Genomic DNA, 143,173 nt, shown 5'->3' with positions numbered 1-143,173 from the left:
CCCCGGGGGAGTACTGGAAAATGAGGGTCCCCAAGCATGCATGTAACCCACAGGTAACGGTGGGACCTGTATCACACACACTTCCCAGTGGGTTGCATGCACTCTGCTGGAAACCTGGACACTCATCCCAATGGGCACATGCACATCTGGCAGTACAGGAGAGAAGCCACCTGTGAGGGGTGGTGTTGTTCCATCGAGCATCACTCTCCAGAGAGGGTGGGTGCGTTCCAACCTGGTGGAACTTCCCAAGGTAAAACTTCCAATGATGGGGATGGGGCATGGAGGTGTTTCTCTCTCTATATATATTTCAACAACAGCCTAAAATCCTCATAAATAATCCCAGCGTTGGATATTGGCTAATTAATGCAGACCACACACATCTAGTATGGAGGAAAGTCGCCTGGCAAGTGGAGAAGATACAAGATCTGTTCCCCAGATGACTTGAAATGGTTCCCTCCCCCAGGTATAGGTCTCCATTCATAGGTGCTCTGATAGACTATTCAGACCAGTCAGCCACATTCCCCAGTGAGACGACACTAAATAAATTAATTTCTCTGACAAATTGAATGGAGGAGGGGCGGAGCCAGGGATTCCCTGAGACTGCCAGGTAACCTGAGCTCATCGGCAGACTCTTGCACAAGGGCATCAAACATGAATGGATTCCCTCAGCTTGGGCTTTCCCCCACGACTCTCCCAGGTGAGGAGCATCCGTTAATGAACCCTACACAAGTGCCAGATAGGGAGAGGGTGGCTATCAGCTTGGAGTTTCCCTAAGGTTCTCCCGCAGGAGAAGGCTAAGGGAATTCATTTCAGACACAACGGAACAGCTCAGTGACAGTTCAAAGGCATCATTCCAGGGCAGACGCTGGATCTTGCCCCAGGTCTGCATGTGATGCTCAACAAAGACAAAGTGGGTGAGGTAATATCTTTGATTGGACCAACGTCTGGTGGTGAAAGAGACAAGCTTTCGAGCTTGCATGCACAGACCTGAAGAAGAGCTCAAAAACTTGTCTCTTTCACCACCGGATGCTGGTCCCACAAAAGATATCACCTCGCCCACCTTGTCTCTCTAGCATCCAGGGACCAACAGGGCCACAACACTTAAACGTCTTCACGAATGACATTTTTGAAAGGGCTGGAGAGCCCTGGAAAGGCTGCTGCTTTCTGCAGCTGTGTTTCTGTAACCCACACACCTCCTGGGTGTGGTGTTGTCCCACCGAGTGGCACCGACACTACTTAGAGAGAGAGATTAAGGAGTCACTGCTACAGCCTTAGCTAAGGGCCGTTTGGCTTTTAGCTCATGCAGTAGAGGTTCATGCACTAAGCTCCAGAGGTCCCAGGTTCGATCCTGCCTGCCAGCTACCGGGCTCTGTTGGTTTTACACTTCTATGCTGGAGTCTTGCTGGAACGTGCATGGTGCAGTCTGGTGCAAGGGGGCAGGTTCCTCTATAGGGATCAGCCTTCTGGGAGATCCGCTCCATGGACCAGCTGCTGGGAATGGCACAGACTCTGGAGGAAGATCACTTTCCTTTTCCTTGCATTTATTTTCTGAGCGGATCAGAGCCCAGGAGTCCCAAGGGCTAAACCTCCACTGGGAGTACTCCTTTGGACTGGGATGCCAGGTGAAAAGCTTGGGAGCTAATCAGACTCACTGAGCTCAAATTTCAGTTGGGAAGAGGTGCCGGACAGCTGCACCCCAGACTCAAATGATGGCCCAGATCTTGGACAATCAGGACTGTGGGAAAGGATTTGCCCACTGCCCTGTACCCCCCACCCATGGCTGCTGTTTTTTGCACTGTCCCAGCTGCATGGCAGAAGAGAAAAGCAAGCCCCAACCTTGTAGATTTTCTTGCAGTTCTGTTTGGTCACAGACTCCGTGTTGCTGACCACCTGCATCACAGCCACCACTTCAGGATGCCTCTGTGGGCCTCTTACCATGTCCCTGAGAGACATGCTCATGGTGGAGATAGACAGCAGGATTTTCTGCTCCTGAACAAAGAAGGATGCAAAATCCAGATGAGCAGAGCCAACTCGAGCAGAAAACACTAGGATTAGTGGATGAGCCAGTGCTAGCTTAATACGAGCTCGGGGTCCCAGATTCTTAGATCACTGGAGTAAAGAGTGCCCTAAAATATAGTCGTTGGCCACCCCTGCCCCCCCCATTCCCTTCCCCCACTCTGTGCCGTAATGCCCACTAGAATACAGCTGAGGGAAGCTGTTCTGCTGACCGCTTGGGGAACAAGGCATGAGGCAGTGTCACCGGGGAAGCGACACCAGCGTGACCTGCCGCCCACCCACCTGCACTGCCATGTTAGCATTGCTGCTGCCCAGCAGGAGCCACCCCAGCCGCTAAAGAGACCCGCAGCCTTTCCCTCAAAGGGCAGGTCATGGGCACGTCCATTTCCCTTTTTTGAGGATCCCCCCTCACACACACACACACACTTCCCCTTGTTTGAATACAAAAGAAAAAGCCCTCGGTTATTAGCTACACAAAAGCTGGGGGGCAGGAACTCAGAACAGAGCAAACAGCAAAATCCTCAAGTGTTAGCAGCAAACGGTGCGAAAGGTGGGGTGACCAGATGTCCCGATTTTATAGGGACAGTCCCTCTATTTGGGGCTTTGTCTTATATAGGCGCCTATTACCCCCCGCCCGGTCCCGATTGTTCACACTTGCTGTCTGGGCACCCTAGTGAAAGGGGCACATATCACAGTGAACTGGCTAGTGCGTCTATGCTCTACTGCCTCCTCCTGGGTGGAATCGTAACTGCTCCAATAGTTAATGGCGGTTCGGAGTCCCAGGGGTTTGGAGTTCGGTAGCCACGGAGCTCTGAGGGGCCCTGGTGTACAGCCCAGTGACAACACTGGCTGCGGACTTGTCACACCAGGGTCAAAGTGAGACGGGAACTTCTGTGAGTCTCAGACACTCGTGGCTGGGCTTTGTCTAGCGAGGGGAGTGTGTCGAACTGGCTAGAGAGCAAGCGTCAGTCACGGCCCTCTGCTGAGTGCGATAAGAATGATTTGGCCGTGTCCCTGCTGCCACGAAATGCTGAGTGGCCCTGGCATTAGTCACTGGGTGGCCACTCACACATTCCCACAACAACTGGCTTTCCGGTACTTCCGGGAATGGCGTGGGCCCACCCCATCGGCGCGACCTTGTGCACGTGGGGCACAGGAAATCGCTCTGCGGGCTCCATTTTGAAGAGCGCGCCGCTCCATTCCCGCTGGGGTGACCTTGCACACATGGCGGGCATGAGGTCACGTTGCACAGATGACGCCATTTTGAAGAGCATGCCGTTCCAGCCTTGCCACGTGACCTCGCATGCACCGGGTATGCAAGGTCACAGCAAGGACGGGTGGAGCGGTGCGCTCTCCAAAATGTCAGCCCTGTCCAATACTTGACAAAACCACATCTGGTTTTGTCTCAGTCCTGGACAGGGAACAAACCACCCAAGAAGAGGACTCTGCAGCTTAAAACCAGACAAACGGCCTGCCTCCATGCACTGCAGGATGGCCTGATGTGTGACCCAGTATTGTACAGACTCACATCTCAGCCTCCATGCTTTTTCTCACACACAAACACACACCCGTTCAATGGCAAAACCTGTGTGAAAACAGGAAGAGAACGCAGATCACCCTGTTCCACATACACAGACAGGGCTCATTGAGCTAAAGGGAAGTACTGGCTGTTAGCTAGCAGTACAGGGCTGATGACACACAGTTGAGCAGTCCTGATTTCATCTAGTACAGGATGCTGGTGTACAACCCCACACCCCCACCAAAGTACATTGCAGAGAAAGCATTTGTCTAGAAGCCAGCATTTACCTTGTTAGAGAGGCAGGCTAGGCCAGCTCTCCCCCTCCTTGGGGTTCCAGCAGATCCCGTCAAGTTTTTCTGTGTAAAATACAAGGATTACAAGCTGCTCAGCTTTGGGCCTTTCCCCACGGCTCCCCTGAAGTTACTGTCCCGCGCTCTGTGCATAGCGCAGGCTTTGTGCACTGGGGAGAAGAGATCCACTGAACTGAGCAGAGCACCCCATGAAGCTCTATGGCTGGCTTGAGAGTGGGGAGAGTGCTCCTTACAAAAATCTCCTGGCACTTTTCATGGGGCGGGGAGTTTGCTGTTGCCTTGGCAGCTGCATTCCAGTGGCGCTCTGGGCGTGCGCTTCCCATTCTCAGGGAACACTGTTATATTCCAGCAATGCCTAAAGGCCCAGGTAGGGTGGAGGCCCGATTCTGCTGGGCGCTGTACCCACATCAGTGAAGCCACAGTCCCTGCTCCAAAGGACCGAGGCAGCCTAAGACAACCTGTGCCACATGGCCAGATAGCTACATTTTTATACCCGCCCACCTGCCGGGGACCGTCCACTCACCAGGTTCTGGAGCTCATCGAAGATCACGGCTTGGTACTGCCGCAGGATTTCCACAATGCTGCACTTTGCCTTGCCCTTGCTCAGCACCGATACGAGCAGCAGCAGAACAGCACAAAGGAGAGTCCTGGGGAGAATCTAGATGGGAAAGAACAACTCAGCTTCCGCATTGTACACTAGTGCCCGACCTGCCTTCCCTGTGCCACAGAGGCTGAAAGGAAGCTGGTTTCTCTTGTGTGGTTTAAAAGCAGGACAGGGAGAGGTCAGCATGGACTCAGACTCCAGAAGTGCATATGGGGAGCTCCTATATAAGAAGTGGAAAGCATTAAGGGTGCATTGGACTGCAGTATAAATAAGGTATCCTCCGGGAATATGTGTCCCTGGGTCAGCTAACCAGGTTGTGCAGCATTCCCAGCAGATTTGGGCTTTATCAGACCAGGGGAGAGGAAACTCCAAAGCTGAGAGGCCATCCTGGAGGACCTGCTGCTAGCACTTCCTTCTCCCTTTAGAGCAAAGAAGCTTCCGTTTCACCCCAGCTTGCAGCTCTGGCAGCATGGGAGCGATGCAGTCTTAAGTAGGATGGTCCTAGGACATTTCAGGGTCAGATCCAAAGACTTCATTTAGAATTAATGGCAAGAGCATCTCCATCCTTGGAGAGGTGTTTTTATGTGTTCAAACAAAACTGGGGGCAGCTGTCACAATGGTGCATAGGAACAGAGGAGGCCTGAATAGGCAGAAGAATGGCTGCTGTGTGGGAAGCCTATTTTGTCACATTTTAAAAAGGTGCTGAATATAAAATACAGGAGCAATAAAATCCGGTGAGACGTGGTCTCTTGTGCAATTGTTCTGCACTAGGTAGTTCTGCGTCTGCTCCAGTTTTTCAAAAGGGTCCTTTAATCCAGGTGCTCAGTGGTCTCCCACAGGAATGAAACAGACGCTCTTGATGGCTAAATGAGGGGGGAAATAGCCTATGCAGCTCTCTGCTTTCATTGGTGCAGCACGGATCCCTAGTCAAACCTTCAGGCTTCATGCTTTCCACGCAGTACTGAAACCAGCTGTGACATAGCCCTGAAGCCAAAGCTTTGATATCTGAGACTGTTGAGTGGCTGGAGTAAATAAATTTTATCTTAATGCTTGTCCTGTCTTTGAAAAATCCATGATCCTCAGACATGTCAAGGGATGGTCTAGGTTTACTTCCTTCTGCCCCAGCGCAGGGAGTGGAATTGCTATTTGGGTGTGGCAGAATCTTCTCAGATACGCCAGTTCCACACCTTTGTTTTCTCTGTACATTTCCCCAAGAGAAGGGAGATATCACTCCAGAGCAAACTTCAAAACAGCACAGAAGATATAAATAATGCTCAAAGCCATTCATCAAAATGCCAGCTTCGCTGCAAACGGAATATCCCTTTCCACACAGACACCGGCCAAAGTCTAAGGGTTGCTAGTCTGGAAGGCTTCCCCCAGAGGAAAGAAGGCCATGCCACTTCACTGGAACTATTAAGTAAAGGACTCTTTCCATAAATATCAAATTCCGGAACAGAGCAACACTTGCACCATTTCCAAGCAGCTGGGACGGGTACTACATTTTCAGTACTTAATATGTGAAGAAACACAGTCTGCCATTAAAAAGACAGGCTGGCTACACTCTCAAAGGCCATGACCCGCGATTCTCACAACTCATGTGACCAGCCTGGTGGAGGGGCGCACTTAAGAGATACGCCCTTGTGGAAGGAAGACTCTAATGAACAAATCATGAGAACTGTTTTCTCTTAGTAACTGGCACTGTTCAGAGGTGGGAAAAGTTGTTACAGTTAATTCACATGCCCGGGGATTACTAATTCTCTCTCCATGACCGTGTGAAGGCTTTGTCCCTGGCCCCCCTTACACACACACCCCGCCCCCAACATTTCAAAATCGGCCTCACTTAATGTTTGTCAGTAGCATCCAGGAAAAGTTCATTCTGGGTTTAGAAGTCACCTGGTCCCATGGAAGGACCAGGGCTTATCTGTAAGGTTAAGAACAGGTCTGTGAAGGGCACAGGCAGCTAGGTCGAAAAATTCAGCCTGTTAAATTGTGCTTTGCATACGCCTGAAGGGGCTAGTTTCTTCTTTCCCGGCTTTAATCCTCTAGCAAACACTGACAGATAAGGGAAATCACCAGTATGGACAGCAGTTCCTGGTGGCTCATGCGTTAACCTCAGCGGCACAGAACCTGCTCCGGCAGAAATCACTTTGCCCCCCCAGTGTCCTGACTTGCACCGCCCTGATAAGTCTGCCCGGGGGTGTGGGCCCTGTAGCTTTGGGTAGCTTGGAGGGCAGCAGGGGTCTGGCTGGCTCTGCCTGAAACCTCGCAGAGAAGCACGAAGGCAAGCCCCAAGGAAATCGGTTTCCACCCAGGGCTCCCCGCAGTGTCTACGCCCGCCCACGCTCCCCGAGCCAGCCGGCTCCAGCCAGGAGCCAGCACCAGGGCTGCGGGGAGGGGGGGATCCTGCCCTTTCCAGAAACAAGCAGCCGCTGCTGAAAAGAGGGAACATTTACAGGAAAGTCTGGCCCGCGGGACGCGGGGTTTCTCGCTTGGACGGGAACCGTCCCCGGGGGCCGGTGCTGAGAGGGAATTTCCAGTTTCCTTCTCCTGGATCTAGCTGGAATCGGTGCTTCTCCTATGCGGGGGCGGGGGACCCCCACATGGTCCCAAACGACCCTCTCAGCCCCCTCCCCCAGCAAACTTCCAGGTATCAGCTGCCGCGGGCTAGGATCAAGTCGCCCCCCTCCCTCTTCCCCCGACGGGGACACTCACCATTTATCGCTCGCGGTGCCGATCCCCACTTCTGCAAATGCCCGGGGAGGGAGGCGAGGTGCCCAGCTGCATGGTCCCTTCCCGCCCCTCCAAGCTCCAGGATGCCTGGCGCGGGGGGCCCGTCTCAACCTGTGCCCCTGCCTCCCCTCCGAGCCCCGGCCGCTTCCTCCCCTGCTCCAGCTGGGTCCCAGCATTTGAACTTGGCTCCAGGATCTAGGAGGAGGAGTGGGAGGGGATAAAGCACTGGCGGCTTTAGTCCCACCCTCCCCATCCCCAGATCCTGCCTGACCGAGTTATCCCAGGGGGAGACCGGCACCTGCCCTCCCAGAGCTGGAGGAAGGGAAAAGGGGGCGGGGAGGAGGTGTGGGGGGAGGTGAATCAGCCTCTTAAAGCTTCGACAGGGGGGTAGGATCACGGCAGGAGATTATAACTTGTCTAGAGAGGAGATGGAGAAGCAAGTCTGGGCCTGGGAATGGAGGGTCAGGTCAGACCGCTCTGCTTTACAGTGCAAACTGCTGGGAATCAAGTCCCAGTGGGTGGAGGGTCAGATTTTCAGTGTGCCCCAGAAGTACCTGGTTGAAGAAGGTGCTTTTTGACCTGTATATGGAGCAACCAGGGCAAGTCCCTTCTGGGTTTCAACTGAAATTTCAAACCTTGATTGTGAACTCTTTGGGGCAGGGACCTTGTTCCAGGTATGTAGATTGCAGAGACTCTGAGTCCAGGACAGGGCTACCATACTACAGGTAATAAATAACTATCTCCCTTCCTAAATGTTTCAGAAAGGCTCCTGAAAGCCAATCTCAACCCGAAGTCCTCGGTGCTGGTTTCACCAAGCATGCACAGGCCAGGTAAGGCTTCCAAAACACTATGCAACTACTGCTGCTGAAGACAGCCATGCCTAGGCCAAGCTGCCAGAGATCTGAAGATCCTGAAACAAAAGCAAGAGGAAACACTTGCAAGTTCTGCTTTAAAAACAAGGCGTTGGCTCCATCCTTGTTCCCCGAGAACCACCTTTCAGGGCTGAGGATTTTTGCTGTGGGGCTAACTGTGGTCAAAGACCCCGGATCATGGCAAGGCAGACCTTTCCCTTTCAGTTTCTACTAGCAACACGTTTTAATCATTAGCAATTTCTGAAAGTGGATCTAAAATGGAATTAACCTACTTTAGTGCTCATAACTGCACTTTGTCCTATAAAATCTTGCTACATGTTATCAATTTATAGACCTTAGTGGGAGTAGCCAGTGTGAAATGGTTAAGACACTTTAGCACTGTTTACACACAAATAGAGGTTAAAAAGGTACCTTTGTTGGCCTCAGACGAATGAGCCCAGAATCGTATTTGGAGTGTGAAGTCAGCTAAACCTAATTTAAATTCTTTTCACCATGATTTTTACAGAACAAATTGTGGATAACTAACCTAAAGATTTGACAGCAACCAAAAGCATGCTTCGCCCTTGGGTATTAATAAGACATGGCCCATGCCCCAACAAGTTTACAATCTAAGTTCACACACGATGCAACAAAGATTAATGGACCAACAAAGGAGAACTGGGTTAACAGCAATAAAGAGAGTTACTTGGCAAAGGAGAGGGCACAGAACCATGAAGCAAAAATGTGTGGCTTTTCGTAGGATACCTGAATAACCCAACTAAATTCTTATAGACGTCTTGGCAGAACTGTGCCTCCCAGAAGGGAATGGTCTACTGGATCATTGCTTGAAGCAGGAGGAACTATGTACACTCAAGGACACACCACTAAAGGCTGGATCCAGACATGTTCATTGTGCTCTATGTGCCCATAAATCAAATTTACAGGTTCAAAAATCCATTTTCAAAATTTTAAGACATCTAAAAACATTAAGCTGGTAAAGGGAAGGGTCCATTTTAAAAAAAATAAGCATCAATATTTAAGGGCCTTTTGAAAGATAAGGTGAAAGGCAGAAACACTGGGTGGCAAGAGGAATTTCATGCTCTCAAAGAAACGAATCCACCTGCTGGTACATCGCCCTCACATCGTGATGCTTTCAATACCCCATTCTGTGCCTCAGCACTGGGAGAGAGAGTACATTTACCCTGAACGGTGAATTTTTGCATTAGTATGTTGCTACATTTTATGCTCTTTAAATTAGGGAAAGTTCACTCCAATATCACACAAAGCCTTAATGAATGGCCTTTGTGTTGGGAACAAAGCAAGGGAAGGGGAGGATGGAATTCAGCCCTCAACCAATGGGCAGGGATGCACTGTGGAGGTCAGAGTCCTAACCCTACAACCGTATCTGGGAGTTTCCCAGACATTGGAGCCAACAGCCCTTCCCCAGCCCATTCCAAAGCAGAGTGTTAAAAACCTCACTGTGTTCCCTCCAACACAGCCTCACTGCAGGACTTAAGTGCCACATAGGGCTTCACAGGTCCTCGGTACCTGGGTGACCCTGAAGCCCAAGCTTGCTGCCCTGATTACTACTGTATGTAGATTGTCTAGCACATTTCCAGTACTATGGCACTTTCCAACCAAAAGGAACAGTCCCCTCCCCTTACCACCTAAGATCTTACCACCTAAAGAGACAAAGGACAGATGAAAAGACAGGGAAGGGATACCATCAATAAGCAGAGGGGTCAGGATAGGCCCCACAGGTACTCAATATGTAAATGCCATTTGTTAATATATGCAGTAGCCATATTGGTCCCAGGATATTAGAGAGACAAGGTGGTCGAGGTAGTATCTTTTATTGGACCAACTTCCATTGCTTTAAGCTTGTCTCTCTCACCAACAGAAGTTGGTCCAATAAAGCATTACCTCACCCATCTAGTCTAATTTGTTAACAAATTTTTTCAAGCTGACCCCCTGCAGAACATTAGTTTGACCCAACTCTGGGAAATCCTACTTAAACTATCCCCTTATCTATACCCTCCCCATCCCAACCAACAAACGCTCCTGTCCTCTCTCAGTACGGTTAACCCAGACTCAGACTCAGCCCCTGCATCCCCCATGCAGAGAACCTTCACTCTCCCTCTGCATAAGTCCCCATTCTCCAGCGACGGAAGGAAAGTCACTGTTGGTGGTGGAGAATCTCTTGGGATACTGGAGGTCTTCCCTCTCCATGCTGCTTGCCCTAACAGCTGCAGGCCTGAGCCTTTGAAAGCTTACAAGCCCACAGCACACCAATGCGGTATACTTTTCTTAATGAAGGTGCAATTGCACATGTTCTCACCAGATACCTGAGAGAGAACACATGGGTTTCATTTCGCATTTATAAATCTGGAAGAAAAACTTTCATCAAGAGTGGCCACTTCTTAAACAATGTGGCACTTAAAGCAAAAGAACATGAGAAAGCTTGGCAGACAGATACATTCCTCACAGGGGCACCGTTGTAAGGAGTGTAGCTGGCCTTTTATAGGATACCCACCCACTAGTCAGATCCAACCACCCTGCATTTAGTCTTTGACACGCAACAGTCAGTGCAATGGAGGAAATGGTGCTCAAATAGAATTCAAAGCGAAACACAAGACAGTTGTATTTTATAGCATCCCATTACATCTGTACAGTTTTCCAGGCAAGTGACAGGTTTTCTTCAAGCAACATTCTATGATGATACATACTTAAAAAAAAATCACTATATCCTAATATACACATGCTATTAAATGAAGTTGGAGACGTTTGTATCTTTCAGTTGGTGAAGAAAATAGACACAATCTCTCTGGAGGACATTTCTTTTCACTCAAAGGAGGATCAAGAGACCGAAAGTCACCCCTTTGGGTCAAAAAATGGCACTGCTCATAGGTTTAGAAAACCTTACTCATGAACCTAAGACAACTTACAGGGGCTACAGACACAGAGATAATCTATGTGCTCCAAGATCATCCCAGCAACAAGCTAGTTTCTCCATTTGAGTTTGGAGAAGTTTTTCATATCCATCCATCCTGGAGGTCAGCTTCAGTTGCTAAAGCACATGGCTTCTTAATGGTTCTAAGAATAAAGATTTTTTCTTTAGAGAGCCTCAAGTTGTTTTTACCATGTTGTTTTAACACTACTGCTGTAGTATTACAGTGAAATTATTCTATTAAAATAATATGCTTACATTATACATTTAAAAATTAGAGAAAATATCACTAAAAATAGGTTCTGGTTATTGAATTTCACAAAATGCTCAATTATGAATAGTTTTCCACAAAAATCTGACCAGGATTCTACCCCAAAAGTTGAGGAGGCAGTTCCAGTCTAGCTTTGTCACACCAAACACACATTTTTGCCTTCCATTTCTGCCACCATGCCCTTCTTTCCACCCCAAAATTCCAGGCATGTCTTCCACCGATTATTGTTCTTTGGTTCCTCTATTTACTTTAAGCCTCAGTATGTTTAAATATCAAGGAGACAGCTTTGTTGACAATGAGTCATTAAATGGGCCAAACACCAAGAAACTGAAGGCCTGGCTGACAGGAAGAGAACTCGTGCCAGGGAAGACACCAGAGGAGTTGCAAGTCATCAGAAAGTGATCAAGTAATAATTAAGGTTTGAATTTACAGAATGGGTTCACACATCCGAATGAGAATGCCCATCAAACCTATGCAAAATTACTCAGCACCACCACCTGCCAGCAATGTTCACAGAAGACACCATAACACAAATGCATCTGATTATGCCACACCAACGACGTCAATGTGCAGTCTCAAGGGCTACCGCAGAAGTGGAAGGGACTGTCTCCTCATCTTAATATTTTTTTTGGAAAACCAGGGGTCCTCCTTTGTTCCACCAACTTCCTTCGTTTACTCTACGCAATTGTGTTGCTGGCAGGGTTGGAAACGTATAGCAAAGGGGCCGTGTCCTCCAGGGGTGATTGACGCAGCTGAACACAGCATACTCTAGAAGGCATTTTTAATTTTGGCAGCCACAACGACTAGGATCTCTCCAATTTTCTTCTGCCAGTTCTCTATGTCCTTGGACACTTCACACCACAGCTCTCCATGGCGGGGCTCAGCATTCTCACAGCGCTTTTTCACCTCTTCCTGCTGCTCCTATGGAGGAAGGAAAACAACAGGCTGGGACTACCTTAATCCCCCAATTCTTTCCCCTAGCTGAGCAAGAAGGTCTTCAGATCCTACCGTTCCTCCTAACGCACTGGTACATTGTGCTGGAAGTTAAGGGCCTATACAAACCATTAAAAAAAGAAAAAGCGGTGGAAATCAGGGTTAGGAATAACTGAAGGTTAAAGATTGGCAGCAATGGCAACTGTTCTGCTTTGCAAAGCAGCCCAATGGCTGACAAACTATTTTTGGTTTTCCACCATCTACCTTTCCCCACATTCTTTACATAGTTGCTCTTCACAGAATCTAAGATTTGTGGTGAGAGAACACACAAAAATGGATATTTTGCGGAGTTATGAATCTAATACGGTGCTCTATAGCCTAGTCTTAGTACATTCTAGGCTGCCAGACAATGAAACCGTTTCCCTATTCACAGTTCAGGCAGAATCAAAGCAACTGTGGTGGACGCTTTCCTTGTGTTGCCTTAACACATCACGCATATCGAGGGGGACTCATCTCCCAGAAGCTGAGAAGTCTCACATCAGCTCAGTACCAGGTTTCTCATGAGCATTACATAGGAACTGCCATACTGGATTAGAACAATGGTCCATCAGATCCGATATGCTACTTCCAACCGCAACCCATATAGATATTTCAGGGGATGAGATAAAAACCCTCATAAGGGGCAATTATCCAGCAACACCTATAGGGAAGCTTCTTACTAACCCCAAGCAGTTAGCGGATGGCTTACGCCTTGAAGAATGAAGGTTGATCTCATACATTTTTGTATCTGCTAATGTAACTGTGGATGGCCAAGACAGGCTGCCAACTGTGTCGCGTTCTTTGTGGTGGTGTTTTTTGTGATATTCACTCCTGGTGGACTGAGTGGAAATACTATCTTTGGAGGACCACACAGAAAAATTAGTGTGCGTGGGGTCAGTGCTCAACAATGCATATTTTACTGCAGCTATTATTGGGGTAGCAGTTTCTAATTTTTAAAATCTATATTATTTTTCCATGCTGTGATATCTAGTGAAATTGGTAAAGGAACACCAGAGCGCGCATGTAGAGAGAAGTGCATATTCGGCCTAACCGTACAAGAATTGGCGGCTGTGATTGCAGAGCCATTGGCCATTATCTTTGAAAACTCGTGGCGAACCGGGGAAGTCCCGGATGACTGGAAAAAGGCTAATGTAGTGCCAATCTTTAAAAAAGGGAAGAAGGAGGATCCTGGGAACTACAGGCCAGTCAGCCTCACCTCAGTCCCTGGAAAAATCATGGAGCAGGTCCTCAAAGAATCAATCCTGAAGCACTTGCATGAGAGGAAAGTGATCAGGAACAGCCAGCATGGATTCACCAAGGGAAGGTCATGCCTGACTAATCTAATCGCCTTCTATGATGAGATTACTGGTTCTGTGGATGAAGGGAAAGCAGTGGATGTATTGTTTCTTGACTTTAGCAAAGCTTTTGACACGGTCTCCCACAGTATTCTTGTCAGCAAGTTAAGGAAGTATGGGCTGGATGAATGCACTATAAGGTGGGTAGAAAGCTGGCTAGATTGTCGGGCTCAACGGGTAGTGATCAATGGCTCCATGTCTAGTTGGCAGCCGGTATCAAGTGGAGTGCCCCAAGGGTCGGTCCTGGGGCCGGTTTTGTTCAATATCTTCATAAATGATCTGGAGGATGGTGTGGATTGCACTCTCAGCAAATTTGCAGATGATACTAAACTGGGAGGAGTGGTAGATACGCTGGAGGGGAAGGATAGGATACAGAAGGACCTAGACAAATTGGAGGATTGGGCCAAAAGAAATCTGATGAGGTTCAATAAGGATAAGTGCAGGGTCCTGCACTTAGGACGGAAGAACCCAATGCACAGCTACAGACTAGGGACCGAATGGCTAGGCAGCAGTTCTGCGGAAAAGGACCTAGGGGTGACAGTGGACGAGAAGCTGGATATGAGTCAGCAGTGTGCCCTTGTTGCCAAGAAGGCCAATGGCATTTTGGGATGTATAAGTAGGGGCATAGCGAGCAGATCGAGGGACGTGATCGTTCCCCTCTATTCGACATTGGTGAGGCCTCATCTGCAGTACTGTGTCCAGTTTTGGGCCCCACACTTCAAGAAGGATGTGGATAAATTGGAGAGAGTCCAGCGAAGGGCAACAAAAATGATTAGGGGACTGGAACACATGAGTTATGAGGAGAGGCTGAGGGAGCTGGGATTGTTTAGCCTGCAGAAGAGAAGAATGAGGGGGGATTTGATAGCTGCTTTCAACTACCTGAAAGGGGGTTCCAAAGAGGATGGCTCTAGACTGTTCTCAATGGTAGCAGATGACAGAACGAGGAGTAATGGTCTCAAGTTGCAGTGGGGGAGGTTTAGATTGGATATTAGGAAAAACTTTTTCACTAAGAGGGTGGTGAAACACTGGAATGCATTACCTAGGGAGGTGGTAGAATCTCCTTCCTTAGAGGTTTTTAAGGTCAGGCTTGACAAAGCCCTGGCTGGGATGATTTAACTGGGAATTGGTCCTGCTTCGAGCAAGGGGTTGGACTAGATGACCTTCTGGGGTCCCTTCCAACCCTGATATTCTATGATTCTATGATTCTAAGAGCTGTGGCATTGCTAACTGATCCTGAAGAATCCCCCATCCTCTGCTTCAAAAGCAGAAACTACACACTTCAGTTTAAGAGTAGATGTGCAATGGCAGTGAGCATTCAAGATGGTATTTGGCTTGACAATTACCATTTCCTGCAGAACCACATAGAGAACACAGATGGGGTACACTAGACTTACAGTTGCTCTGATCTATAATCAAACACTAGGCTTGCACACAATTGTTTCCCAGCCACATAAAGCTGTCTGTAAAGATACATAACCTTTTTTGTTTAGAGCTTTGAGATAGCTGTTCTGAAAGGTTCTGGATTCATAAAATGATTAAGTCATTTGTAGGTTTACATTTTCCTTTTGTAAAGGCAGTCAGTTGGCAATTTCTGAAGGTGAAATCTAAAAAGTAATTCCATCTATTAACAATGCTGGTTTTAAAAACATCACGTTTTAAGTCACACTGCTCATAATTATCTAGTTAGCAAAAGCAGTCTCAGCCTCTCACTCCTCAGGCCAAGTGTAATGCAGAGCAACGCACTCTCTGCTAGGAACAGGGTGCCCTTAACGGCTGAGCAGTAATTCCTGTTGCTGATTAATCTGTAGTGACGATGGGCTGCAAAAACAGTCCTGATAGCCAGCGGAAGATGGGATGGGCACGCCACACCACTCCCCAGGAGGTCACGGCTTCTTTCTAGAGAGAGACACACACTCTCTTACCTCAGTGCCATGCTGGAGCTCGAATTTGTAAAAGAAAGCCCAGGCATCCCCCAGGTCTGAATCTATCTTCACTGTCCGATGGAACCATTCTCGGGCCTTGGTTATTTTACGCTCGCTCCAGAACAACCTGTTGTGGGAAGGAAAGAGAGAAAAGCAGAAGTGGGCAGCTGGCAGGTCACTCTCTACTTGCAGAGACAACTGGTCATCTGACACGGTTTAAAAAGTTCAGCTCTTGGCTCTCCCAGAACAAAGGGGGCAGCTATGCAAAAGAGATCCTTCTGCTTGGGAAGGTGGAAGAGGGACTACAGAGGTGAAATGGAACACCCACTGTTTCCTTGCTGATTGCTGAGTCTAAAAGGGTAAATTAGCCCCCAACCCAAAAAGGAAGCAGGTGGGAGAGTCAGATGTTCTGAAGAAAGAATGTTATTACTTTCTTGAAACCCAGACAGAATCTTCCTCCCTCATTTGCTTATTGTCAGTCAATCATGCTTCCCCAAAGTCAGAAAATGACAGGATTAGGCAGGCAATCTTATCTCCCACCCCCACGTTCTTCATGTTTTGAGATGATCTTGTACCTATCTAACAAGCTATGTACAATCTTTAGATATTTGGAGCTTATCTAAGTCCTGTACCTACAGAAGTGTGTCCAGATTTACGAAGGCCAAGCTCTAAAGCAGAACCCATCGTACCATGCATGTATATAGTGAAATACTAAAATCTACTGAAACAGATGTACATTGAAAATCTATTTCAATGCAAAAGGGTAGGAGTGGGATTTAGATGTTTAAACCCAACTTTTGCACTCACATTGCCTGTCACCATTTCTAAAATTTTCTCATGAATTTCAAAACTTCTCCCCCCCAAGAACTACTCAACTGTGTCAATATTTTATGGGTTTGGTTTCTGTACATCAAATAGAGTTCAATTAAAACTAGCGAGGTCTTTATGAATAGGAGGCTGTGTGATTGGCTAAGCTGCTAAGTTGTATCATTTTATGGTTTGATAACATGATTGATTTTTAAGCCTTATGATACTCTTGATTGTTCGGTGTTAGATAAACTGTGATTTAAAGAGCATGAACACTGATAGGAAACAGACAAAACACCTGCAAAGTAACAATTTGCAGTAACTTATTTACTTTTAACAAAAGCTCTTCACAATCATGTTACAGCCCTAGGTATCAGAGATACATACATAAGACTCATTATGGGAGGCGGAAGCAACCTGTGCTGGGTTTAGTTTAGCTACTAAATAGTCTGAGGCTGTACCAGAAAGGGCCTGGAACCAGTTTCCCTAAAGCGAAAGTTAAAATTCTTCTCCTTTGCCGACAAATCTGAACAAGTCAGCTGTCATTGTCTGGCAGACCCTAGTGCCACAGTAACTGGAGTGAATCCTGTATGATTTGCTTTGGCTTACAAGAAAAGTTGTGAAAGAGTTGGGCACTGTTTTACACACTTCCTCTATTAAACTCTTCTGGTATTTACAAAAGAAAAAACAGCTGGTTTCAATCACTATTGCACTAAAATCAGCCCTGCACTTGAATGGAGGCCCTTAACATAAAAGAACAGGAAAAAAGCCATGAAGCACTGTGTATTAAAGTACTAGCCCTTCAACATTCGATAACTCAAAATTTGGTCTAGGCAACAAGAGAAAAATGATATTTTAGTCTTGTTTCAATTCCTAAATGGACATTTGCCTGCTTCACAGAAGCAAATTCAGCACAATTGGCAGCTTATACACAGGAAATGCCCAAAATGAAACAGCATGGGATGACGGAAGCAGAGCTGGAAAAGCAGAATACAGCAGGTCAAGATTATGGGCCACTGGCAGAATTTGGGGACTAAGAGGGCAGGCGGGGAAGAGACGGAGTTTAAATAACCTGTCCACATTAAACTGGCACAGTGGCCAGCGCAAGCAGCCCCATGCTTCCATAGGCATGAACAACATATCCTAAAAAGTAAAAGCAATGACAGCTTGTCTTCAAGTCTTTGTCAAAGTTATGTACCAAGGTATCTCCTGCTAGTGATGTTTTCAGTGTACATAAACCTAACACTAGAACAGATCTCAGCATGAATCCACTGTGTTCCCCACTGTACTCCTACACTTCCTAGCTGACATTAGTACTCTGAGAAAAGGCAGACAGCTTGTGTTCAACCAAGCGAAAGAAGCTGATCTGCACTGATGCTCAGAGGCAGCTACACAGATGCATCAGTTGTTCCTGGATTTGAGGCATATCAATACTGTATTGAAGCAAGACCACGTGATACCAATCTGCAGCAGTGTTTTTGTTGTGTATGTGACCTCAACTTGTGTACAGAGACAAAATGTCTATTTTTACTTAATTAAAATAGGAATAGCAACTCACTTGGCTACAGCCAACAGGACGTGAGGGTCGTGCTCACACTTCTTCAGGGCATCCACACTTTTGGTCTTTCGCTGTGGTCTTGCCTCAAGGAAAATTGCTTCTGACCATAGGATTCCTAAAAAACAAATAGGAAGATTCCAATTTTTGTTAAATCAGAGATTAAAAGGCCACATTACCAAGAATAACGAGTATGATAGAAGCTTAAATCCAGAATGGAGTGTCTTTACTGTCTCAGACTTTCAGGCCAGAAGGGACCATCATGATGATCTAGTCTGACCTCCTGCATATGGCAGGCCACAGAACCTCACCCACCCACTCCTGTAGGAGGCCCATAACTTCTGGCTGAGTTACTGAAGTCCTCAAATCTTGATGTAAAGACTTCAAGATACAGAGAATCCACCACTTACTCTAGTTCAAAACAGCCAATGACCCATGCGCCTCACTCTGAAGAGGAAGGCAAACTCCCTCAGGGTCTCTGCCAATCTGACCTGGGGAAAAATTATTTCCCAACCCACATATGGCAATCAATGAAACACTGAGCATGTGGCCAAGAACCACCTGCCAGACACCTGGGAAAGAATTCTTTTTAACTCAGAGCCCTCCCCCTCTAGTGTCCCATCTCTGGCCAGTGGAGATATTTGCTAATAGCAGTCAGGGATGAGCCATAGGCCTTTGTAGGCAATCACACCATCCCCTCCATAAATTTAGCAAGCTCAGTCTTAAAATAAGTTAGGTTTTTTGCCCCTACTACTCCCCTTGGAAGACTGTTCCAAAACTTCACTTTTCTGATGGTTAGAAACCTTCATCTAATTTCAAGCCTAAACTTATTGATGGCCAGTTTATAGTCATTTGTTCTAGTGCCAATGTTGTCCCTTAACTTAAATAATTCCTCTCCTTGCCTGGTGTTTATCCCCCTGATGTATTTATAGAGAGCAATCATATCTCCCCCTCTACTTCGTTTTGTTAGGCTAAACAAGCCAAGCTCCTTAAGTCTCCTCTTGTAAGATAGGTTATCCATTCCTCTGATCATTTTAGTAGCCCTTCTCTGCACCTGTTCCAGTTTGAATTTGTCTTTCTTAAAGACAGGAGACCAGAACTGCACACACTATTCCAGATGAGATCTCACCAGTGTCTTGTATAATGGTAACAACACTTCCCCATCTCTCCTAGAAATACCTTGCCGGATGCATCCTAGGATTGCATTAGCCTCTTTCACAGCCGCATCATATTGGTGCTTCATAGTCATCCTGTGATGAACCAACCTAATGCTCAAATAGCTCTTACCAAAACTCACTAACTTTGTACTGAATGTTTCTTTATTTTGTGCTCTGCAGTATCAGCTGCTATTCCCTGAGTACTGAGACTCCAGCTTTGAAGAGTTTCCACAATACACACTCTTAGCTTTCCATTTTTTTTGGTACTTCATACACTAGGTATGTGCCGGCCCCAAAGACTTTCAGCTGAGACCACCACACAATGGGAACAGTGCAATATAGAACTATCCTCAAACCTCTTCTGGAGACCCTGCATCATGCAACACACGATTGGTGTTATGTGGTGGCCATCGGCCATTTATGGATGCATCTGTAAGCAATGTTTGAACACGGTTATCCCACAAGTGCAGGTAAATGTTTTAATTGTACAGACAAATCACATGCATTTGCCTACATACTAATTCAGTTAATTCATGAGTGCCAAAAGGTGGGATACACTCATCAGCTTTCCAGTGGTTAGCATGAAGGGATAAACAGTCTGATGAAACTTTCCACAGTTCTCTTCATGCACACAGTATATTTCCCAACACCACTGCCAACAAATTATTAGAAGCAAAGCTAAAATGCCTTGAAAATATATACATTTCTAGTAGTCTGCTATGAAGGGGGCACTTAGTATGAAAATAATAGACCACACAAAGTCATTATTGGCAGATTGGCGGTAGCTAAACTTGAACCTGGTCTATACTACAAAGTTTTGCCAGCAGAGTTGTTGGCTAGGAGTCCGGGGGAGGGTGGAAATCACACCCCATAGCCAACACAGTTATGCCACCAAAACCCTGGTGTAGATGCAACGATGCTGACAGAAGAATGAGCTGGAGCAGCTATGCCTGCAGAAGAAGAACTTCTGCCAGCTTATACTGCATCTGCCCTAGAGAGCTCTGCATCTGCACTAGAGAGACAAGCCCATAGTGAACAACCCGGACCAAAAAGGTAACCAAATCTCTCAGATAGGCAGGAGTGAAATTGTTGAGTATGTAATTTTAATTGTACGGGACACACTACATCTATGTCTTCAAAGTGAATATGACAGGTAATTACCCTCAGGAGGAAAAACATTAAGAAGCTATAAAACATACCACCTGGAAGTAGTTGGAAGAGTTTGATGAAGAACGCTGAAGTCCTCCCAATGATCCTTACTGTACACTGCTGCCAAACAGGCCAGTCACAGGAGGCCCAGAAAAACTGCTCTAAATGCCCACAGAAGTTTAAGGTTACACATCCCCAGAGAATTTTTCTTTCATTGCCAAAAGCTGAAAAGGAAATCTGCTCAAAGGAGCATGAAATCTTCTGGTTCACATGTCAGCCAGCCACACCTGTGGAACACTCTCAATCTATGAAAATCTTTAGAAGTCTTACATCTGTCAGGATTCCATCAGGAGGTTCAGAGCAATAGCTTCCTGTAAGTGGTAGCCATGTATGCATCATAGGTAAGGATACGATTCTGTCACGGATATTTTTAGTGAAAGTCATGGACAGGTCACAGGCAATAAACAAAAATTCATGGAAGCACTGACCTGTCCCTGACTTTTACTCAAAACATCCCTGACAAAATGGGGAGGGAGGAGGGTCCAGGACTCTGCCCCCCTGCCTGGGAGCTGCAGGGCTGTTGGGGGTGGGGGGAAGGGTTCAAGCGGTGGCAGTTGGGGAGCTGTGGGGGGGCCCGTCAGCAGTAGTGGCCAGGGAGCTCTGGGGTCCCCGTGGTGGCTGGGAGCTGCGGGGGGGCCCACCGCCATCCACAGAGGCTCGGCTGCTGAGGCAGTCCCCTGCTGCTTGCAGCAATTGGTCAACTGCAGGGCCCCCAATGTCACGGAGACTCTGGAAGTCATGGATTCTGTGACTTCCACGACCGCTGTGACATAATCGTAGCCTTAACCGTGTGTGTGTGTGTGTGTGTATACACACATACACACACACACAAACACACACACACTCTCTCTCTCTCTAACTTTATTCTGATTTCACTGATCGTTTAGAGCAAGAATTTTCCCTTTGTCTCTTTCAGGGCTTCCCTTTACTTGCAGGGTATATTTGTACCAGTGTAGAAAAGTCCATGACCTGACCATGTGTTTTATGACTATTGTGGTATTCCACAACAGGGGGAAAAAAAGATCCTTAAAATAAAAAGCTTTTCTTTCTCAAGATTATTTACCTATGTAGTTGCTACAGGGCTGTTATACAATGGTGACTAGGAAGAGAACTCAGCAATCATGAATGGCAGGGAAGGAGGTTCAGGACGAAATACTTCTATGTGGTTCATGCTACAAAAATGTTCAGAAACTCTTGACCTAGTGGGAGGGTGGGAGTCAGAACACTTGCATTCTAGTCCTGGCTCCAACACCGATCTGCTGTGTTATCCTTAGCAAGTGCACACAATTAGTTTTCCCCATCTATAAAATGGAGATAGTATTTATCTATCCCATGGAAGTGTTGTGAAGGTGCCGACAAGCTACGATATAAGGAATTCTTATGAGTGCACATCTCGTAATGGAAGATGCAAAGAAATCTCATAATTTTTCCACTAAATCATACCCTGCTGAACAGTTTCTGCACAAATGATCTCTGTTAACCCAGAGTGCTTTCATTCAATCCCAGAACTTATCACCTCTTTTAAACAGGAGACATCAGTTTAGTTCTCAGAGGAAAAAAAAGTTACCCATGTCCAAGATACTCTCTCAGGAAACCAGGAACCACAAACTGGACACAGGCCTGATATCACAATCCAAGCAACACTGCAGAAAAACTGAACCACCTGTGAACAATCCATGCCCTTTTCTTCAGGCAAGAGTCAAGACCTCTAACAGATCTGCAACACTTCTTCTGAAGAAGGAAATTACCACCTCCTACAGCATATCATAATCTGACCGGTACATAAGACGACATGGCTAGTAGAAACATCTTAGAGAGATGAGGAACCCTCTTATCCACCAAGCAAAAATAACTGGATTTCAGAAAAATCAGCTCCTCCTTACCCGAGTTGGGACATTCCTGCAATGCCTTGGCCATCAGCGTATTAGCAATGTTCTTTAGTCCAGCTCTGTATTCTAATCGCACGGACTCTAACCTGGTGTGGAAAAGATAGCATTGTCAACATCTCAATTCAGTATCTAAGAAAGCAGGAGCCCACCAGTGAGACATTTCATTTGAAGGACATGGGATTTGTTAAGAACACATCTACCAGTGCTCTCTGCACAGCTTCCAGGAGACTAATTTTGCTCACTCTCATAAGCTCATTGGGCTAAATGTGTTCAGCAGGAAATCATGGAAGAATCAATGACTATTATAATTTTTCCATCCCCTGGGTTAAGAGACAATTGTGACCTTTATTTTGTAACTGTCATCTTAGATAAAAACATTTAGAGGAGACTGAATTAACATGGAAAAGGAAAGACCTGGTTTCAGAACGTTAGTTTAAATTAATCTACAGTTTCCATTAAAAGAAAACAGCTGGCAACCAACTGCATTCCCCAAACAAGTAACATGATGGCAGCTGTGTCCTAGAAGAGCCCCCCAGAGGACTGCAGGTATTCAGAAGGGAATTGTTGTCCCCAAAGCAAAAGAGTGAAATACCCAGGATTTCCTTCTGGCTATATGCGATAATTTGGATAGAGAATCCATGCTTGGATGGCAGGAGGTTGGGGAAGGGTGAAAGGTGGTCAGCATAAAAAATACATTGCCCTTATTGTTCATGTGTACTCAGTTCAGCTCTACACTACTCACCAGAGGTCTGGATTCTTTGGATTCTTCAAGCGAGACTTCTCCAAGATGGCTCTTGCTCTGGTCAGTTGCCCAACTTTCTCCTCCAGCCTGGACAGCAAGAGCCACAGGGGCGTGGAATGGGGGCACTTCTTCAACTGTTTAAAAGAAAGCAAACAAACCATGGTTTGGGGCAACAGGGAGAGAGGACAATGGGGAGTTTATAGAATTGACTACTTTTTATGCCAAAGCTGCAGAGCAACTTCCAGAGAAGCGAATCCTTAGTGAAACTCTGAAGTATGGGGAGAAGGGGGAAATGTGAGTCACTGGTGTCACTTGATATTTTTCACAGCCTTTCTGGTGAGTTTTATGATAGGAATCCCTGTGAAAAATAATTTTTTGTCTTGTCTCTTGAAGTTCCAGGGGAAAAAAAGGGCAATGCACTGTATATTACTGAGCTGCCTCAGTGTTATGTGGAAACACACCTTGACTAATGGGTGTATTCAAAATCTGTGTCGCCTTGAGATGGAACATAAAGTGCTGCATCAGCAGAGGAGAACATGGCATCCAAATTTAGGTTTCCTTTGACTTTAAGGGACTTTAGGCCACTTTTAGCCTCCAATTACTAACATGTCTCCAAGTCAGTTTCATGGCTAATTTTAAGAGCATTCACTCTCTTATTCCACATCACTCCCAAGACGTGCCCCAAATATATTTGGGGTATATGGCAGCATGCACCTTTTTGGTGGCTAATGAATCTCTTTGGACTACATAAGCTCTCTCCTTGCACTTTGTTCCTCGTAAAACCTACCAACGGGTACTTTTTTTGCTTTGGTAGCCATTAGAATATTGAATAGAAAAAGTAAATATTTTAAAGGGGAGCTTGAATTCCCCCTCCCCCCAATCAAGAACAAGCATATGGCCAGCTTCCTCTTAACATTGTCAATACAACTGAAAGAATAGGTAACTCGGTTATAGCATAACCATAGTCAATCTACTTGGATGTGTGGTTTGATGTTTATACTACAGAGCATGAATGTGTGGCGAAGAAGAGATTAGCCTCTCATTTTACACAGACAAATCTGAATGCACCAAATACATGTAACTTGGAAGGATCTTGGAATAAATATTACTCTAGTGGAGGATAAATTCTATCCAGAGACTCTGGTTTAGATGTTCATACTTTGCTCAACCTCTTCACCTAGCTATTCCTATGTGATCATTCTACCATTTTAGCAAGATGTCAGCATCCAGCCTACCAGTTTGCCAGGGACAGATTCCTACAAGTTATGGCTTTTGCTTTGAGGAAGACAGTCAATACACAATTTCCTCATACTGGAGGCATGAAAGCAGAGATGGAATCATATCCATTCTTACCCCTTGATTATAGGCTTCCCGAGCTTTTTCTATTAGCTCATCTTGCTCCTCGATCTGCCCTTTCATCATCCACAGCTTGGGGAAGTCTTCATAGTGCTTCAGGGCTTCCTCACAGAGCTCCTGGGCAGCAGCAATGTTCCCAAGCACCCATTCCAATTTCACTGATTTCATAAAGACCTAACACCAGACAAGAAGGTGCTTTATCATTAGCAGTTATTGATCCAGTAACATATCAATGCAGTGGATTCCTTGTTCCACAAACATACAGCTATTACATTAGCAGACTAGGAACAGACTTCTGAAAACAGGAAAATTAAGGCTAAAAAAATTCTGGAAGTCAGCAACAGCTAGAGATCAACACAAAAGTTATCCAGGAGCTGGAACAACATGATCAAACTTAACCTTTGCCCCAACTATAAGCAGAGTGCATATAAGTGATATTAAAGAAGTATTCCAGACACAAATATTTAGGCAGTAGAAGAGCATATGAACATGAGTTTGCTCACCGGCTTTCCTACCACACCCCACTTTCCTTTACCAGGTCTCTACCACAGTTGTAAATGTGGCTCCCAGGACCTCTTTCCCTCCTTCCCCACACTCCAAAGCTCTGAACTAGAAGGCTAAGGACTGCCACATACTGCTTGCAATTCTTCGCTTTACCATTTAGAAGGGCCATTGTTGAGAGGTAATGTGCTTCTTGCTGGTCCAGATTGTGAAAGACTAAAACCAAAAATCAAATACAGACTGCAAGACATTTAGATACTATTAGCTTCCCACATCTTTGAACACCCCCAATAGCCCATGCAAGGAGCAACAGCATCAAATCTGACATACGAAAGTTTCACAACCCTGACTGCCAGGTAGAGAGGAATGTTGAAAAGATCAAGGATGAGGGGTAAATTTTTTTAATTAAATTTTGCTTTATTTTCCCTATTACAAAGACTAGATCTATTTTGTTTGAGGGGTGCGGTGGGAGGCTGTTTTAAAATGGCCCAGTTGAAAATTGGCAAAATAACTTCTGCCTACACATGATATTGCAAGCTAAATCCTACGGATTGACACACCAGTGTAGTTTTATATCACAAACCAGAAGAGTCTCGCCTTTTAGATAACATGCCTGTACTAGGAACTCAAAAAAATATGCATTAGAAAGTCTTCCCTACAAATAGGATAGTTTCATTTTTAAACGTGAGAAATGAAATGCAAGACATGCTTTATGTAACATGTCTATTACATAAACTGTCCACTGTAACTGGGAATTTCTTGACCTTTGCCATCTGTGTAACATTCTAAAGTTTTATTTGATCCTAGTCTTTTTTCTCCATAATACGTTTACTTCATGTTGCAATGCGCTGGGGAAGCACTTTAACAAATCACTCATGTCCCGGCAAAGCACAAATAGCAGGATGCCATCTGCCAAGTCTCTGGGGCCAGGAAAGTGAAGGAACTTCCTCTTCTTCCCGCCCCTCTCCCCCACATCAGAAGAAGACTGTCGTTCCACCCATCACATGTTCTTACTCTGGCTGTGGGGGCACTGCTACGCGCTTTTGCCAGTAATCTCCTCGCTCTTTCATATTCGTTGTTTTCAGACTCCAGCTTCACAGCAGCCAGCCAGATCTCTTCACTGTTGGGATTGGCCTACGAGAACAGAGTGAAATATATACTCTGATTCATCAGAAGATTTAATCCTTTGTTTGGTTCAGATTAAAACTGTAATCAGGCCCTTGTCAATCTGCACCAGGATTCTTTCAGCTCAAGCTCTTCCCAATCATCTATGGCCTTTTAAGGTTACAAAGAGTTCTCCCAAACAGACCCACAATCCAAGGAGCTACGCCAGTTTAGGAATTGGACGTTTAATTTCTAAACTGCACAGAAGAGTTGGTCCTTGAACCTTCTTCTGAACCACCAATTACAGTGAAAAGATTATAACGCTGACGCAGGGACTTTTTTTTATTACCCCTGAACACAGTGCCTGGCAAAATGAACCCTTGATCCCTGACTGGGGTCTGTAAGTGCTCCTGCAATACAAAATAACTTCAGGGCATCAATGTTGGAAAAGGTTCAGAGCTCTAAGAACAATTAAAAATTCCAAGAACCTAGCTGTGGAATCAAAAATCAGTCACCTCCAGTAAGAACAAGTCTCTGCTGTCATTCAGTTTTACTACCACTCTGCTCTGGAGGCCCCACTCTCCTCAGCATCAGCATTATGGAGCTCCCCACTCCTTTCAGTGTCTATAAGATAATTTCCTTCATTATGCAGTAGGCTGACTATATTGGTCCAGGCTACAGACAATTACAGGGGGCAAATAGGAGGGCACTGCACTATCTGTGGGTATGATCCTGGTTCTGGAACCCAAACCTGTACATTTCAATGAATGGAGGAAGTAGACTAATTCATCCAGAGGAACCTGCTGATAGTGGGGAGACTGCTAATCGGAGAAACTGGGCTGGGAGTGGCAATTTTGAAAGGGTTGCAGTCTACTGGGTTCCTTCCAGCCTGTTTCTCTTTTCTATCTGGGAAACACAGAAACAAAAAGGAATGAGAGTTTTGCCATTTTGAAAGGATAACTTTGCTGCTGCGGGAGCTCAGAGCCCTCTCTAGAAAGGACCTACTCACTTGCTTTGCTCTGTTCCACCCTGGCAGTAATTAATTTATGCATCTGCCAAGTGCTCAAGTCTGTTAAATGAAGGCTACACCCACCTGGAAAGCCAGGGCCAAAATGCTTCTGGCTGCAGGCACATCTCCAGCCAGCCACTTTGATTTGGCTCCCATGAGCCACAGCACTTCTGCTTTAGGACAGTGAGCCACCGCTCTCTGCAAGAGAGCCTCCAGCGATTCCCTGAAACGAGAAAATGTGAGCTACGATAACTCGAAGGCACAGCTATAAAACTGAAGTGCCAGACCCTACTTCAATTATTACTCGATGTTATAAATAGTTATTGTTGCAAAGTCCAATGCTGTAAACTCTGATAAATCATGTCATAAGGAGAAGGGGATGGGTTCTTTTTCCATGAAGTTTCTAAAATCAACTTCTGAAAAGGGCTCGACAAAAAATGAATCGTTGTTAAGACACCATCATTTGAAGCAAGGGTTTATGGAGAGACCTCATATACAGCTTGTGTGTCTTGGAAAGTGCTGTTCAGCCCAACAGTAAACCGTACTACATATGGGGGCAACTGACGAAGAAGTCTTTTCCAGCAGTATCAGCTGAAGTAGCCTGGATCACACTGATAAGAAGTTATGTTTTCAGTAGAGTAAAAGTTTATATTACAAGTGAAATGCGGGGGTAAAAGTCAGTCACCACCAGGAAACTTGAAAGGCAACTGACAGCAGTGGAGGAAAAAACAAACAAATGTGCTGAGAAAGCACTCAAACATTACAAGTTAACTCTCAGATCCCGCAATCAGTTACATCTGAGTAGTCTCATTGGCTTTAATGGGATTACTTGCGAGTGTGTATGTGTTTGTAGGATTGTGGCCATAGGCCCTTACAAGTTTAGCCCCTCTTCCAAGCTTTCTAAGGAGAAAATATTAGATGCATGTGACACAGCACAAGCTTTAGATATGCTATCTGCAGTGGCTTTTCTTTTCTTTTTAAATTTAAGTTCAAGAGTGATCTTAATCAGAACAGTTATCTGATACAAATTAGCAAACTTTGTAATTAAAACCTGACTGAGGGCCTCCCTGCACACACACTGGCTCACTGACCACCCAGTGTACTTGGAGAAGTTTAAATGAAACACATGCTAGATTTCTAAGTGACTTACCATCCTACATTCCCACCATTTCTCATATGTCCCATTCCCAAACAGTTTAACACCACGTCCATATCATTCCCACATACCAGGTAGCCCCAATCACCAAGAGGATTTTTAATGACTTCACACCAGTATTATGTGCTGTCTACCACCATAAGAAATTAAACTCATCTCGGCATACAGTTCCAATGGATTTTCATCAGCTCAGAGACTTTCTAAATCCTGTTATTCAATAGTTTGTGGTCAATTTATTAGCTTCTTTGCTTACAATAACCCCAACCCACACACTTTAGAACTGTAAGAACACCCTTTTGGTAGCGTGAGAAACATGCAGCATACGTACCTGGTTCCATGGTTCTTTTCAAAGTAGGCTGCTCGCAACCAAACACTTTTCTTGCTTGGGAAAACTTGTAAGGCATAAGCATAAATCGCCCGAGCACACTCTAGGGCATTGTGAGCAACACACTAGAGAAAAACAAAGGGAGGGGAGTAAATCAAAAGGGAGTCAGTAGAGGGCCTAGAGATATAAAGTGCAGGATAGAATGACGAACATATCAATGGTGACACAGAGCTCAAGGTTTTACAAGAATTCCGGTGACTGGTATTTATCAAGTCCATATATTAGCAACAGGACAAACATCTGAATAACAATCACTTAGCGAAAATTAAATATATACTGGATTCGGAATAATGTTTAACTCTAAATAAGGTGCAATGGTGGGATTCTCACAAGCACCTAGGAGTCTCAGGAACATGAATGCCATTGATTTTCAATTGGGCTTGTGCTCTTAAATCACTTAGGTGATTTTTAAAATCCAATGTTTTTAAAATTGGTCCTATATGCTTGCATATGCATTGCTTACCTACAGAACTCACTGGTGAGCATGATTACATGTGCACACATGGCTTTGTAGGCTCAATTCCAGGTTAACATATTGAAAATGTAGCTTTGGAAGTTTTATAAAAGTAATACTGGTAATTTAGTTATCAGTGCATATTCAGTCTGTCCAGACTGACAAAGAAATCCAGTTAGATTATGTAAACATTTGAGCTAGAATTTTCAGAGGAGCCTAAGGAAGTCTGCCACCTAATTTCCTTAGGTTCCTTTGAAAATTGCCATCTTGGCCTACAATATCTACTCCTATTACTGCAAAATTTCTGCGCAACTAGCAGTCTCTAGAACAGGAAGGTTGCTGCAACTAAAATTGAGAAGTGCTGACAGAACTCAGAGACAAGCTTGCACAGAGTCTGTTGGTATCTGGCCAGTAATATCAGCCCTTCGGTTTCATAAAAAACAGACCTACCTTCCCAATTGTCAGTCCCTTTCCCCTACTATAATTCAAAGAGAACAGAAAGGCCATAATCGGACATACACTATCTGCATCTTCCATCCAGGTATGTTTCCGATCTTCTTCTTCGATCCCAATCCCAATCACAGCTCGCATAATAGCCTGACACGTGGCCACACTCCCAGCTTTATCACACTCCTCAGCATCCTAAAGACAATGAGAGCAACACTAAGACAATCTGTTATTTCCGTCTGAAAAGCCAGCAAAGGAGACAGCACATTCTGTAGCATCCTTTGAGCAGGAGAAGACTGACAAAGCATGACCTCTCCAGCCTGGAAGGGTGCTCTATTTCACAGATTCCCTTTGGACTGACCCAACTGTGGATTTTTCCAAAATAAAATGCTGAAAACTATGAAGGGAAGTGAGGGGAGAGAGCACGAGAAGATAAGAAACGTTCCAAGACAGACTGAGCCGTGAAACCTAACAAAAATCCTGTGTGTGAAAACATACACAAATTGAGGATGGTGGCATCAGTGCTCATAACCTCAAAATTACTGATCTTCCTTTACATTTGGCTTGATTCTCAGATCTCAATGTTTAAATAAAACGCTGTCGGCCACCACCAAGTTAAGAAACATTTGGCACATTTATCAGAATTCACAGGAGAAAAGGTTTGTTTTAATATACACAACTCAAAAAAGGCTAAACAGATTTTCTTGAAACCTGAAAAATAAATTCTGCTTCTCACAGGACATCCAGCATGGAAAATTCCAGCACTACAGAAATCTGAGGAGGAGGACAGCAGGTTTATAATGGAATTTTAATTTCAACCCTCATTAGATTGGCTCCTATTGCTATAAATGAAGTTGTATCTGGTTTAAATGATAATGGGAATGGTAGTTTTATAATTCAAAGATATAGTTTCCTTACTGAAATTCTTTTGAGTGGTGTGCCAATTGTGCAATGCACAGGTGAAGAAAAGCTCTGTGTAGCTCAAAAGCTTGTCTCTTTCACCAACAGAAGTTGATCCAATAAAATAGATTACCTCACCCACCTGGTTTTAGTGCATATATGAGATTAAAGTTAACAGGGTAGGCTCAGACACTGCCTTACTTGAATTTTAGTTTGCATTCAGAACAAGAGCGTAGCATATGAAAACACTTTGCTGCCTTCATGCACTCCACCAAGTGCTTTAGGCCAATAAAATAAGTTATTTTAAAATAATTTTCTGCCTTTCAAGTGCAATTTTTTAAACAGAAGGATTAGAATATTAAGCCAATTGAGAGGTATATTACAGAGGCTATTGCCAATCCAGGGGCTTTGCAGGCATCATTGTTATCCAAAACATTCAGATATGGACACTGCACAAAATCACTCCCCTACTTTTTGCTCTCCACATGCAATCTATTACACCCATTTCTTGTGATGTGTTGTTGGAAAAGGTCTCCTTTTGGTGAGTAGATGGCTCTTAAACCAATAAATCCAGGTGTAGGTAATACACAAAAGCACAGCTGGAGGCTTGTGCCCCCAACATCCCCATACAGCAGCTGCTTGAAGTAGCGCGGTTTAAAAAATAAAAAATAATAAAAAAAAAAAGATGTAAATCTGACTACAGTAAAGTACATTCTCCAGCTTGATTGCACGTTACTCCCAGACATACCACTTAATCATGGCACTAGCCTGGTTCCTTCCAGCTCAGATAGTTATTGATCAGAAGTGACTCAGACATGGACACTGGTTTATATCAGAAATGTTAAGTTCCATATTATTTAGCATCAGTAGACTTCAGAGCGGGAAGAGAATGAATAATCTGAAACGTGACTGTAGTTCAATACTAGGATGCACAGAAGGGTTTTTTAAAAAAGGGAACACACACAAGTACCTGGATCCACTGCTCCCTGTTGATTTCTACCCCATTTGCCCTGAGGGACGTGATAGCTCTGTCAATGATTTTCTCCACCATCTGAGTGTTTCCATTGGCTTCCTCCAGTTTGGCAGCAGTTATCCAAATGTGACGGTCTGTTGGAATGTTCTCACGGGCTTTGTTTAAGACTTTGCGAGCATTCTCGTATGTCTCCAGCCTTGCCAGAGCAAGCCAGAGCTGGACAGCAACAACAAATTATATATTAAAACAAGGAGACGACAACACTTTATACAGCAGTATCTGCCCAGTCAACAGGAGAGAGAGAGAGAGAGAAGACTTTGGTAGATTCTCCCCATCCCACATTGTAGCTAGGCTGCAAGATGCCAATATATAAGTAATAAAATAATCAGCGTTTACCACTGGCCTTGAAAATTCAATACCTCTTATTCCAAATCTGTGAATATGTTGTCTCTGTTGGACTTCTGCAGTAATATCTTCTGTTGTGCTGTCAGTTGGATTTATAGCTCAATATATAGTTCAATGTTTTTAAAGTGAATAAAACAGTGGCCTAAGTAATGTGTGTGTGTTTGTGCAATTATCATAAATGCATGTGCAAATTAGGTAACTGCGCAAGCAAATATGCCTAACTAGCCATTTATGGGTACAATTACCCAATTTACATGTACAATTACAGTAACAAGTACCCAACAAAATGAGGTGTAAAAACATGCTGAAAACCACCACCTGAGGCGTGCAAATTAACCCAGAAAGATACTGCCAGACCTGTCTTACTGGTCAGTTAAAATGCCTGGTAAATCCGCACATTGCACTTTACTGTCAACTTTGTTTTTCAAACCTTGTAAACATCAGATCCTTTCTATAGGAACATCCTTAACCTGTAGCAGAGAGAGATTTGTTGACTTACTTCCACACTGGTTGGGCAGCATTCCACTGCTCGGCTCAGCATTATCCTAGCATCTTCAGGTTCTTCTAACTCCACTGCTGCCTTCCACAAGCGTACTGAGTTCGGAACATGCTCAAGGGCTAGTAAGGTGAAATAATAATATGAATCTTGGTAAAGAGAGAGAATGCTGTACTGGCAATAATCACTTCTGCAAATATAGCTATCCCTTTTCTTTCATAGAAGAAGTCTTAAAAAAAAAAATCATTAAAAGTTGTGCTCACTGAAAAATAAAAGTGGAGTTGGAGAGGAAGAAAAAGTACTGTTTGTCCAAACCAGAAGGTCCTCTTGTTTCTCTTCAGCCAGTACAAGAGATGGAATTGGAGCAAAATCTAGCCTGAAATTCCACAGGCTGCAGAAGTCTTAACTGGTAACATCTGTTAATTCTTTCAGAAACTGCTTCAACAGTTGTCAGAACACAAAATCAGGAAAGCAAGGAAGCCATAAAGCACTGTTTCCCCAATTCAAGCCAAACAAAAGTGATTTTCAGACAACTGTTGTGCAAGTTAAAGGCTTTTCCATTTAATCTTGGCTGTGCCCAGTTTGAGATTTTAGAGCTGTTAGATATTACAGATCTAAATAGGGTCCAAATCAATTTTAGAACATTATGATAAATGTTTTAGCTCCTTAGGACAGGCATTTTGTTACTGCGTCTTTCACTCAGGTATAAAAAGAAGCACGCAGGGATTAATTCTGACAAAGACAGATATGACAGAGGGTGTTCTATATTTTATTTACAATCTCTCGCTGCTGAAGTTGGATTAATGTACCAGACATATATTACTCCTCCTCCTCCATCCAAACAAATCTTATCCACTACAGCATGAAACCCACAGCGTCCTAAACCCTCCTTGTCTCTGCCATATAGACATCTTGGAGTGTGAGCATATGCAAAACACCTTAACATTGAAAGTTCCTATAAAAGAGTCATGCATCCCAGAGAGTATAGATTTTATTCAATAGTAAATTTGTTCACCAGTACATCATGCATTAGACACCATCGTGTAGTAGGAAGAGAGCCTGAGATACAAGTCCTCGTATTAGAGGCCTGGTATGAGACTTGAGCGAAAGTAGTGGGCACCTAAACCTGGCCGGGCACCTTTGCACCTTCGCGGATCTTGCGGTCATTGGGTAGTTTGCTTGAGGTCTGCTGTGCCGGCTGTCTGCGCAGAGCTGGGACAGCACACACACGCGGCCAAACATCTAACAACACATCCTAATTGTCAAAACCATCCCTCAACAATTAAGCTCTCTTTTAAGCATTTGCTGACAGTTTAATGGACAGTGGTTTAACTTTCCCCAAAGCCATCTATCAACATATTACCCAAAAATATATAAATTATGGTTTTGGAAGAGCTTTGAAAAAAAATGTTCCAGGCCAACACTAAAAATATACAAGCCACTGAATTCTAAGTGTCCTTTCAGTAAAGATTCCATTTAACCAAGAGCTTTTCAGCTTATTTTAGTCTTGTCCAAGCGGTTTTTATCCTTGATAGAAATGCATTCCCAGCAGATTTTCCTGGATGTGCTGTCTGAAACATTAAACTTCAAAACAAAACTTTTCTCAGCTCACCTTTTGATACCTTGGAATTTAAAGTGACATTGTGAACTTAAGAAAAAAAAAATCAAACTTTTTTTTAAAATCTTTTCTTACTACAAGCAACACCAAAAGATAACAACAACAGAATATTTCTCTACTTTTCAGGTGTTTTTTATTTGATGCACTTCGTGTACATTCAGTTTCATTGTTTTGCCTCTCTGGTTAGTCTTTTCCATGCTTATATGGGAATGTTATAGCAACGGGGAAGAGAAACAGTTTTAAAACAGGAAAACGTGATTGTAAAACCACAAAAAAACTGAAAGATGATTCCAAGGCAAGTGTAACATCTGAAATTACTTTTAAACTCAGTTTTTGAAGTTGAGCAGGTTTCAAGTTAAAGGTGTCCCTTTAATTGTTCCAACAAAGGTCCAGAGAAGACAAAGATTGTTATCCCGAGCTTCTCTCAGACTCAAAACCAGTGAGAAATACATATAGAAAATTATTATGGTATTCTGACTAGCTGGACGTTAACTGTTCTTCATCAAGTTTATAGTGGCAGGAGCTTTTCTTAAAGTATTCTAAATGAGTAATGTCAGCCTCTGATAGCTTTAAGTGCTACTTGGCAGGAAAGAGCATTAATTTCTACACCTCAAAATAGATTCTAGCACTCAGCTTGCTGCCTCACTAGAGACGATAAAAGCATTAGAAGCTCTAGAGTGTTTGCTGGGTGATAGGATCATACAACCCACAGAAACAAAAGAGAAGCACATTACAGGATCATATTTCAGTGCTGTTATTTGGCACTTAGCCCTGATTATTTTCTGGTAAATACTGGTTAAAATCACCAGTCCTCACATGATTCCTGATCCAAATACCTCCAGGCATCAATTTTGTGCTGCACCATAGGAAGCAGTAGCCTAGGAACACCATGAAGCTGATAGTAACGTGTGGAAATCAGAAGCAGCATGATAAACTTGTATTCTTTTCCACCTACATAAACAGCTATACACCAAACTTTTTACCAGATAATATTCTGAACTGAAAACTAAAAGCTTCTCACAGAACATACAAACTCTCTAATAATTTAAACATCAGACGGAAAAAAATAACTTGTGTACTTAACATGCTGTAAATCATTGTTATAATCCAGCTCACAAGTCAGATCCAGAAATCTATCACTTTCTCATATGACTAACATCTGTTTTTCTATTTAATACTTATTGCAACTCTTATAGGCACACACACACACAGTTTAATAGCAGCAGCTGTGCTTAGCAGCACATTGCAGAACAAATTCTTTTGCAGCATCTAACCCGTAATTAAAAAGCCACACACAAAATAAATATCTGAACTCTTGCAAGTTCCAGAACAACAGCTGCAACCCTGAAGTGCAAGTCTTTTATTCAAATGTTGGCAAGTACAACACAAGTGTCATTTCATCACAGATAACTAACTAAGTTGCAACAGTTAGGTAGGAGGTAATTTACTTCCCTTGGTCCTAATCCTTGCAGCAATCATACTAGATGCTATGCAGTCATTTAATACTGTGGATTGATGCATATTGAAGATCTACAAAAACATTAAATCCTTAACCTTCTCCCTAGACCTTTAGAACACTGCAGTAACTCTGAGTGTTTGTTACAGAATTTAAATGCTAGGATTCAGCAGCTTGACAGGGAGGTAGTTTTAGTCTCTTCTGAAATGGGACTAGCAGATTGACTTCAAACAGCCAAAGAATTAATGCTGTGGTGCCATGGGCAAGACCTCTAATTTCAGCACACCAGGATGAATGGTCATGAGAGAGAAGTGCCAGCCATGCTGTTGTGTGCTAGTTAAGGAACAGGCATTATGAGTTTGAAGGAGGCAGTACACTTCAGATGGACGAGAGCTGTGATGGCAGCAGCATAAAAGATGCAAGCATTTGAGTAAATAATGTAGAGAAAAGCTATCTGTCATAGGAACATGGAAATGTCCATACTGGAGATCTATCCAATCCAATCTCCTGGATCCTCTGACCAGATGCTTCAGAGAAAAGTATAATACCTCACCCCTTGTAAGCCTCTAATAGTTAGAGGCTGGCTTAAGTCCTGAAGCACAAGGTTTAATATCCCTTCCAAAGTTTTTGTTGTCAAAACTATAACTCTATATCCAATCCCATTTTGATCCTGTTAAGTTCTTAGCCTCAACAACTTCCTGTAGCAATGATTTCCACAGTTTAATCACACATAGTGTGAAAGAATATGTTCTTGCTGACGACATGAACAACAACATTTAAAACCCCAGGCCATGCCCTAAAGAGTTTATGTTTTATTATATTTTTAGAAGAACGCTTGCAGGAAATTGAAGGGTTAGTTGTTATAACCCTGTAGAAGGTCTCACCTTTCCTAAGGACACGTTTCTTTGCTCGTATATCTGTCTCCAGTTCTGCTGCTCTGATATAAATCCGGACAGACTGTGGGAGGTGGCGGACTGCCTGGGCCACCACAGCCTTAGCCGTATCTCCAGGCTGCAGCCGGGCAGCTTCTAACCAAACATCTTCACTCTGTGGGTCAGCAAACAGTGAAATTGACACCCTTTCCATCGGCGCAAACAGTGGCAAAAGTTCCATAACAAGTTTAAACCAGAGCTTTTGGATAAACACTGTTCCAGCTCCTCTGATAAGTTACAGGAGAGGTTATATTAATCTATACCAAGAAGCTTAATGGATGAAAATATGCTTTTAGTAAAAGAGCTAGCCATACTCTTTTCACAATTTTTTGGAACAATCAACAGGGAGGCAAAACAACTCTTACCTTGGGGCACATTTCTGTCCCCTTCATGATGAGGTTTCGAGCTACTTGCAGTTTGCCAGTGACCTCTTCCAGGCGGGCTGAAGCTATCCAAGCTGGTGGATGATGAGGGTTGGTCTCCCGCACAGATTTCAGAAGTAAACGAGCTTTCTTGATGTCACTGGTAAAAGAGAAAATACAAACAAAGCTTTTAGTAAGCTAAGGAACAGCTTTCCTTCACCAATAAGCTCCCCACACCCAGTTCCTCACAATCACACTCAGATGCACATTAACTCAGACCTCAGACATTTTTGCACACAGGTAACACATTGTATACTACCACTATACCTTTGTGGAGAATATATTGTATGTAACTGAGGTCAATGTGAAGGTTGTGTATATTTAAGTGAGATTTAACCCATTTTGGCCAGATACATTAGAAATATAAACTTCCATTTACATGCAGAAGGGTCAACCATTAATAAATGCCAAACCACTTCACCCCAAACTAGACTTACTTGATATCTCCTCCATGTGTAGGTATCATAGAATTCAAGTCTGTCAGATATCCTTTTGGGTCTACCACAGTTTGGCCACTCACAGAGTCAGACACCTGGGAAAGTAAATCCAAAGCTGATGAAATTACCAGTCAGAGCACTACAGTTTGGGCAATGAAAAATACAGTAAGAGTGAAAACACACAAAAACTGTTCCCTCTTAATTTACATGGTCATCTGATATGAAAACCAAAATGGAGTAAACTGGAAAACTTTGCACAATCTTTACACAATTAAGCCATATTATCAGAGTTTAAGCAAACAGAGAGGGGAATTAAGAGGCTTAATCAAAAGCAGAAAAATGTATGCAAATGAGATTAGAAATTAAAGGGAAAGTTACTGAGGTAAAAAGATCCAGAAAGGGTGCTCCAAATGGCAGCTGCAGAGAAGACTGCTCCTTTACACAGTTACTAGTGTTGGTACAGAAGCTGAGAGGGGAGGACTGAGTAGAGAAGAAAAACATCTGTGAAGCAGGATGGAGCCAGTCCACTGAGGATGCTTTTTAGCTAGACCCTGTTACAATCAGAAAATAGGAACTGAAACCAAGGCAATGCAATCAAACCTCTCTATATGTGAGAAACTAGGCAGAAATAGCCTGCACATGCTGTGTAGATATGTGTAACTATGACAGACTGAATTTCCATGTTCCCGCTGAATTCCGATCTTGAAATCTGGTGCACTTACTATGCAATGCCAATTACAGAAAAATATTTACATTTGATATTTGACACACATCACCAAAAGTTTAATGGTGTAGACTTACAAAAAAATCCCATTAATTTCTTCAGTGAGCTGATCACATTAGACATTAAGACCTTCAGTTTTGAGAAGTTAAGGGAATCTAATATGACCTGTCCTATTGACTGGGTTTCATTCAAGAGAATTGTCAAAGGCACGAGAACTTGCTGCAGGCACCAAAGCTGATAGTCACCCTAGCCATTAACTGTTATTTGTTAATATTACATATGCTCTAGTTTTATGTTTTAAAAAGTTGGCAAATCCATGAGAACTGTTGATTTTACAAGAAATGGCACTGGTACCAGCTTGCAATTAAAGATAACATGAAGCTGGCTTGCTTAGTTAATCCTTTCCTGGGATTTCCTTAAGAAATTTAGCTGAAGAGTAAAGTAATTAAATATTTGATTTTACTGGGGAGAAGGGACAATTAGAGAAAAAAATTTTGTAATGTTGTCTACAGAAACATCCCCATGATTATGTCTATAATAGGCATTTGCCTTTCATGCAGCTATTCATTCAACATTCTATGACTATGTAAAAACAAACATACTCTGTGTATGTATTCAATCATATCTGATGTTAATGATACGGTGCATTTTTTACTTCTGTGACAGCACTGTAGAACTAACACAGATACGGGAAAGGAAGACCGATTCTGTTCTCTCACCTGAATCAACAGGACTGTTAGTTAAGTTCCAAACATCTGGCCAAATTTTGCCTTTAGTTATACTGTGCAATCCCTCTCAGATAATAGGTTGGCCAAGCAGAACAAAAGGTGCAATTTAGCCTGACAAATCTTTAATATTTGCAAATATACACCACAGAGTCAAAAAGCACACAGCTTGACTCAGATCCCATGGGAGACTGTAGTGCTGATAGTTAGAAATGCCATCTTTTCACTTCGGAAGCACAGGGAAATTTGCTCTTCAAATCACTGAAATAAATATAGAACTCCATGATACCATTTCAGAATAAGTGTTGTGTACTGAATGGTTCACTAATTAAGATAAGAGGAACAACCATCGCATCAAACTAAAAACTGACTCTGTAGGTCTGATGTTCATTTTTGCCACGACTGGCATGCTCAACTCCTCTGTGATGATCCAGAATGCACTGACCCATCTCCCACAGAATTCCTCTAGAACAGGCCTGTAGCTAAGGGCTGTAGGGTATTCTTTTAATTATTATTGCCCTGCTTTTCAATGTTTTTTTCACTATTTAATATCCCAAAAAGAATAAAACAATAGTTTTTCAAAACCAGGCTTCATTACAAAACAGGTACACCTTTCAGGGGTTATGGTGTTCCTGTGCCCTTACCTGGCTCAGTCTCATATCCATCAAGGTATTCCTGGCCTGCCCAATCTTCCTCATATCTAGTTCACCTGTCCCAGGTGTCATTAGCCCAGGTGTCATTCCTCCTGGATATGGAGTGTTCAAACCCCCTGGATACGGAGTGTTCAGACCGCCAAATTGCTGCCAAAAAATGAGACATCATGTTAAGGTTTATGCTGGGATTTACAACAGAACTCAAGGGAGTTAGATGCTCAGCTCCTATGGAGTTTCAATAGGTGATAGATCAGGGGTGGGCAAACTATGGCCCATCAGACGTTTTAATCTGGCCCTCGAGCTCCCACCAGTGAGTGGGGTTGGGGACTTGCCTCGCTCTACCCACCTGGAACTCCCCAGCCCCTGACTCCCAATTCCCTTTATGAGAACCACCTTCTGGCACGCAGAGCCACACTGCGCAGGCGTGACTTCACTGCGCTGTTTCCAGGATTGGAATCCTGCCCCTACGCGGCGACAGCCCTCCCTCCCACCCCGCATGCAGCAGCGCGCCCAATCCCCTCCCAGTTTCCTATGACCCCACCCTCGAAACTACCCAAGGGCCGCACCCATCCCAGCTAGGGTGCCTCTGCCCGTGACTGGTACAACAGCCTTGGTGTCACTGCCAGCAGGGCCCCTAGGAGTCCCCGGTACAACCCTGTAGAGCCCCCCTCCCCAGTCACATCCCTTTTAGATCCCCCCATGCTAGACCCCCATCGAGTTCCCCTCCCCCACAGAGCATTCATGGCCTGCTATACAATTTCCATACCCAGATGCAGCCCTCAGGCCAGAAAGTTTGACCACCCTGTGCTAGATGTTTATGAGTTTGAAAATCTTTCCCATAGTATTGCCAGTACAAGTTGAACAATTGCCGCCAAGTCACAGTATGAACTGTGGTTCTTATACTGGGAGTTGAATAACTTCCTATAGACTATCAAGTGGTACTATTCAACAGTAAAACATGAGAATAGGTATGTTCTCAGATTTTTTTCATTAAGTGTCAAAAGATGATCATGACAATATTAACTGAAAGAATATTAGCAATAAAGTCATGTAATCATTTGGTGTCAATTTAAGTCCAATAAGTTTTCTCTTCTATCAGCTGATCACAGTACTCTGCATCCATTTAAACAATTAATTATGATCCAAAAACTTCAACCATTGACCTGTCAACTGAAAGTGAAATGTCTTAATTCTAGAAGAAATTGAATACAGCAGCCACCAAGGGAAGTTTAGATTCCGCTACGTGTTACGTATTTGGAAAAGTTTCGGTCAATAAAAAATACAATGTTGGTTTACTGACCAAAATTAATTCTGGACATCCCTTAGCCAAACGGAGCTAAAACAAAAGGATTTTTAGAAGCTTCCGATGTTAAAACAAAAGGCTGTCTGATTATTCTTGCTCAGATTCTGCTCAGCTCCAGAGTTTGCCGACTAAAATAGAAGTTTCCAATAAGCTTGGGACTGCAACACACAGCAACTTCTTCTAAAGGCTCTCATACTAAAGAGGTCTTTCCATATGCTATTCACTTAAGAAAGGGTTATAAACCTAGTGCCTTGTCTTTATTTTAAATGGAATTGCAGGATGTGTTCTAGGCAAAGAATAAGGCACATTTCACAGCCAAGTACTTGTCTCTAGCTACTATTAAACATTTTCTCCAATTTACCATGAGTAAAGCGGTAACTTCTCCGTGTTTGTTTTCATGCTCACCGTTTGCCGGGGGTCCACAGAAGTGTGATTCTCCCCAGTCTGTAAGTGTTTAGCAAAGAAACTATCAGGAACAGGAGTCAGTTTCTCATAACGTGGGTTCCTCTGACGTTTGTTCCTAGCATCACCAACTTCTGGAATACTCAGCCACTCTTCCTCTGTGACTTCCGCTAGCTTCCTCTACACAAACAAAAGCTGTCACTACTAATTTTAGAAAATTCTGCTTTTAAAATTTACAATTTTTCTATTGTTTAGTGGACTCTCAATCCATTGGTTTCAGAGAATTCAGGGTCAACTGAGTCCCATTTTGAAATAAAAAGTCAACATTAAAGAATTTCAGTGCACAGGGGAGTTGTATACTTTTAATAGGAACCCTCTTTGTACAGACTGGGCTCTTGACCTGATATTTTTATACTTTTGCCTTGTTAATTGGTAGAAATTGTTTTTAAATTTTAACAGGGTGTTATAAATATGTAGTTTAATCTGACTAACTGCAATGTCCATCTTGAAAGCGTTGAGAGTCAGGACTGAAATTTTTCTTCCTCCACATCAGTTATGTCAATCCTGGACATTTTAATAAAGCAGAATTGCAACATAGCTTCTCAGCTGGGTGACCGGACCAACCAACTCTCAGGGTGCAGGGCTTGTTTATACTTGTGGAGCCAAAAAGATTGGATACCAAAATTTGTGTATATTTCAAAACCCTAATATGCCCATTTGGAATGGCAATGATCACATACACCTACAACTAAATGGCTGGTAAGTATTTAATCCTACCAGTCTTGAGAGTACATACACACACAAACTACCAATAATATTGATTTACTGTTAACGGCATATACCAACAGTACTCCGGTTTAAATCAATACTGACCAGTTAAAAAAAAAAAAAAAAAAAACCAACCTGTGTCCCCAATCCAAAACCATTTGCTGAAAATCATACTACAAGACTTAAGACATTATCAGCCCCAAATTGGTTTCTGCATCACTAGCTGCTACCTTCATACCCATTCTTGTCTATTATTCAATGGAAATCAGTTCTAGTCTTAAGGCAGGGGACATGCATAACATTCTTAACAAAATACTATAGAATAGGAACTGTGCAAATAAATGCCCAAAGTCACGTCCATCTCTTCACTCTTAAAATGGGCTATTTTCTTCATAATGTGTAGGACAGTTATCTCCTTACTTTTAAATCTGAGAACTGCTGCTGAATTTTGGGACGTTCCATACGGTACTTTTCAATCTCCTCTTTCTCCCGTTGTTCTCTAGAAAATAAAGAGTGCTGAAGCCAAGCTCACTGAAACTCTAAATCTAGTACCATTATTAAAGAAACCTGTTTGTCAGAGCTCTTAAGGCATAAGCCTGTATCAGAGAACTGTTAACATACTGCATATAGCAAGTTGAAGTTATTTATCTATTTACAGAAGAATATTAAATATCTAGTCAAATAAGACATATTTCAGGATCCTCAAGCAATAATACTATAGAATAAAAACTGAACTTTGGATCCAGGTTTAGTCTTAATCCCCAGCTCCCTATGGATCTGATAAAATACTCTGTTTTTAGTAACGTTTGTTAATAAACATAAAAAACGTCCAGATTAGAAGACTTTTCTAACAATATCTCACTTGTTGTGTGATGCATTTAAGTTCAATCATATTAGTTTTGGATTAGCATATCTCTAAATCACCAAACCTCAGCCACTTCAACCATATGCAAGAAAAGCTAGTCAGTATTAGCATCTGTTCAAGGTGTCATGCAAAAAGCACTTCTGAAAATCAGACCCACCATCTCTCACATTGGCTACCCAAAATCAGTGGCTGCTTTTGAAAATTTTTCCTTTAGAGATTTGCCCAAGAACACAGATTGAGACAGTGGAAGAGCTGGAAACAAAAGTCACAAGTTCTGACTCCTAGACCCACTACAATCAGCAAATAATGCCTCTCTTGACAGTGCAATAATTATACCTTCTCTCTTTACGCCGTTCATCCATTCTCTTATCCAAAGCTGCATAAATAGCATCAGCTTCCTCATCGTCTTTTTCGTATGGACCACTTGAGAACAGGCTCCCAGCATAGCCGTTAAACTGAGAATTTTAAAAACAATAACTTCAGTTTAAAGATGCTATTATATATCTAGCACAGTTATCAACATCATTCGGGATAAGGAAAAGACCTCAGCAAGCCACTTCTAACAAGAGCATCCATCTAACACAACCCTAAATAAAAGCAACCCTTCCCTTGCCCATACTGTATGAATTTCAACAGCAAAACCTTTTAGTAAATAAAAATTCCCATAAGGTAAAACCATTTCCTTCAATTTTGCCTGGTTCAACTCAAGAGACTATACAGTCCAAATAAAGACAATGACACGTCAAAGGGCAACAAAGCTCAGATTTCACTTCTGGAGGCAGACGAAAGATGTATCCCACAAAGTACCGAGACTAATGTTTTATTTATAGATCCCTCCCAAGATACTCAGGGCATGATATGGACAATTAAACCATAACATACAAACATCAAAACAAAAACCACAAACAACACTGTGGCATCTGTACAAACAAAACGTAGTGTTAAGTGACTCTACAAGGAACTCTGCCCTGGTCTCCTCTACTGTAGATCTGCCATGATTAAGGGGGTTGGGGTGTGTGTGTGTGTGTGTGCACGCGTGCGCAGGGGTAAAGGGGAGCAGAATTATAGACACCTCCCTCAGCCAGGAGGAAAAAGCTAACAGGAATGCTACAGTTACATCACCTCATCATAATTGGTGTCATTCAGATCTTCATCATCATCATCAGCCTGGTTTTTCTTCATCTGGTCCCCAACAGTTCTCTTCCCTGGTGGAGCATGACGATCATCCACTGGGTCATTGGCATCTCGAGCTGGGCCAATATCAGAACGGGTGGTAAAACCCGTGGCACTATATTGAGAGACCGGTAGCCAGCATTTAGCCTAGTAGAAATAGTGCTACAATATACAGATGTCTGTTTTAATCACTCTGAAAGTGAGCCATTACAAACCTTAGAATCATAGGACTGGAAGGGCCTCGAGAGGTCATCTAGTCCAGGCCCCTGCACTCATGGCAGGACTAAGTATTATCTAGACCATTCTTGACGGGTGCTTGTCTAACCTGCTCTTAAAAATTTCCAATGATGAAGATTCCACAATCTCCCTAGGCAATTTATTCCAGTGCTCAACCACCCTGACAGTTGAGAAGTTTTTCCTAATGTCAAACCTAAACCTCTCTCGCTGCAATTTAAGCCCACTACTTCTTGTCCTAGCCTCAGCGGTTAAGAAGAACAATTTTTCTCCCTCCTCCTTGTAACAACCTTTTATGTACTTGAAAACTATCATCATGTCCCCTCTCAGTCTTCTCTTTTCCAGACTAAACAAATCCAATTTTTTCAATCTTCCTTCATAGCTCATGTTTTCTAGACCTTTAATCATTTTTGCTGCTCTTCTCTGGACTTTCTCCAATTTGTCCACATCTTTCCTGAACTGTGGCACCCAGAACTGGACACAATATTCCAGCTGAGGCCTAATCAGCATGGAGTAGAGCGGAAGAATTACTTCTCGTGTCTTGCTTACAACACTCCTGCTAATACATCCCAGAAGGATGTTTGCTTTTTTTTTGCAACAGCATTACACTGAAGACTCATATTTAGCTTGTGGTCCACTATGACTCCCAGATCCCTTTCCGCAGTACTCCTTCCTAAGCAGTTGTTTCCCATTTTGTATCTGTGCAACTGATTTTCCTTCCTAACTGGAGTACTTGCATTTGTCCTTATTGAATTTCATCCTTTCTGCTTCAGATCATTTCTCCAGAATATTTTGAACAAACTTGTAATTCACAGGTATGTTACCTGGCCCCCATAGCTAAATGATGTGATATCATGCAGGAACAACTGTCCTCTTAAAGAGACAGTTTTGTGCAGGATGGACCCAGGTTTTATACAGCCCTGTTCGCCCACCAGCTATTATCCCAACACTGCCACTCCTCCAGGTCCACCTCCTTTTTAAAAATATGTAAGACCGAGGGCAGGCTGTTGGCTGCTCAGAAGCCCTAAGTCCCCTGTCCCTAGCCTTTCCCCACTCTCCCAATGCTCTTTAACTGCATTAGAGTTTCTCACACTGAGCTCCTAAGGCCTTGCCCACATGTGAAAGTTGCACCACTTTAACCGACGATGTGAATTTAAACTGATTTAGGGCTTGTCTACACTCACCCGAAGAGGCTAGCTACACTGATTCAGGTAACCCACCCCCCCGAGAGGCGGTAGCTACGTTGACAGAAGCGCAGTCTACTGTCAGCTGAGCTGGGTCGCGCAGGAGTGTGGATTTTTCAACCCCTGCGAGCAAGGTAGTCTAGCAACCACAGTGTAGACACTTCCGACGCAAATCCACCCCCGAGCGAGGAGTTACCCCAACCCAACCCCCAGTTTAGAGCGGGAGGACTTCTACCGCCGCTCCTGGAAGTGGAGTAGGTACACCATTTAAATGGGTTTAAATTCACCCCAGGGGTACAACTGTCTCATGTGGACGAGACTTAAGGGGCCAGCAGAGGGGCTGTCTTTGGCCGCCCTGGGACCCACGCCGGGCGGCCCCAGCGCCCCCCACCCACACGGGGGGGGGGGCCTGCACGCCCACACAGCATGGCGGGGGGGGGGGCACACACCCACATGAGTTGGGGGCGGGAAATAGGGACGCTGAGCCCGGAGCGTCCCGGCTCTCCCGGGCCCGCAGTGCTGGGGAGGGACTGGCGGAGGGGGGGGGGGGGTCCCCAGCGACGGCGGGGGGCCCAGGCCGCCTCTCGCTCACCCGCGGCCCAGGCCCGGCACGTAGCCCAGCGGCGCCGGCATGCCCAGGAACGGCTTCTTCTTCTTGTTCATGGTGCCGGTGATGGAGGCGGTGAGGCCCGAGGCCCCGCCGGGCCCGGCCGGGTTGGAGCCCCCCGGGGGCGCCGCGGCGGAAGCGGAGGCCGAGGCGCTGCTGGCCGCCATGTTGGGGAGCCGCGCGAGGGGGCGGCGCTACCCAGGCGAGCCGCGCGCGGCCGGGAGGGCCCGGCGGGCTCCGTGTCGCTCCTCAGGCCGGGCGTGTGTCACACACACCACACACCCACCCCGTGTGTCACACACACAGTCATAGACATACACCCGCAGTGTCACACCCGCCCCGTGTGTCACACACACAGTCATAGACATACACCCGCAGTGTCACACTCACCCCGTGTGCTACATACACCCAGAGTGTGTGTCACATTCATAGACATACACCCACCGTGTTACACGCACCCACCCCGTGTGTTACACACACACACAATGTTACACACACAGTGTCACATTCATAGACATAAACCCACTGTCACACACACACCACGTGTTACATACACACAGAGTGTGTGTCACATTCATAGACATACACCCACAGTGTTATACACACACATACACACACCATGTGTTACATACACACACAATGTTACACACACACACAGTGTCACATTCATAGACATAAACCCACAGTGTTACACACACACACACACAGCATATGTTACATACATACACAGAGTGCTTGTCACATTCATAGACATACACCCACAGTGTTACACATACACACACACAATGTTACACACAGTGTGTTACATTCATAGACATACACCTACAGTGTTACACAGTGTGTTACACAACAGACACAGTGTGTTACATTCATAGATATACACCCACATTACACATACACAGTGTGTGTTACATACCCAGACACATGTGATGTATGTCACATACATAGATATACACCCACAGAGCGTTTTGCACACAGATACACACAGAGTGTGATATATAGACATACACCCATATGGTGTGTTACACAATTTTACATGCACACAGTCATACGCCGTGTTACATACAGTATTACAGACATGCTACAGACACAATATTATGTACATAGACATACACAGAGTATGTTGCATACACAGTGTTACATTGACATACACACACATACACAGTGTTACGTACACAGACGTATACACAGTGTGTTACATATGCACATACGCATCTGGAGTGTGTTACATATGCACACAGAGTGTTAGATACATACACATATATACAGCGTGTTATGCACATGCACACACAATAATTACCCATGCATTCACACAGTGATATGCATGTGAACACCCAGCATTACATACACACAGGCACACATAGTGCATTATATACATACACACACAATACATTATTTATATACTATTACCCCCATTTTGACCTGAATGGCTAGTCAGGACTTTGTAGGTTATTCCAGTTGGGAGCAGAAATTGACAATGGAGTTTGGTATTTTCTTTGATGCAATCTTGTTTATTTACAAGGTATGTACAAGGTTCTACTTCTTACCAGGAGGAACCAAAACCAGGGGATAGCTTTTTTGCGTACAAGCCCAAACTTCATTCATCCATCATGCGTGACCCAAAGCCTCTTTCTGGACTTCTTCCAGGGCCACATCATGCTTTGACGCTGCTCCGTGGCTTTCTTGCTCTGCCTTTAAGTCTCTCTCAGTTTCATGTCTGCACTCCATCTTCAGCTTGTTTTTTACACACACACACGCTGGCCCAGTGGCGCCCTCTGCCCATGTGGTGTTAATTTCTGAGCAGACTCCATTATAGATTGTTTTAGGTAGGGCCCCTTAACTGTCTCTGACAGGTATTTTACATGAAGGGCATGTTCACACCCATCAGTTTCAACAAGGATTTAACCCAGCTCATTACAACGGCACACTCTCTCACACACAGAGCGTGTTACACACATACACATCCCCTCAGTATGTTACAGAAGGGGGCAGCAGCCTTCCTAAGCCCAGGCCTGCGAAGATCCCTATTGCACATGCAGAACCTTTCATCCCCAAAGGCCCCAGGATATCTGGCAAACTGCAGATGCTGCTTCTGCCATGAGGATGCTGCATCCGCCACGACAAGGGGATCTTTTGAATGAGGAAGCCAGGACCTTGTCTACACTAGGTCTAATCTTTTTTTCTTAAATTTCCCACTGTTGCTACTGCTCTTTTGGGCCGGCAACTGGGAGCGCGAGCGCAAACAAAGCTCCAAGTGTCCACTAGAGTTTCACGCAGTGTGGGTTTCTCTACACTAGAAACTTGCATCGGCGCAGCTACACCTTATATACGTAGTTACACCGAAGTAATCCTGTAGTGTAGACCAGAGCTGTGTTGCATAGACCTGTGCTGAGTATGTTGGGTGGGGCATTATGAACAGATTTGTTTTTCAAGGGGGCTGTCTTGGAGGCCATTCATTGGTAGCACAGAGTTCAGGGAGTACTTGAGAGGCAGGGGTCTTTGGGCCCAAACCAATGGGGATATGGGAGAAAGTAATCTGTTAAGGAAGTGGAGTTGCAGCTGCATAGTTTCCTTTCTGGATCTGGCCCTCTGTTCATAAAGTACCTCTGAAGCACAGCTGAGGTTTCCCACTTCATCAATGTGGAGAAGGCGGGTAGTCCGGAGAGAGAAAAATGGTACATTGTAAAGTTAGGGCATTTACTTCCCGTTGTTGCCTCGGCACATCATGATGCAGCGTGATAATGGGATGTCTGTACGTCAGCATGTCCTTCGCATCGTCAGAACATCACTGCTACTTTGCTTTGCCTGGTTTCCATTCACCCAGTAAAGCTACCCAGGTTCGCTGGAATGAATCTCAGCCCTACTTCATAAAAATGTCCTTGGCAGAACTTTCAACATATTCTGGAGTGAGTGACAGATTTATAGCAAGTATCAGAGGGGTAGCCGTGTTAGTCTGGATCTGTAAAAGCAGCAAAGAGCCCTGTGGCACCTTATAGACTAACAGACGTATTGGAATATAAGCTTTCATGGGTGAATACCCACTTCGTCGGATGCATGACGAAGCAAAACAGGCAGATTTGCTTTAAAGCTGCATTAGAAATATTACAGAGCTCTACAAAACTCCACTGCATTGACTCAGCTCTCAAGTGGCTACTCTTCCACTGTGAGAGACTTTTAAGAATTTGTTGAGGAGTAAAGACTTTTCTCTGTGAAATCTTGATGGTTCCTGATGGCCTTTGCTTTTTTGTTTACCACCAGATGGAGCACTTTACACATGAATTTGTCCATCAGAAATAATCATCTTACAGATGCATAGTTGAAGAGGAAAAGAAAGAAGCTAAAGGTTCTTTCTACATGTCCACACTTAACATTCAAACCCACCTTTCTGAATGAAAGCACATAAAACCTTCACACTGTACTTCTTTCCAGAATTCATTCAAAACTCAAGGGAAAAAAGGTCTTCATAGCTTTAGTAAATTTCTATCTACTCTTCATCCTAATGATTACAGCCTAGTTTTGTACATCAAGTGAACTGGTGTCTCATGTAACAGATCTTTATGAGAAAATTAATGCCATATCTTAGCTCTCCGTATGAAGTTAAGTTTAATCTGTGTGGGTGTATTTTGCTATATTGCTTATTTAAGGGATAATATGCATGGCACTGATATATGCAAAGCAAAGCTTGTTGTTGATTAAATGCTGAAGTGGAGCAATGGCATTTAATCAACGGCAAGTGCCATTTATTGCAAACATCGTTCAGTACCATGACAATTACTGCCATTGTACTATTAGAGAGCACTTTTAGGAATCTATTCTTATCTCAAAAGGGTTTTCAACTGGTGTGTTGCTATCACCATCTTTGTAGGACTTTACAGTGATGTTTATATCTGGGATAGGTGGGTGGAATTAACTATTGCTGCTGGCTTTTAGGACCCTCAAAATAAGTTTAGCCCTCTGTCCCACTCCATTCCTAGTAAGCCTTAAATTGCAAAACAGTAGGATATTTTACATGGGGTGTGTTGCTGTGTCAGTGCATTGATTACAGGGGGAGGGGGAAAGGAGATTGAGAGGGGTGCAAAGAAAGATGGATTGAGGGGATTTATGGGGCATGTGGAGGGAAGACATTATGAAGGCCCTGATCCTCCTAAAAAGTCATGCTGATGTCCCCCAGAATCATAAAACTGGTTCCATTAACTACTGATGAAGTGCAGGACAGAAAGTGCATAGCTGATCAAGGGTGGGTCTTTAATGTGAATAATTGATCCAGAGTGGAAGGCATGTGTGGAGAAAAGAGTGAAACCACTGGAGATAGGGTCTGAATGTCAGTAGTGGTTTCACTGTCGTGAATAATGATCGTGCTCTCTCTTTAGGACTCCATTTGGCTGAGAGTGTTCTTTTCTTCTAGACTGTGCTCAGTGTCATTGTTATGAGTTATTATTTGCTTGGCACTGGCAGCGTGCTCAGTCTTTTATCCCATGTGCATGCAGCAACCTGGGGCAGCAGGAAACAACAGCAGTGGAAAGAGAAATCGGATACATATATACTTTAGCCCAGAGCCACAAAATTACTTTGATGCCTAAACCCCTGACTTAGACACATGAGTCCCAGTTTTAGGCACCACTACAATTCACAAAACCACTGTTTCAGCGTTGCCTAACCCTGGAGGTGCCTAAACTTCCACAGGTGCCTATGTTCCTGCCTCTGCGCATGCTCACAGCTGCCTTCCTCGCCACATCTAGATACCTATATCCTACCGAATCCCTAGCCTGAGCCACAAACCAGGGGGAAGCTAGGTGGAGGAGCACCTCTCACCCATGGGGCACGATCTGATAGGTGTGCTCATAGCCTGCCCACTAGATTGGGTCCCATTCAAAATCTGACAGGTGGTGGTTTTATAATTTATAAACCCAGTGGTTAAGGCACTCACCTGGGATGTGGAGACCCAGGTTCAATTCCGATTTCAGGCAGAGGGGGGAGAAAGGATTTGAATAGGGGAGTCCAACACCTCTTGGGAGAGGGGGGTGCTAACCACTGAGCTATTCTGTTGTAGGTCTCCCTCACTCTTTCCTATGGAAGATGTTGCATTGTGGATTAATAATTAAAGAATCACTGGAGCAATGGGACAGGAACATGGGTCTTTCACCTCCTAGGTGGGTGCTCTAACTAGCAAGCTATAGAATCATTCTTCTGCTGGCTTGCCCAACAACTATGATTATTGCAACACATAACGCCCTTTGCATCTGATGAAGTGAGCTGTAGCTCACGAAAGCTTATGCTCAGGTAAATTGGTTAGTCTCTAAGGTGCCACAAGTACTCCTTTTCTTTTTGCGAATACAGACTAACACGGCTGTTACTCTGAAACCTGTCATAACGCCCTTTGTAACTCTGGACCCTTCTAAAATGTTTCCAAAGCTGTTTGACCAGACTCCATGGTACGTTTTGCTATTACTGGATGTTCTGTGAACTGGATGTCCTGTACTTAATGCATCCTTGCATATACTTACTTGATGTTTTGCTTCTTTGCCAAAATTAGGACAAGTACCCAGAGACAGGACAAGGCTTTATGGTTTTTCTATTTCTTCCCCTTGGCACAGAGCAACATTTTCAGTTTTGGCTCAGGGCAGAAGAAAGAGCTTATCCTCTGGCAATTGTAATTCATTTTGTACATGCCTCTTAAAATATTTTTATTGTGCAGTTATTTCATTTTTACAACGTGTGTGTATGATACTGTAAAAACGAAAAGTGAAGTATTGCACAGGACTAGCGTAGCTGAACTTAATCAAAAGCAACCCAAATAAGTCCTTTGACAAGGGCTTTAATATCTCTTCAGCACTATTGCTTTGCGGCACCGCAGTTCTGCTTAGAAGATAGAAGGAGATCATAATCCTGGTCACAGTGTTGCATGGACAATCCCTAATGGTATAAGTCCACCCTCCCCATCAATATTGGCCCAAGATCAATCATGGATGGTACAAACTGCCCAACTACTTCACAAATTATTCCTGTTGAGGCAAGCCCTGCAATAGAGACTGAAGCAAGATCAGTGGCATAAGACACCCCGTGGAAACTGTCCCTGGACAATAGCTGGAGCATTTCCAGACGGTTCCGGAGAGTGCTTACGAAGGACAAATTTTAGCATCCCCAGCCATGCAATGAAGATGGCTTGATGGATCGACCTCTTTATATGTGGTAACTATGAGTTAGGCCATCCAGGTCTAAATAATAGCTCTTGTCCTCCATTTCATCCCCAAACATTCATCCCTTTGGTATATTCCAAATTTTAAGCTTTTTCAGGAGCTTTCGTAAATATAAAGAAGGAGAGTCTGCGTTGCCTAAATCTGATTTAAAAAAACCCCTCTCAGTGCCGCTCGCTTTGCTACATAAAAGGCACAATAACTGAAAATAAGTATATAAGACTAGATCCTTACCAGGTGTAAATCGGGATATTTTCAGTGAAAAAAAATGGAGCTGTACCAATTTACAACAGCTGAGGATCTGGCCCATAAGAAAGAGCAAAGCAATTTTCCTCCCAATTTGTGTCTAATAATGAGCCCATAAGAAAGAGCAAAGCAATTTTCCTCCCAATTTGTGTCTAATAATGAGAAAATCCTAACAGATTCATGCCATACTGAACAAAAGACGTGCACATGCATTTAAATAACTTGGATCTTTTTGCTGATTAATTACAAATTGGGTTCTTCTTCTTTTGATTTCCAATTAAGAGTTGGAACAGATGGTGAAAGCTTAATTTAAACTTATATATCCCTTGAAATAATCAGAATCTCTGTGTGCTGGGGTTTCTGCTACATCAAGAGGCTTTGAAAAGAATCAGGACTATAGGAGAAGTCATCTTTTATTAGAAATTTATGATTGGGTAAACTAGATGAGCCAGAGGTATGCTAATGCTTTGTGTTGTCTTTTGCCTGTGTGTCACCAGTTCAGATCCACTCCAGGGTCGTAGACTGAAAGTTGTTGACATCAGATGGATGGTTGTGTGGTAATGACTTCATCTAGTTTCTAAGGGACAAAACCCATATGATAAAAATCATCATCAAGCTTATGCTCAAATAAATTGGTTAGTCTCTAAGGTGCCACAATTACTCCTTTTCTTTTTGCGAATACAGACTAACATGGCTGCTACTCTGAAACCTATCATCAAGATTGGCACCCTTGCAACTAGTTTTCATCTTAGCATATGCACAATGTGCCTCAGGTGGCATGTGACCAGGATTCATCACCGCATTTGGTCCACTGGTTGGATGCTTAGCTTCCCTGGTCCGGGCCAGGTACTGACAAGAAGCACAACAGGAACATTGATCCGTGCCCTGCCTTGCAATCAGTGTTGGGCCATAGTTACTGAGTTACCCTCTCACTGCCACTAGGGCCTGAGCAGGCAAGTTGCTGAGCTTCCTGACCTCAGAGATATCAAAAATAATGGAAGAAGAAACTGCTTTTAAAAGAGTAAGGTCCAGAATTTCAAAAATATTAGGCTTGCAAAATGGTTGTGCAACTGCATGTCATATTCATGCATGCAGATACCACAGATGAGTGTGCAAATGGGGTAATTGCAAATGTAAATATGCTTAATTACTGTTTGCATGTGCAATTTCCCCAATTTGCAGAAGCTGTTGTAATAACTACTGTACTTGCACAAAGTGGGGGTGCAATTGCACCTATTGTGCTTTAATAAATCTGCCTGTGAGAGTGCACTAGCTGTAGCTCGCTGGTCACAGGTAATTGTGTAACAGAAAAGATCACAAGTTTAACTGGAAGCAATTAAACTTTTATGGTGGAGATTGTTGACACTTGGGGGCAATGGTTGGGTAGTGAGGTAATTAGCCCAATAAGGGGACGGCATACAATTGTCAGGAATAGGAAGTAAGGGGGGAGCCATGTTCTGCCGTGCTTGGAATCTAGTGATTAAAGGTACATACGGGGAAAAGAAATGGAGTGTATGTTGTGGGCTTTGCAATTAAAAACAAAAATCATACTTCTCCATTTCACTGAAGGGAGTAGAGCTACTGGCAAGAAGTCAGTAGTGAAGTGCAGTGGGAGGAACAGAAGGCTTCACCCTGAGGAAACTATTGGGATGTGTTACAGTCCTTCCACACAGGAAACTAAAAGAAGGCTGTGGAATTCTGAGCTAGAATAGTCTCTCTCGGGTCAACAACTTGGTAAATCTTATCAGAGACCAGTAGCCAGAGAAGAGCTTTAAATACATAAATAGATAGAAAATTGCAGGTTAATGCTAAGTCTGCATTTTTTTTTATTAAACTACAGTTTCCCAGTGTTTTAAATAAACGGTTTTAATGAGGTCTCTGAGAGAGGATTACTTTTTTTCTCAACTATTACCAAACTCCTCAGCATCCTTCTTCACTGTCCTTTAATCATCCCGTTATAGTCCAAAGTATATTAGATATATTATATAATATAGTATATTAGACACTTCCTTTATGCGACATTATAGCTGGCATAATGCCATTATTGCTGAATTCCTCTGTGCAAATGTGTTTATGTTTAGGGGATATTTGAAAGATTTAAAAACAATATTCTCCTGGGAGCCATATTAATCATAGTCGGCCCCTTGGGCTTGATCTCCTTTCTTAACCATGAACTTTAATACAGGAACATTTTCTAGCACAGCACTTTCTGAACAGACTAATTAAGCCCCAAAGTAATTTTCTGTCCAGCACGAGAAGCAGCAGCAGGTTGTCATCAGGTGCAAGTGGCTTTAATTTTCAGCTTTGTCTTCCCAGAGATGCAGAGGTGTCTGTAGAACGGATGGCCTGTTGAATGTGAACAGAAATGGAAAATCAGCTTGTTGCAGATAGAGCTCTGCTCCTGCTTTCCAGCCCCACAGAAACAGTTCAGCCTCCACCACTTAGATGTCCACATTGTGCAGTTTATTTCAGATCCCTCCACCAACACCTTTACAGATCCATGGGGCAATACTATTTAGAGCAGCGATTCTCAGACTGTGGGTCGGAACTCCAAAGTGGGTCACGACCCCATTTTAATGGGGTCACCAGGGCTGGCTCAGACCTGCTGGGGCCCAGGGCCAAAGCCTGCGGGTTTCAGACCTGCATGTTGGGACTCAGGTTACAAGTCCCCCGCCTGGGGCTGAAGCCCTTGGGCTTCAACTCCCCCCAGGTCAGTGGGGCTCGGGGCTTCATTCCCCTGTCCTGGGGTCGTGTAGTAATTTTTATTGTCAGAAGGGGTCGCGGTGCAATGAAGTTTTTAGAACCTCTGATTTAGAGCATCTCCAGGACCCAAGAGGTCTACCGCCCTTCCTTGAGAACTCTCTGAGGCTATGTCTTCACTAGCGCAACTTTTGTCAGTAACACTTTTATCAGTCAGGGATGTGACTGATTGGGAGCGGGCCCAGATTGGATAACCAAAAATTCAGATAATCAGGAGAATTGAAAAAGAGCTTTCTATCCCATACTTTAAGATGGGCAGAGGAGGGCTTGGGCACTCAGCCCTGCATGGCTGGTGATTTGGTTAAAACAGCTGGTGATTTGGTTAAAACAGAGAGCCGGAGAACGGAGGCTTGGATAAACAGGGTTCTACTGTATATCAGTAAAACATCGAGTTCAACGGATACCTATATATAGTGTGGCTAGGGAAACTAAAGTTCAGCATTTCATTTTAATTATGGAAAAACATGGATTTTTATGTTTTTTTATCAGAGAAGTTTGGGTTTTTTATCACAGAAAACGAGGATCCCTGCCCATTAGATAATTACACTCTATTCCTCAATGAAACCTCCCTGTGGGAGCCAGTGAACACAGTTCTGGATCCCTTGCTAGCTCCCAGCATTCTGTCACACTGTCTCTGAAAACAGACACTGTTCAAATGTATTATTCTCAGGGTGACCAAATAGCAAGTGTGAAAAATCAGGACACTTTGTTTTTTCAGAGGTGGGGGGAGAGATAGTTGCCTATATAAGACAGGTTTCAGAGTGACAGCCGTGTTAGTCTGTATTCGCAAAAAGAAAAGGAGGACTTGTGGCACCTTAGAGACTAACCAATTTATTTGTTTATCATGCTCAAATAAATTGGTTAGTCTCTAAGGTGCCACAAGTACTCCTTTTCTATATAAGACAAAGCCCCTAATATCAGGACATCTGGTCACCCTATTCTCAGCTGAGTAGACAATATCAAATGTGGCTGCATTCTCTTTGATTTACTTAGACATTTCATGATACTTTTGCAGTGGCAAAACTTTTCTCAGGTTTGCTGCCCCTTCTTTTCACTGTTGCAAAAGGCCTTTTGCTTACAGTGACAATCTTGTGAAACTACACCAGCGAAAAGTGATTTGTGTTTTGCCATTTTGCAAAATTGACAAGAAGCCAAAATAAATCATTTTTTAAAATGACTTGAAGTGGGTCATTTCTCATCTGAAATAGGGGCTTGTGCCACCCAGAAGTGTGTGTTTTGTAATGTATATATTGGTTGAAGAAAAGGGCTCACCTTACCCACTTTGTGTTTCTGTTCTTTTGGGGACCTGTACAGCTCTTGCTATTTGTTGTAGCTATGATTGGCTGATTTCAAAAATTGCAGAGCACCAATGGTGAAACTCACCCAGTTCACAGGGTCCATGTTAGACCTGCTTCAATCCCATTTAAGATTAATAGGTTTTAAATGGCACATTAGCCTTATGCTGGCCTTCTGCATAGGGGTGAATTTCAACCCTAATGATCAAGACAGTTCGGAAGGCCAGTCTCTGATGTTGAGGACCAGTCTCTTGATCTGAAGGTCCGTATTTCCTGTTGAAAAACAGTCTCCAGTGCTGAAGACCTTTCCCTGATGATTGGTGGACCTGCACAGGGGTGGAAACAGCTTATACATTTTCCCAGTATTGCTGCACCTCTGCTGTCTCTTGGCCTGACTCAAAGCCCATTGAGATCAATGGAAGCCCTTTCCATTGGCTTCAGTGGACTTGGGATCAGGCCCTCTGGGAAAGGGAAAAGGAAACAAATTGACCAGACTAAAGTTCTTTGGAATTTAAATTTTATGGGGATTTGGCATTCTACCGAGATCACTGAAAGCTTTCGCACAAGCAATTATAGAGTTCATTTCTAATCATGCTGGAGAGAGAAAGACCTACTGTGCCCTTGTCTTTTTGATAGATGGGTTTCCTCTCCTGAGCTATCCGTCTTTTCTAAGAGGATTTTGTCCATAAATGTAAGCTCGTTGGGTAGAGAAAGTGAACTTTGCTTCTGCTGTGCAGATGGAGTGACTGTAGGGAGTAGCCTGATTCTTTCTTCCAAAGCATTGGACAATGCTTCAGAATAATATCTGGAAACATAATGAATTGGGAATGGGCTGCTGGGCTGCCAAAGCACATGGCAATAATCTGGGGAGCACTCAGTGATCTAAAGATCCAAGTTAAATATTTTGCATTCATCTTCCAACCAGCAGCCTTGAGATTTGTTCAGCTGGAGTTCACGTCTCCTGGATAAGCCGTTAAAATTGTCAATAAAGGACTGAAAATAGAGAAGGTTTTCAGTGCGCTGAAGGGCAGTACATAATCTTGCACAGTGAGGACGAAAAGGGACATTGATACAGGAGCGATTTACATTAACTAGCGAGAAAGGGCTCTGCAAGGCTCCTAGGTATATTAGAAGCTTCATCTCCTTTCATAGCCTCTTGCTGCAGCAGGAATGAGTGTGGTGTCACAAAACCTGAAACGATTACTTTGCTTTAGCATCAAAAACATAGCTGAAGAAGAATTTGGGGAGAGGGAGGAGCTCTATTTACAAGCAAAGTGCAAAGTAAATAGTAACACCCTCTTCCCTGGGACAAGTGAAATGAGCTAGGCAGTCTCAATCCAGTGACCAGAAGATGGCTGTACACATCACAAAATTTAACCAGCCCTCTGCTGGCTGTCTCATTAGAGCTCCAGGACTGAATGGACATGAAGACTTTTACTCCAAGACTGAGGCAAATTGGTGGGTCCAGGTATGGACGTTTACCGTCATACATGGTTTACCTGCTTTCTAAGTGTCCAAAGCTGTCAGGCCAGCATCTTTCACCAGCACAAAATTCACACGAAAAAGGTCTTTAAGAATTTGTTTTAAATTACTGGATTTAAAGGAAGGGAAAGCTACTAGAAGAGAAGTGATTAATACACATGTGGTAGGTCAATGTAAGATTGCCTAAACCCCAGTGAGGTCAATTCTATTAACATGGAATTTAGACCACTTAGGGCCTGACCTAGCTTGCATGACTCATACCTAGGGTGACCAGATGTCCCGTTTTTAGAGGGACAGTCCCATATTTAAGCCCTCCTGCAGGTATCCTGAATTTTTCTTAAAAATGGGCAAATTGTCCCATATTTTCTGTCTCTGCACCATCAGTGCTGGCGGTCCTGCTGCTGCCAGATCCCTGCTCGCCAGCCACCCGCCCGCTAGCAGAGGGGAAGGGCTCCAGTGGCCAACAATGGGGGTGAGTGTGCAAGGCTGGTGCGGGGCGAAGATGCAGCGTGCGGGGCCGGCCTCTCCCCCTGCTGGTCCGTCAGCGCAGTCCCCACTGCCTGCCGGCTTTCGGCCGGCGGGGCCCCACCCCCCATCCCGTTTCCAGCCAGCGCTGGCTGTGAGCTGCGGTGGCTGGTGAGTGCAGGCAGGTGCCAGGCAGCAGCCGGTTACATGTCGCCTCTGCTGCCCACCCATCAGCCTTTTACGTGCTCCCCCTCTCGCTGTCCTCTCCCTGCTTTGCCCCCCCCCCCATCCCCACTGCTCCTCCATATCCCCCCCAGTGGGGCGCGTCCTACTCCCAGCACTGGCCAGCAGGCTCCTTCCTTCTCCCACTGCCTTTGGCTGGGCCGGTGCCCTGGGAAAGCCCAAGACCCTCCGGCCAGGGGTGCTGGCCAGGAGGAACTGAGCCCTGCATGTGCCAACCCTCTCCCCCCACCCCCCCCACCCCACACACACACACAGCGCTGGCTTTGGTGGTGAAATCTTTCCACCCCTCTGCTAAGCTCTGGAGTTGTTGGGGGAGGGAGGAAGTGATTTCCAGCCTGTTCACACCCCGAACCTGCAGGCTCCACAGCAGCCCCCTGGGCAGGGGCTTAGCACCCTCTTCAGCCACACCCACTACCCCGCCCTGGATCCTGCCCCCAGGGAGCATGGGCTACTCTGTCCCCTAAGCACCCTCCCCTACTGAGCCACCTCTCTGGCCCAGTTCGCTGAAGCCCCTGCATCCTTAGGGCTTGACCCCTTCCAGCCCATGCTGAAGCCAGAGGTGGATGGGTTATGTCGCAAAAAGAAAAGGGGTACTTGTGGCACCTTAGAGACTAACCAATTTATCTGAGCATAAGCTTTCGTGAGCTACAGCTCACTTCATTGGATGCATAAAGTGGAAAATGCAGTGAGGATTTTTTATACACACAGACCATGAAAAAATGGGTGTTTATCACTTCAAAAGGTTTTCTCTCCCCCCACCCCACTCTCCTGCTGGTAATATCTAAGGTGATCACTCTCCTTACAATGTGTATGATAATCAAGGTGGGCCATTTCCAGCACAAATCCAGGGTCTAACAAGAACATTATGCCGGTGGCCAGCAGCAGCCTGGAGGTGTTATGCCTTTCGACACTGTGGGGGCAGGAAGGGACAAGCTGTTTCTAGCCACACAGGGGTGGGGGTGAAGAGATGAGCTCTGCAAAGACATGGGCCAGGTCACCCCCCCACAGCTGGAAGCAGCTCCCATCCCTTCCCTCCCGGGCCACATTCTGGTGCAAACCCTGGCAGAAATCTAGGGGTGGGGGCATGTGGCCCTGCGTGCTCCCCCCAACATGTTGCCTCAGGGATATGTGGTGCCAGGTATCAGCAGAGGCAGGTCCGTCCTGGGGGCCCAGCCAGGCATGGAGGGCGAGAACATGGGCTGGGAGGGTCAGGTTGGTCAGTCACACACATCTGTGTGAGAGAGGTGTAGTGAGTATGTGTCACTTCTCCACAGGTGTGTATGTGGGAGGTAGGGGTGCGTGTCACCCCACCCCGTGTGAAACCTTAAAGATAAGAAGGTAAATAAAAAGACTCCAACTAAGCAGTATTTCTTTTTAACAGGGGCTCAGTCACCTTGATGTTAATCTGAACGTTTGTCCTGCCTCGTTCTGATCGATTGCTATTGAACTCGCTTGAATACGAGTAATTTCACCAGGTGTCCCATATTCAGCACAGGGAAATGTCATTTTCCTACTCATGCCATTACTCCTATAGGACTCAGTGAGATTACACAAGCCACTAAAATAAGCAGGATTTAGATCTTAGTTTTCAGCATTCACTTTGAAACATCCAGAGGAAGTAAGTGAAATGACAGCTGATGCCAGATTGTATATTCGAAATAATGTTAGGTCTTGTTTAATATTTTATATAAAAATGCAGTAAATTATTCCAGACATAATGAATCTATAGCTACTCTGTGTCTCTGGGAATATGGTGTAGTGGTTAGCTCAGGGCACTGTGAGTTGGGTCTTCTGAGTTCTAGGCCTGTCTCTGCCAGTGGCCTGCTGTGTGACCTTTGCTGAGTCCCTTAACTGCTCTCCATTTCCCAATCTGTAAAAAGAGAGCAATAATACTTATCTACCTCATGGGCAGTTGTGAATCTTAATCAATGTCTCTGAAGTGCTTTGCGATCCCTACATGTATGGTGGCCAAGTTGATCAAAGTGACTGGTGGTTTTGGGTGCCACTTTGAGACACCTCAAGGGGCCCTGATTCTCAGAGAGCTCAGAGCAGGTGCTCAGTGCTTTCTGAAAATCAATCTCTTTTAGGTGTCTCAAGTTGGGCCCTCAAAAGCAGAGGCACCCAGAATCACTAGTCACTTTTGAAAATCTTGGCCATTAGTATTATTACTATTATTAATTACATATAAGAGGCAGCCTGGCACTAAAACCCTCGATCTGAACATTCCCGCTGTCAGCTAGGGTGTTGTTCAGAATCCAGAGGTAATTCTGGATTTTGCAAACATTCCCTATATTTCTAAGTTGATGAACCAAAACCCAACGAAAATCTGGAGTATTTCAAATCTGGATCTAAAGCTTGCAGATCAGGCGGAATTTCTGTTTTTATTTTTCTGCATATTGGCATCAGAAACTCCCTGGATTTTAGAGGATGGGGAAAAGAGCATATGGTGCATTCAGCTGTAGTCCAAGTCAGTTTGCAGACAGTCCATGGCTAGTGCTGGCTGGCCTGGATCCTACATCTGACAGTCTCAGTTGGAGGACAGAGAGAGACTTATGTGCTGATGTACAGCTCTGGGAAGTACCTGGGTCTCTCGTCTTCCATGTGAGAGCACTCATTTATCTCTAGGGGAAAAGGAAATGACTCCACGGAGGCTCAGAGGCAAGATTTTATTACAGAATTCGACCACTACCATGTCCTGTGACCTTTACATCACATCACATCTGTTAAAACAGCTGTGTCATCAAAGGGTGGAAGAAGTGGCCAGGCCTCCAGGGGAGAAAAACAAAGGCCTATCGAAGACTAAAGGCAAAGAGAAGAAAAAAAAAACTATTCTGACTCTTTTGTCTCTTTCAGTGGCTTTCTCCTGCTGTTCACCTTAGCCTGTCCCAGGGCAGCTCACCTCCTGGAGGCTTCCGCCCAGCTCCACTAATCTGCCCAGTCCTCTAATTACACATTTCATGGTTTAATGAGTTAACACATATAACTCAGGGCCTCTGAAGGAGACTGCAGCAGAGGGTGCCTAAAGCAGGATTAGTGTTTGTGTAAATCTCTTTAAACCACTGGCAAATGTGGCGTCCTTCATTCGGCTCAATATTTGATTATAAAGTTATTCCCTCAATGCAATTGGAAAGATCCCAGGTCCTAAATAAATGAGGGCATTGGTGAATTCTCAATGGCACACAGCAATCTTGCACACGGAATAATTTCTATTGTTTCTTTTAAAAATTGTTTTTTAAAAAAATGTATATTTAGGGCATCGCGTCCATTTCCCTCTAGATGTCGCAAAGGTAACACAAATGGAGCGCAGCTATGGCCCAGCTCCTCAAAGGTATTTAGGCACCTAACTCCCATAGAAATCAATGAGAGTTAGGTGGTTCAATCCCTTTGAGGATCTGGGCCAGAGTGACAGTGGCTAATAAAGACACAACACAGATTTAGGCCCCAATCCTGCCGGCAGCAACCTGCAATGACACAGAGCCCTGGAGAAGTCACTCATGTTCCATGGGCAGAATCGGGGCCCGAGTCCTTAGAATACACTGGCAATGCTTCTATAAAATAAAAGGCACGCCCCTCTGTGGGTGTATAAAGCGTGCGGTTTTGTGCATCCTAGAGGAGTTGGAAGCACTGAGCTTTGTTGCAGTTCTCACACCATAAATTCTCTCACTCATCTCTGGTGAGCCCGGAAATCCATGAGCTGGTGTCAGGCACATTCTTAACAATATTTTTCCCTTCTGCTGTGCTTTTCATCCCTACACCTTAACGTGCTTTGCAAATGCTAATGAATTTAACTTCTCACGCCCCCAGTAAGATAGCTCTGTATTATCCCACTTTGCAGAGGAAGAAACTGGCACACAGCGGTGAAGTGACATGCCCAAGTCTTAATAGCAAGTCAGTGGCAGTGCAGCGAATAGAACTCCCAAGCCCCGACTATCCATGCAAACTCCTGCATCACTAGATCACACTCCCTCCTTTCCGTATCCCTTTAGCTTTTGTTTTCTACTTGCTTTCCTTTCCAAAGCCCATCTCAGAAGCTGGAAATAGACAGTTTTTAACCCCCTACCAATTGGTTCTTTTTCATTTGGCAGGCATTGATTTCCTCCCCTCGCCCCACATTGTTTCTAACGGTGCTTGAAATGAACTTGCTTCTATTTTGCTTCCTGTTTGTGCCACAGTGAGGAGGACAAAAAGCAAGGCCTGCCGCCGGGTGGCTAATTGTTTTTAATTTTGGGGGGGTGGGAGGTTGTTCGGGAGAGGTTTTCCATTTGAGGATTGATTTTTTTTTGTTCGTGTGCTGGATATTCCTTTTTCCCTGTGGCAGGAATGTGCTAGCAAATGTGAGTGTGAATGGTGGCAAGTTCTAAATTGCTGTAGACTTTCCATCTCTAGTCTGTTTCATTCTGTTCTGTTCTAGTCTCTGTAGATTCCGTGTTCATCACCACAGTATCTGTGTCCTCCAGTAGCATATTAACATGACTAACACATCTGTCATGGATTGTTTGTTTTCTCGTCCGTTTCTCCAGGGGCACAAGCATGTGCAGTCAAGTCTTTGTTTTTGTTGGGATTTAAGGATTTGGTCTGGGTTTAAATATGCGTATTGCTCTATATTTATGTTAGAAAAGGCAAGGCCAAAGAAATGCACCTTGGAGTAGCAGGTAGTGAGGTTTTAGTGCTGGTCCTTAAGTTTCTCTGTTTCAGATCCTCAAAGATAGTTAGGTTCCTAACTGTCACTGAAATCAACCCGAGTTAGGTGCCTAAATACCTTTGAGGATCTGAGCCTAGTTTCCAATCCTGCAACTGCATCCATGGATAGGCCTTTAGATGGGCTTGTGCCCACCAGTGCCGTGGGAACTCAATAGGTACATCCATGGATACAGGCCTGCATGCCCTTTGAAGTCAACAGGACTCTATGCAAGAGGTCCCTTGAGCTTATGGAGAGCCCATTGACTTCGGTGGGGCTCCACACGGGTCCAAGGGTCCACCCACATGGATGCCATTGCAGGATCAGGGCCCTGATGTATAAATCTTACCTTGCTGCATAAGGAACTGCCATGGGGATGACCTGGCTGTTGCTGTTTCATACAGTCAGATTAGCCTTGTTTAGGTCTCAGGTGCAGTGAATTGGAAAACTCTTGGAACTCTTGGAAGTGCAGGAATATAAAGAGAAAACTTAGCAGCAGGGTAGATAAGGAAGCTATGAAGAGAGAGTCTAATGCTGGAGCTGGCTAGAAAACCTCATTCTACTTTTGGTCTAAAGATTTTACTTATGGTAATTTTGCTGATATTCTTGTGCCTTTGGCTCCTTTCTCTCCACTAAAGGAGGTTAATAAATTTTATTTTACCTTGCTTGCTTGGTCTGGTGCACCCTTTCCTTGTGTGTCAAGCCCACCTTCCACTCCCCAAGCTATCATTATTGGTACAAGGGCTGCTTGTTCTCCTATTTATCAGGAACTGAGCTAACTTCTGTTTTCTGAAACCAATTTAGATATTTAGGAGCAGTCTTGGGTTACTTGAATTATCACCTTGGGTCAGGAACTCTGCTCTGTTTTTACAATGTCTAGCATGCTGGGGTCCTGTGTCCGTAACTGGTGTTTGTATTAACTCCATATAGTTCATCATTCTGGTTGACTACCTAGTTTTGCTAACACTAAGGATTCAAAAAATCATGCCACGCCTCCCAAAATTGAGAACTTATTTAAAACTGAGGGTTTTTTTTTAAACTTGCCTGCTTGTTTATTAATTTTTTAGGGTTCATATTTTCAAACTCTTCAGGGCTGGAACCTGGCTTTAAAATAACCAAAAGCAGAGCTTGAGGTGTACTAGGATTTAAGAAAAACACCAGATTGTGTAAGACTTAGGAGAGTTGGCAACACAGGATGGAAAAATGCCTGCAATTCTACCTAAGTGATGTGTAATTATCTAGTTGAATTTAAAAAATAATAAAGAAGCCTCTCTGAGGCTTTAGGCACCTTAATGTAATTAATTGCCCAATAAATGCAATTACATTAAAACTCAGCAGCAATGAAATCGATTCCACGGGAAGTTGGCTGGTTGGCCACCTAGCCTTCCATCATCCAGGAAGCATATCCTCAGCCTTCTCCAAAGACCCTATCAAACAGGTGACTTTCAGGGTATGCTGCCAGACACCAGATTTAGGGTATTTTGGACCCCGGGGGGGAGATGGGAGGATCAAACTCTAAAGTCTTGGAACCCTCACAGAGAACGTCCTGCCGGCCACCTCCTTGCTTTGACAACTACAGCTTACGTCGGCTTTATGTGCCAGTAGTCATGGCACGGAACTGGCCTGTGCATGCTGGATTATGTAGAGGATTCAATTCACCTTGGATTTTTTTTCCTGGTATAAAATATACTAATCATTTCAAAGGCAAATTATCCTTGTGACTATGAAGAGGTTTTTGTGCTGATTGGTTTTGGTGTATTGAATAATTTCATCAGCCCCTTGTCCGTGGCTGCTGGTCTGCCTGGATTTCTTGCACTTTTAGGCTGTGGTGGATTCTAGATCCAATTCTACAGCAGGTTTAGGGGCTAAAATTCCATAGCGTGTAGAGTCCAGCTAAACAAAGTAAGGGGTGGAGTGAAATCTTTCCAAGGCTTGGATTATACAACCACCAAGTCAACCATTGAAAACACCGACTTCTCACCTCTCTTTAGACCAAACCTGAGTCCTTTACTTAACTGAGATGGAGTCAGAGTCTGCCTCCCTTACTCTGCAAATAGGAAAGAACCACTCAACATAAGTGAGTGTGGTGGAACTTTGCCCTTATGACCTGCCCATCGATGGGGTTTCTGCCCACACTGCTTACTATAAAAAAACTACTACTCCCACTACTATACAAAACAGGCAGCCATAACCATGCCTTCCTTTCCCCACCCATGTTCTAGTCAACTAGGCCAACCCACCAATTAGAAAAGTCTCCAGAGTCTAAGCCCAAGGACAAGCAAACACACGGTGTCTCATTTCTAGTACAGCTTATTGCTCATGCAACTGGTTTTTGAACTGTCTTCATGCTTCCTCACTGCTCAGCTCTCGGCAGCTGCCAGGGAGATAGCCCTGCCAATCAGCCTTTGCCAGTGAGTGAACCCACAAAGAAATGCAAGAGCTTATAAAAGGATTCCACACAGGGGGCTCTCTAAATAGATCAAAAGAGGCCACATGCAATGGTGTCACTTTATACGGTAGGGATAAACAGTGCGGGGGGTGGGGGGTTGCACTCTCTTTGTGACCTTGTCTGCACTGATGATTTTCCCCAATTTCACCCATCAGTTGCCCAGCCATTGGCACGACCCTTATTGTGGACACGTTACATTTGCACTAAAGCAATTTGTGGTCAATAGCATCTTCACCTTCCTACGTTAGGTTGAAGTAGGGGCAATTCATCAGCGTAGACCAGCTCTGTCAGTCTCTCTCTTTCTTTTGTGCAGAAAAGCAAAATTCCAGACTTTGTGAAAATGATTCATTTGGTGCAGCCTGCAAAAGCGATCCGGGAGTGATCAATGCATGTTACACCTAGATACAAGGGGAGAAGCCACAGTTTAGACCATTTATCTTCCTTCAAGCTGGAGCCTGCAGTGCTAGCATGGACACTTGGAACCATTTCTGGGTTATGGGGAGGTGGATGAGCGGACGTTTGGCACAGCATCCCCCAGAGTCAAAATGATCCCCATGCTCACTCCATCTCTGCCACACTGGCAATCCATGTACTGGGGAGCTGTCTAATGGGGCTGGAGTTTGAAACAATCTCTACCACTTAGCAGCCCATTCAGAGTAGAGGAAGTTCACCCCCTCTTGCTTTGCTAAGTCCATCTGTCTGAAGACAGACTCAGAGAGGCCCTGTTACCCTGAAGATTTGCTGCAGCTGGGATGGGTAAATGGGGCCTAAAACAGCAAATTGTAGATTCACATGAAAGCTCTTCACAGTCACAAAGAGAAAAGGGTTCTTTATTTTAATGAAAGCTCAGACTCTGAAGAATTGTGTGTGTGTGTGTGTGTGTGTGTACACAAGGGAAGACGTTAGTTACACAACTCAGTAGCATAAGCAAAGGGCTGGGATTCAGGGACCCCTCCATTCTAATTCTGTTTCTGACACTAATTCCCTTTGTGGTCTTGAGTAAGTCACCTAACCTATCTGCCTCAGTTTCCCCAGCTGTAAACATGAGGCTATTATTAATTTGCCTTTCCCATACAGCTGGTATCAGGATTAGTTCGTTAAGATGTGCAAACTGGTTTTGAAGATGACAAGCGCTAAGTATTAATATCTCTCTAGGATGTGGAGCTGAACGGCCGTCATCCTAGAACACACTGCGCTCAGCTGCTGTCTGCAGCTCTTCACGAAAGGTTAGGGCCTTGGCTGGGGCCACGTCAGCAGGGCTCATTAGGGCTCTGCAGAATTTGAGGCTGGCATCTGTTTGCAGTAGAGAGACAGTAGTAGCACGTACAATTGAATCTGAGCAGGGGAAGGGGGAGAAATAAAAGACTGTCTGAAAGAGAGAGCCCAGGGAGATTTTTCTTCCAACTGGCAAGCCAAGGAGCTTGTACTGACTCCCTACTCGGTGAGGGCAGGGAAAAGAGAGAGCCCTGTGGCTCTGGAGGAAAAGATGTCGCCATGTGAACCCGGCAAGCACAGAAAACCTCACTGCTCCTCTGGCGAATGGCTCCCCCTCTCTTTTGAAGTCCCTGCCAGGTTGCTGAGCTCTGGATTTTGAAGTGTAAAGCAGCTGTAGCTAGGACACACAGCTAGGTTTCACATACGCGTTTCATATTGAGCTCTCTGGTTTTAGTTTTGAAATCGTTCACCTTAGGCGAAAGGTTGGGGTTGCATGAGGATCATGAATGCTGGGCATGGAACGGCAGGCTTCTGTCCGAGAGGCTGGATCTCAGAGTTCAGATGCAGCATAGGGAACAAATTGACCCAGTATCAGAGGGGTAGCCATGTTAGTCTGGATCTGTAAAAGCGGCATAGAGTCCTGTGGCACCTTATAGACTAACAGACGAATTGGAGCATAAGCTTTTGTGGGTGAATACCCACTTCGTCAGATGCATGTAGTGGAAATTTCCAAAGGCAGGTATAAATATGGAAGCAAGAATCAGACTGGGGATAACAAGGTTAGTTCAATCAGGGAGGATGAGGCCCTCTTCTAGCAGTTCTGGTGTGAACACCAAGGAAGGAGAAACTGCTTTTGTCACTGGCGAGCCAGTCACAGTCTGTATTTAATCCGAGCTGATGGTGTCAAATTTGCAAATGAACCGAAGCTCAGCAATTTCTGTTTGAAGTCTGGTCCTGAAGGTTTTTTGCTGCAGAATGGCTACTCTTAAATCTGCTAGTGTGTGTCCAGGGAGGCTGACGTGTTCTCCTACAGGTTTTTGTATATTGCCATTCCTAATATCTGATTTGTGTCCATTTATCCTTTTACGTAGGGACTGTCCAGTTTGGCTGATGTACATAGCAGAGGGGCATTGCTGGCACATGATGGCGTATATTACATTGGTGGACGTGCAGGTGAATGAGCCGCTGATGGTGTGGCTGATCTGGTTAGGTCCTGTGATGGTGTCGCTGGTGTAGATATTTGGGCAGAGCTGGCATCGAGGTTTGTTGCATGGATTGGTTCCTGAGTTAGAGTTACTATGGTGCGGTGTGTAGTTGCTGGTGAGAATATGCTTCAGGTTGGCAGTTTGTCTGTGGGTGAGGACTGGCCTGCCTCCCAAGGCCTGTGAAAGTGAGGGATCGTTGTCCAGGATGGGTTGTAGATCACTGATGATGTGTTGGAGAGGTTTGAGCTGAGGACTGTATGTGATGGCCAGTGGAGTTCTGTTGGTTTCTTTCTTGGGCTTGTCTTGCAGCAGGAGGCTTCTGGGTACATGTTCATTCACCTGTACGTCCACCAATGTAATATACGCCATCATGTGCCAGCAATGCCCCTCTGCTATGTACATCAGCCAAACTGGACAGTCCCTACGTAAAAGGATAAATGGATACAAATCAGATATTAGGAACGGCAATATACAAAAACCTGTAGGAGAACACTTCTGCCTCCCTGGACACACACTAGCAGACTTAAAGGTAGCCATCCTGCAGCAAAAAACCTTCAGGACCAGACTTCAAAGAGAAACTGCTGAGCTTCAGTTCATTTGCAAATTTGACACCATCAGCTCAGGATTAAACACAGACTGTGATTGGCTCGCCAACGACAAAAGCAATTTCTCCTCCCTTGGTGTTCCCAGGGTTCCAGGTTGAAGGTTCCTAAGCAAGAGCAACAGGGCTCCACACTGCTGTAGGGAGCCAAGTGCCATGCGTTAGCTGCTGCTCCAGGCTGGTGGGGAGGAGATCAAGTCATGAGTTGCCCGTGTTCTGATTCCATCAGCGAGCCCAGAGCTGGCATCAGTTGCCTCCCATCCATTCCTGCTGCTGGAAGGAGAGAGGGCACCAAGAATTGCTAAGTGGTTGCAGGATCTTCCAAAGTTCTAGCTCCCCGGGAGGTCACTTGCTTGTGCTCTCAAGACCAGCCCTGGAAATGCCCATAGAGATCTGAAGCTGTTCCTCAGAAGATGACTTATTTGGCAGCTTCTCCCGAGGAAATCCCCAAGACCGGAGCAGTCAGGAGAAAGTCGTGCATGGGGCAGTCTTCCCTGTGTGCACCAGGCCTGGCTCCAGCCAAGGCAATTAGCCAGTTGCTTTTAGGAATACAAACTTCACCTAGTTTAGGAAGAAACAAAGCAACTCTGGTTCCCAGAGGCAAATTGCCCCGGCTCTGTGGTTCTTCCTGCCATTAGCATAGTTGCAATAACTGTGCAGTGGATTGGATGCTGCTAATATTTCTTTATCCTATACCATCTTGTGCACTCGCCAATTTGCTAAAATTAGATCTTCAGAGAACAACACTGTCAATGCAAGCAGCAGAGAAGAAAGCAGCCCAGCTGCCCCACCCTAGCTTTGAAGTGTCAGTCTGCTTAGCTTAATGTTTTCTAGCTGCTCAGCTGCCATTTTCTAGGCAAATATGGCAGGCCAGGCTGTAACCCCTTCGCTGCTGCCGGAATTCACAGTGTTGTAATAAATGGGAGAGCATGGCAAACCAGAACTATGCACATAAAAGGCCGGGGCTTGCTTTCACCATGGTTCTAGAGGGAAATCTGGTGTTGGGCTAGGCAGACAGACATGTAAGTTCCGAAACAGCCATTTTCATGCTCCATTACTTGCTCTGTGCACACAAATGTAAGTGTGCAGTTGTAGGCTTGGGCCTGCAATTTTAATGTTTGACCCAAAGAAGGGAGGTTGGCCATGCGTGAGACGGAAAAGGATTGTCCTGAGGTTAACTCACAGCAGTGGGAGACATTTGTGGCTTTGCCACAGACTACCCTTCGTGACCTTGGACAAGTCACCTAACTTCTCCTTGCCTCTGTTTCTCCCTCCATAAAAGAGGGCTAATGACACCGAGCTGCCTCCCAGATGGAGCGTGAGACTTGGTTTGCTAATCGTTGAATTCTGAGAACCTGGGAGGGGAGGGGCCAGCCAAGGGCAAAGTGTCATTTCTACAGCTGGGCTTTTGTAAGGGTGCTCTGGCTGGATTGTTGGGGTGCGAGACGAACGATCTCTTCTCCATACGGCGTGAGCTGGGGGGCATTAGAAAGTTCACTCTGCGTGTTTTGCAATCATTGCCTCAACAGCTGGGAGCCAGCGTTTAGGTCTGGCTTGTCCCACTGGGAGCAGACGAGGGTAAGGGATGGGGGGGAGGGGGACGACTTTGTCAATTGTGCTCTCTGTGACCGTACTCATACTGTGTCAGGCGGGTAGACTTATCCTGTTGGGACCCCAAGCAAGGACTTGGGGCCAAGAGGAGGAGGGCTCAGTAGTGAAGTGCCGCCCCTCCAGCCTTGCTGCTGTTGCAGAAGATCAGGTGGTGGGTTGCCTCCCTCCTGGGAAATCTGGCTGGCCCTGGCCTGTGAGCTAGGATGGTGTCTCCAGAGGTACAGTGATCACTTGCAGTGCTTGTGCAAGGCTGAGGGGGCACCGCAGTGCTGCCACCTGTCTACCTTTTACCTACACGAGGGACAGGTCACTCTCTGATTGGTTTCTGGGTTTTAACCTGGGCAGGGAACGCCTGGCTTTCTTGGGAAGGTTGGTTGGTTCCTGGTTTTGCAGACCAAGGGCGTCATTCCTCACAGGCCTCCAGCTGAGCTGAATTACAGCGGGTGGGAGCTGTTACTTGCTGTTGGTCACAGAGCCAGGGCAACAGGATGATGGACCATTGGGTACCTGGACTGGTTAAAAATCAAGTCAGGAAAAGCAAATGGGTCAGCGAAGAGGGTGCAGAGAAAGAAGAGAGGAGAGGATGGATGGGCTCAGAGGAAGGGAAGAAACGGAGGGGGAAGTGGAGAGGCAAAAAGAAGGGGGAGAAGACAGCAGAGAAAGTGGGGAGGGGAGAGAACAGAGGTAAGAGATTCAGGGAGGAAAAAGAATGAAAGGAAGGGGGTGAGAAGAGAAGGTAAGGAACAAATTCATGTCTCCTCTGTCTTCCTTCCCCACAGCCAGCGTTCCTTCCCCACTCTCTGGCGCTGGAGGAGGAGAGCTTGCTGCAGCACAGCTGAAGGAGTAATGGCCTAAGGGGCCTTTCAGGCCAGGGCCTGGCACTCACTAGAGAGGAAAGGCCAGGCCAAGAGTTGCATTTGTCGAGGCAGCAGAGGCCTTGAAGGAGCTGGCTTTGCAGCTTCCCTGGTTAGTAACGTCACAGAGGAGGAAGGGAAGCTGAGAAAGATTGATGGGAGGAATAAGACAGTGTCCTACCCTTGTACCAGTTCCTTTCCGAAAAAGGGTTGAGCAGCAGGTTGAGGGCAGCGTAAATCTGTTTTCACAGGCAGCCTGGGTGCCAGGTTGATACTGTCAGCCAATGTCCCTTCAGAAAGTACATCAAACAGTGAGTCATCAGAGGAACCCTTTGCATAAGGCAGACAGGTACAGGCTGTGATGGGAATTGCAAAGGTGACCTTACCTGTCTTTCAGCTGGCTGTGAAGGTTGGAGGCACATTAAATCAACAGAAGGAAGAGGTACCACTGCACATAAGTCTCTGGGTGAAATCTTAAAAGCCTTATTAAATTTCACTGATAAAATTACCTAGCCAGACCCCTCTCTCTCTCTCTCTCTCTCTCTCTCTCTCTCTCAGCTTCTTCCCTCTGCCTCCTGGCTGGCTACAAACACAAAGTGTTGGACCATAGATTCAGCTGGGAGATGAGAAGATTGATCTGTTTCTCCAGACAAATGTAACAATATCTTCTTCATCACTGGGTGCAGCAAGTGAACTGTGGACCCTTCCCAGTCACTGCATCTGTCTGCAAGCAGATCGTGTGTGTGTGTGCGTGTGTGCGTGCGTGTGTGTGTGTGCATCTGTGGTGTTGCTTTTGTTTTTTTAATTTAGAGACATGGCTCTGAAAAGACCCTGTTGTTCTAAAATACAAAAGGTGGATTCATGTGCTAGGGGAACTAGGCTAGAATCACCCAGGGCTCGCCTCTGCACCCATGAGGAGAAGGGGGCAAATCGTTTCCTGATCGCTCGGTAGGCCCAGACATTCCACAGTAGACTGAGAAGAGTTTAAACACTTCACAAAACGACTTGATTTCCATGATGTCTAATACCTGGTGTGGCAACGTTGCATGTCCTTTTCAAAGGCAAGTAAAAGGGAAGAGCCTGCAAAAAATACACATCTCTTGCACTCATAAAATTCACATTGGTACACACAGCCATCCACTGGTGTTAGAGTCACAGGTGGAGGAAAAACAGGCTGACAGAAGTGTTTTGCGGCTAAGGCACACAGATGGGAGATTGGGAGTCTATCCCCTGCTGTGCCAGCAACCGCCTGTGTGACACTGAACAAGTCACATTACCTCTTTGTGGCTCAGTGTCCCCATCTGTAAAATGGGGATGATAGTACCTACCACACAGCGTGACTGAGGATACATTGCACCTTGAAGGGTTTAACCCTTTGTTACTTGCCAGCTGGCCTCTTAATATTATTTTCAGGCACCCTTTTACTGCCATTATGGAACCGCTCGCTTTTGATTCTGACTTACAATCAGAGTGACAAGGTGGCTGAGCTAATATCTTTCATTAGACCTCACCCACCTTGTCTCTCTAATATCCTGGGACCAACACGGCTACAACAACACTGCCTGTTACCATCCCAGTGGCAGGCAGATGTATTCCATGCCCTTTAATATCTTTTTCCTTACAAATCTGCCCAAGCACTAATTCTGTCTTAGGCCTCAACGTTTTGGCCCCTTGTCGTGACAGTGTAATTCATCTGGCTTTGCTTTCACTGGGTTGATACTTAAGTTCTGGGGCTTTGGAACGTAGACAAAATGATTTCTTTATTTGTATTGTACTGGTGCTTTGGGGGCCCAGTCGCGGATCAGAACCTGCTGTGCTGGGCATTGTACAAATACGGAACAAAAAGATGGTCTCTGCCTCAAAGAGCTTACAGAGCATAAAGACTTCCTAAGAATAGAGTGGTCCAGATTCTGATCTCAGTCACCGTTATGTAAATCCAAAGTGACATGAGAATCTGACTCAAGCCACTGAGGGGTTTTTTCCCCCTTGTTTCACTTGATCCAGGAACCGCCCCCATAGATGATCAGCTTCCCACCCCCGTTTTAGGAGTGACTCCTCCCTCTCAGCATCAAAGCAGATGGATGGCGCAGGGAGGGGGAAGGCTGCACTACCCTGCCCAGGCTCCTGGGTCCTAGGCTTCGGAGCTGGGAGTATTTTGGCTGAAGCCTCTCTATTGTTGCTTCATGCAGTGGCTGGCAGAGCATTCATGAACACAGCTGGGTGTGGCCCCTGCCTGTGGATGTTCGTGTGAGTGCAAACTTGGAGGGCTTTGCAGCTCATCACAACATCACAGTGTGATAGGGAATCCAGATTGGTGAGACAGAGGGCTCAGCTGAATCCCAGTTCCTGGTGGCCCCCGGGAGGGAATTGTCACACATGTGTTTTTCAATTCCCAGCTTCCCAAGAGTTTCCTCCATTCCCCTATAGAGTCTGTTTGTATGTACCTTGAGTCTTCTCATTTTGCCAGTCCCTCACGTGTACAGCCCTGCAGTCCTAACGCCGAGGATGCCGTCCTGAAAAACGCGTAGGAGGACAAATCCGGAGAAATATCGTGTGAATTTCACCAGCAGAAGAGTGGGGTTTGTGTCTCTGTAGTGCAGGAGCCAAACCCTGCAGATCTACATGGCTCTCAAGGGGCCCACCTGAGGCACAGAGCCTTCTGCACCCGAGGCTGTATGCCTCTCCTCTGGCTTTCAAGGCACGCTCCATCTCCCCCATCCCACTGCTGCCTCTGGAACATCGTTCTCTGTCCCCTACCGTGTCAGGTGCACATCAGAACCATGCTTCCAGGACTGTCACAGTAACTCCCTTACAGACGTACAACGGGTGTGTACAGCACAAATGCAGCCAACAGCTGAACCCACCAGTGGCATAGGGAACTCCCAGACAGTCAGGGTGTCCAAACTTGGCCTTACCAAGGATCCACGCTGGTTTCTTGCCAGGAGCACAAGGGACAGTTGAAAATGGGACAGACTGTAAACTCTTTGCTACAGAGGGCACCGTCCACGGAGATTGAAGGCCCTACTTTACAATACTCCCCTCTTGAAAAAAGCATCTGTCCTCTTTAACAAAGAGGCCATAGGGAGAGCAGATCCCAGTATCCAAAGCAGCCGCCTGCTTGGCCGGAGATGGGGCACCGCTTGTGTGTTGGGATCCCCAGTCTCCATGGGCCGCTGTTAACACTGAAAGCAGCTGGGAGCCAAGCTGTCGAACTTCAGGCATGTGACCGTGAGTCACGCTCTGGCTGCTCCCACCAGACTGAAATTAACATGATGACATTTCCAATGCCCCCTTTATCACACAAGCCCTCCTCTGAGCCTCTGAAAAATCAAATGCCACAGAGGACAGGACCAGACTGGCACAGGCCTTTCCTTTTCCATTGAGCTGGGCTATTTTCAGCATTAACAACAGGGAAGGGACCACCAAGTTGCCCTCTTCTCCTGGGACAAAAGAAATACAAGACGAGGGAGCTGGGGTGGGCTTAGCGGGTTGCATTCATCTGGCCTCTGCCCACGCTATTCTGTTCCAGTGAGTTGGGAGCCAGGGCCGGTCGACTATTCCGTCACTCCTCTGGACAAGGCATGGTCTGTTTCCATCTCCGATTGAGTTCTTGTTTTTTACAAATCCTCCAGTGTTGCAGGCTTGTCAGCGGGGCGAGCAGCCTGATGAGTAGCCCAGTGTCTCCGTGGAGACGGCTAGTGAGGACACCTTTCCAGGCAAAGCCAGGCTGTCCCCTAGGACCTCTGTTGCCCTCGGAGCTGCATATGGTATTTTCTTAACATCTTTGGCAAGATCTGTTGTAAACAGTGGAGGGGTTATAACCAGGTTCTGGGAACCCCTGGTCCTTTCCTCCAGGATTCCAAAGCCGTCTAGCGCTTTATCTGACAGAGAAACTCAGAATTCTACATGTGTATAGAAAGTAATGTAACTAGAGTACCATGCCCTGCAAAGCAAATGGATAATGAGTGATTATCTCTCTCCCACAAATCTGGGGTTGGTCCCAGGGTGGTTAGTTTAGGATCTCCTGAGTATAGTTCCAAGGGTATGTCTGCACATGAGCTAGCCTAGAGAGGGTAACTATAGCAGTGAGGACAGCGAAGGTAGAACAAGTCCCATGTGGACCCTGGGTATGAACTCAGAGCAGAGCGCACTGGCGAGCCATCTTCACTGCTGTTGTTACTCCTGCTAACTGAATCAAGCTAGCTCGGGTCAGCTAGCCCCTACCCAGCTTTTGGTGTGTAGACATACAGACTCCTGGAGCTTGGGGGTAATTACTAAGGACTAAATCCTGCTGTTTTCTTTACATGGGCAAACCTCCAATGGCCAAGCCTTGCAGATGCTGAGCACCTCCCCATTGATTTCAGTGGGAGTATAGAAGTCAGTGGCAAGTAGCCATGGGCTCCAAGGAGAAGGTTCTCAAAGAGTGTGGCAATTACATGCTTAATTTATATGTGTTGTTACCAAGGTTGTTCATGCAAATAACCAACCTTGGTCAATTGCGAGTGCAATTAACTAATGTGTCTACACAAAGTGATTTTATGGAGTAATTAAGCCCATAAATATATGGGGAAAGGTCTTAAACCCAGGCTGGGCTGGTCAACACTACAGCCCTATACAAGTATAACTATGTTGCTCAGGGGTGTGAAGAATCCACACCCTGAGGTCACGTCTACACTATGAAAGGACTCCGATTTTACAGAAGTCGATTTTTGGGAACAGACTGTATAAAGTCGAGTGCATGCGTCCACACTAAGCACATTAATTCGGCGATGTGCATCCACAGTACCATGGCAAGGGTCGACATTCCGAGCGGTGCACTGGGGGTAGCTATCCCACAGTTCCCGCACTCCCCGCTGCCCATTGGACTTCTGGGCTGAGCTCCCAATGCCTGATGGGGCCAAAAATTTGTCACGGGTGGTTATGGGTAAATGTCGTCAGGCAACCCTCCCTCCCTCCCTCCGTGAAAGCAACAGCAGACAATCATTTCATGCTCTTTTCCCTGGATTGCCCAAGCAGACGCCATAGCACAGCAATCGTGGAGCCCGTTCAGCTCACTGCAGCAGTTATGACCATTGTAAACACCTCGCGCATTATCGTGCAGTTTATGCAGAACCAGCACCTGAAAAACCAGGCGAGGAGGCAACAGCAGCGCGGTGATGAGGACATGAACACAGATTTCTCTAAAACCACAGTCCCCAGCAATTTGGAGATCATGGTATTACTGGGGCAGGCTCATGCCGTGGAACGCCGATTCTGGGCACAGGAAACAAGCACAGAGTGGTGGGACCGCATAGTGTTGCAGGTTTGGGATGATTCCCAGTGGCTCCGAAACTTTCACATGCTTAAGGGCACTTTCATGGAACTTTGTGACTTGCTTTCCCCTGCCCTGAAGCACAAGAATACCAAGATGAGAGCAGCCCTCGCAGTTCACAAGCGATTGGCGATAGCCCTCTGGAAGCTTGCAATGCCAGACAGCTACCGGTCAGTTGGTAATCAATTTGAAGTGGGAAAATTTACTGTGGGGGTTGCTGTGATGCAAGTAGCCAATGCAATCACTGAGCTGCTGCTATCAAAGGTAGTGACTCTGGGAAATGTGCAGGTCATCCTAGATGGCTTTGCTGCAATGGGATTTACTAACTGTGGTGGGGCCATAGACGGAACCCACATCCCTATCTTGGCACCAGAGCACCAAGCCGCCAAGTACATAAACCACAAGGGGTACTTTTCAACGGTGCTGCAAGCTCTGGTGGATCACAAGGGACATTTCACCAATACCAACATGGGATGGCCGGAAATGGTTCATGACGCTCGCGTCTTCAGGAACTCTGGTCTGTTTAAATGGCTGCAGGAAGGGATTTCCTTCGCAGACCAGAAAATAACTGTTGGGGATGTTGAAATGCCTGTAGTTATCCTTGGGGACCCAGCCTACCCCTTAATGCCCTGGCTCATGAAGCCGTACACAGGCAGCCTGGACAGTGGTCAGGAGCTGTTCAACTATAGGCTGAGCAAGTGCAGAATGGTGGTAGACTGTGCATTTGGACGTTTAAAGGGTCACTGGCGCAGTTTACTGACTCACTCAGACCTCAGCGAATCCAATATTCCCATTGTTATTGCTGCTTGCTGTGTGCTCCATAATCTCTGTGAGAGTAAGGGGGAGATATTTATGGCGGGGTGGGAGGTTGAGGCAAATTGCCTGACCGCTGAATACGTGCAACCAGATACCAGGGAGGTTAGAAGAGCACAGCAGGAAGCGCTGCGCATCAGAGAAGCTTTGAAAACCAGTTTCATGACTGGCCAGGGTACTGTGTGACACTTCTGTTTGTTTCTCCTTGATGAAAACCCGCCCCCTTGGTTGCCTTTAAATTCCCTGTAAGCCACCTGCCCTCCCCCCTTCGATCACAGCTTGCTTGCAAAGGAAATAACATCACTATCCTTTAAAAAACATGTATTCTTTATTAATTAATTATAAAAATAGGGAGATAACTCACAATGTAGCCCAGATGGGGTGTGGGAGGAGGGTAGGAGGGAAGGAAAAGGCCACTTTAAAACTTCTTGTGGAGTGGTTGGGTGCCCGGAGCCTCCCCTCCACCCGCGTTCTTGGGCACCTGGGTGAGGAGGCTATGGAACTTGGGGAGGAGGGAGGGCGGTTAAACGGGCTGCAGAGGCAGTCTGTGATCCTGCTGCCATTCATGAACCTCCACCAGATGCTGGAGCATGTCCCTTTGATCCTGCAGTTGCCCCAGCATTGCCTCATGCCTCCCCTGATCTTCCTGCCACCACTTCTCCTCACGTTCATCAGCCACTTTCCTATACCCTGCTATTGTGTCCCTCCACACATTCTGCTAAGCTGCGTCAGTGCCAGGCGACTGCATGAGCTCAGAGAACATTTCATTGCTTGTGCGTTTTTTTCGCCGCCTTATCTGAGATAGCCTTTGGGACGGAGGAGGGAGGCTTGAAACATTTGAAGCTGCTGGAGGAAAAAAAAGGGAGTGAAGTATTTAAAAAGATACATTTTACAGAACAATGGCTATACTCTTTCACGGGGAACAACACTATTCACATTACGTGGCACATGTGATTTTGGTACAAGGTTGCATTTTGCATCTTATACTGAGGGCCTGCGGCTTTGGTGTTAGAGATCACACACGCAGTGCTGGGCAACAGAATTCGGCTTGCAGGCACCATGGTAAGCCATAGTCTTTTGGCTTCTGCAACCTTCATAACAGCAGCGCCCTCCTCTCCCAAACCAAGCAAAGCATGTTAAGTTGGCCATTTAGTGCTGCGGTTTTCCTGTTAACGTGCAGCAGCAGAAACCAAACTAACCCCTCCCCCCCATCCAATTCTCTGGGATGATTGCTTTACCCCTCACCCCACCGCGTGGCTGGTATCAGGGAAGATCCCTGCTCGCCAAACGCGAACAGCTCAGCGCCAATATCCCCCACACACAACCGCGTGGCTAACTGCGGGGAGGATTTCTTTTCAGCCACAGGCAAACAGCCCAGTAGGAACAGCCATCTCTGAATGTCCCCTTAATTAAATTCCTGTATTTCAACCAGGTTACCATGAACGATATCACTCTCCTGAGGATAACAGAGAGATAAAGAACGGATGTTGCTTGAATGTCAGCAAACACTGGGACCATACACTGCCAGGCTTTGTCATGCAATGATATCAGATTACTTGCTACTAGCATGGCGTGGTAAAGTGTCCTACCATGGAGGACGGAATAAGGCTGCTCTCCCCATAAACCTTCTACAAAGGCTTTTAGAGTACTTCCAGGAGAGCTTCATGGAGATGTCCCTGGAGGATTTCCACTCCATCCCCAGACACGTTAACAGACTTTTCCAGTAGCTGTACTGGCCACAAATGCATCCCAAGTCCTCAGGGCTACTTAATCATTAAAAAATGCTTGCTTTTATAACACGTATTATATTTAAAAAGGTACACTCACCAGAGGTCCCTTCTCCGGCTTCATTGGGTTGGGAGGGTATTTCAGTCAGGGTGATAAAAAGATCCTGGCTGTCAGGGAGGACGGTGTGCTGTGTGCTCTCCTCAAGCTCGTCCTCCTCCTCCTCATATTCCCCATCTGCAAAATCCTCAGGCATGGTGGAGAGTACCCCATCATCGGACAGGGATGGGGTAGTAGTGGCGGCCCCCCCCTAGAATTGCATGCAGCTCAGCATAGAAGCGGCATGTCTGGGGCTTTGTCCCGGAGGGTCCATTTGATTCTTTTTGTTTTCTGGTACACTTGTCTGAGCTCCTCAAATTTCACGTGGCACTGTGTTGTGTCCCTGATGTAGCCTCTGTCCCTTGTGGCCTCGGAGATTTTTTGAAATGTTTTGGCGTTTTCTCTTTTGGAACGGAGTTCTGATAGCACGGATTCCTCTCCCCATACAGCGATCAGATCCAGTACCTACCGTTCGGTCCATGCTGGAGCTCTTTTTCGATTCTGGGACTGCATGGTCACCTGTGCTGATGAGCTCACCTGACCAAACAGGAAATGAGATTCAAAAATTCCCAGGGCTTTTCCTTTACACCTGGCCAGTGCATCCAAGTTCAGAGTGTTGTCCAGAGCGGTCACAATGGTGCACGGTGGGATAGCTCCCAAAGGCCAATACCTTCGAATTGTGTCCACACTAACCCTAATTTGAAACAGCGATGTCGATTTCTGTGCTAATCCCCTCATTGGGGAGGAGTACAGAAATTGGTTTTAAGAGCCCTTTATGTCGAAAAAAATAGCTTCATTGTGTGGATGGGTGCAGGGTTAATTCAGTTTAATGCTGCTAAATCCGACATAAACTCGTAGTGTAGACAAAGTGACAGTTACACCAACCTAACCCCCTGTGTAGACAGTGCTGTCAGTGGGAGAGCTTCTCCTGCCAACATAGCTACCATCTCTCACCTGGCGGCATAGAGCGGTTTCACTAAAGCGCTCCAGCCGCACAGCTCCGAGGCAGTGTTTCAAGTGTAGACCAGCCCTCTGTTTCTCTTGCACACACACTATGACTTGTGCACAACATTAAAGCCGCATCTATGCTATTCGCTGCGGGGGAGTGACTCCCAGCTCGTGTACTAATTCTCCCGGCGAGAACTAGCGTATTTAGAAATAGCAGTCTAGCTACAAACCCACCCATTTGGCCCAGCTCAGCCAAGCCACCACTTCCCATGCTACCATGGCTTTGCTATGTATACTCATGCTAGCTCTCCTCGAGCTACCAGAGTCTGTGCACACAAGCAGGGAATCACACCCCTAGTTCAGAGCACAGATGTAGCCTGCAGGTGGCTCCTTGGAGGTGTAAGGTAGGGCTGCAACTCAGGAGGGGGAAAAATTACAGTGAGGTGTCTCATGCTAACAGAGATGTCAAGCCCAGAGCCCGGAATGTAATGCAAAGCCACATCCAGGGAAATTGGCCCCTGCACTTTGCAAATAACTAGCTCTGTTTAGGTGTTGCTGCGTTATAAGCCTCAGTGTGATGATGACTTAGATTTCAGCTATGAAAGTGAGAGAAAGGGCTATAAAAAAGGACTTGTTTTTAATCCTGTGTCTGCCTCGTCAACTATTAAATTAACACGTTTGGAAACTATTCTCACTTGATCAGTGCTGCCGAATCCTCAGAAGACAGGATGTCCTACTTAGCGAAATCAACTCTGCATTAGGTAAATATACTTCCTGAAATATTAAGTAGTCCCATGCAGCAATCCTGAGGGGCTCCCTCAGGGTACAACTACCACATCTGCTTGCTTCAGGATGGGAAACAGATGCTCAAAACTTGCCGATCATAGGGGAGACTTTCAAAGGCACAAATGGTAACTGGCTGCCTAATTCCTATCAATGTTCAGGGAGAATTTGGAGCCTTTGAAAATCTCCCCCTCCGCCCAGTGGCAGAGCTAATAAGAGAGCCATGGATGATGTCCGCCACCCGCAGTGGCCTTCACATGTACGTACTTGTATGTATGTACTTCACATGCATCCGATGAAATGAGCTGTAGCTCACGAAAGCTTATGCTCAAATAAATTGGTTAGTCTCTAAAGTGCCACAAATCCTCCTTTTCTTTTTGCGAATACAGACTAACACGGCTGTTACTCTGAAACTTCACGTACGTGTGGCACCTTTTCAAGCCTATTTTGCAATTGACAAAAGGAATTGTCCGACGCAAAGACTGGAACGTGAACCTGCCCCATGCTCACCTGGCCTGAGCATTGCAAGATAGTGAAGAGGGTCATGTGGCGCTGGGACCCCATGTGCCAGGTCCCAAAGCCACTCACTCATAGTTGGCCCAGCCATCCCTCCTCTCCGTCATAGCCGGGCCAAACCTCAATGGCATTACAACCCCGTGCACCAGGTCACAATGCCTAGAGTGAGGCACTGACAGAAGCCACCGCTGCTGGGTGCACACGGGGAAACTCGCTCTCCAGCCCACCACCAGTGACCCATCACTACCCCTGGCTGCAAAACCTGATTCTGCCTAAGCCTGCCTATATCAGAGACAATTAGCAGGGTCTGTCTCATAAATCCTGTCTAAGCTGCGCGGCCACACAGCGGGCTATAAAGGCCTGCTCCGGTGGGGAGAGGTGCCTCTCCCCTGGCCCCAGCCCCGGAGCTGCCCCGGCTGGGAGAGGCGCTCTCCCCCGGCCCTGGACTGCTGCAGCAAGAGAGGGCTCTGGGGAATCCTTTCTCCCTGCTGCAGCCCCGGGGCAGCCTGCACCCCAAACCCCTCATCCCAGCCCCACCCCAGAGCCCGCACCCGCAGCTGGAACCCTCACCCGCCCTGCACCCCAACCCTCTGCCCCAGCCCTGAGCCCCCTTCCATACTCTGAACCCCTCATCCATGGCCCCACCCCAGACGCTGCACCGCCAGCCAGAGCCCTCACCCCCCCATACACACACCCCAACCCTCTGCCCTAGCCCTGAGCCCCTTCCCACACCCCAAACCCTTCAGCCCCACCCCTGCTACAAATCACCTCCATATTGGTGCACGTAACAAAATTCATTCCGCACATGGATGTAAAAAATTAGAGGGAACATTGCCTGTCTCTAAAGCTTCCTCTGTGAAGAATTTGCACCCTTTGAAATGGTGCAAACTGGGTGAATGTCAGCTAACAGCTTCCTGGGAATAATCCCCATTTTAGGGACAGCCCAGAGAAAGCTAAAGGGCAGTAGTTTCTTGCCAGCAGCCAGCTAATGATAATACTTAGCATGGCTACAGCACCATTCCTCCAGAGATCTCCAAGGACTTTACCAAATAAAGCCAAGATTTATCACAAAAGAGACCCATGATTTTGGAACTTGAGATACCTTAAAGATTTTCAGAAAGCACTGAGTTCCTTCCCTCTGGAAGACCCTTTAAGGTGTCTCTAGTTGGATACCCAATATCACTAATCACTTCTGAAATTCTTGGCTTACCCCTCATAGATTCCCTGTGAAAGAGGAGACTTCCTAAAGCCATTTTAGAGAAGGGATAACTGAGGCACAGAGCAGTTCGGTGATTTCTCAAATCTTCCCAGCCGGGGGTAATAATACTTAGCTCCTTCACATTAATTATTTGTAAAGCACATGGAGCTGACAGTTGGTGTGGAATATTATTAATAGACTCAAAACAATCACTGATTGGGAATATAGAATGTATAAGGGACTGCTGGTTGTTGCATATAGAATTATATGTGGGTCTGCAACAACTGAGCAAGCTCTCCAGACAATGCTCTCCTTTACTCTGCAGCCCTGATTCATCCCCAGAGCAAGTCCAACCTGTGCACTGAATGAAGCAGGGGTCCTGTGGTTAAAAATAGATGTGACCACATAATAAAAGACTGCATCATAATGCATATGCCCAAGGGGGCTGAATTAAGGTTGCACAGGCAACCTTAATTCTGGCATTTCTTAAATTTTGAGGGCTGGACTTTGCAGCCTCACTAATGTTCTTTCAGTGTGAGTTTTTTTGGGGTGTAATATAACTGTATCGCAGGCTGATGGTTTGCGGTTCACAAGTACGTACCTATCACTTATCAGATCACATAACACCATGCAGTTATAATCAGAGCACAGCAAATCAATTCAAGCTGTCCTCTACCTTTTATAATCAAGCAGTGTAAATAATAAATCAAATGCCATACGCAATTAAAGGTAGCAAGCACTCAAATCACAGTCCTGCAAGGGAGTGAAAACTTCAGGTCACACGTACGTATATAACTACTATACTTCTCATGCAGGTTAGCAGCTAGGGGCTTAGAAACCCTTCTTGGGTAACTTTGTAGGGCCTTATCTTAATAGGCACATAGCCACATTGATCTCAGTGGGGCAGCTTGCAGAGTAAAGAACTAGTCATTGAGAGTAAGGCTGTCGGCTTCTGGCCTCCTGTGTGTCACAGGGTTACATACTGCCATTTCAAGGGCAAACTGTGGCCATGTACTCACGTGAGTAGACCCACTGCCTCCAGTGGGACTCACTTGCGTAAGTGCTCACTAAAGTGAGTGAGTTCACCAGTACTTTCAATGGACCAGCTGGCCCTTAGCTCACCCTTCCATTGAGGTTTCCATTGTTGGACTCGTTACTGGGCTTATGGAGTTCGCGCGCGTCCTGGTGCCGATTCTCAGGGTCTCATCCATGATGTGCGGTGGTTTGCGGCAAGACTCTATAATACCCCTGGGGGAGTAGGAGGTAGTATAAGTGGCGAGGCAGGAGGTTCAAGGCCAGATTCTTCTGCCATCCAAGAGGGTCGGGTTTTCCGGTACTGCTTCCCTTCTTGGCTGACAAACCCCTGCAGAGTGCTGAGCATCCTCTACAAGCTGATAAGCTCTCTCCACTCACAATGAAGACAACAGGAGTTGAGGGCACTTAAACTGAGAGCTCTTTTGGGCAGGGACTGTCTTTGTGGTGTGGGTGTGTGTGTGTGTGTACAACGCCTAGCACAAGAGGGTCCTGACTAGGCCTCCTAGGTACTACAATAATAGAAATAATAACACAAGCCCTCCCACGAATGGAATCAGAACCTCCAGGAGCAGGCAGGACACTCAGTAATGAATGAAGACATGGATAGATGCATTTGGAGCTCCCAAAGGAACAGGCAGCATGGATATATTATCAAGGGAGCGCACATTACAAAGTCCTTCCATTAAGCCACTAGGATTGTGTCACCTCTGTCTTTGCATTGCAGCTGACAATGGTGCTTGAGGATGATGAAAGCGAGGAGAACAAAGCCAACAGTATAATTTAACGGGACTGAGATAGGAGGCTGGGGAGGAGAAGGAAGAAGCACGAATATTGCAAGACTATAGCCCCAATAAAACTAGCCTCTCTGCACATTTGTATTTGACAAAAATACCTTTTCCCCCTTTGCTAAAGCCATGGCTGACGGGGGTCACCCTTCTGTAGCTTGCAGTGACAGCTGAAAACGGATAAAATCCCTATACTGAGACCAGTAGTCATTTATATTCAATTGGATTTTTATTAGTGTTTGTTTCTGCTGCCTTGACATAATCCTGATTAGCTTTTCCTAGCCCTGTAGACTGCTACCACTACAGTTATAAGCTGGAGTTAAAGGTGAACTTTCCTCCTCCTTTAAGCGTGCTGAGTATAGATTACTGTTTTTAAATACAATTTTCTGACTTTTTCCATGCAACATTCTCACTGTTGAGAATATTTGTAAAGCTAAGAGAATATTTTGGCAAGGACTAAAATCTCCAGTGAATTTAACTCCCTTTTATGCTCATAAAATATCCATACCTACCTGTCACGGAGTGTGGGGGGAGTCCAGGCCCTGCACCCCTCTTCCTGGGATCCACTGAGACTCTCAGCCAGCCAGTAAAACAGAAGGTTTATTGGACAACAGGAACACAGTCCAAAAACAGAGCTTGTGGGTACAACCAGGACCCCTCAATCACGTCCTTCTGGGGGAGCAGGGAGCTTAGACCCCAGCCCTGGGGTTCCCTGTGTTCCTCCACCCAGCCCCAAACTGAAACTAAAAACTCACCCAGCAGGTTCCCTGCTGCAGCCCCTGTTCACATTCCTGGGCAGAGGTGTCACCTCCCCCTCCCCCTCCTGGCTCAGGTGACAGGTTCTCAGGTCTCCCATCCCCAGGGCACATTCCCAGGTCAACACTCCCCCCTCCCTGCTGCGTCACATCGTCACATCTCTCCCCCCTTTGAGACTGAACTGAGCGGGGTCACGCTGACCAGTGACCTGGGGAAGTTCGGGGCCCCCTCTCCGGGACAGCGCATCCGCTATCAGGTTGGCACTTCCCTTCACGTGGACCACGTCCATGTCGTAATCCTGCAGGAGCAGGCTCCATCTCAGGAGTTTGGCGTTGGCTCCTTCCATCTGGTGCAGCCAGGTCAGGGGAGAGTGGTCGGTGTAGACGGTGAAGTGCCGCCCGAAGAGATAGGGTTCTAGTTTCTTGAGGGCCCACACCATGGCCAGGCACTCCTTCTCGATGGCCGCGTAGTGTTGCTCCCGGGGTAGCAACTTCTTGCTCAGATACACGATGGGGTGTCTCTCCCCCTTTTCATCCTCCTGCATTAACACCGCCCCCAGTCCCGTGTCTGAGGCGTCGGTGAACACCACAAAGGGCTTGTCAAAGTCTGGGTTTGCCAGAACTGGGCCACTGACCAGAGCCTTCTTCAGCGCCCGGAAAGCCACCTGGCACTGCTCGGTCCAGACCACCTTGTCTGGCTTCCCCTTCTTGCATAGCTCCGTGATGGGGGTGGCGATGGCGCTAAAGTGGGGCACAAATCTTCGGTAGTATCCTGCCATCCCAATAAAGGCTTGGACCTGCTTTTTGGTGTGGGGAGCGGGCCAGTCTCTGATCACCTCCACCTTGGCTGGTTCCGGCTTTAGGCGGCCGCTCCCCACCCGATGGCCCAGGTAAGATACTTCCGCCATCCCCACCTTGCACTTCTCCGCTTTTACAGTCAGCCCAGCCCCCTGGAGTCGGTCCAGCACTTGTCTAACCTGGGACACGTGGTCCTCCCAGGTCTGGCTAAAGACACAGATGTCATCAATATACGCCACGGCAAAACTCTCCATCCCCCTCAGGAGCTGGTCCACCAGGCGCTGGAAGGTGGCCGGTGCTCCCTTGAGGCCGAAAGGCAGGGTCAGGAACTCATAGAGCCCCAGAGGGGTGATAAAGGCCGATTTCAGTCGGGCATCTGCATCCAGCGGCACTTGCCAGTAGCCCTTTGTAAGGTCCATGGTGGTAAGGTACCGAGCTCCTCCCAGCTTGTCTAGGAGCTCGTCCGGCCTGGGCATGGGGTAGGCATCAGATACAGTGATGGCATTGAGCTTCCGATAGTCCACACAGAACCGGACCGACCCGTCCTTTTTGGGGACCAGCACCACCGGCGAGGCCCAAGGGCTGGCAGATGGCTGGATCACCCCCAAAGCCAGCATGTCCCGGACCTCTCTTTCCAGGTCCTGAGCAGTTTTCCCTGTGACTCGGAAGGGGGAGCATCTTATCGGCGGGTGCGACCCTGTCTGCACCCGGTGGACAGTCAGATTAGTGCGTCCAGGCTGGTTGGAAAACAGCTGTCGGTACGGATGCAGCACCTCCCTGACCTCAGCTTGCTGGGCAGGGGTTAGCTGATCCGAGAGGGGAATTGTTTCCAGGGGGAAACCAGCTCTGGTCCCAGGGAATAGATCTACTAAAGGGTCATCTCCCTGCTCTTCCCACTGTCCACACACGGCCAACACCACATTCCCCCTGGCATAATATGGCTTCATCATATTCACATGGTACACCCGGCGGTGGTGTGCCCGGTTTGACAGCTCCACCACATAGTTTACCTCATTGAGCTGCTTGACGACCTTGAAAGGGCCCTCCCAGGCGGCCTGTAGTTTGTTCTTTCTCACTGGGATGAGAACCATCACCTGATCCCCGGTGGCGTAGGCACGGGCCCGTGCCGTGCGGTCATACCAGACCTTCAGCTTCCTCTGGGCTCTGGCCAGATTCTCCCTGGCCAGGCCCATGAGTTCAGCCAGTCTCTCTCGGAAGATCAGGACATACTCCACCACTGTCTCTCCATCGGGAGTGGCCTTCCCCTCCCACTCGTCTCTCATCAGGTCCAGGGGGCCCCTCACCCTCCTGCCATATAACAGTTCGAAAGGCGAAAATCCGGTAGACTCCTGGGGCACCTCCCTGTACGCGAACAGCAGGTGAGGTAAGTACTTGTCCCAATCCTGTGGGTGCTGGTTCATAAAGGTTTTCAGCATCATCTTTAGCGTCCCGTTAAACCTCTCCACCAGCCCATTGGACTGGGGGTGATAAGCTGAGGCCCAGTCGTGCCGGACCCCACATTTCTCCCACAAGCACCGGAGCAGGGCCGACATGAAGTTGGAGCCTTGGTCTGTCAAGACTTCCTTGGGGAACCCCACTCGGCTGAAAATGGTCAGGAGCGCATCGGCCACGGTGTCTGCTTCAATGGAAGCTAAGGGCACTGCCTCGGGGTAGGGTGGCAAAATCTACCACCACCAGAATGTATTTCTTCCCCGACCGGGTCGTCTTGCTGAGAGGCCCCACGATGTCCATGGCCACCTTCTGGAAAGGCTCCTCTATGATGGGCAAAGGTCTCAAAGCCGCTTTCCCCTTGTCCCGGGCCTTCCCCACCCTCTGACAAGGGTCACAGGATCGGCAATACTGCCGGACCGTGGTAAAGACCCCGGGCCAGTAAAAGTTCTGTAGCAACCTCTGCCGGGTGCGCCGGATTCCCTGGTGCCCTGCAAGGGGGATGTCATGGGCCAGGTACAGGAGCCTGCGGCGATACTTCTGGGGGACCACCAGCTGCCTCCTGATCCCACAGGACTCTACTTCCCTTGTGGGAGCCCATTCTCGGTACAGGAACCCCTTCTCCCACAGGAACCTCTCCTGGCAGCCTCTCCTCATGGTCCGTACCACACTGAGGTCGGCCAGGTCCCTGAGCTTCCGCAAGGAGGGATCTTTCCTCAACTCGGCCTGGAACTCAGCGGCTGGGGAAGGGATGGGGCCCGGTTCCCTCTCGCTGGCCAGGTCCGAGGCCTCCGCCTCTCTGAGCCGTGCCCCTCGGCCCTCCCTCCCCACCAGGGTAGGGTCCTGCGCCTCTGGTGTGATACCCTCCCCGAGGTCAGGGCGCAGTGCCCCTCGCCGGCTCTGGCTACGCGTCACAACCAGGGCGGCCTGGGGCTTGCTTGGCCAGTCCTCTAGGTCTCCCCCCATCAAAACTTCAGTGGGCAAATGGTGGTGTACCCCCACATCCTTGGGGCCCTCCTTGGCCCCCCATTTCAGGTGTACCCTTGCCACGGGCACCTTAAATGGGGTCCCGCCCACCCCTGTCAGGGTCAGATAGGTGTTGGGCACCACCTGATCTGGGGCCACCACCTCGGGCCGGGCCAGCGTCACCTCCGCGCCTGTATCCCAGTATCCATTGACCTTCCTCCCATCCACCTCCAGGGGAACAAGGCACTCTCTCCGGAGGGACAGCCCCGCGCCCACCCTGTAAACTGAGCACCCTGAGTCCAGAGCCTCCAGCCCTCTGGTGGAGCTGGCCTGGGGTACTCTTCCCTCCGGGGCAGGTGGTAAACTGGTAGGCCCCCTTTCCTGGGTCGTCTGCCCCTCGTCCAGCTGGGTCCCTACCCAGTTAACCCTGGGTAGGTTGGGTCTGCTCAGTTTGTCCCTGAGCCCGGGGCACTGGGACCGTACGTGGCCTCTCTGGCCACAGTGATAGCAGCTCAGGTCACGTTGGTCCCCTCGAGCGGGTCGGAGGGGCCCGACACCAGGCGTTCCCCTTGGGAGGGGGTTCTCCCTATTTCCCCGCTGGGAGGCCCCCTGGTGACTCTCTCTCTGCATCGGGGGGGGTCTGTTCTTTTGGGACTCCTCCCGGCTACCCCCTGACCGACTGTTCACAAACTCGTCGGCCAGCTGCCCTGCGTGCTGGGGGTTCTCGAGCTTTTTGTCCACCAGCCACAGCCTCAGGTCGGACGGGCACTGTTCATACAGTTGCTCCAGTACGATTAGGTCCAGCAGGTCCTCTTTAGCTCGGGCCCCAGCTGTCCACTTGCGGGCATACCCCTGCATCCGGTTGGCCAGTTGTAGGTAGGTGACCTCAGGCGTTTTACGCTGACTCCGGAACCTTCTCCGGTACATCTCGGGGGTCAGCCCAAACTCACGGAGCAGGGCCTGTTTGAACAGTTCATAGTCCCTTGCCTCCGCCCCTTTCATCCGGCTGTACACCTCCACGGCTTTGGGGTCCAGTAAGGGGGTGAGAAACTGGAGCCTGTCTGCAGGGTCAACCCTGTGCAGCTCACAGGCATTCTCAAAGGCCGTCAGGAAGCTATCTATGTCCTCCCCCTCCTTCCGCTGGGCCAGGAAGCACTTATCAAAGTTCCTTGCAGTCTTGGGTCCCCCCGCACTCACCGCAGCCGCAGCCGGGGCCCCACTGCTCCTCAGCCTGGCCAGCTCCAGTTCATGCTGTCTTTGTTTCTCCTTCTCCTGACGCTCCCTCTCCTTCTCCTGACGCTCCCTCTCCTTCTCCTCCTGCTCATGTTGACGTTGTTTCTCCTTCTCCTGACGCTCATGTTGACGTTGTTTCTCCTTCTCCTCCTGCTCATGTTGATGTTGTTTTTCATGATCCTCCAGCTCCCTCATTTTCATCTCCCTCTCCCATTCCAGCCGCCTCCGCTCCAGGGATGGGGAGCTCCGCCGGGAGGATCCCCTGCTGGGTGCCGGGGTCAGGGTGCCCTCGGTATTCGCCGGGCTTCCCCCAACCCCTCCCCCGGACATAGGTAGGAAGGGTCTCGGGATGTCCTCAGCAGCAGTCTGACCCCTCCCAGCCCGGTCAGGCCCCAGGGCCCACGCTGCGTCTGCCGGGCGGCTTCCCTCAGGGACAGGGATCGGGTCATCCAAGCGATTCCTCTCCTCCAGCTGGGCAATCAGCTGTTCCTTGGTGGACCTCCCGATGCGCAGCCCCCTCTGCCTGCACAGCTCCACCAGGTCGCTCTTCAGGCGTTTAGCGTACATCTCCCTGCTGGCCACTCGCAGGCCGGGCAGCTTCCCACGGTTTCCAGGAAAAGCCCCTCGTGTGCCAGTCCTTCTTGAGGTCACCGACTCTTTGCCAGGGTCGAGCTGCAGACTCCTCCGCCCCTGGGACCGCTCGCTGCAATCCCCCGGGGGACCCTGTTACTGCAAAAGTCTTTCTCTCTGGTCACACATTCCCAGGGGTTAACCGCCCCCCGAAACCGTCTCTCTCTGAATCTTCAGCACGCCTGGTCCCCGTCAATTCCCCTTCGTTTTACTGCTCCCCAGTCACTTACTGCAGGAAGCGCCGTTCACGGGGTGCAGTAGATCCCACCGCTGCCACCAGTTGTCACGGAGTGTGGGGGGAGTCCAGGCCCTGCACCCCTCTTCCTGGGATCCACTGAGACTCTCAGCCAGCCAGTAAAACAGAAGGTTTATTGGACAACAGGAACACAGTCCAAAAACAGAGCTTGTGGGTACAACCAGGACCCCTCAATCACGTCCTTCTGGGGGAGCAGGGAGCTTAGACCCCAGCCCTGGGGTTCCCTGTGTTCCTCCACCCAGCCCCAAACTGAAACTAAAAACTCACCCAGCAGGTTCCCTGCTGCAGCCCCTGTTCACATTCCTGGGCAGAGGTGTCACCTCCCCCTCCCCCTCCTGGCTCAGGTGACAGGTTCTCAGGTCTCCCATCCCCAGGGCACATTCCCAGGTCAACACTCCCCCCTCCCTGCTGCGTCACATCGTCACACTACCTACCCACCTCCCTGGTCATCCAGCCTTGGAATCATTCCCAATTCTATGTCCTCTACACCTCTGGCACCAGCAGCTGAAATCACCAGTTGCCCGCCTGGAAAATAGCTCTCCAACACCACCTTCTGACTTTCTGGCCCCTATAGGACAATCACCAGAGGCTGTGCAACCTTCCACAGAGGTGAGGGAGGGGATCACAGGTTAGGCAGGAGGGCACCCCAAGGGGGATATGGGACCTGATCATAAGCTGAGACGGAGGACGATTTTTTGCTTTTCAGGGGACCCTTCCCCAACCAAAATTCAGGGCCTACCCTGTTTAAGTACAACGGAATAAAAAGGAGAGACATCAAATGCGGCTGATTCATTAGCACTGATGGGCCTTGACATAGTATTGAATTGAATGCTGATGGCAAAGGTTAATAATGTCCTCTAGATTCTAGATATACTTAATGGCCTCTTTGATTTATTCCCATCATGTGCTATGATTTTTCCGGCTGATGAGAGGTTTCCATTAATGAATGTGTGAGTGAAGTAACGGTGAAATTATCCACTTCTGTTCCTGCATTTTTCTCCTTATACAAATAACTTCCGGCAGAAATCTTTTTATCTCGTCTTCCTCCTTTAAGATTGCATCCGAGGGTTTAGGCTGGAGGGAGAAAAGCTTGTGCTTAATTACTGTCACATAGCACTGGTCTGGCAGGTTTCCCCAGAAAATGCAGGTTTGTTGAAACTGAAACATTTTGTGGGAACATGTCAATTTCAACAGAATGTTTGATGGAAAAGGTTTGAAATAAAAATGGAGTCTTTCCTTTCAATGCATATGCTGTTCTATTAACATACATGTCAATGGTCTCTGTTGTAATGGTTTGCCATTACTGAAACAAAATGTTTCTGAATCGAAATAGTACAAGATTTCATCCCAGTTCTGGACAAAACAAATTGCAAAGGGGGATTGACAGCAGAATGGAAATTCCATTTTCTGACCAGCTCCACTCACCCCATTCACTTCCCACTCCTGTCCTGGGAGCCACTGCTATCATCTGATAGCTCAGCTGGGGTGGCACCTGTCTGGGACATCAGGGGAGACACCCGTGCTGTGCCTGGAGAGGGAATTAGCAGTACTAGGCTCAAGTATGAAGATGCATAGGTACCATACTGACCCCATCACTGCTAGTCTCTGGATGGCTCCTTCCCCCAGGGCTGTTCTTAATTACACTATAATGTCAACTCTGTGTAGCTGATTTTGGGGGGCTCTCAATAAAACACAGGAATTCTGCTTGTGCCACCTGCCATTTCTCCTGCTAGAAGCCACTGCGCTGCCTTGCAGTACCAAGGCAGAGCTTCAGAAATGGCCCCTCTCTCCAAGCTTGGTAGCACTCACTCTCCACTGCAGGCTGGGAAGGGACAGCTCACGGGAGTAAGGGTCCAGAGGAAGTCCCCTCCCTTGCAGACTGGAGACAGGGGCAGCTGCTGGAGCCCACCCGGGAAGTGGGGAGACTGGGATCATGGGGGGGCTCTTGGAACCTGCCAGGGGATTTGGGCTCTGGGTGACTGGGTGCAGGAATGGGGATCTCTGGGAGCCTGACAGAGGGAGTGGGGAACCTAGTGGGGTCAGACCCAAACCCAGGATTTATTCTTTGGCCTAAATATCAGGAGTGTTTTTTTTTTCTTCTTAATTTCATGATCTTGGAGGTTCTGACTCATGACTGTGGAAATGCTGGGATTGGCAGTGCTGATTACCTTGCCCCAATAGAAGTGGCTTGGAGCTGAGACTCCGGAGGAGGAAGAAGAAAATATGAAAGCAATCATCCAAAATATCTTGATCAGCACACTGCTTCCTTTTTAAGATGGAGGAGGGGATTTACCTAGATACTGAGCCCTGACTGCCTGCGACATTTCACTAGAGCAAACAGAGCCATTTGCTTTACTGGAGTGTGAGAATGGACTGAAAATAGCAAACTTCCATTGAAAAAAATCATCTAACTTTACAATGTCCAGAATTATTATTATTATTATTATTGTTGTTGTTGTTATTATTATTATTATTATTTTATTTATTTGTTATTATCTGATTCTGAATTGGCACCTGTGAGAAATGTATTTTTAGGGTCAGACTTCCTCTGATCGCTCTCCTCTCAGAGCAAATGCTTACAGTTGAGTTACTCGGTTTTATATAGGAAGTGTATAAGAGACACTTCACCGCTGGCAGGCACCTGGTTACCCCTGGGTTATAAACCCCAGGGTTAAAATGGGGTTAGGTTTATTATACAAGAGCCCAGAGCGTGTGCACGCAGAGCTCTTGTTCCAACAACTGTTTGCTTCTCTGCACTGCACACTGGCCCTTCATTTCAGCAGCTTCCTTGATAAGGAATGTTGCGGACAAATAAAATGAAATTACAGGTTAGTGAAATGCTGCTCTACAGAGACACAGTCCTGGACTGCAGCTGAACCCTCCCACTGACGTCAAGGAATTCAAGAAAGGACCCTAGATTTGCATTGCATAGACTGGAGTTCCAAGCCCTGTGCCCACAAACTTGTTAGAACTTCCCCCGAGACCCCTGATTGCTGCTAGAACAGTATGAATTCAGAACAGGGAAGCACTTATTTCGTAATAAACACGGTTGGGCTTGGTCTGCAAACATTTTTCCAATGGCGTTAGCTTCTTTCTCCCCAGATCCATTTTTTAAGCACAGTTTTCTTGGAAGACTGTGGACATGGTGTACAGACAGAGCCTTAAACTACTGGGATTTAAAAAGTAATAGATAACAGGGTCTCTAAACAGAGGGAGAGATGTTTACAGAAAGCTTTCTTTACCTATATTCCCCAACAGCATTACTCGCAGTGGGAAAGGAATGCTGGTAGCAACCGTGCTAGTGTAGATGGGATGTCAAGCAGCTATTAGGACCTCATCTAACCTGGCAGGTGGTTAGAATGGCCTTTGCTACTGCTCCCAACATTGCAATCTCCAGTTCAGCTCTGTGTGTAGGAATGATGTTTGGAAACTCGGGGCAACCCCTCCCCGCCCAAATCCTAGGCCCTGATCGTGCAAAGACTTACACTCATGTTTAACTTGACATTCGCAAATAGCCCCACTGACTTCAGTGACATCACACATGAAGCTAAGCACGTGCATCGGTGGTTGTAGGCTCAGAGCCCGCATGTAGATAACAGTTTCATGGTTTCTGAAAAACAAAAAAAGTTCCGTTTCTGAAAACCAGAACATTTCCGCTTGGCAAAACTGCCGCGGTGGCTCATGGAAATTGCCTTGTGCCTCCATTTTTCTCTGTAAGATGGGCTCCCTGGTTGGACAATGTCCGAGGTGAAGGGTGGGGCCAGTAGAGGTCCCCAAGCCAAAGTCAGGGTTGGTGCTGGTTGAGGTTCTTTGGGTAGGGTTGGGTCCCCCAGGGCTCACTGGACAAGGGTTAAAACTGGGGCCGGTACGGGTCCTTGGGATGGGGCCAGTAGGGGGCCCTAGGTTATGGACCGGACTGGAGGGTTAGGGACGGGTCTAGTAGGGCTCTCTGGGTTAGGGACAGTGGTTGGCTGGCAGGGGGCCTGTACTCAGACTAGGCTGAGTGTGGAGTATGGTTAGGGTTGGGCTCTGTTGTGGTCCCTGGCTATGTTTAGGGTAGGGGCCACTGGGGCTATTTGGCCAAGGTAGTGGTGGAGGTGCCAGTAGGGCTCCCCAGTCGAGAGTTACATTTGAGGTCAGTCGGTGGCTCCAAGCTAAGGTTATGGTATGGCTGAATACGTGGCTCCAGGCAAGGGTTTGAGATGGCTGGTGGTTCCAGGCTACTGACAGGGCTGAGGTCTGATTGTTGCCCTGGTCATGTGGCATCAGTCGCTGGCCTCAGTCTGGGGTTGTAGTTTGGAACAGTTGGTCAACCTTTGTCAGGGTTTTGGTTGGGTCCCCTTGGTAGCCTCAGCCTAGTATCATGGTTGGGGTCGGCAGGTTTCCTCACACTACACTTAGCGTAGGGGCTGGTTGGTGGCCCCTTCGGGTGCGATTTGGAGCTGGTGGATGATCCTGGTCTAGCATTACTGTTGGGAGTGGTGCGGTTAGGGGTTGGGGTTGGGCAGGTTTGACATCTCTGGCTCATGTTAATAGGATGTCATATTTATTAATCTCCGTGTAAAAATTTGGAAAGTGCTGAGGGGGTCTAATCGCGTTTTAAAAAGTGCCTTAAACACTTATGGGCATAAGTCCCATTGATCTGGATGGATCTTATGCCATCATGAGATTGGTTTATAACCAATATTAATAAAAGCAGTGGGATGCAGGTTTTCGCAGTATCCCGGTGCTTTCCCAGGGCCAGTATCACTGATTCACAGCTGAATTCAGAGTACCCAGGAAAAAACACAGTAAAAGCTAGAAACCTACATGCCAGAAATACTCAGTTCTTGTTTTTATTACAGAGGCATTTGTGAAATATTTCCCCCCTTCCAGCCGCTTGCAGGATTCCTTTGTTGCATAGATCAGAAGGAACTATTCACTCCTCATTTCACTTCATAGCACCTTGTCAAGGAACTGCGGAAACTTCCAAGTCTTTAAATCCTGTACATCTTTCTAGATCTGGAGGGAGAGAATAGAGGCTTTGTGCCGTGAAGAGAATGGGCTTTCTGATAGGGAAGGGGGTTTAGTTTCCAGCACATCTGAGGATTAACTGCCAGTGTTTTGCACGGCCATGCTATTTTGTACCAGGCGGCTGGATGATTGGTTTTCACACACACACACACACACCCCCAGGCTCGATGGGGAAGAAATATTTTGTTTCGATCTTCCTATCTGCCTCCCTCGCGGTGCACCGCCCCGCTTGCCGAGCACTCATCGATGGTGAACCGACCGGGCTTCCCTAATCATAGGCAAATTAGCGGATGACCTGTCCGAGCGTCCCCTCGCAGGACGCTACCACAAAGGTCCTGTCCTTCCAACCGGCGCCTCCCCGCCCAGGTGGAACCGTGGGCGGAAGGGGAGTGGGTGTATCTCTTCCCTGCTGCAGGGGACTAATGCCTGGGAGCCCGGAGAATACCTGGGGCTCGGTTTTGCAGCTGTTGCCCTGAGGGGGTCAGTCGGGGGCAGCGGCGCACGAGAGAGGCGAGAGGGGGCTGCTCAGCTGGAAACGGAGCAGCTTTCCCTTGTCCGCCCGGATCAAGCTCAGAGCCAGGATTAAACCAGCCGCGGCGGCGGCACGTGTGGCCGAGTGAAACCCACCAGCGCCCTGCAGAGCGCGCCAGGGAAGGGAGCGCACAGCCGCAAAGGAGACCCGCCAGACGCAGCGGGCCTGGGGGTGACCATTGCACCGCTCCCCCGATCCCCTCCAGCCCGGGGGGACCCCGGAGCAGAGAACCCAGGCGCCCGAGGGGAAGAGACCCGGCCGAGCGGCCCCCTGACCTCTCCGGATCCTGCGACCAGCTGTTGACGGACTTGCAAGCGCAGGGGGAGGGCGGCTGCCTGCGGACCCGGCGCCGCCGGCCGAAAGGGGCGAGCGGGCGCTGAAGGACGGACCGGCTCCCTTCGCCCAGGCTCCTCCCTGAGCCGGATCGGCCGAGGAGCCGGGGCCAGGAGGCGGCTGGGACATCGCCCCGGCGGGGCTGGGCTGGTGACCTTGCTGGGATGCCGGCGCCGGTGCCCCCTCCCTCCAGCCAGCCGCGTAGCGGGGCTCTCACGCCGGGGACACAAAGGCGAGGCGGCCGGGCAGCGACCGGGGCCGGGCAGGCGGATTCTTAGTGCCCGAAGTGGGATCCCCCTGGGGCGGGCGGGAGAGAGAGAAGCCGGCGCCCGGCTGGATGCCCACACGCCCAGCGGGAGGCGGCCGCGGCTGGACTCGGGGCAGCGGGCTAGGTCCTCCTCCTTCCCCAGCACGGTTCTCCTTCTCCCGCTGGGAGCCGGGCGCCTGATGTTCACCGACCTTCGAGCCAAGCTCAGCCCCCCGAGAGGCCGAGACGGGGCTCTGAAAAGGAGCTGCGGCGACCCGAACGAGATGGACGGTAAAGAGCGATGGGGCGGGCGCTGGCTGGCGGCACGCTGGGTCGAGCTGGGGATGCTCTTCCCAAGCCACAGGCGCCGCTTGCGAGGGGCAGGGGGTCGGCGGGGGGCAGAGCCCGGCCTGGCGCTGGCGTTGGCTCCGGCCCTCCGCGGGATGCACCAGGTGGGGGGCGGTTCGCAAGCTTTCGACCCGGGGGTGTTTTTTCCCCTCCCCTCCTTTATCTGGGCCTCCAGACCTTGCAGGGGTCGGTCCCCTGTGCAGCAGGAGCCCCAGCAGAGCAGGCTTGTGGGGCGTGGGGGGGGGGGGCGAGGTGTCTTGAGCTTCTTCCGGGCGCTCCTGGGTTTGCAAGACTGAACGAGGAGGAGTAAAGGCAGGATGAGACGGGGCGGGAGCTGGAAGCGCGGGCTGCGGCGGGCAGGGGCGTGAGTGCCAGGGAGGGAGGGGCCGGCGCTTAGCTCAGGCGTTAGGGTGCTTTGGTTGTGGGTGGGACCCCTCGGGGCGAGGGGGGGGTCAGATAGAGAAGAGCGTGTCCGCTGGAGCGATACGGACCCGGGGGGGGAAAGACTTCAATCGCCTTGCGGTAGAAGGACAATGAGCGAAGCAATTGTCTAGGCTCGGTGCGCTGGGCTGGAAGGGCTCGCAGAGGACATCCCCGGGGACCGGTTTCCATGCACAGTGGTCTCTGGCTCCCCCCGGCTGTGCTTTCACCAGACTCAGGCATCCATCACATCCAGGCGGTGCAATTTCCAGGAGCTGCCCTACGCCCTAGGTGCTAAAAGTTCGCCTCCCCTTTACAGCCCCGAGGGGGATGTGGCAGCTTTATCTAACCATCCGCGCTCCTTTGTCTGGGCCCGTCTTGCTGCTCGGAGTCAGACTTGTCCAGGGCATCTTCCACCTGCTGTCCCCATCTCTGCATCTCACCCTGGCTGACCATCCTTAAGACAAGTCACCCCTCTGTAACAATACTTCCCTCCCTCTCAGCGTGTTGAGAAGCTAAAGGAATGTTTGTAAAGTTCTTTGAAATCCTCAGATGAAAGGTCCCTGTAAGTGCCGATGAAGTGAGCTGTAGCTCAGGAAAGCTCATGCTCAAATAAATTGGTTAGTCTCTAAGGTGCCACAAGTCCTCCTGTTCTTTTTGAGCATTATTTAGGACTCCACACAAGCCCAGGGGGCAAACACTGTTCTTTCAAAAGACTTTGATCCAGAGTCTAGATCAGACCTCTCTAATGCAGCAGCCTAATCATTGACTTCAGGCAAGGAAGGAACAAGACCTCTGGGCTAAATCCTGACACATACTGAGCACTAGCAAATCCCATGGTCCTGAGCGCCTGCCCGCATGTGACCCTCCATGCCTAGATTTTCTGTGGTCTTGCTCTGGGTGGAATGAAACACCAATTTTCCTGTCTTATTGTCAGGGCCTTTGAAATATTATACATACAGATACATTAAACAAAAGGCCTGTCACTCAAACCTAGCACAGGCAACTCATCCTGGTAGTGCCTGTCTCCACTTGGTGTGCCCGCGTACTCGCTGGGTGCCTTCTAATTCTGGCCTGGTGGGAAATCTTCCAAAATTTGCAGCTAAATCAACCTTTGGGCCAGATTGTGCTCATTTCAGCGAGCACTCACTTACAGGCACAGTCCTGTTCTCTTTTGTCGTCATTCCTTGCATTTCACCTGGCTTCTAGCTTTAATTTTCAAACCAAAACCGGGAATTCAGTGCAGGAAACAGAATAAAGCAGGTGCAGTTTGTTTTCTTTCCTCTCTTCTTTCTTCCCTCTCAGATGAAATAGCAGGAAAAGACATCGACCTGATGCCTCTTAATGTAAATTAATTTTAAAAGAACAAAATAATATTTACAATGTAAATATTCAATGAGAGAGCTTTAAAGGAATGGAAGCTTTAATGGAATATTGAGATTAGCATAAACCAAGGCTCTGATATACACTTAATGGGCCAAATGTGTCCATGGTGTAACTTCATTGACAATAGAAATGAATTGGTTCATTGGTGTCAAGCCTTCCCTTTAACGGCGTGTAATTTCACTGAAGCCAATGGGGATCTCTGGATACAGCGGAGGGTAGAATATGGCCCATATGTTGCACTGAAGCTTGGACTGGGGGTGGGAAGGCCATGTCATAATTTGGAGGCTTAGTGATCCAATGTGCTATGAACCACTCTTCTCAGGGGAACCACGTCACTCATGCCCTAGTGCCCAGGAATTTTTCCCAGAAAGTCGAGTAGAATTCTCCATCCTTTACAGCATTTTAAGATCAGCTGAAGGGGAAAAGTAAAATAACATGAAGGCCAATTTATTTTGTGGTTCACATGGTGAAGGTGTCGAAGGCCAGGCACAACCTCTGGGACCCATTCCATGAGTGAATAATGTGATTTATTCACCCAGTCCTCAGAAGCCCCAGAAGAACCTTGATTGTTTTTTCTTTCCCCGCTGCAAGCAATAAAGGAAATGCAATGGGCCTCTAGTTAATCAGAACCACAAATCCATCTTCTTGATTGCAGGCCAGTTTCTTGCACCATTAGGTGCTAAATGTCTCTTTCCCATGGGGAAGTTGGAAATGCAGCAAAATGACAAACCATTTTTATTCGTCATAAAGCACACTTCTCTAAGGCATTGTATGAAGCTTAGCATTTCTGTTACTGGGCATAATCTATTGTAGGTACTTATGTGACCCCCATCTCCATAGTATCTGTGCACATCACAATCTTTACTCCTCACAACACCCAATGAGATGAAAGTGCTATTATCGCCATCTTACAGATGGGGAACTGAGACCCCAAGAGACTAAGTGATTTGCTCAGAGTCCTAGAGGATGTTGTGGCTAAGTAGGAACTGATCCCAGGTTTCCCACAGCCTAGCCTAGCACGCTGACCACTGGACCATCCTTCTTCTCTGAGGAAGTTCAAGATTTTGGGGCCAAGATTTCCCAGAATGGTGTGTGAAAGAGACATTTGTGCACTCCTAACTTGCACACGCACGTATCACTTCACACAGCTGCAGTAACGGAGCACACAAAGTAGGATGCAAAAGCTGTGCCCTTGTGTTTTGTATGAGTTTGAATTATTTGCTTTGGGCTTTTTTTTTTTAAATAAGAGACTCTGAAATAAATTTATGGCCCCATATTTAGGCCTCCTATTGACATTTGTCCCAGGCTGTAAACCCCCATGATGTCTGGCATGGTTCAGAAGGACTGGCAATTGAGAGGGAGAAAAGGTGCATCAAAGGGCCTATCTCTGGAGGTGAAGGGAAGATTGGAATAGCAGGAGTGTCACAGGTCAAGACTGAGGTGCACTGGGTATGGAATAGCAGGGCTGCAGTACGTGTAAGACTTATATGCCTTTCCCAAGGTATTAGCTCTTCCTTTTCACGAACAGCAAAATCACTCACAAATTTTAAATGGAGCTTATTTCCCTGAGGCAAAATTCACCTCTCTGACTTGTGTGCTGATGTTCTGCTTTTCTAGATCTGCATAGGGAGAGCTGATCCCTACAGAGATCTGCCATTTTTATTTTGCACTTAACAGGCCCCTATTCCCATAGTATCTGAGTGCCTCTAATCTTTCAAGTATTTATCCTCACAACAGACCTGTGAGGTCAGGCAGATAAGGCCACTTTATAGCTGGGGACCTGAGGCTAAATGATTTGACCGAGGTCACATAGGAACTCTGTGGTATAGCAGGGAACTGAACCTGGGACTCTCCGAATATGTCTACACTGCAATAAAACACCTGTAGCTGGCCTGTGTCAGCTGACTGGGCATCAGCTGTGGGGCTATAAAATTGCTGTGCAGACATCGAGGCCCCGGCTGGATCTTGGGCTCTGGGACCCGATCCCTCCACAGGGCTCCAGAGGCCGGGGGCTAGTCCACACCTGGATGTCTACATGCAACTTTATAGCCGAGCTCTGCAAGCCTGAGTCCCCTGACATGGGCCAGCCACAGGTGTTTTATTGCACTGTGGACATATCCTTAGGTCCTAGGCTAGTGGTCTTACCACTGGGCAATCTTCCTCTTTGCCAGGTGATGGGAATCTTGCTCCTAATTTGTATGCTTTTGATATGAATTTGGCTGCTTGAAATTTCTCTCGCAAGGGGTGGTTGGTAACATCTGCAAGTGGGTTGGCAAAACTGTCATATCAAGTCTGTTCCAAGCAAATTTACAGCAGCAGGTAGCGATCAAACTGCATCGACTCAAAACACGAGGCACCCCCTTCCCTGAGATACTGCCACTGTCTGTCTGTCTCATTCAGTGCTTTCAGGTCCTGGACTGAACAGTGGGATCTATTGTGGAGGACTCAGAAATCATACATTTCCCTCTCCTTTCCTACCCAGTAGTAACTGGTGTTGCATGAGCTCAGGTAACATCCATTTTTCATCAACACGTAGCTAGTGTTAAAAGTGACTTGGGGGGCGGCGGGGGAATTGAAGCTGCTGTATATTTTGAATGAGTCGAGTGAACTCCATCTTCCTGTACTGTTCCAAATGGCAGCTCCCAACCTTCTCCTAGCCAGACTCTCGCCCATTCTGAACCCAACCCAGATGCATGCACGGTGAAGAAGCTCCCTAGGCTGTGAATGTATATGCAATGCCTATGTTCCTATCACCCGTTACAGAAAGCAACAGTTGCTATAGGTTTCCATGCAGCAGGTTAGCCTTGTTCAGTCTCTCTGGCCTTTCCAGCATTAGGGGAGAGGCACTGAAATAAATCAAAGGGCAACGAGAGAAAACTAGGAAGCAGGCTAATGTAGTGCCAATCTTTAAAAAAAGGGAAGAAGGAGGATCCTGGGAACTACAGGCCAGTCAGCCTCACCTCAGTCCCTGGAAAAATCATGGAGCAGGTCCTCAAAGAATCAATCCTGAAGCACTTGCATGAGAGGAAAGTGATCAGGAACAGCCAGCATGGATTCACCAAGGGAAGGTCATGCCTGACTAATCTAATCGCCTTTTATGATGAGATTACTGGTTCTGTGGATGAAGGGAAAGCAGTGGATGTATTGTTTCTTGACTTTAGCAAAGCTTTTGACACGGTCTCCCACAGTATTCTTGTCAGCAAGTTAAGGAAGTATGGGCTGGATGAATGCACTATAAGGTGGGTAGAAAGCTGGCTAGATTGTCGGGCTCAACGGGTAGTGATCAATGGCTCCATGTCTAGTTGGCAGCCGGTATCAAGTGGAGTGCCCCAAGGGTCAGTCCTGGGGCCGGTTTTGTTCAATATCTTCATAAATGATCTGGAGGATGGTGTGGATTGCACTCTCAGCAAATTTGCGGATGATACTAAACTGGGAGGAGTGGTAGATATGCTGGAGGGGAGGGATAGGTTACAGAAGGACCTAGACAAATTGGAGGATTGGGCCAAAAGAAATCTGATGAGGTTCAATAAGGATAAGTGCAGAGTCCTGCACTTAGGACGGAAGAACTCAATGCACAGCTACAGACTAGGGACCGAATGGCTAGGCAGCAGTTCTGCGGAAAAGGACCTAGGGGTGACAGTGGACGAGAAGCTGGATATGAGTCAGCAGTGTGCCCTTGTTGCCAAGAAGGCCAATGGCATTTGGGGATGTATAAGTAGGGGCATAGCGAGCAGATCGAGGGACGTGATCGTTCCCCTCTATTCGACATTGGTGAGGCCTCATCTGGAGTACTGTGTCCAGTTTTGGGCCCCACACTTCAAGAAGGATGTGGATAAATTGGAGAGAGTCCAGCGAAGGGCAACAAAAATGATTAGGGGTCTGGAACACATGACTTATGAGGAGAGGCTGAGGGAGCTGGGATTGTTTAGCCTGCAGAAGAGAAGAATGAGGGGGGATTTGATAGCTGCTTTCAACTACCTGAAAGGGGGTTCCAAAGAGGATGGCTCTAGACTGTTCTCAATGGTAGCAGATGACAGAACGAGGAGTAATGGTCTCAAGTTGTAGTGGGGGAGGTTTAGATTGGATATTAGGAAAAACTTTTTCACTAAGAGGGTGGTGAAACACTGGAATGCGTTACCTAGGGAGGTGGTGGAATCTCCTTCCTTAGAGGTTTTTAAGGTCAGGCTTGACAAAGCCCTGGCTGGGATGATTTAACTGGGAATTGGTCCTGCTTCGAGCAGGGGGTTGGACTAGATGACCTTCTGGGGTCCCTTCCAACCCTGATATTCTATGATTCTATGAGTGGGAGATCAGCCAGTGTTTTTCTGTTCAGAGCACACATGCTAACCTGTTAGTTCTTTGTCCCCAGACTTCACCTATCTTCTAGGAAGATTTAGAACAGGCTCATCTCCAGTCACTGCTGGTGGAGGCTGAAATGCTAGAGGGATGGAATGAACCAGGTTAATAAAAAAATAACCCTTTTTCTTCCTGGTTCAACGCTGCTATTAATCACATCAGCTTGGCCTGGTAAGGAAAACGCAGCAAGAGGGTACAAGAACCAGTGCTATCTAGAAATTCAGTGAAACCTACTCTAAAGGAGGGAGTGTTGTCTAGTGATTAGATTGGGGGGGCCAGGTCAGTACTGGAATTCAGGACTCCTGGATAGAGCTGGATGAATTTTTTTTTGGAGAATAGTAAATTTGCTGAAAAAGGCATTTTTCAGGTCACCAAAACTATTCATGAATTTGGATCAAATTTGACAAATAGTTTCATGCAGGGAAAAAAATGTGAAGTGTTTTGGTTTTTTTTAATTTGTCAAAAGTTCATTTTGAAATGAAACCTTTTGACTTTTCTTTTCAAAACGTTTCATTTTGACGTTTTTGTTTCAAAACAGCATCTTGATTCAAAACATAGCGAAAGAAAGAAAGAAAGAAAGAAAGAAAGAAAGAAAGAAAGAAAGAAAGAAAGAAAGAAAGAAAGACTCAGAAATGATCTGAAACCAAAACTTCACTTTGGGTTAAACGAAACATTTTGTTCAATCTGAAACGAATTTTTTCAGATTTTTTGGTTCAGCCCCAAACCGAGACATCAGTTATTTGCTCACTGCTGCTGCTGCGTTTTGCTCCTAGCGGGTTAAGAGGGGTGAGTTCTATCCCCTAGAGCAGAGTCAGGAAGTCAGGAAGTCAGAAAGTCAGGAGTCCAGGGTTCTAGTCCCACCTCTGCTCCTGAAGTGCTGTGAGGCCTGAGGAAAATTACATAATCTTCCTGCTTCAGCTTCCCTCTTTGTATTTAGCTCCCAAAGGTGTTGCAATATTTAATTAATGTGAGTCAAGTGTTTTGCAGTCTTGGGCTGGAAGTCGCTCTAGAAGTGCTAAGTATTATTATGATTACAAAAAGACAATAAATCAAAGAGAATAATTTACAAGGTTTTTTACTGCCGCGTTTCATTGTAGGCAAATAATTGGTTGACGGACCCCAGCAGAGATGTTTTGAAATGGCAAGACCCCCATAAAGCGAGGAGAGATCCCCTGCTCCAAGGCAAGTGGCAGCAAAGGAACAGATCAGGAGTATGATTTTTTTAGGAAAGGAAGCATGGTGGGAAACAGGTAGGCTTGGAAGAAGCATCGACTTTCCATAGCTGAAGCCCAATAGCATTTTAAGATGAGGAAGGCAGGATAGTGAGATTGTATAGGAAGAATAGACCAGGTGAGGTAAGTGTAAACTACGTGTGGGTAAGTGGAGATGCATAGGAGGCAGGAACTCCTGAGCTGTCACTCCATCTCTGACATGACCTCCTTCTGTCTATGGCCTTGGACACCATTTTATCTGTGAAGTGAAGCTAATGATATTTGCCTGCCTTACCAGGGTGAGGGGTCTGGGGGAGGATCCTGAGTATGTAGGAGGCCCCCAAAGCAGGGAGTGTGGCCAGGCTGCAGGAGGTCATACAGGGCAGCCGCCCCCATATGTGAGTGAAGAACTTGGGCTCTCTGACTGCTGTGGAGTTGGCTGCGGGCAGAGGGATTTGGGGTAAGAATGGGAGCAGCACAGGTGTAGCAAGTGATCTGGCCTGGATGTGCAGGAGCACAGGGGACATGGGTGTCCCATGGCACTGGGTTGGTGGAGGAGAAAGGTTACATCCCTCTGAACCCAGCTGAAGTCCCCTGGCTGAGGCTCCCTGGCTGTGTCTACACTACCGACTTCTGCTGGCATAGCTGTGTCGCTCAGGGATGTGAAGAGACATGACACGTTTCCCACCCCACCCCCCGCAGACCGGCAGAAACCCCTCATGTAGACGCAGTTATACTGGCAAAGCTCTGCTTCCAAGCTTGTTTCACTTGGGGATAGGAGGATGGAATTAGCTATACCAGTAAAAGCATAGCTTGGCCAGTACCACTGGGTCCACACTAGGAGCACTTTGCCGGTGCAGTATGCCAGTCACCCCATCCTGGCAAAGCGCACCGAGTGTAGACACAGCCACAGGCTCTGCCCACGGGTCCAAGAGTTGACCTGGTGCTTTGGGGATGAGAAAGAGATGTGCTGGGTCATCAGGGAGACGGGATAAGCTCTGTTAATACAGGCGAGGGAGGCAGAAAGCTGAGAAGATTAAAGTCTCCTACCTTTTTCTCTCTCTGTGTTTCATACATGCCTGCTAAGTAAAGAAGCCAAAGTCTTGCAAGCAGTGAGTAAAAATGATGACTAATACTTCCCATTTCTGTAGCACCTTCCATCCCAGCATCTCACACTGCCCAATTCGGACGAGCCCCTGCTCAGAGCTAGGAGGGGGAAATGCCCTTTTGCTCTTTGCACACCTGGACACTCCTAGTATTCCCCTGAGTGCAAGGACTGCTCCAGTTTAGTGGCGGGACCGAGGGTGCATTGCCACAGTGCTCGGCTCCTGGAGGCATTGTGTTGCACTGAGAAGGTCTCCCTCTGGGATGGTGAAGCTCTACGCTGATCCCCACCATAGATGCAGGAACTAAGGGTGCTGGGGGGGGGGGGGGCTGCTGCACTCCCTGGTTTGAAGTGGTTTCTGTCATATACAGGGTTTACAGTTTGGTTCAGTGGCTCCAAGCACCCCCACTGTACAAACTGTTCCAACCTCCCTGCTTTCCACCCACCCCGGGCTCCATGGTGTCAGCACGCGGCAGCCCAAACCAGTGAGGCCGCACCACTAGAGCTGGGCAGAGCACAGAGATTCCGTCTCCAGGAGGATTTTGCAATTTCAGAATTCGATTTCATTCTGATTTGGAACGAAACCTACACATGTTTAAATTCTCCATGGAAGCCAAATTGCCCAAAGAGCTGTTTGTGTGTGGATCTCTTTAGAAACTGGAAATTAAGAGGCATTTTGAAAGGAAAAATTGAAATGTGGATTATGTCAAAATGGGACATAATCAAACTCACCTCCTCCCCTTTTGTTTTCCTCTGAATTAAATGTTGCTGAAATCCACATGATTTAGCAAAGCCTTCGATTCGGGGGGGCTGCGTTTTTCTCATGGAAAACTGTTCCAGCCCAGCGTTCCTGATTCAGCTCTACACAACACCCCAGGGGAGTCAAATGAAGAGCGGAACATGGGGAAACGGAGGCCCGGCGATGCTAAGTGACTTCCCCAGGAGCATTCAGCAAGTCTGGGATTGAGCCAGGAACAGAACTTGGGTCTCCTGTAGATTAGCTGAGGCTTTCCTAATTCTCAGATGAGTTCCGCTTTGCACGGGCAGTTGATGACCACTGAACTGTGACATGCAGGATTGCCACAGGCCCTTACCCTTAATTTTATTTGTTGATTTGGGTTTCCACTGGCAGCTTTGTCTCCAGTGGGGAGCTGCTGAATAGTGCACCGAACAAGGCTCCTTCCCCTCTTGGAGAACACTTTCACCTCCAGGTATTCAAGCCCGTTGAAATCTCCACTTGACACAGGATTAGAAGGGGCAAGCGGAGGAAATGACAGGCAGATACTTAGGTCTAGTGCTAGCGGGTTAAGCCCTTTTCAAAGTAGTTTACATTCTGCTCTTCTGTGTCACTCCTGGCCATGTAAATGAAGGAGCTTAGCGAGGGGGCTGGGGGTTGTGGGATAGAAGACGGGATAATCTAAGGACAATGACGTGGGGGGAGGGGAGCTTTGGCTGGGCTGTCAGCAGGAGAGTGCTGGGTATAAAGAATGCCAGGGTCTTAATCCTCCTCTCTGCATTGCTGATTGGCTGGGTCGCTGCCCAGCACGCAGAACAAGCAGAGGGTACCGAGTGCTGCATATTGGCAGGAGGACTGAAGCGCTGATCAGCAGGAGTCGGTCAGGTATGGCAGAGGGCAGAAGGGACGCAGCTGCGCTCAGGACAGCTCGTCCTGAGCACTCGCCCAGCGCTGGCTCGCTCCCATTCATCCAGCCTCTTCTGAGGCTGCAGCCAGGGTGACCATCCCTCTCCCACGGCGCCGACATACAGAGCCGTTGCGGTGCACCCCGGGAAGGCTGGGTCTGGTGAACCTGAGGTGCAAGGGCCCAGTTCCCTGTTGGTGTAAACGGCTGGTGCTCCATTGAAGTCAGCGGAGCTCTGCTGACTTGCACCGGCAGGGAGATGTGTCTGAGAACAGGAAGGGATGGGGTCATGCCTCTTTGTGTTTGCAAAGATGCCTCTGCCCACCTCCGTACAAACACTGGCTCTGGAGAGGGGGGCCCAGGGGCAGCCAAAGCAAAGGGAGTTATAGTCAGTGCAGAAGGAGACAAAGGCCTGGCTGATTTTTGAATTCCTTCCTTTAGGGTCATCGTAGGAGGAAACCAGCTGATGCTTTTGGTTTTGTGGCTCTGCTAGCGAGCATTCATCTGTGCGTAATTATTACTGTATTTACTGTAGTGTATGAGAGGCATGGATCAGGGCGACACTGGGCTTGGCCTCAGTACTTGACTATGCAAAGACAGGAAATCTCTTCCATCGCCACCACTGTGTCCCGGTACAGTCAGGGGCTCAAAGGAAAAGCTAGGGATGGCTTAGCTGCTGGACCCTTCTATGGCTTGCTGATCTGCTTGTACCTTGAACCCTCTTGCTCTAGAAAGAATGGACTCCGGCCCTTGCTAAGCGATACCTTGACTTCTGCTTCTGTGCTGCAGAACTAAGTGCTGTTGAGTAACCAGAGAGTTGAAACCTGAGGGCTGGTTGGGAGAAGGGAGCAGAAGGTTTCTAAAGAACTGCCTCCGAGCTCTGGGATAATATAACTGGAGCATAAACCCATCGGAGCGCTCGGTATGCTGCCTTTATTTGGAGCTCTTTCATTTTTTGCCTTTCTCGCATCTGTTCCCTGCTCTCTGACACCGTTGACTCGTCTCAGACCAAGTTTGAATACAGCTACCTGAGCTCCTGTGAGAGCCTCAGATACTGGGGGGACGGATGCAGAATAATGACCTTTGGAAACAGGCCCCTGTCTTTCAGCTTCTGGCCAGGACCAGGAGTTCTTTAACATAGCAGGACCCCTGCTCCCCTGTGTACCCCTTCTGTACTACATGCCGCATAAATGCAAGTATTTGGGAAGGGATGCTAGTCCTTCTGCGGTGAATCTGAAGCCAGCTTCTCCCTACACACCCAATTTTATATATGTAAATAACACACACATTGCGGGTATGTATGTGAATGGCATTACACGGTACATGAACTAAACTGGAGGGTTCCTGCAGTAGAGCTGTCTATCTTCAACAGCCGCAGGGTAACAGCAGGACCAGCTGCTAGCTAATAATGGGCTCTTCAATTTAGCAGGGAAAGGTCTAACACAATCCAATGCCTGGAAGTTGAAGCTAGACAAATTCAGACTGGAAATGAGGCGTACATTTTTAATGGTGAGAGTAATTAACTACGGGAGCAATATACCGAGGGTCCTGGTGGATTCTCCATCACTGACGGTTTTTAAATCGAGATTGGATGTTTATCTAGGAATTATTTGGGGGAAGTTCTCTGGCCTGTGTTATACAGGAGGTCAGACCTGATGGTCAGCATGATCCCTTCTGCCCTTGGAATCTATGAATTATGGGCCCATCAGCAAAGGAAGTAAACAGCCAAACATGGCATGGTGTGGAAATAGAATCTACTATCCCCCTAATGAGGGCGCGTAAAGACAAATGATACTAGACCGAGCATTCCATCTGTGGGTGCATCACGTCTATTATATAATTCTTTCGCTTTTAAAAGGGGAAAACCCCCAAACTCTTGTCAATTGGCTCTTGGGTTTCTGAGTGCAGCTGGTAACCTCTATCACCCTGGCTTGGAATGTTCAGCCACCAGCGGGGCTTTAACTTCTGTGACAGCCATCTTATAATGCTTAATAACCTGTGGATGAGGTCAGCAGTTACCTTTCAGCTCTTCTTTAAGAAAAAGTCCCCTCCTGTCTGTGATGTCAAAGTCACATTACATGGCACTGGCATCAGAATGGTGAAATAGCCCTTTACTTCTGAACCTCTGCACTTCTTCAGAACAGCCCTGTGAGCTTCTCATTGTTCCCAGTTACTGATTCCTTTTGGTATTTACCTGTGACTGGCTTCTCCAGCAGACCCCTCTTTGCAGTGGAGTGGCCTCTGTTGCTAGGCCCTTGCACGGATCTGACTTAGCTCTCTCTAAGTACCGGCATGGCCTCCGAGCACCAGGTTTCGCTATGCAGTTGCATTTCCATGGAAGACTCAGCTCCATTTGTTATATTCAAAGAAGAAGTAATCACAAGAGAATTGCTGCAGTGGTTTACCAAGCAATAATCTCATATCAAGGGTTCTGGTGCCAGGTGCTCTCATGACCCTGGGCGTCATCAGAACCTTCATGGCATATAGAGAGCAGATATATTTAGCAAGCCCATTCTTAGATCAGGCCAGTTTCCCATTCCGTTTTCCCTTATTCCCTTAGCTGGTTTATGTCGTAATTAATTGACGAGGGCTTTTCTCTATTTCTGAAAATTAATGAAGGGAGGACATTCCCTTTCAGAGACCCATGGTCCTTTTGAGCTGTTGTGTCATTTAGTTCCTCCCTTGGGGACCAGTGTAAGATTGCTTTCCACAGTGTGTTCCCTAAAGGTTCCTTAAGTCAGATTAAAATGTCTCAGGCGATGGCATTTCCACCTCATCCCTTGGGAGACCGTTCCACAGCCTAATCGCTCTCACTCTTAGGAAATGTTTGATATTTCTCTCTCAAATTTCCATTGCTGAATGTGATCCCATTGCTCCCAGTACTACTCCTTGGATAGGTTTAGTTCTGTACAACGTATCATTTGAGTGAGGGGCATTTTCTTAGATTTCAGTTTCCTGTTGCACAAGGGTTGATTTTTCTTTTCAAGTGAGGGCTCTCCCCTAGAGATCCCAACTATAGACATTAGCGCCCAATAGTGATGGTTTTTCTTTAAACCTTTAATTCCTACAGTGCATCAGGTATCCTTAGAAAGAGGCTTCTCTGTGTGTGGCTTCAGATTGTTCGTTGTAGTCTAAACAGCAAGATCTTAGTCCCTGCTTTGTGGGATCCACGTGGCTTATGCCAAGCCTCCCACCTTTCATCTAGAATAGATGAGCGTGTGTCTCTTGTACTGATACTTTATTCTTACAGAAGGATTCATTTTCTTTCCCCCCAAAGGAAAATATTACATTTTAATTGGAACAAACGGAATAGCCCAAGCTTCTGAGCAACCAAACGGTCAATATCGAATGAGCACAATTACTTTTCTTTCTCACCATGGTCGTGCATGTGCAGATGTGGGCAAGCTCGCGCACCTACATGTGGTTATTCACCCACACATGCAAATACACCCTTGTATGCATGTACTCGTGTTCCCAGTGCATGCACACACACGCACACACATATGCTGGATGTGAATTCACATTTGCGTGTATCTGTTCAAAGTTCACATGTGTGCAAAGTTCCGATGGCGCTAGAGAAGTGACAAACATTACTCTTCTTCTTGGCTCAGCCCCTAACCCGTGCTCTTGTTAACAACACCAGGAGACTTTGGGGATAGCAATGACCCATTCCCAGGCTGGGTCATACCCTGAATGCTGTTTAAATGTCTTCCTGCCCTCACCATTCTCCTGTTTTCTCAGAGCTGTGTAAGTGATCACACATTCACAGACACGCGGGCATTTCTGTAAACGCTCTGATTGGTGTCTCATAAGGATTTGGAAGAGGAAATGGGCAGGATCTGCTGGGCTTCATTATAATCTCAAGAAATCTCCTTTACCCCTGAATTGTCTGGGGATAGGAGGGCGTGGATGGAATTTTATCAAAGATCTCCAGGGGATGGATTGACCACTCCATAACACCAGTCTCACTCTATGGAGGCAATGGGCCAGATACTCAGCTCTCATAAACTGGCAAACTGTAGCATTGTTGAAGTCAGTGGAACGACCCCAATTTACAGCATTTGAGGACCCGGCCCAGTGGATTCACACTGGCATAAAACTGGTGTAGCAAATTGGTGAATCAGATCCTGTGTGTCTCGCTGGCTGGAATATTGGTGTCAAAGCGAGATTCGCGGGTGCTAGCACTGTGTGGGCAAATGTCTCGGGCAGCTCTGTTCATTTCATCAGAGCAAGCTGGCCTAAGAAATTGTCGTTGCGGGCTGTTCACGTCTCTTTGAAAAGAAAACAGGAGAATGGTGAGGGCAGGAAGACATTTAAACAGCATTCAGGGTATGACCCAGCCTGGGAATGGGTCATTGCTATCCCCAGAGTCTCCTGGTGTTGTTAACAAGAGCACGGGTTAGGGGCTGAGCCAAGAAGAAGAGTAATGTTTGTCACTTCTCTAGCGCCATCGGCCAAGAATTTCAAAGTGCCTCAGTTGAGGAATCACCTCACTGACTGCTGAAATGCAGCCACCTCAGAGGTCGCATGGACGCTGAAATGTTGCACAACAGCTTAGGGCAGGGAGCACAAAAGGATCCTGTAGTCACTTGAAATTGCAGTCGGGGGAGGTGTTTCAGGGAAGTAGAATATAAAAATCCGTGTTGGCATTTGGCCAAAGGATCGTGCTTTATGTCCCTACTCCTAACAACCAGTGCCAAGGGATCACGAGAGGCCATGCGGCGTCACTCAGGCCCATGGCTTTAACCTCATCCTGAAGGCTGTGCCTTTGCAGTTTGTATCGCGACCTTCGGCTATGATAATCTCTATGCTTCAGGCAAATCCACCATGCACCCAGAGTCGGGGTACGTACAGCCCCATGCATGAGCACCCTCAGACGATACATCCCTAAAGCCTGTGCCCAGGTACCCAGAGCCAGCGCACTCTCAGACCGCACCTGCCATTCCTTCAGGTCAAGGGGCTTCAGCCTGCTGCTCACAGCCTTTCGCTGGCTCACCAGTGATGAGAAGCTTGAGGCCTCCCATCATAGCCAAAATCTCTGCACAGGTTCCTCCATCAGGTGTTTTCCTTTGAAGGGAAGGGAGGGGCTGTGGGGACTGGCATCAAGTGGTTGGGGTCCGGGGGGGGACGGGGGGTTCGCAGCAGGACTGGGGTAGTGCCGGGAATGCCCACAGCGCAGACCCACTGTTACTCAGGTCGCAGAATCTGTTGCCATGGTAACAGCAGCCATCTGAGCAGACAGGATGGTTTCACAGGCACGAGGTGGCAAGAGGCAGCTCCCCCGTCACTCGCGAGCCTCCATCGAGCCAGACAACACAGGCTCGTCCTGCTCTACCCACCAGGCCCCCAGCCCTCCTCAAGTCCGGCTCTGGGAACGGTCATAGCACTGAGCATTGGATCCTGGGTTACACAGACCCTGTCTGGCAGTTTTGGGAGCAGAGGTGTACGGCTGTTGGACACCCCCCCCCCGACACCTCCCTCTTTCCATCCTCCTATTTTTACTTTCTGCCCCTCTGAACTGGAGTGTGGTTTCCACGGCTCACGAGCCCAGCACGCAGCCCCTGGGATGTTGCCTCCTCAGCATTTTTGGTGCTGAAATGCCCCTGGAAAAGGCGCCAGGATTGCCCAGCAACGGTCCGAGACACTGAGCCTGCCCCGCTCCGAGCCCTGGCATGTGGGCTTCTCACTGCAGAGCTCTCGGGCATTTCTTCATGGTAGGGTACGTCTTTGCTGGCAGTGCCCAGACTGGAGAAGTGTTCGGGGAGCCATACGGCAAAAAGGCACTCGGTCCCCTCCCCCCACACAGGAGAGGGGCAGGCCTGGCCAGCCTAAAGCTCAAGCCACAGCCAGAGGGTCCTGTGCACACTCAGAGCTCCCCACTGCACCTCCCCCAGGACTGGCAAGGGAAGCAGCTCTTTGTTCAACCTCCTCTTTGCACCTCCCATCACAGTATGGAGCCCCACGGACCAGAAGGCCAGTGCCAGGAGTTTAAGGCCCTGTCGCCTCTAAAGGGTTAACGGGTCCTAGCGGGTCACATGGCTGCTTGAGGCAAACTCCCCTCCAATAAGCCTTCATTTGCTGGGACACTAAATGTAATTGTATTGCCTGTGTGTGGCGGTTTCAGGCCCAGGGGACCCAGTTAGCCAGCCCTAGGCTGCGGGGGGGGGGGGGCTCTATGTCAAAGCCTCCAGAATCAGCGCCAATGCAGCACCTGTGTCCACACCAAGCGCAGCTGAGTGAGGGGCTTAGCATCCCACATGCCAGTGGGAGACGGGCTCCAGAGCCAGCCCATTTCCGAACAGAACTGGGATTTGCGGTCGGAGCTCCTGCAGCCCGGGTGCGTGGGTCCTCGTCAGCGGCTGTGGCCCCATAGGGTGTCATTGTGCATTTAAGTGCCTGCGACCAGCCAAAGCTGGTCACTGAGAACTGGGGCTGATTTCCTGCTCCTTCAGAAGACATGGGATTGCTGACATGCTGCAGCTGCTCCCTGGGCAGCCCACAGACAAGCTTCCTTCCTTTATAATGGCCTCACCTGCTTCTTATTGGAAAATACCCCCTGTCCTCCCAGCAAGCCCTTCTCCTGGCCGCAAGCGCTGCCATAGCAACAGCCCTCTACTGCATGGTTGCTCAATGGAGTTTTGCCTCTGTGATGTGTAGAACAGACTTCTGCCACGTCAGCTAAGAGCAGGTAGCAGTAGTAGGCTGTTGTCCTCTAGTGGACCAGCCACCAGAGGGGAAAGCAACACAGGCTTTGCCAATGTGGTGCACTTCCCCATCCTTCCCAGATCCTTCGGCCTCAGGGGCAAAGAAGAAGACTGGAGGACGTGGACTCAGTCCTGTCTCTTGAGCAGCAGCGCATAGTGCAATCTGGGCAGCTGTGGGAGGACTCTGGCGCATGGGGTATGTTTGTTGTCTTTCTGATATAATCGTTCTCCTCCCCAGCCGCAGCCGCGCACTTCAGTTTCTGCCGGAACCTCCTGGAGCACACGGTGTCAGCCGAAAACCTCAACTACCGTCTGCAGCGGAACACGGGCAGCAGCCTCACCTGGCACGACGGGCGGAGTCAGAGGTCAGCAGGAGGCAGGACCGTCAAGCTCCTACAGCAGCCGGGAACCGAAGGCTCACAGGTACCCGCCTGTCAGGAGTGTACGTTCCTCGCCTCTTATGGGACGCTAGCCATGTCTATGTGCACTGCTGAATGGCCCTTTGTGTTAGAGGGAGCCATTCCAGCATATTTCCAGCATGCTGTCCCCCTAACCCCCACCCTCTGGCAGTGCATGAGGTGTCAGAGTCATAGGCTCTGACTTGCTCTGATCTCCGACCTCACGCTCCTTTTGCCTGCCTAGCAGGGAAAGAGAAGGCCTGTTCTCCCAGACTGGTCCTGTAATGTGGTGAGCACCCTCCAAACTGACTGATTTTAAGGGGAGTGTCTCTCCCGCAGAGCTCAGAACCTCGCAAGAGCAGGCTCTTGGTTTTGCTTTACGTTCTCATGATGACTTCATAACCTGCAGAATTTAAGAGATGATTATTGAAAGGAGATTTTAAAAAAACCCACCTTGTGGAAGGAGTAGGAGTGGGGAGTGGAACTTGTCTCCCCTTTCCCCCGCAAGCATTGTTAATTCTCTTTTTTTGCAGGGCTTTGAAGCTGAAAAGAGAAGAGGTACTTTGATTAGTCAGGCTGCACCTGCCACTGGAGTTCAGTGGCACGTGGGTGCATCAGCAGAGTGCATGCTGGTGTCCTGCACTGAGCAGACGTGGTGACCTGGAGTGAGCATGGGCTCTCTGTTGTACAGACCGTGCCGCAGCGTCCCCTTTGGGTATGTCGATAGTGCAATTGGAGGTGTGATTGCCGCTCAGGTAGACATACCCGCCCTAGCTTCAGTCTAAGTGGGATGGATACAATAGCCGTGAAGACACAGCCACCCAAGCTAGGAATGCAAGTATGTCCCCAGGGTTCCAGGCCGGCTTGGACGGCCTGAGCTGCCATGTCTTCGCTGCTATTAGTACCCGTGCTAACTAGATTAAAAGTAGTGCAGGAGAGAGCTGCAATCACACACCTCCAACTGCAGTCTAGACTGGCCCTAAAGCCTGCTTTGTGCACGGCATTCAGTACCTGCCACTGAAGCCGAGGGGGTGTAATGCTAGATCTCTGCAGCAGAGATGAGCCTGAGCTACAGAGTCTGGACCGAACTCCCCCAAAGTCCGGGGGTTTGGTTCTGGCCCCATCTCTGCAGTGACTGCCCCGGCGTTCTTTCTCCACAAAGCTGCCATGGGACAGCTCACTGCATTTTGCTCCAGCCAGGACTGGGGCACCTGCTGTTCTTTCATCGTCAAAGGTCTCACTACAGTCCTGATTGGCCTGTTGTGGCAGGAAGTCGGCAGGTGAACCCACAGGGACATTGTATTTGTTATTACAAGCTATTAACGATAAGGCACTAGTCAGTGCTGCCTCGTCACTGGAGTATTTCCAGGGAGGGAGGCAAAAGGTGCTGACATCAGCAATTCTGCATCATCGGTTCTTTCATTTCCAGTGCAAACTCCTGTTCATCAGAGGCTGAGTTAAGGGTGCCAGAAGCATTTCGCTTTGTGTCTCCAGCTCAGCGTCTCTCTGTGCAGAGACGAGGACCGTGTCTCTCTCTGGGCTGAATGTCTCGGCCTCTGATTTAATTCTGCAGCATTAGAAACCAACCCCACCAACTACAACCGGGCTTCAGAGTAATAGCCGTGTTAGTCTGTATTCGCAAAAAGAAAAGGAGTACTTGTGGCACCTTAGAGACTAACATTTATTTGAGCATAAGCTTTCGTGAGCTACAGCTCACTTCATCGGATGCATACTGTGGAAAGTACAGAAGATCTTTTTATACACACAAACCATGAAAAAATGGGTGGTTACCACTACAAAAGGTTGGTGCTTGAGGACCATTGAAGAGCTGGGGAGCCTTGCCATTGACTTTGAATCAGACCCTAAGAGAATATGCAGTGTGCGCATCTGGCTTTAAACTTGCAATATCTCATTCCAGCTGCGTGTTCATCCTGCCTTCTCCTGGCCAGGGTGCCGCTGAAGTTTAATTTCCTTTCCCCGGTGTTCAGTACGCACTGTGAGTGCAGGGGGGACAGTTCAGTGGCTCCCTCCCCTTTGTGACATGAGTTTGGTGGGTTTCAGTCAAGTGCCCACAATCCAGTTTGTACTAACAGGGCCCACTTCCACTTGGCAGTGTTGGCAGAGAAGTCAAGGGCTAAAGACTTGTCCATAAGGTGGCTTAGTGCCTGGGAAGCAGGGGTGTGGATCTCCAGCACGCTAACTGGCTGCGCGGACCCTACTGCCATGCACTGAAAGGTCCCTAGGGCACTTTGACCCGCTGCTGCTTGACGTGGGAGTTGGTGAATGTGTGCTAGGGGACTTTTAGTGCCCAAGAGCAGGGACCACCTGGCCGGTCAGTGCGCAGCAAATTCACACAGCCTCAGCTTGCCACGCACTAAGTCTCTGTGTCCATAAACCCTAGGTGACCCATGGAGCTTAAACTCCCGTTTCAGCCTCCCAGGCAGCAGGGCTGAGTCTCCACGGACGGGCAGGCCAGCCTGAGGAAGCTGCCCTGCTGCAGTCTATGCTGAGCCCATTCTGTGGACAAAGAGAATCCACGCAGGTAGCTGACCCATCCTGCCCAACAGTGACCACTCTGCTCAGGACCCACGGCTGCATCCATGGACTGGCAGGCTCCTTTCCCCTGATGGAAATGTAATTTGTTCATAGGGGACAGGCAAAGGTCTCAAGCATTGGGTGAGTTTAACAGGGTCTTGATGAGAAAATCTCCAGCCCATCCAGCTGGAGCTCTGCAGTGACCGAGCTAGAGACGGGTCTGATGGCTGCAGCATGGGTGGTTTTATTTTAGTCCCTGCAGTGAACCCAGGGTGGCCTCCGGAGATGCTCCCTGGAGGGCATTTTTCTCTGGGATTAGAAAAACAAAGTAGATCTCACTCTCTCCCTGTGGTGATCCACCTCTGGGTCCCTGAGTAGTGGTGACCCACAGACTGTCAGCTGGGGCAGTGGGTCAGTGGAGAAATGCAGCTGTGGTCAGCAAGGTCTCTTGCTAGGAGAGAGGAAAATTTAAGTGACTTACCATCAGAAAAGGACCAGGCAGCAGCTAGGGCTGCAGCCCTGCCCTATGAGCCCTGGGTGCATCCCCTGACTTTCCCAACTCTGTCCCAAGCAGCCATTCTTGTACCCCTTTCCTTGAGCACCTGTGCAAAGTGATGGGGAAGTGGAGCTGGGATTGAGTCCTGGTTCACTGGGGACTAGGAAGCAAAGCTGCTGCCCCTGTCACACAGTCCCATCAGAAATGGGTCAGGGCATCCACTTGGTTTTTAATACTAACTGCTTTGAAGCTTGTCTTCTCTCCCTGCTGGCTGACTCCAAGTCCCCAAAGCAGGGATTCAAGGTGAGAGAGGTTTCAACTTTTGCTGTCCCTGCAAGCAAGAGAAGCTAATGAAGAAAAGCCTGGTGAATTAATGCAAAGCGATTTCACTGTATTCAAAACCCTTGCCTCGTAGCCCTTTCACATGTGACCCATAGAAGGAGGACATTAAAAGGCATCATACCTTGCAGATGGTTCCTTGGTCTCTTCCCAGTAGAACAGCCTTTAAGGCAGCCTCTACCTCGGTCCCTGAAACACTAGTGTTTGATATTCATGGCTGTGAGTTTATCAGAGAGACAGTTTAGTTCAGCCAGCTGGAAGAGGAGCCATTGATTCATTCCACTTCCCCATTTACCACCTTCAGGAGCCCAGGGACTCATGCTGAGCTTCCAGCTGAGCAGGAATAACAAGAGAGAGAACCTGCAGATGAGTATGGTTCAGGGTGTGCTGTTCCCACCCTTAGAGCCTGATTCTCTGGACCCCAACTATAGCTTGAGGAAGTCCCACTGTGACTTTACTGCTCAGAACTGCAGCTGCCCAGGCCAGCAGAGAGAGTCTGAAGATCACTGGGGTGGGGAAAGGAGATTTGAAAGATTCTGATCTGGAGCGAGCAAAGGAAATATTTTATTATATGCTCTGAAAGAGTTTCCAGGTGCAAGGCTGCATCTGTTTGGCTTAGCGGTCACGTTCAAGGCAACGAGGTGTAATCTCAGCCAATTAGGGGGAGAGGTGATTTCAGACAGCTTGCCAATTTGTGAAAACGTGCTCAACCACCAAGAGTTTTGCATGGCTCACTCCTGTCTGGGGAAATTACGGGTTCCTAAGTGCCTATTACCCCGTGGGTGGGTTATTTGGATAAGTGGTGCTGTGGTCTCAGCATTGTTTCTTTGTTTGGTTTTAAAGAGCCATTGTTATGCTCGGGCACTTTGTTTTCCTTTTACCATCATTGCTTGTTACTTTGATATCTGTGGGCAAATAGTGGTGTTCTGCATTAGAACCAGCCCCTGGTGTTCCATGGTGCATGAATGGGAATGAACTGTGGGGACTCAGGCTGATTTTGGCCATAATGAGGAAAGGCTCCATACAGGCACGTAACAATCTCCTTCCTGCCCATGGTGCCGTTGAGCTCACTGGAAGATTTGCCCATGTAAGATCATAATCTTGTGAGTCCTCCACGATGGGGAAGAGACATGCAAAGATGTGCGTGGCACTTAAATGAGCAACTTGCTTAACACATGGAACCGAATCCTGGGTGTTTTGCATCTTTGCTAATTCCTACCCCCAGTGAATTCATTCTCCCAACACCCCTTTGAGGGAGTAAGGGTTGTGACCATTGTTGTCACCAAGACACAGAGAAGTTAAGTGATTTGCTCAACAGCAGGAATCCAAATCAGAGTCAGGATTAGGACTCTGAATTCTCTGGCTCCCACTCCTGTGCTCAAACCACTAGGTCAGGCCTTCATCAGAAAACATATCGGGTGTTGGAGAGAAAATGTTAAAGCCCAAAGTCCTTCCCCTCCTTACTCACCTCCCCGGAATATGAACCTTTTGAATATGTCTTGTTGCATTAGTTTCCGTGAGTCATGGGATATCCAACAGAAACTCTTTGTGACTCCTGGGCCAGATTTCTGAAGGGTCTCAAAGCGTACGTCTATGTTATGCGTGCCGTTAATGTAACCTCATGCAAAGTGGGTAACTGCATGTGCAAATGCCAGTTCTGGTAACTAGTGTGTGCAGTTCCCCAATTTGTGCTCACAAAAATCATGGTAACAGTGCACACAAATGGAGTGTGTATTTAGGCTATTCAGTTGCTATTCAGATTCTTGGAAAATCTTTCCCTCCTGTACACACAGCACCAACACTCATGCATGTGCCCACACACATCTGAGCTATTTTCCCAAAATTCCCCCAAAAGATCTCGGGAGGGATTCTCCCGCGCCTTATAGCCCCTGTATGATGTAGTGGTGTACTGAGGCCTTAAACACTTCTAAGATGGCCAGGGGGAAATTCTCCTGGTACAGGCACTGTTGGCAGCTGATGGCTGCTCTACACAGACCCCCCTGAAGTGCTGATGGGCACGGCTCAGGATAGAAAGGGTCATGTCGGACCCACGGCTGTAATGCTGGGGGGATTCTGGAGCAGCGCTGTGTTGCAGAGCTGTAATTTAGCCCAGCTCTCTCCGGGGTCATTTTTGCCTTTGACTAATCCAAAATCAGGAGGAAGGAAAGGTGGCTTCCCCCACCTGCCCCTGGGCTGTACCAGTGTGCGTTATGCCACCTGGAGGCACAACACATGATCCTGCCCCCCAGGGCAAAGCTGCCGTTCAGCCTCATCCATCCTTGGATGCAAAATTTGCTCGAGAAAAAGCTCCACCCATCTGAGCACTCCTTGTGCATCCAATTGCCAATGTGTGAAGGGGGTGGATTTGGGGCATTCCTACCCTTGTTATCTCCAAGACGAAAAGTTGGCCGCACTCCAACACCTGCGGCTGCATAGAGGGGAGTCACAAAGGAGAACATTTAAGGTCATGGCTGATAAAAGGTACCAGATTGTCAGCAGGGACGGGGCAGCAAGTTCGTGTCACAGCTGCCCGTGGCTGGCTGGTGTTTGCCATTGCAGGGACATGGGACTAGTTTTAGTAATCCTGGAATGCCCAACTTCCTGGGCACTAATTGTCTCTCTTTGCCTGCTTAATTAGTCAGTGTTCACACAAGGAAGTTGATACTGCACATTGCAGTACAAACGCAACTGACCTTCTGAATCCTGGCATATTGCTTCTAGCCACTTCCAAACACCACCCCCTACTTCTTGCTTGCCTCGAATATGCCCCAGCCATATTCAGCATGTTTTGGCCCTTTCCTGAGCCGCAGTGGGCATTGGGGAATTCAGCTTCCTTCTGTCTCAGAAAAGCTGAATCTCAACAAAGACTCGGAAAAGAAAGCTCTTCCTTTCAAGGAGATGAGGACACGCAAAGGAGGAGGTTCCCTGTACAGAATCCAAACCAACTGGAAGAAGGGTGTGGGGTGGATAAGATCCTGCTTATCTAGGAGCAGGAGAGCAGTTCTATGGTCCTTCTCCCAGCTGCCCCCCCGACCCGCATGTCATCCAATGTGCTGTGACACATGGAGGGGCCGAGAAGTTAAATAACTCGTCCAAGGGCAGGTGGTAAGTGTGTGGCAGAGTCGAAAGCACAATCCTGATTCCCAATTCCCTGCTCTAACTACTGGCCCACCCTACCTCCCTAACACAGTGGCTAATAAGAAACATGTAAAAAATTCAGCCCTGGGCCATATGGGCAGTGACTGGGACCTGTGATCATTGGTGGAAGCTGTTTCTGAGCACGGTTTGACTCAGTGCTTCTGTGCAGAAAGGGGTCTTCTTATGGCCCCCAGCCCAGGTAGTTCCTGCAATGAGCTCTCCCAGAGCCCCATTGCTGTACTTGTGGGCTGTGCCAGCCTCCAGCCAAGGCTATTATTACCTTCCTTTTCAGAAGCACTAAAAAGTAACTGTGGACTTTGGTCTCCCAGGCCTATTTCCCCACCTAATTCGGCTGACTCCTGACAGGTCGAGAACTCCTGCTGGCCAGAAACATTCTCCGTGAAGGATTGGAATAGTCAGCTCCCTGATACTGCTGCTCATGACATGTTATTTGCTTTGTACTGAGCTTAATCCAGGTTGCAATGGCCTTGCAACGCTGAAGTTTCTGTAAAAATCAAATGGGAAGAAGAAAACTTTACCACAACTCCAGAGCCATCTGCAGGCTTCAGAACTTGGCCAGGGCAACGAAGACACATAATGTACACCCAGGGCCAATGCTCCAGTCCCTGATGGGACATTCTGGTCTGCATGACATAGCGCTGTTCAGAATCAGAGTGCATGGGCCAGCTGCAGGAGGCAGCTTCTTCGGTGGGAGAGGGGAGACCATTTCCCAGGTGGGTGAAGGCGAAGGCAGGAATTTGGTGCCACAGGAACCCCAGTGAGGAACATATTTCTGACACAGGCTGGGAGGCAGGTTTAACCTTATCACATTGCCAACAGGATGAGTTTGAATCTTGGATTTTGTTTGCTGTCGAGAGCCCGCTAGAGTCAATGAAAGCGGGGATGCGCCACATTCCTCTGGCTGCACTGAAGCCATTGACAAGCCAGGTTCTACTGAATGTTGGCTGGAACACCATGAGAGTAAGGCCCAAAACTACTTGGGATTCTGGGTAAGGGAAGGGATGTGCCTTTCTGTCCCCCCATGGGGCTCTACAATCTGACTGCTTTTCAACGAGGCCTCTTCCCATATTGACCACTAAGAGAAAAGCTTCGAGCAAGGTTGACAATGACTAAGGCTGACAGGTAGGCCTTTGCTCTGGCGTGGCACCGAGGGTCACTGAGTGCTGAGCCCCGTGTTTCTCCATAAGGAATCCCATTTAACAGCTGAGGAAAGCAAGGCACACAGCGGATGAGAGACAAACACCTGTCAGGGATTGTCTAGACAATACTTAGTCCTGCTATGAGTGCAGGGGACTGGACTAGATGACCTCTCGAGGTCCTTCCACTCCTATGATTCTGTGACTTGCCCAGGGTGGCATGGTCATGCCAAGATTCCAATCCAGGCTCCTGGCCTGATGCTCTTAACTACTAGACATGCAGCCTCTAAAGAGGGGGGAAAGAAAGTGGATGCTCTACGGTTCTCTGCCTCCTAAGGTAGGGAGTTTATTGATAAAGGGTTTCTGTGGGGATATTTAGGGGATCCACAACTGGGGTGGGGTAGAGGGTGAGTGGTCCCCTGGAGTCCCTGTTTTGGTGGGTTTCCAGTTGTTAGCAGCCTGACTACAGAAAAACTCTTCTTACCAGCAAGCCGGCAGGTCCACCAGGACCAGAAGAGCCTTTGCTGAATCTCAAGCTGTTCTTGTACTCTTTCCATCCTCTTTAGAACAACAGGGTCCAGGTGTAAGTGATGCCATTGCACCAGCCCAGGCCATGTGCTCCTAGCGCCATCAACAGGATTTTTGCATTTTGCTGGCGGTAACTTGCTGGTGCCTGGTTGACTAGCGTGGACCCTAGACAGGTCTATTAGCCCACTCATTTGCAGGAGCTGTGAGCTGCAGATGCAGTTCCGGCCCCTTTCTTTCCGTCACATAATGTGCAATGCATCTGTCCCTTCACCTCCCATTATTGGCGGCTGCTTCTTTCGACACTGAGCAGTTTAAATCAGACCAGTCCCTGCAATCTGTGAGGGTGGCCCCCTTGCTCTGGAGAGACTAGCAAGGAGCTAGTCACATGTTCCCTCACTCTGACTCTTTGTGAGTGTCCGAAGCCTGGGATGACTTCACTCCCAGTGCAAGCGGGATAAAGAATTTGGGGATGAGATGGAGACCGAGAGATTCTTGAAGCCAAAGGGGGACAGCAAGGGCCGGATGGCAAAGGACGGTGGGCTGCAGCTTCCGTACCCATCTCATGAGCATTGCAAAGCACAAGGCGGTTTTATGTGGCGGGAGGGGGTTTCTAGGTAGCTTTAATGTCTCAAATGTTGGGCTTAAATTCTGGGAGGACCATCCATGGAGCGGGCTGTGAAATGTCGCTCAAACTCCCCATTTGAATGCCTTGGCAGTATTTGGACCTCCCAGTCCGGTGCTGGGTATGTGCACTAAAACCATGGGACTGAGCACCGGGGCGGGGGGCAAGTCCCAGCCTGTTGTTATTGTTTCCAGGTCACACGTGGTGCCGCACACTCAGCCCTGCTGCTTTAGGACAGCAACTGGGGAGTCTTGCGCCCTGGCTTCGGGAGCCAGACCCTCTCTCAGAGAAGGGGTGAGTGTGAGGGCTCCTGGAGGTCTTGCTACCTGCTGGGTGGAGCTGCACTCTGCTGAAAAGTTTATGGAAAATACATAAGAGAGACTCTTTCCTGCATCAGGGGATGAGCCAACCTCTAATTGCCAGGGCAGGGAAGTGACTTCCCCATGAGCAAGCAGCCCCCATGGATGGGGTTTGCACCTTCCTCTGATTCATCTGGCACTGGCAGCTCTCAGAGATGGGATGTGAAACTCGGTGCATGACTGCTCTGCTCCGGCAATTCCTACGGGGACAGCAAGGCACCAGGCACTGCTGGGAAATGCCCTGGCTTGCTCAGTGGGGCATGTAAGCATTCAGGTCCCCTTTGGTCAGGGCTAACATCTAGTGATTTGGAGATTAACCCTGTCCCCTAAATGATCCTGCCACTACAGTGACCCTGCACCACTGCTTTTCCTCCCCACTGGACCTAGGGAACACACTGGAGAGGGCGGCTGATTTTGCAGCTGATCCCCTGGGTGGGTGCAGAAGGTCCTGGATGAGCCCTGTAACAGCTAGACCTGGGAGCTCATTGCTACTTGCCTTTGGGTGCAACCCTCCCCGGGAAGGGAGCTGAGGAAGGAGCTATCATCTCCTAGTACTATGTGTGACTGAGGCTTTCAGGGCAGGTGGAGGCAGGGGGAAGGAATAAATAAGTGCTTTCTGGCCTGTGCATTAGTGTGTAACGGCCCTGAGCATTCGTTGTAATTGGATTCCTAACTAGCAAAGTCACGGCTGGCTGGGGCATCTTCACAGAACGGTTCCCGGGAACGTCACATACGCTCTTCTGTGAAAGGGAAGGAAATAGCCCGTGACAGACCCCCCCTTCCATCCCCCGCACCCCCATCAAGCCCCCGTCACAGAGATGAAATGAGAATTCAAAAAGATGGAGCTCTCCTGTTTATCCAGGGGAAGATGCAGCAGCCATGCCGGCATTAAATCACACACAGCAGGGGAGTGGGTGGTGTGACATCCTGGCACCCCCTTATTCACCATTGTCAGGTAATTAGGATATGTTTTGTACGAAGTATGCCTTGTGAGGTATCATTCTCAAAGTCTTGTCTGCTGGACAGTGATATCTCATTGGATTGTATGTGTTATCATCATATGTGAAGTTATGGAGTTTGGCTATGTGTGTGTTACCAAAATATGTTGGAGGTTGAAAACACCCACAAGCAGCCTTTCACGTACAACAATAAAAAGGCCAAACAATGTTAATGGCTTATTGAGGAAATGCACACAAGGAGTACCCCAGAAACTGGGCACAATAGAAACCTCTCAGAGATAGCACTACCCAATGGGAACTGTCTGACCCAGGTCACAGCAAAAAAGCTTTCCAGCAAGGGGAAGAAGATATAAAAAGGGGGAAATGACATTGTGATGGTATCTCACTCTCCCTACAACAACACACCTGGAAACACCTGAGGAACAAAGACTGAACTGGGGGAAGTGAGGTCCCAGGCTAAAGGGATTTCTAGCCTATGTATGAAAACCTGGGAAACCCAGCCAGCAAAGCCAAGGCAGCTTGTGCCTTAAGAATCTGCCAACCTGTTTATCACTCAGGGTGAAAATTTGCTAATTCATATCCTACCTATCTAGTATGTTAAACCCAGTTTGTGGTTTTGTTTATTTACTAGGTAATCTGCTTTGATCTGTTGGCTATCACTTAAAATCTATCCTTTTGTAGTTAATAAACTTATTTTGTGGTTTAATCCAAACCAGTTTGCATTTGACTAAGGTATCTGGGAAAAATCTCCGTTTGGTTACCAAAAGTGTGCACGGTCTTCTTCACGTTGAGGGCGAGGCGGACCGGGTATTAAACCAGATTTGGCCAGGTTTGACCAAGGCAGGACGGTACTGCTCTGAGTCCTAGGCGGGCAAGCTGGTAGTTAGAGAGCCTGCATGTGACTGCAGCTGGGCATGTCCCTACCTGTGTAAATACTGGTGAAAGTGCAAAGCTTGGAGGGCTTTGCAATTTGTCACAGCAGCACAGTGTGAGAGGAAGCCCAGGCTGGTGGGTCAGAGGGCTCAGTAGTACTCCAGTTCCAGATAGCATCCCAGGGGAAACCCGTCACAGGTGGCTCAAGGACCGGCAATTGGAGAGATCGCCTTTAGGCCCTGGGTTGCTGGTTCTCATCCACCAGAGATCGATGCTGATAATAAACTGTCTGCACCCTGTGTCAGGAGTTGGGCGGGTCTCAGCCCCATCCTCTCTGGACAGGTGCCTCCCGCAAACAATCCTCACCACTGATAGTGATTGGCAGCCTGCAGGGGAAGGTGCTGGGACTGGTGGATATGGAGGGAAGAGAGATGACAGAGTTATTTGTTTGGGGGAGGTCAGAGTATTGGCTTGATAGGCTTTGTGGGGCTCAGGTTGCAGTTACTCTTGGGAGCCTGCCTGCGCTTTTCTCTCCTCTCGGAGGCTCTTGTTCAAGAAACGCTCTGGCGAAAGAGCCTCCGTGATTATGGGTGCAAATCGGACGAGTGCACCTCCGAGGGCTAACGAGGCTGGGTCACGCCTCACTCGCCACGTGCAGGTGCATTTACCCCGTTTGCCCATGCAGCTCCGAGCACGTTGCTGGAGTGCTCTTGCAAAGACTTTTTTTTAAATATAGGTGCAGCTGGGCCTTGACTGTTTGAAAAGCAGCAGTAAGTTGTGAAGGTGCTTACTGGCGAGCAGCTGAGCACAGGTGCTATCTGCCTGTGCACTGAACGAAGACAAGCGGTGTTTGCATTGCTCCTGGCAGTACCTCTCAGTCAGGGCAGTACCATGAGCGACAATGCTTCTGAGACAAATGTTGCCATATTGTTAGTATTAGTCTGTATGTAGGCAACCTAGGAGCCCTGTTCTGCACCCCGTTGTGCTAGCCACTGTGCATACAAAGAGGGAAAGATGGTCCCTGTCCCACACAGCTTACAGTCTAAACACAGGATGAGGTAATGGGTGGAGAGAGCAGATGTGGGGAGGACAGACTGACAGGGAAATTATCCTGATTAGTACAGTAAGCAGCAGTCATAGCATGCCCATGCAATGCAGCATCCTTCCTGAATGCCTGCTTTCTGGGAAAGACAGGACAATGCAGGAGTAGAATATGCAGCTGGGGTGTGGTCAACAGGCTTGGCATGGATCCAAGTTCTCCTCTCTCCCTTCTGCAGTTGGTTTGTTAGCTTCCGTCCATGCATGGTTTCCTACAACTCGCCTGTGGCTGCTTCTGGACACGCCAATAAGAAAAAGACCATTAGGAGGGTTAGGATGATCTTACAAAGTATCTTGGGCAATGTTATGCAGGCATTCCTGCTACCGACTGTGGGGTTCTCCCTTCCAGACTATCCAAGCACCTCTCTTCTCCAGAGATGTTTCAGCCTGGCCTCTGTTCATCCCATGGCTGAGTTTTTTCTTCCTGGTGGTACTGAAGTCCATTAACACCCTCCCCTTTCTCTGTTTCCTGCTTCCAAACCTCTGTAGAGTCGTCCCTGTGATCACTATGGCATTTACCATACCAGCCCCACGCTAGGCAGCCTTACCAAGCCGGTGGTGTTATGGACCCAACAGGATGTGTGCAGATGGCTAAAGAAACACTGTCCCCATAACTATCTCATCTATGTGGAGGCCTTTTCCCATCACGCTATCACAGGTACAGTAGATGCTCCCTCTCCAGCTGGTACTAATTGAAAAATGCTGATGATGAGTAAAGACTTTCGGTGGTTGTTGCGTACAGGTGGTTTGGTTTATTAACAGAACTAGCCGAATGTGATTCACGTTTCCCCAACACCTCTCCCTCAAGACAGCTCAGTCCTCACCTGTAGCTAACACCACACTCAGAGCTAGAGGGGAGCCTTCAGCCAAACCCCTTGATCCAAATACCATTTCAGGGCCCAGGGGTTTGGAATCAACCCCCAGATCCGAACTCTGCACGAGACCCCTACCTCTATGAATCAAGCCAGAGTCATGCCTCTGTAGGGTAGGGTGCTGGGCCCAGCTCTGATCTGTCTGCACCCAAAGCCCAGGCCATTTAAAACCCTAGCTTACACTGCAGGGGGACTGTCTTTTGACAGGCAAAGTTGGTCTTTGGGTCCCATGAGGGCTTTGACATCCCTGATTTAAAGGGAAATTTCAGCTACTTTTCTTTCTTTAAGTAAGTTTCTCTCCCATTTCCCTGCTCAGGCAGCCATGGGGAGCATGAGAAGAGGCAGCAGCAAAAACTGCTTCACACTCCCACCCCAGAATGCTAAAACCGGCTCTAATCAGCCGACTTTCTTCCTGGCCCTCTGCTAATCAACACCTGGGAGGAGCTCCTTAGCCACAATCTCTTTAAGCTGACGGGTTCTGAGAAGGGCTAGGGGCTTTGTCAGGATGTCACAGCAGTCTTTTAAAATAAACTGTAAGGCAAGATCTTATGTTCAAGTATCTGTCTAGGCACCTGAAGGTGACATCGTGGAAGACGGATCTTCCATTGTTGTTTGCAGTGTAGCTGTGGCCGTGTTGGTCCCAGGATATCAGAGAGACAAGGCGGGTGAGGGAATATCTTTTATTGGACCAACTTCTGTTGGAGAAAGAGACAAGCTTTCAAGCTCCACAGAGCTTTTCTTCAGGTCTGGGAAAGGTGCACACTCCATATCTGATCTCCTTCCTCATCCTCAAAGGAAACCTGCACAACACCTTCAAAAGACAAGCCTGGGAGCTTACATTCATAACTGTGCTAGACATTAAAAATCATGGACTCAGTAACAGACACTGGATTTATGGCTCATTATAACAATCTGTATAACACACTAACCCTCTTTGTCCTGCATCTGCAGAGGTGTTAGCTGCCCACTTCACCTTGAATGGTCTCTTGCAACATGTGTTAACTCCTTAAGTTTAACAATCTGTTCCACTGTGACCCTCTGAGTACCTTTCCCAGACCTGAGGAATTGCTCTGTGTAAGATCAAAAGCTTGCCTTTTCAATCAACAGAAGTCAGTCCAATCAAAGCTATCACCTCCCCCACCTTATTTCTTTAATAAACAAGAGTCAGGGCTTACTATTTTAACAGCACAATTTAACCATTTCCAGTTTCTTTCCCAGTTCAGAATTTAGGCGGCTGTGGGTTTTGTGTGAAAAGAGGAAACGAGTGAACAGAAGGCTGTCCTCTTTAGAATCCTGTCACTCCAGAGTCTGAGTAGCTAGGTTCTCCACTGTTGTATCTGAGCACCTGGTAATGAGTCAGAGACTTTTATCCCCCACACCACCCCTGAGAGGTAGGAAAATATTAATCCCAGTCTATAGAAGTGGGACTGAGGCTAGGTTCAATTAAATGACTGGCCCAAGAGTCAGGCATTGAACCCAGGTCCTCTGAGTCCTTATCTTGTTCCCTAGTTACTAAGCCATTCTTCCTATCTGCCTTGCTGTTTATTGCTCTGCTCAATGCAGCAAGTAGACTCATCATCTCATATAATATTAATAAGGAGCCTGATGTGACCAAAAAAAAATGGAAGTGACTGGAAAAGTCAGTAGAAATGCAGAGATGATTGAGGATTAAATATTAAACAAATTTCCTGTTCCTCATAATATCCATTTCCTACCTCATCATTTGTTGCTGATTGCATTGCATGCCAAAAGCTGCAGGGTTAGACATGGGAACTTGTTCACCTTTTCATTCTGCAGCAGCCAAGGAAGAGGCTGAAAATGCCATCAAAAGCCTTTAACCCAATGATACACCAGAAAGTGGGCCCTCTGCACCTCAAATATGAGCAAAACGTGGAACTAAAGCTAAGGAACATTTTGCAGAATGTACATAATGTGTGAATGGGACAGTTTGCTCTGTTCTATATATTCAAATTCAGTTTACTTAGGTTTAGGTTGAGTTCAGATGCATCTACAAGGCAAATCATGCCTAGGTGGTGTATTAGAAATCAACAGTTGCAAAAACTCATAAGCTGTTCTTGCAAGAACGTTGACCCAAACTATCGACTATGATAATATCAGCTGGATAAAAATCTTAACAAATTGTTTTTTGCAAACAATTTCAAAATGTCTAAGTTGTTTCTGTTTTGCAGCATTCAAAACAGACCTATTTTTTTCATTGTCTGGGATTTTTAAAATGTATTTTGTTTTGTTTTTGCAAAACATTTTAATCTATTTTCATCAAAACCAGTTTTCAATACATAAAAATATTTGGATAATGCTTTTGATAAAGTGTTGTGAAAAAATTTGCAAAAGAAGACAAGCTTAAAAAAGTCACCAGCTTTTTGTGAATTTCTTTGTTTTCTAAAAAGGGCCATTTTTTGTTTTAAGAAAAATAAATGAAGCCAGCTCTGCTGATATCCTGATATTTTGCCCATCTCGGAAGACGTAAATCTAGTGAGATCAGCAGTTGTAGTAACACTTCCACCATCTTCAGCAAAAATCTCATCAGCGACTGTTCTCGCAAGATTTTGCTACATCCAAACAGAAACCAGAAAATACCAGAGACCTCTCCCAGTTCTGGATCCAACCTAGAACCAAAGCCCTAGGCAGTGGGTTAATATGTGAGGATCCACCCACTTCTCCCTCAAACTCTCAAAGGCTTCAGATCTGAGATTCTGCTACTGTCCTATGTCCCACACACACATACTATAGACAAAGTTCTGCCCTGGAATGCGTACACATGAATCCCTTTCATTTCAATGGATGGCTAAATTAGCATTACCAAAGGAGGACTCTAATCAGCTGATGAAGGTTGTAGCCAAGCTGTCACTGGGAATAACCACAAAGGCCAGGGCTCATTAGTTTGTTACAGAAAGGTAGTCAACACCAGCTCTTTCCCTGCTCCAGAAATAACAACAAAGCAAAGCAATAACCTAGTTCAAGAAGTTTCATTATAGTAAATACCTGCCGTTCTCAAGCGGTTAAAGGGTCTTTGATCTTCAGCCTCATATTGCACAATCTACCCACATTATGCAGGTATTGGTAACACTGCACATCTGGCCAGGTGTTATTGCTTACATATGTATTTAATATCGAGGTACCTGATAAGGTCACATAAATTACACTTTTTTCAGGTGTTAGACTGCAGCAGGGTATCCTAAAATAGTAAATCAGGGGCTGTTTGATCTGAAGAACAAAGGGATGTTTGTAGAAGAACATCAAGAAAGACAGTAAGCGAAGCTGCAGAATTAATATTTTAAAGTTTTCAATTAGCCAGCTGGGTGTTGGTAGTCAAAGTAGTGTCCGCTCCACGGGTGTGTCTCTCTGAGAGGACACCCAGAAAATGAATCAAGTCCCCACAAAGCAAACATAATTGACTCAGTCCCGGCCTCTTTTTTCTCCCTCTCTACCTCACACAGAACCACTAGTCTGCAGCCTGCTTTGTGAGGCAGAGATGGATAATACCATGCTTTGCCAGGAGAAGGCAGCGGGGAAGGGAGCGAGTGAGATGGGAAGCTGTATGCCTTTGTCTCATGCCCTAGAGGAATGATACGGCTCTAATGTAACAGCTCACCCAAGTCCTTGCATCGGAAATAAAGGAAGAATTAGCAAATGTACTCTGGGAGGCAGGGACAAAAGCTGGCTGTAAAACCCCTCTTCTGATAGCCCCTGGACTGGAGGAGAATGGCTGTGACTAAAAGCGCTGATGAGAACGTTAATGTGTTCTGATGGGTACTTCTAATTTAACTCCTCACATTGCCAGTATACCAGAGAAGAGCGGAGCCGGGGCATTCCAAACAATATGTCCTAATGCAGGAGATGGAGCTGACAAATAGAAAGCTCCTGCCTTTAGGGATTACGTGATCTGAGGGGCAAGCCCTTGACCCAAACTTTAAGATTAGGGCTCCCACCATGCCACTGTCTGACAACTGAGAGTTGTCCTTTTCAGGAATGCCAGAGGATGGTGAAGGGTGCCCAGTGACTGTTAGGTTCTGTTTGATTTAGCCCAGCCCTTAACAAGCAGGGTGAGTGACTAGATCTTTTGCTGAGACAGAAGATGGTCCTAGCCTTGTGTGAGTACTCGCACAGCCCTTGCAGCTGTGTCGTGGGAGAGCCCCGCGGGTTACCCTCTAGGGCAGGCTCACTGAACCCACAAATGGAATGTTTACACTGAGTGGCAATACACACTGGCAGTTGTGCATTCAACAGTAAACCCCCTGCTGGGAACAAGCGTGCCAGCATGGCTTTATTTGCAGAAAAACACCTCCCCCCGTTCCTGATTTTACTTTCCATGACCACCTGGAATAGGCCCTAGGTACAGCCCAGGCTCCTGTACTCCTTGCACGAGGCTCTGAGCAATAGAGCACTTACTGCCGGCCACAGAAGTCATTTTGACAGAGACATAAATCTTGTCAGTGCCGGACTGAGACTCTCCCCATGAAGGGAGCTGGGGAGAGTCATCAATATACAATTCAATTTCCGAACAGTCTTACTGGAGGTGCATTACGATTCAGCCTAAGAACATGATAAGGCAGCAGCTAACACTACATGTGTGCATCTCTGGTATAATTCTTTTGTATTGTAGGGTTGCTGCTGAGGCTGTTGCGTAGCTGTGTTAGGTGATCACTGCTGGAGGGGGCTGCATTTGTCACCATTTCTTCCCCTCCGCCCTTCTTGCCTTTCTGATTAACGGAATTCAGGTTCTTATTTGTTCTGCATTTGGGGGATGAATTTTCAACATGCCCCTCCCCATTAGCAGATACAAATGCCAAGTTATATGTGTGGATGTTTGATGTTTTCAGCTTGATCATGTGGCCGTTACTCATGGGGCACTTTTGAAGCCTGTTTGGGTACCTGGCCTCACTGTGCTAGGACTCTTCCTGATGGCTGCCTGTTGGAAGCATGCACCTTTTGACCCAAGTGGTTAGCCAAAAATTCAAGGTCTTGTGGGCTGTTCCAGTTAGGAGGAGAAATTGGTGATGGAATCAGGTGATTCTCTGATGCAGTCCTGTTGATTTGCATAGAATGTACAAAGTCCTGTTTCCCTAAACCAGCAGGAATCAAATAACAAGAGATGGCGTCTTTGTTCTGAGCCCCTTTTCCAGCCACCGCTTAGCCCAAAAGCTCTCTCTTAGCTTTTCTCAGGGCCACGTTGCTAGTGCTTTTTCTGACAGCGTCCTTGGCTTTCTGCTGCTTCTCACCCTGCTTCTCTGGTCTACTTCCTGTGTCTCTGAGACACCCAGACACCCACAGCTCCACCAATCAATGCCCCAGCCCCTGTGTTTGCCATGACAGTTCCCAGGGAAACCCCTTGGGCCTCAGACTTCAATTTTTACTCAAGCCTTGCCAAATGCCTGTTTTTGGTGGTGGCTCCTATTGTTTCAGCTATCTGGTTATAGGAAGGAGTTTAGTGGCTTTTTTACATCCATCCTGGCAGCTGCTACACCCACCAACTCCAACAGTGGTTAACCCAGCGCCTGCCTATGGAATCTGGCCGGTGTTCCCAGCGCCTGGCTTTCCTAAGCACTCACCATTTCACCGCTGATGCGAGTCAGAGCTATCTTGCTCCGTCATTCTGAATGAGCGCTGTCTCTTCGCTTGCATTCGGCAGGTCGGGCACTGTTGCGGCTGAACGCAGAGAAGCTGCAGCGTATGGGCATTATTCACGAGTCTCAGCGGCAGGAGGTCCTCCAGCAAGTCCTGCAACTCCAGGTGCGGGAGGAGGTCCGGAACCTACAGCTGCTCAGCCAAGGTACTTGGGAGGGCGAGGAGGGGCTGTGAAGCAGCAGCCATGAATCCTTTGGTGACTGCAGTGGTACGTGCCTTGCTCTGCCGTCATTGGGTAAATGCCAACATTCTTGGGGCCTGAAAGGGGAAAAGGGTCAGATGGCTTGGGCTAGGTAATGGATTGTGGCATGTTTCGTCTGTAGGTCACCAGTTCGAATCCAGCCCGGGTCGGCTCTGACTGACAGTTGTTGTGGCCAATGGCTATGTGGTGGCCTGCATGCAATCGGTTTGATGATGTCAGTTCCCTGGGGATAGGTGACCTCCTCCCAAAAGCAACCCCCATTAAGTACTACCTAGGATCCCAGGCATGAGAACCATTCTTCTGCCCTTGGCATCGTCACTACAGAACAGGGCTCAGCTACACTGTGGAGCTTCTGCTTTCTTGGAGATTAGCAGAAAGCATCAGTCAGCTCCTTCCGCTGACACAGGCAATGCCATTGTTCCTTTTGCAACACTGTCTTAGACCCAAGCCACAGCCGGGGACCCTCCATGGTGCCTTAGCCTGCTCTCCCAGGATTTCTCAAGGCTCAAGCCCAAAATGAGGACTGCAAGGGAATAGAGGAGGAAACTTGGAACAATACAGGACTGAATTCTCTGACGCTGCTTCCTTTAGGGCCATATTCCCGACGTAAGTCATAGCAAAGCTGAGTCTAAGCCAAGGGCCCCTTCCATTAGTAGTGAGGGACAGCTGGCTCTCTGGGGTGCAGCACAGCATTTGTGATAGCTGTAAAGAGGCAGCGAAGTTCTCTGTGCTTTGCAGTGGGCACGGTCTCTAAGGCCTGGTCTGCACTCAAAAATTAGGTCAGCCCAGCAACATCGCTCAGGGGTGTGAAAAATCATAGTTAAGCCGACCTAGCCCATGGTGTAGATGGGGTAGAAGAATTCTTCCGTTGATCTAGCTACTGCCTCTGAGGGGGTGGATTACCTACTCCGATGGGCTCTTGGCATAGGTGGTGTTTACACAGGAGCACGATAGTGGTGCTGCTGTAGCCATTCCGCAGTAGAGTTTCAGGTGTAGACAAGCCCTAAGCTATTGCACTGCAGGCTTGGCGTTCATCCTCTTCTCTCTTTCCTCCTTATTCCAGCTTCTTTTGGAAACGTCTCCTAGCCGAGCCGTCTGTTCGGCAGATTGTTCCAACACTGTGAACCGAGCACCTCTGGGATGGACTGTGGACCACAGATATGAAAACCTGAATCGCATGCTTGGAATATAAAGAGACAGTTTCCAAACTGCTCATGGGTCTTCTCTCCCTCCCTTCTCTCTCTCTCTCTCTCTCTCGGTCTCTCTTTTATTAATATTTTCCTGTGCAGAGTTCAGACATTTTCTCCAGCAGACATGGCTGACAATTAGAGGCAAACTAGGAAAATGGTCACCAGGACATGTGACATGCTCCCCTCTGGGATCCAGTCAATCACAGGGGGAAAGACCTCAAGATGAATGTGGTAGCTGGAGACAGTTCATTTTAAGGTCATTCTTAGGACTAATGACATGGTCATTCTTGGGACTAATCAAAACCATGCACCGTGAAACCACATGTGCCCCAATGACATGCTTTAACCAGGAGGGCCTCTGGGCCCAGCGGAGGCTGCAGATGTCCCCAGACTCTGCTAGTGTCAATGCCTCAGAGCTTACTGGGGAAGCTTTAGTTCTCTCTTCAGACTGGGCTGTCTTCCAGTGTCCTAGGAGATAACGTTAGCAGCAGCAAATAAGATGACTGGACAAGCCAGAAAAACTAACGGCAGAGCCAAACCCCCGGAGATTGGCTTCGCTTTGTGAATTAAAGAGCTGAGTCACTGAAGCCAGAACGCTTACCCATAAAAGAGAACATGCAGGATCCACACACTCGATAAGGTCACTGTGACCTCTGAGAAGCAGCACCAAGAAACATTCATTGGGCTGGCCTTGTCCTCATTTATGGGAATATGGAGGAACCCTGATTAGTTGGTCTGCTTTGGCTCCACCCACCTCTGTGACTGGTTTCTGCACTGCCGATGCAGTCAGAGCCGAGGGAGAACAGGCAGTCCTCTTTGTAAAGCTCAGAAATGTTGGCTGAGGGAAACTATGCCGTGGCCAAAGGCCTTGCCTGACTGTCAGCCTACAAAACGGCAAGCTCCTAACAGTTCATGAAGCTCACACTGGCTGTATTTATAATGCGGTGGAGCCTCCGGGGTAGTTTGGTGCAACAGGATGTGGTGGCAGGACTGGGCAGGAGACTGGCTTAAGGGCTGAGAATCAAGAGTTCTTTGATGCAATATTCCATTGCTTTTGTGTCCTCTCATACCCTTCATCTAGAGAACTCCTTATAAAACCTCCATGTTTGTTTATATTTTTTTCCCCTGGTTCATTTGCATTTCGAGCTTTCACCCAGGGTTCTGTTCTGAATTCTGATTCTCCACCGCACACAATAATCCAGGTCTGAAGCCTGAACTGCTAACCAGGAGCATCCTGGCATTGCTGCTGCTTGCCCTGGCTCATGAAATGCAGGCGCCTTTCTGGCCTCCGTGACATGATTAGTACCAGCAGCACTCCTTTACCATCACATCTGGCCCCCTCCTTGCACACCCCACCCTGGTAAGGCAGGCATTGCTTCTGCAACAGTTGGCTGATATATCACATTTCACAAACTAGCAGGCAGGTAAGAAACTGTGAAACAAACCCTGGAATTTTCATCTGTGGGGTGTCTCTCTGGTATGTCTCAGACTTTCCATTCTTTTGTAACTTTCGGTGAATAGGGCAAACCTATGCACCCAGAAAGCAGTCAGAAGTGTCATCAGTCCTAAGTATCTGGGCCCAGGGCTTCTCCACCCACATTTGCTGTACACCCTCAAATTTCTCAGGCCAGAAACAAAAACCAAACAAGGCTCGTCTTATCTGCCCATTGTCTTATCTAGAGCTGGGCAAACTATTTGCAGTGAAAAATTTATCCTATGAATCTAGCTGTTTTTTCGGTTAACAAAGGAATAGGCTTTGCTTTTTTGTATGGATTTGCCCATTATTTGATATTACTCAGCAGGTGATTTTGTAAACATTTCAGGTTACGCAGAGCAAGAACCAATAGTTGGAAGCAGAAGGTAGATAAAATTAAAACTGGAAACAAAATGAAAAATGTTAATAGCAAGGGTAATTGACTTCTGAAATGGCTTACCAAGGGCTGTGGTAAGTTCTCTGTCTTTTGAAGTATTTAAATCAGAATTGGATGCCTTTCTAAACAAGATGCTCTAGTTTAACCACAAGTTATTAAACTAGATGGGTGAAATATTGTGGTCTGTGTTATGCAAGAGGGCAGACTGGATGACTGTAGTATAATAGCCTCTTCTGGTCTTCAAACATATGAATCAGTCAGAAACAATTACTTTGAGTATTCACATAGCAATATCTGTGTGATTGGTCACTTAAGTCACATGGTATTCTTGCTGCATCCTGATTGGATGACTCATGAGCAGGTATCCTAGTTTTTGGTGATTGAAAAACAAAACAAAATTCTCTGATGAAAAAAACCATAAAAATCCACATTTTTCTGCGATTAAAATGAAAAGTTGAACTTTAGTTTCCCTAGCCACAATATATAGAGCTATCAGTTAAACACAATATTTTATTGATATATTTACAATTTTTAAGCCGACAGGGCCGGGCCCTGCCCATTCTCCTGATTATCTGAATTTTTGATTATCCGGTCTGGCTCCTGTTCCAATTAGATGAGATAATCGGGGTTCCACTGTTTATGTTTTTATTTGTTCACAAAATATAAAAACTAAAGATTCTCTGTAAAAATGCAAATTCCACATTTTTCCATGGCAGATGGTTTTCTAGGATCCCTGCTCATGCGTAGCTTTCAAGCTGGTTGCGTGAACTCTCCTGATCCAAATGCTACGGAAAGTACTCCTTCATAGGCGTATCCACAATTACTCTTTCCATGAACATCCTTGGGAATGAAATAGGCTTGCACACATCATCCCACAAAGGGCTAAAATAAGGTGTGAGTACCTTCAAAGGAAATTTGTGGGATTTATACCTAGATAACGCTTATGCCTCATTCACCCAGCTCTGGCCCTGTCTCTGTGCAAAGCAAACAGACTTGCACTTGAGCCCTGTTGACTCAATGCAATCAGAGTTTGCTAAGAGGCTATTTTTTCTTTTAAACAGCCCAGCACAAAATACTCAGAACGTCTGCAGCTTAAAAATAGACTGGACCAGCCTGTTGACTCTGTAGTGATGCAGAGGGCACCTGTATAGATGACATCCAGAAAAGCAGCACACTTCAGAAGTGTCACGCGGGGGGAGATGCAGACGGGAGGGACTTACAACTGTCTCAGAGTGCCCCACGTGATGGGCAGGGGTGGCTGTGGGCATCTCAAAAGAAAGACTTGTCCTTTTAATTTTTGACTGTTTAAAATCCAAAACAATTCCACAGAAATGCTACAGAAAGGAGAATCAAGGAGCCTGTAATCTTTGCCCCTGTGGGAGTGTGGGGTTTATGTTTGCTCATAGTTTAACAGTTCAGTACAGCTAACAACACATGGGAAATGAAAGGTCGCCAACTTGAGTGGAAGCTGCATTTCCAAAGTTAATGTGTTGTGGTAAGCAGAGTAGGAGAACCCAGTGCTGCACCCACTGATTAACACATCCAACAGTGCGGGCTGCTAGTTGGCAGGGAGCTGGCACGGACATGATCCCCTGAGTGTCACTAAAGAGGAGAATGTGATGCATTGAAAACTGTGTTAAAATTATAAACAATCACTCTAAATTCTGAGGGGGCTTCTTGGTCTTGCTTGCAGGCTAGGGGGCTCTGTAGGGAAGCGTGTGATCTGGATCTTCACTCTTCAGAGTCAGTCTGCAAAGAGCCAGGCTAAAGCAAGATGGGTTGAGTTGTGCCTTGCCATAGGGAGCAGCCTGCTTTGTCTCTTTCTGTTTTTGGTTCTTAGAATATCATAGAATATCAGGGTTGGAAGGGACCTCAGGAGGTCATCTAGTCCAATCCTCTGCTCAAAGCAGGACCAATCCCATAAGAACATAAGAATGGCCTTACTGGGTCAGACCAAAGGTCCATCCAGCCCAGTATCCTGTCTGCTGACAGTGGCCAATGCCAGGTGCCCCAGAGGGAGTGAACCTAACAGGTAATGATCAAGTGATCTCTCTCCTGCCATCCTTCTCCACTCTCTGACAAACAGAGGCTAGGGACACCATTCCTTACCCATCCTGACTAATAGCCATTAATGGACTTAACCTCCATGAATCCCCATCTAAATTATCCCAGCCAGGGCTTTGTCAAGCCTGATCTTAAAAACCTCTAAGGAAGGAGATTCCACCACCTCCCTAGGTAACCCATTCCAGTGCTTCACCACCCTCCTAGTGAAAAAGTTTTTCCTAATATCCACCCTAAACATCCCCCACTGCAACTTGAGACCATTACTCTTGTGTGTTAGGTTCTGAATAAAGTAGTGTTCCAGCAAGAGTATATTATGTTTTTTATCTAATTTCTCTCTGTGTATGTTATGAACATAACAGAGACCATTTAAGTGTCACTGGAAGGGAGCTGGAGATTCTCATGTGTAAGGAATTGGAAAAATTAAACTAGGTTTTGATGTTTTAGCCCAATATGGTGCCTACACCGCAGAGGTGCACCCTGCAAGCCATCACAGCACTGCAGCTGGCAATATCAAGGGTATCACAGAGGTGCAGCTAGCAGCTGAGAATGTGTGCAAATACCCAACACCCATCTGCCACTCCTGCACTCTCCCCAGAGCAGAAAGATCATTGCAGACTATAGCATTGCAACAGCTGGGCAAATACTGCAATTTTAATTTCCGCTTGTTAAAATGTTTAAATGAATTTGCTTTGGCTGCATGTGCCCCTTTTGTGTCTGCTCCCCGTGGATAGTCTAGCAAATGAGTTTACTGGCAGGAATGTTTGGGAATTTCAGCAAATGTTGTTGATTATTCAGAGATCATGAGTTTCAGACTCCTATTTACACCAGAAACTTGACCTTTCATTTATCCAGTCAGGGACCAGAAACATACCATGTGACCTGTGCCCAATCAAAACCACTCGATCACTAGTACTCTCTGTTAACTGCTCAGGGGGCGCTAGAGACAAAGAATTATTAGTGGAAATTCAGTGACTAATTCTGATTAACAAATAAGCTTGGGAAAATCACAATCTGTTTGTGGACAATTTGCAATGAGAAAAAGATGTGGAATTAATTATTTGTTATGAATTATTTGCCCAGTCCTAGTAACGACTGTGATCACTTACAGAGCTAGTGTTTTGCACTCACTGAAGTCAATGATAAAGCTCCCATTGACTCACTCTGGTTTCTCTTCAGATCGTATAAATCTTTAGAGGTGCAGTATCAGGGCCTGTGAACATGGAGGTCTAGCAGTGTGGTGTTAAAATACCATATGAAGTTGTCCCCAGTCAATGATGATGACACTCCGTGAAGCTATATGGCCCATCAAAGTTGGCCAAGAGAGCTGTCTTATTTGCTAAAGTAATAGCAACAGCTCACAGAAATCAAAAGAGTCGAACAGCCTTTGAAGTCCCCATTACTCCATACCTACTAGCCATCGGTCAGAAAGGGGACTAACCCAGTGATGGGTCCGGTAGGAGTGAGGCACATTAATGTCCCCAAAATCCCAGCCAATTTTCAGTTTTACATCTATGTGCCATAGAATCCACCTTTTCCCCCCTGCGTCTGGGGGAAAATCCATTCCTCACAATGCAATGAAGCCATGAAAAGTGGACTGCTTTGTATGCTCATAGTCATTCTATGAATGTTCACCAAACCTCTTGCAATGTGCAGCAAGGAGCAATCCAGTGTTGGCCAACAGATGGATTAGACGATCCGACAGCTCCTTTACAACCTCTAATTTCTGTGACGCTCTGCAGGGCTGTTAAAGAGGAACGCCAGTCAAAGGGCCTGATTCTCTTCTCACACTGGTGTAAATCAGGAATAGCTCCATTGCAGCCCAATGGAAAGTGCTCAGATACTATGGTGATGGGCAGCAATATAAAACCTTCAGATAAGTTCCATGAGAGGAAAATTGGGCCCTGTCCCTACCCTACTGAACAGGTGAGCTCCCTCCAAAAAGACATGTAAGATCTCCAAGCCCTGCATCTTCCCTGAGGCCTTCAGCATATGAACAGTCAGATCTGTCTGTGCTTCTGCGTCTCTTTGCGTCAGTCACGGCACTGCTGCCCTGCGCAAGGCCAAGCGGAGGATGAAGGGTCTCGTGGAGGGAAAGGGCTTGGAAGCTGTAAGCTCTTTGGGGATATTGTCCATGCAATTTTAATCAAAACGTAGTATTTTTATGTTAATTTGTTAATTCTGTTCTACTCTTGGCTAACCCCAGCTCAAGTACATTGGCCGGCCTGCCTGGCAGGAAATGGACTGAGGCTTGGGACTTGGGATTTTGACAGGAACTCATGTGTGTGTGTGGGTGGGGAGAGGGCTGCAGGGGTTGATTAGGATCAAGAAGGGAAGCTGTGTGGGGCCGGGATGTGTGTCTCTAGTCGGAAGTATTGCAGGCCCCAGGCTCTTATTAATAATGCACAGAGCAGGATGGCTGGAGCTTCTTGCAGGTCCCAGGCTGATTTGCTTCAATTGCCTGGTTTACTTAGTCATATTAATATTAGCAGCTTCAACAGAATCTTTGTGGGGGGCTCGGCCCCCTCTCGGCCCCCCACAGCCACCTGCCGCTGTCTCAGGTCATCCTTGGGGGACGGCAGCCCCCCCCCCCGGAGCAGCCGATGACTGCCATGGCTTAGAGATCCAGTACAGGGCATTTTGGTCTCCGCAGTGGACTCCGTACCCCTGCAGCTCAGGACGGAAAATCTGAGCATGGAAGCTGGGTGCCACTGCTGAGTCACAGCGCCCAAGCATTCAAAGCCCAGAACGGGGAACCGGGCTCCAGCAAGGACTCGAGGTGCTGGGGGTGCTCAGTGACCATAGTAAGGGCTCTTCTGGGTCAGCTGGCTGAGAGCCCACATTCGTGGTGTCAGCTGAGATCTAGCAATGCTCCTCAGCACAGTGCAGGTAAAATGGCCAATGAGCTGTTGGGCCAGAGGGGCTCCCCAGCTGCATGCATGGCCGGTCTCCTCTGCAGGCAGGTCTCTCTCTCCCTGCCTGTATGGAAGAGATGGAGTGACCCTTCTGGAGCACTATAACCCCTCCCTTGCATGCCCCTCTTGAACCCCCGTCTGCCGGAGTTGGGGGATGGGAGCCAGGACTCCTGGGTTCTATTCCTGAGGCTGCCACCAGCTCGCTGTGTGGCTGTGAGCCAGTCCCATTAACTTCTCTGCACCCTTTTGTCCAGATGGGCACTGGAGGGGTGCGTGGTGCTACTTTGGGGGTTTAGGAGAGGTGTGCCCCATGCAGAGCATTGGTGATGGGGTATGATCATGTTCGGTACTAAGCGAAAACCAGAAATTTCAACATACTGTACCAACAACTGCTCCAAATGTTGGGCCCAGTCCTGCCCTCCGTGTGCAGCTCCATTAACTGCACGAGGCGCGTGCATGGCTGGCTGAGAACCCATCTGGCTCAGGGGTCTTACAGTGCTGCCAACCATTGCAGTTTTATCACAAGTATCATGATAGGTTGTGGGCAGGGATGGTGTCCCTAGCCTCAGTTTGCCAGAAGCTGGGAATGGGCAACAGGGGATGGATCACTTGATGATGACCTGTTCTGTTCATTCCCTCTGGGGCACCTGGCATTGGCCACTGTCAGAAGACAAGATCCTGTGCTAAATGGACCTTTGGTCTGACCCACTATGGCCGTTCTTATGCATTTATTTAAGTCCCTGCTCCTAGAGGCAAGTGGCGGTGTGAGAATTCCCCTGAGTTTCTAGCCTTCAGGGTTGCCTTGAAAATGTTGAAAAGATGACCGGAGTGTCCCCTAAAGGTTAAAAAAGCAGAAGGCAAATAGAAAGATCCCAAATTTATGATTTAAACAAAATCTCATGACTTTTAAGTTGATCTCATGATGTTAGAGGGGGACAGGTTCATGGGTGTTAATGTCTGAGTTTGGCAAGGCTGGTATTAGTCGTTCTGTTTCCATCCATCTGAAACCTCTCCTCTCCCCTCCAACTCCGTGGGAGAATCCAAGAGCTCAGCTCCCAAGCCCTGCAGATCACTCCATCTGCATGGGGGCCTGGTGCCATCCCACCTGCTCTGGGGACCCCTACGGGTTTTCCCCCGGCTCCCGGGTGGCCCTTCGTCACTGGAGCTGAGCCCCTGTGTCAGGCAGCCCAGGGAACCCCTTGGGGTTGGGTGCACAGACCAAGCTGTGCCGCTCAGGCCCAACTATTCGACATTGGTGAGGCCTCATCTGGAGTACTGTGTCCAGTTTTGGGCCCCACACTTCAAGAAGGATGTGGATAAATTGGAGAGAGTCCAGCGAAGGGCAACAAAAATGATTAGGGGACTGGAACACATGAGTTATGAGGAGAGGCTGAGGGAGCTGGGATTGTTTAGCCTGCAGAAGAGAAGAATGAGGGGGGATTTGATAGCTGCTTTCAACTACCTGAAAGGGGGTTCCAAAGAGGATGGCTCTAGACTGTTCTCAATGGTAGCAGATGACAGAACGAGGAGTAATGGTCTCAAGTTGCAGTGGGGGAGGTTTAGATTGGATATTAGGAAAAACTTTTTCACTAAGAGGGTGGTGAAACACTGGAATGCGTTACCTAGGGAGGTGGTAGAATCTCCTTCCTTAGAGGTTTTTAAGGTCAGGCTTGAGAAAGCCCTGGCTGGGATGATTTAACTGGGAATTGGTCCTGCTTTGAGCAGGGGGTTGGACTAGATGACCTTCTGGGGTCCCTTCCAACCCTGATATTCTATGATTCTATGATTCTATGATTCTAACTCTAGCATTCTGCTTTAGGGTGGGAGGAGGCAAGACCCTGCCCAAGTCTAATCCCCTAATCGCTAATGGCTGGACCATGGGTGCACGCGGCGGAGAGACTAGGGTGTTCCAGGCTGCAGGGATCTTTTCTCCAGGTGGATCTGGCTCTCCCCAGCTACCACCCTTTTATGCTCTTACCCACATTGTCCTCAAGGCCTGGCACATAACCACACGCTGTCCAAATAAGACAGGGTCCTTCCAGGGTATGTCTGCACCGCAGACATCTCTGGAACCAGCGCTTGTGGACTCAGTGTTTCCAAGCCCGTGCTTGAGCATCCTCACTGCATGGTAAACTTGGGCTTACAATTGCTGGACCTGCGGGTCACAGCCGTGCCTATGCATCCGTACGGCGCTACGCAGACCTCGGACTCAGGTCTTGGGCTTGTGCTGCGTCCACACTGCAAAATGATTGGACCTGGACGTGAGTCACGATGGGATTCAAGCTCTGACCCACCCCCTGAGCAGGGTGGTAGGCTCCGGGTCCTGGGTTCTTGCTGACCCAAGTCGGACCCAGGGGGCCTGGGCCTGGCCCTGGGTCACAGCCCAGGTTTCGTGTGCAGTGTAGACATACGGTTCCTTCATGCTTCCCAGCCCCTCACTCTTCTGCAGAGGCCACTAAGCGCATCCCTCTCAGA

The 143,173-nt window shown here is 47.5% G+C and overlaps 3 protein-coding genes and 1 long non-coding RNA gene across 6 annotated transcripts in view; 1 reads left to right on the top strand and 3 right to left on the bottom strand.

The window, feature by feature from the left end:
- C13H20orf204 (chromosome 13 C20orf204 homolog) overlaps positions 1 to 6,024 on the bottom strand; it is an 8,459-nt gene extending 2,435 nt beyond the window's left edge. The window contains exons 1-4 of the mRNA XM_078848290.1: positions 6,010 to 6,024; positions 4,370 to 4,504; positions 3,823 to 3,891; positions 1,837 to 1,989 (exon numbers count right to left, since the gene is read on the bottom strand). Coding sequence (XP_078704416.1) covers positions 1,837 to 1,989; positions 3,823 to 3,891; positions 4,370 to 4,504; positions 6,010 to 6,024 — 372 coding nt within the window. The remainder of the gene's footprint in view (positions 1 to 1,836; positions 1,990 to 3,822; positions 3,892 to 4,369; positions 4,505 to 6,009) is intronic.
- Positions 6,025 to 10,659: 4,635 nt separating this feature from the next.
- PRPF6 (pre-mRNA processing factor 6) lies at positions 10,660 to 45,787 on the bottom strand. 2 transcript variants are annotated; one of them, XM_073308979.2, is made up of 21 exons: positions 45,532 to 45,784; positions 43,471 to 43,636; positions 42,685 to 42,803; positions 41,904 to 41,982; positions 40,719 to 40,895; positions 39,002 to 39,157; positions 36,909 to 37,003; positions 36,415 to 36,571; positions 36,002 to 36,164; positions 32,047 to 32,165; positions 31,140 to 31,358; positions 29,342 to 29,464; positions 28,312 to 28,433; positions 26,912 to 27,050; positions 25,729 to 25,848; positions 24,211 to 24,387; positions 22,858 to 22,991; positions 22,110 to 22,201; positions 17,864 to 17,978; positions 15,499 to 15,625; positions 10,660 to 12,170 (listed from the first exon to the last, which is right to left on the bottom strand). In XM_073308979.2, the coding sequence occupies exons 1-21, from the start codon at positions 45,711 to 45,713 to the stop codon at positions 12,018 to 12,020; spliced, it is 2,934 nt and encodes a 977-aa protein (XP_073165080.1). In that variant the 5' UTR covers positions 45,714 to 45,784; the 3' UTR covers positions 10,660 to 12,017. The 2 variants fall into 2 exon arrangements, with proteins under 2 accessions (XP_073165080.1, XP_073165081.1); XM_073308980.2 differs by lacking the exon at positions 25,729 to 25,848 and having other exon boundaries at positions 45,532 to 45,787.
- Positions 45,788 to 94,950: 49,163 nt separating this feature from the next.
- On the bottom strand, positions 94,951 to 96,959 carry LOC140896895 (uncharacterized). Its single transcript, XR_012154633.2, has 2 exons — positions 96,795 to 96,959; positions 94,951 to 95,145 (listed from the first exon to the last, which is right to left on the bottom strand). It is a non-coding gene; the product is annotated as an uncharacterized LOC140896895 (long non-coding RNA).
- On the top strand, positions 95,317 to 142,155 carry SAMD10 (sterile alpha motif domain containing 10). 2 transcript variants are annotated; one of them, XR_012154632.2, is made up of 6 exons: positions 95,317 to 96,560; positions 113,678 to 113,862; positions 126,431 to 126,599; positions 132,464 to 132,604; positions 133,103 to 133,267; positions 133,725 to 142,155. XR_012154632.2 is itself a non-coding variant. In XM_073308983.2 (5 exons), exons 1-5 carry the CDS (start codon positions 96,470 to 96,472, stop codon positions 133,745 to 133,747), a joined length of 609 nt encoding a protein of 202 aa, XP_073165084.1. In that variant the 5' UTR covers positions 95,319 to 96,469; the 3' UTR covers positions 133,748 to 142,155. The 2 variants fall into 2 exon arrangements, 1 of the variants encoding a protein (XP_073165084.1); XM_073308983.2 differs by lacking the exon at positions 133,103 to 133,267 and having other exon boundaries at positions 95,319 to 96,560.
- Positions 142,156 to 143,173: the final 1,018 nt, after the last annotated feature.

This window comes from Lepidochelys kempii, chromosome 13 (assembly GCF_965140285.1).
Source record: "Lepidochelys kempii isolate rLepKem1 chromosome 13, rLepKem1.hap1, whole genome shotgun sequence".
Lineage (NCBI taxonomy): Eukaryota > Metazoa > Chordata > Testudines > Cheloniidae > Lepidochelys > Lepidochelys kempii.
This window is presented reverse-complemented; position numbering and strand designations above follow the sequence as displayed.

Bases quoted from the DNA above. Each gene is read 5' to 3' on its own strand.
- PRPF6 (XM_073308979.2), bottom strand. From the start codon at position 45,713: ATGGCGGCCAGCAGCGCCTCGGCCTCCGCTTCCGCCGCGGCGCCCCCG. The intron at 40,896-41,903 runs GTAAGGAGATAA...TTGTTTGTGTAG, and splicing joins AGCAGTTCTCAGATTTAAAA to AGGAAGCTAGCGGAAGTCAC. The intron at 24,388-25,728 runs GTAAGAACATGT...GTCTGGTGTTAG, and splicing joins GCAGTGCCCCCACAGCCAGA to GTCTTTATGAAATCAGTGAA.
- SAMD10 (XM_073308983.2), top strand. From the start codon at position 96,470: ATGTTCACCGACCTTCGAGCCAAGCTCAGCCCCCCGAGAGGCCGAGAC. The intron at 113,863-126,430 runs GTACCCGCCTGT...AAACCTCTGTAG, and splicing joins CGGGAACCGAAGGCTCACAG to AGTCGTCCCTGTGATCACTA. The intron at 132,605-133,724 runs GTACTTGGGAGG...TCCTTATTCCAG, and splicing joins CCTACAGCTGCTCAGCCAAG to CTTCTTTTGGAAACGTCTCC.